The sequence below is a fragment of the Lacerta agilis genome, chromosome 13 (genome assembly GCF_009819535.1).
Source record: "Lacerta agilis isolate rLacAgi1 chromosome 13, rLacAgi1.pri, whole genome shotgun sequence".
Lineage (NCBI taxonomy): Eukaryota > Metazoa > Chordata > Lepidosauria > Squamata > Lacertidae > Lacerta > Lacerta agilis.
Genome location: NC_046324.1, coordinates 34,266,008 through 34,408,688, shown reverse-complemented (window position 1 = coordinate 34,408,688; position 142,681 = coordinate 34,266,008). Strand labels below are relative to the sequence as shown.

Genomic DNA, 142,681 nt, shown 5'->3' with positions numbered 1-142,681 from the left:
GAACTGTATTGGATTTGAATTGATTTTCTGTATATGCTGTTGTTGCTTTAAACTGTTTTTATATATGCAGTTGTTCTGTTTTCATATAGGTTTCTATTACCGGTATATTGCAAGCTGAGCTTGAACCCCGGGAAGAACAAGTCTCTGTGGGAAGATGATTCCCGTGTCCAGAGGGTAGGTCAGTTGCCTGCGCTGGGTGAAGCTGCAGCAGGTACACAACACTTTGAGATACTGCTGGGTCCATCTTTGGGATTAGAGCTCTAAGTCAGTGGTGTCCAAACTTTTTTCAAAGAGGGCCAGATTTGTTGAAGTGAAGGGCCGTGGGGGCCGCCAAAGGGCCAACTGAAGTTGTTGACCTTTTTTTAGGATTAAGGTTGGGTTTGTTTTTTTAGGATTTTACCCCAGTACATAAACTGCCACAGGGGCCAGATTAAACCCACCGGCAGGCCGAATTAGGCCCCCAAAACGGACTTTGGACATGCCTGTTCTAAGTGTTCTCAGTGGCTAGGAGGACCTTTTGCCAGCTTTGTCTAATACTCCTGCCATAGCCAAATCTGAACCGGAATCACGTGGTCACCATGAGCTGCTGGATCAGGCCAATGGCCCATCTAGTCCAACATCCTGTTCCCAGAGTGGCCAACCAGGTGCCCGAGGGAAGCCCACAAGCAGGACCCAAGCACAAGAGCATTCTCCCTTCCTGGGGCTTCCAGCAGCTGGTAACTGGTTGCATTACTGCCAGGCAGAACATAGTCATCACGGCTAGTTACCATGGATAGCCTTATCCTCCATGAATTTGTCCATCCTCTTCTAAAGCCATCTCAAGTTGGTGGGCATCACTGCTTCCTCTAGGAATGAGTTCCATAGCTGAACTACATGCTGCATGAAGAAATACTTTTTTATCTGTCCTGAATCTTCCAGCATTCACCATCACTGGACAACAAGTTCGTGTCACGAGAGAGGGAGAAAAGCTTTTCTTCACCCACTTCCTCAATGCCATGCATAATTTTATAAACTTCTATCATGTCACCTCTTATTTAACGTTTCTCTATGCTAAAAAGTCCCAAACGCTGCAGCCTTTCTTCATTGGAGAGTTGATCCATTCCCTTCATCCTTGTGGGTGTTGGGACCTGTGCTTTTTAACTTGTTCATAAATAATCCAGCAAGGGCTGAGCTGGCTGGTTTACTGCTTATACTAAATGGTTCGTTACTAAATTCAAATGAACATGGCCTTTAAAGGCCATTAATTTCAATGGGTTTACTCTGAGTAAAACTCAGATGACTGCTGCTGAGTGGCATTTATCTTGGAGTAAACATGCAGAGGGCTGGGCTATAATTCAGTGAACCTGCAAACTACCAAACTTCAATAGAGATGTCCTTGTTGAGATATAGAAGGAAGCTTTCAAAAGGTAATAGTTTAATAAGCTTCCACTCACATCATTGTGGGGGGGGGGGAGAGAAAAACATCTTGGGTATTTTCTGCCTCATCCCCCTTTACAGGGTAACACACCAGAGCAGAAGAGCTTCAAGTAAAAAGCTCCCCTGGGAGTTGTAGTTCAAAACATCTGGAATTTACCAGGTTGGCAAAAGCTGATCCAAAGCTTTGGGGGACTGATTCACTAATTAATGGAATGGTTGCTTACTAACTGTAAAAAAAAAGTGGGTGAAAGCAGGCAGAGACTTGCGTGAAATTTAGAAAGAATGACCATAATTTAAACAGAAATGCAACTGACCTTGCTATATTAAGTCCCGTCAGGAAAAAGGGCAGGGTATAAATAAATACATGATGATGATGATGATAATAATAATAATAATAATAATAATAATAATAATAATAATAATAATAAATTTTTATTTATACCCCGCCCTTCCCAGCCAAAAAACGGGTTCAGGGCGGCTAACACTAATTAAAATCACAGCAAAAACATAAAAACAATCAATTTAAAATACAGATTAAAATACAAATTCAAAAATTCAAAATTAAAACTGCCGTCTTATTTTCAAATAGCCCACCAATAAAAGAATGAAGCATATGATGGTGATGATGATGATTAGGAAAGTCTGCAACCCAATGATCAATGTGCCTGCGCTTTCTCCTGTCCCACTCAGATGCTGCTAACTGCCGAGAGGAATCTTATTTTTTTCAGTTAATTCTTATTCATATTTAACAAGGATACAAAAATACAAATGAAATGGAAGAAAACACAAAATACCAGTCTAATTAAAAATGAGTTTCTGGCAGTGCGATAAAACCAAAGATATTACTGAAGTATATGAGGTGAGGGGCATGATTCACTTCCATACATCAACACCGCCTCTCTGAATATGATTCATAACATACCTAAGAACCTAAGAGGCGGCTGCTGGATCAGGCCAATGGCTCACCTAGTCCAGCACCCTGTTCTCACAAGGGTCACCCAGATGTCTGCAAGAAACCTTCAAACAGGACCCAAGCACAGGAGCCCTCTAGTCTCCCTGTGGCTTCTAGCAACTGGAATCCAGAAGCACTGCTGCTTCCAGCCATGGAGGTAGAACATAGCCATTCCAACTAGTAGCCAATCACAGCCTTATCCTCCAAGAATTTGTCCGATTCTCTTTTAAAGTTATCCAAGTTGGTGAATGACTGACCTATGTTTCGTCAGCCCAGAACATTGATAGGCATCTTTATTTTATTATTATTATTGTTATTTTCTTCCGGTGAAGCGCCATTCCGTTCAGTCAGGAGCTCTCTCAGCTCCGAGGGGGCTCCGGTGTTTTCGGGCTAGGAGATACCGCAACCATGCTGCGGACTCCGTTAAAACTTCAGGAGGAGTGTCCTGAAGACCTGGGATCCAGCGGGTACCAGACGTGCCGTCCTTGCTCTTGAGTAAACCTAATAAGGTCTGTTTAAGCGAGCGGGGCTCCGGTGCGGTACTGAGGATCTACCACTTTCCCGACGACACGAAGCAGCGGCTGCTGACGGACTTTGAGCACTTTTGCTTTTCCTTGAATTGGATTTAAAAGAAGGACTCTGTAAGCATTGATAGACATATTTAAAGCCCCTCCTGCTTTCCCTTCTGATGGTTCTATATCTCCAAACCAAACTTGGGCTGGACCCACCCATGTTCACCCAACTAATGCAACATTACAGACCTGATTTTTAAGTTGTTCTGTGTTGGAAGTATCAGGGTGCAACTCAGCTTGCACCTGGGCTGATGCATCTACATGAGAAAGGGTAGAGAGAGGAACCTCCAAGCTACCTAGACTGCCATTCTCATGTGGACCTGCTGATCTTCCTTCAGTGTTAGATTGATACTCCTAGGATTGCTGACCTCACTTCCTACTCGCCTTCCTCCTCTTTATCTATGCCTCCCTTGTGAAATCACAGATGTACTTGGAGCTCATCTCTTGAGATGCACGAGCAAGCATGGCTTATTGCATCTCCCCCTCCCTTAGCCATATAAATTTACAGATCTTTCCTATTAAATATCTATTTCCAATAATTAATATTAGCTTTCTTACTTTCCTAAACCCAGAGCCTCAGTGTGATTGCACCCAAGGTCGTCTGCTCCACCAAAAGGGATTCTGTATTCAGTTCAGGCTGCATCCACACAGTAGTTTTATTCCTCAACGTTTCTCTGACTGTTTCCACATTATATTTGAGCTTTCACAAAACAAAAGCTACTTCTGGAAAGCTAATGGAATATAGTTCATGTTAATGCTCATTTCCATGTTATTTGATTCCACAATAAATCCACTTATAGCACCCCTGACCAGGAAAATCATAGGAGCAAAGTGACAAAATTTGGGGCAATATATCAGTGTACAGTTCTTTCCTGCTGTTTTCATGGGGGGGGGGGTGTCATGGGGGAACAGAAGAAGGCATGTGGAGAAAGTGTGTGTTGGTATCAGCGCAGAAAGCATCAGTGTTGTCCAATGACATACACTGTTGTGTCACACCATGCCCACTGGTGTGAATGAAATTCGGCACAACATGCCACTATATCGGTCAAAAGGCCGCTGCAGTGTGAAAGGAGCATTAGGAAATGGGGCAGAAGCGGAAGCATTATAACCAGCAAAACTAAGGCAATTTTCCCCGCATCCAAATGCAGGCTCAGCTTCTGCAGTGAATTTTGCTCTTTCCTTCTCAAACCACCCTGAGCTCTTGGTATGGGCTAGGTTCCAGACTGAAAAAAATGTATATTCCCATCTTCACCATGACTCCATAGCTGAGTTCACTTTGGATAGAACTGAGCTGAAAGAAGCAATGACAGGTAATGGCAGAAATCAGGGCCCTGAAGTCCCAAGAGCCCTGGAGGGCAATTAACTTTTCTAATGGAGACTGCAAAGCCCAAGCACAGCTGCTTCTTTTGCCCAGGAAATGATACTATTGTACCTTATAGGTGTCTGCATGATCACCCTTGCTCAGAACTCTTGCACAACAGCTGACAGCGAGGGAAAGGAGACAAAGGACACCTAGAATTAGCATCGGCTTCCTTTAGAGAAAATGCAACTTTGGGCTGTATTTGCCTGGTTCTATGATCTGTGTTGTAACATAGTGTGCTGATCTTTTGTGTTTCTGGATTTTATGCTGGGTTGGGTTTTGTTTTAAGATTTATCGTTTTACGATTTATTGCATTCTTCTTAGAACCTGATTTGGCACAACACCTAGAGAACTTGTTTTATGACGTGTCAGACAAATAGAGAGAACAAACAGTCCTGAAAGGGCACCAGGAGCCATCTGGAGTAGAGCAAAGGGCTCCCATCTGTGTGCAGGGCTGCCCACAAAGTGAGACACCACAGCTCCAGGTTGGGGCATCTCCAAGGAAATGGGTTTCCAAGGCACTGAAGTGACTCCACCTCCCCTGGCTGGCTATCTCACCGACAAGAAGGGCTATACATGTATGAAGACTTCCTGTTCAGAATGGGACCTTTTTTTATTCTAGGTCCTTTGGTTGGCTTCTGCTTGATGACCGCCTACAGCTGAACTCCCATCATCCCTGAGGATAGGCCATGCAGGCTGGTACTCCTGCAATTTGGAGTCCAGTAACACCTACAAGGTTCCCCAAGCTTGGCCAAGACGAATCTTTGTTCTGATCCAGAATGTAAGACCTCTTCTTACGTTCAATCCACTTAGTGTGCTTTACAAACACAATTAAGGTTTTGAAAAGCCAATACAATATTGTAAGTTGCTTTGAGTGGCTTTGCTAGTAAAGCGACTATGTTTAATAAATACTAAACTAATAATAACAATACACACTTATCGGGGGATAAATCCCCTTGAACTCAAAGGCATCTAGTAGGCGTGCATAAAATTGTGTGGCAAATTGCTTTTTGAATTCCTCGTTTCTCTACAATAGCACCATCCCAACGCAGATCGCACATGTATTAAATACTCCAAGGTTTCACGCTCTTAGAAAATGGTACCTTTTATTGATTTATTTTAGTGCGCAAGATGTTGTTTCTCTGGCAGAAAGCGTGGATGCTCTAATTTCCTGTGACCACACATACCGTATATACTTGAGTATAAGCCTAGTTTTTCAGCACATTTTTTCTGCTGAAAAAGCTGCCCTCGGCTTATATTCAAGTGAGGCGGGCGGTGGGGCCGGCGAGAAAGGAGCCCTTTCTCTCCACTCGTGCCGCCGCTGCCCGCTCACCCCAGTCAACCATTCCTTAAGAAGTGTACAAGAACGGCGGTTCTTTACTCTCCCCAGGCAGCTTGTTCCATTCCTGAACTGCTCACATAAATGCAAACTTTCGACCCCAGAAGGCAGAAAGCCTATCAGTTAAGGAAGTATTAAAACCCCACAGGTGCTCACTTTCCCTGGCTCCTGCTTAAACAGGACAGGATCCCAGCCTTCTCTGTATAACACAAGGGAACATTGTGCTGTGGGTTAAATCACAGAGCCCTAGGGCTTGCTGATCAGAAGAATGGCGGTTCGAAACCCTGTGATGGGGTGAGCTCCACAGTAGCAAAGGAGGAAGAGGAAGGCGCAGCCTAAAGGGCTGCTTTCGGGCTGCTCGTTCCTCCTCCTCTACCATAGCGGCAAAGGTGAACCGGCTTATACTTGAGTCAATAAGCTTTCCCAGGTTTTTGTAGGGAAATTAGGTGCCTCGGCTTATATTTGGGTCGACTTATACTCGAGTATATACGGTACCCAAAAGTGATTGGCAATTAAGAGACTAGCTGATAACCGGAAGCCAGGCTTCCAACCAGATCTTTCAAATTAAATAGTCACATTTCTAGGGAATAGAATTTGAGTTAAAAATAGCTGCTTTCTGGTTTACAAACCACATCAACAACATTCACAAATGTTGCATTGTGTGTTGTTGTGTGTGTGTTTAACGAAACCGGGCTAGGTACAGAAGAGTGGTCACTACTTCTGCAGACATTCATACACCAACGGTGCCAGGGTGAGGAAACCTCAGATCTGCAGGTCAAATGTGGCCCCCAGTCTCTTTATCTGGCCCTTGGGATTCTCCCCAGGCTACACCCCTCACTGGCCCTGCTTCACACCCTCCTTGGGAGTTTTTTCCAGGCTGGAGGGTGTATTAACATGCCTCTTGTTTGCCTGGATGGAGGATAGGGTGGGTTTAAACACCAGCCTACTGTACACAGCTAAAATTCCCATCCGTTGCTCCACCCACTTTTGCCTCTGGCTCCGCCCTTCCCTGGCATGTGGCCCCTGAAGGTTTGCCCAGAAGGGAATGTGGCCCTCTTGCTGATAAAGGTCCCCCACTCCTGACTGACATGACTGGTTTAGCAAAGTAGGTAAGAGCATTATCTAAGAACCTAGAACCCCCTGGATCAAATTTCAACTCAGCTGTGAACACCCATCATCCCTTGACCATTAGCGATGCTTGCTAGGGTTGATGGGATTTAGAGTCCAGCAATATCTGGACTATCTCTGGTCTATCAGCACAAGAGATAATAATTCTGCTGAAGTTACCCAGGTCTGAGTCCATGGGAGACCACCATTGAACCAGAACCTTGAGTTCTGCCTTGAATGAAAGGCGGACAATAAATTAAACAAATACAACGTGTAAATTGGAGATTGTGCTAGACTACCTTAAAAGAGAATTGTAAAAGTTACTAAGATACGGTAAGTGAAACCTCTTTATGGATGCTATATATCTGAAGTACCAATGGTTCCACCCATCATTAATCCTGGCAAAGCAAATTAATTTACCCAGGTGTCTTCTGGGCATGTAAAAATTAAATTGGGCCTTGTGGATTAATTATGGATGACACTTCTAGTTGGAAGACTTCTGGGCCCCAGCATGTGAAGTTACCACTAGATATGTCTGATCCTGGCTCATCCCTCCATGGCAGATCCAGCCCCCCGTGCAGGGCCGTAGCTAGGGGGTGGTGAGGTGGGTCCCCACCAGGGGTGCAGATGGGGAGGGGGCGCAAAATCCACTAAAAATATATCTATAAATAAAAATACTGATTATTGCCTCATTAGAAAAGGTTTTTAATAGAGGGTGAATTGAATGGGTGGGAAAAAGAGCTAATTTGTCCATGGCTAGGGGGCGCAATCTGGACGGTTCTTCCAGGGGCGCAAGATCACCTAGCTACGGCTCTGCCCCCGTGCCATGAAGGAGCCGCGTCGGGCAGAGCCGTGAGGTAGACTCTGAGGCACCTAGATCTGGGCACTTGTTCAGTGAAATCTTTGGGGTCTGAGGCCTCTGTGTTGCCCTGTATCCTCTTTCACTTCAGATGGGGCTGGTGCCAGACTTTGGGGGTTGTGGTACCGTGCTGAAACCACCCCCCGGGTGGGTGTAGAGATCCCCCCTTGAGTACAGAACTATGAAAACAATAATACTCCAATTCAAAAGCAGCAGCACTGCTAAAAAGAATCAGGAGGGTGGGCGGGCGGTGGGGTGGCAAATGACAGGGTGACCCTAATGCCTGCCCTGGGTAACTGCTGGTGTTGGGCCTGACTTCAAAGCCATGTTGGGTATCCGGCAATTGCAACTACCGGTAAATACCCCAAATGGGTCGCCAAACCCCAGACACCTCCCCTGCCTGCTAACCCAGGGTGAAAAATCTCATCCTACCTAAATTCACCAGCAGCTTTGCTGTAGAATATTATGATAAGGGATGAAGCCATTTGTGATGGATGTCAACAACTGCTCTTTATGCTATTGAGAAATTGCAGAATAATGTATGCAAAACAAGAGGGATCTCTTGTTGTGCTGAATTTGCATAATTGATACCAGTTGAAGGTTCCCCTCTGCCCCTTTTAATAAAACATATACACACAGCCACGCAAGCAGGTCATTGTTCTGAAATGGGTGCTCTTGGAAAGACTGCAGGACATCCCAGAGTGCGCCTTGAGTTTGAATAGTGCAGTGGCCTATAACCCTTGGCTCTTGTTGTGTTCTTTGTGGTCACCTAACCTCAGTCTACAAATGGGTGTGGCATAATGTCTCCACAACTTGCAGAAGAGCCAAAGAAAACTGGCACAAGCCAGCACTATGCCAACCTAGAGGTGTATAAAATGGGTATGGACAGAGGGAAGGTTTCCTTCCTCTCGCATAGTACTCGAACCCACTGGGGTTATCCAAAGAAGCTGAAGATTTAGCACAGACAAAAAGATGGACTTCACCATGCAATGCACAGCACTTGCGGAACGAATTAATTTCGTCTTGCGAGGCACCACTGTAAAAGCATGCCTTTGTTCCCACTAAATGTAGACTAGTGATGACTACCAACTTGGATGGCTTTAAAACAGGATCAGATAAAATTTATTCAGGATAATGGCTACTAGCCATGAAAACGGTATTCTCTTTCCACGATTAGAGGCAGCATCCCTCTGGATGCCAGTTGCTGTGAATCACAAGAGAGGAGAGTGCTGTTGCAACCAGGTTCTGCTGGTCGGCTTCCCATTGAGGCTTCTGGTTGACCACTGTTGAGAACATGATGATGGACAAGGTGGGCCTTCAGCCAGATCCAGCAGCCAGGGTCTTCTTAGGTTCATAACTTTGCCAGTATCAAAGTAGGAAGGGGTGAAGCAGAAGGCGCCAGGCTCAATCCCCACTATCTCCAGTTGCAAAGGCAGTCAACTGGTGATGGGATAGAGCTCAGTCTGAGAATTTGGAGAGGCTGCCAGCCTGCATAGACAACACATGGCTGGACGGACAAAGTCTAAGAAAGAGAGCTTCTTTTAGTAAACAGCGAGGCTATAAAAACCCACTTCTCTTAACCAACATCAATACAGTATAATCAGTGATGGAAATTGCAACAGGCCAAGACATTGTGCTATTTATATATTTATTTTACTGATTGCATTTATATTCCACCAAGGAGCTCAAGGTGGTGTACATGGTTGTTTCCCCACCCTTTTCATTTAATCCCCACAACAGTCCTGTGAGGTAAATTAAGCTGAGAGGCAGTCACTGACCCTGGTGAGTTTCATGGCTGGGTGGGGATTTGAACCCTGGTCTCCCTGGTGCTAGCCAACCCACTAACGATGACAACAACAACACTGATCACAGAGGAAAAATAGATAAATGGTGCTTCTGACCATTGCTATTTTGGGGTGAGATGCAATCACATTCCGGGAAATGTGGAATTCAAGCCAATTTGGTGCTCTTGCACAACAAACTGCCCTTCCCCATCCCCCATGCACGCAACTGGTCTTTTTGCAATAAGGAAAGTGGTAGGGACATACGCTGGAAATTGTGGGATAACACTTGCTTGATGCAACACTGTGTAACCCCCCTGAAAACTTTATGCAAACCAATCAGGAGGAATGCTCAACCAAAAAGGTTGTCTGGAAGCAACCAAATGATACAACATACAGCTAATATGTACGGATCCCAGCATTTCTGGGAATCCACCTTTCTCTTTGGAACCAGAAAGCAGTCTACAGTCATTTATCACACAGGGAGAACAGTGGAAGAGAAGTCAAATCCAAGATCCTGGCAGCTCCAAGAAATGGGGAGAAGAGCCCTGAAGCTTTGCTACTGTGTTAAAACAACACACAAAATCTTGCAGCATCTTGCAACCCCTGTCACGTGACAGAGGCAGGAGAGCAAAGAACTCTGGCAGGCAGGCATAGCACCCTTCGGTTTTTTTGGATTCGCCAAGCAGCATCAGATGTTGAACATTTCTGGAATGAAAAACTCTACACAACTGCCTACCTACCTCCCAGCTGAGTTCAAATAACCAAAGGAAGAATTAACAATAATGATGCATCATGGAATTGAAGTAGAGGAGGAGCTGCAGACCCCAGTACTAGGGAGGGGCCCCATTTGTGTCCTCAGAACCTATCAAATCTACGCTTCAGGTAAAACCAATTTGATACGGTTACTGAGGACCCGAATGGGTTGGGTTATGACCCTCATCACGTGACGGTGGCAGATTTTATTACAGCATTACATTTTGGGGAGTCCACATTGTGAGAGGCAACTGGATGGTGGATTCTAGTCTGTGGAAGCTTGTGCCATATTGTCCTTAAGGTACTACAAGATACTCTCGTGGTTTTTCTCCCTCAAAGGAACAGAGCTACCCTTCTCAACTGTATTATTATTATCATTTATTTGCAAAAATTTCTATACCGCCAACGTTTTTAAAAATGGATCACAGTGGTGAACAGCAGAAGATCAACAATAAAATGACACTAATAAAAGAAATCCAAAATGCACCACAAGTTCATACAAAGCTGGATCACTCCTCAGGGAAAGCCTGGGTGAACAGATGACTTTTAAGCAGGCACCTAAATGCCAATACAGTGGTACCTCGGGTTAAGAACTTAATTCATTCTGGAGGTCCGTTCTTAACCTGAAACTGTTCTTAACCTGAAGCACCACTTTAGCTAATGGGGCTTCCTGCTGCCGCTGTGCTGCCAGAGCACAATTTCTGTTCTTATCCTGAAGCAAAGTTCTTAACCTGAAGCGTTATTTCTGGGTTAGCGGAGTCTGTAACCTGAAGCGTCTGTAACCTGAGGTACCACTGTACTTTAGTGTCTGCCTGCTGTCAATCAGGAGCACATTCCAAAAGGCAGGGGCCACCACACTAAAGGCCCTGGTCTTAGTGGACATATTGTAAGATGTACAAACAGCACCACTAAGAGTGTTTCTCTCCTCCCAGGAACTGAGAAAAAGATGGCTCTACCCAACACCATGCTGAGTTCCAAGCTGTCAGGAATGGGTTGAAAATATAGGCAGTGAGTCTGGGGAGTCCCCAGAGCTTACCCCTCCACCTAATCCAAGTGAAACCTGTCCATGCAGACAAGAACCAGAAGAAAAACTGCAGGACAGGATTGCATCTTATCAGCCTGATCATCACCAGCAGCACCACTGGAGCTGCCGCTGCCCTTTTGGTCACCGGCAAATGAATCTTACCGATAAAGCAACATGTTGGGCTTTGCCCCCCCCCCCAAAAAAACTTTCTACCTTGAGAGATCTGCAGTCTTTTCTCCTAGACCCATCTGTGAAGGAATGTTGTCGTGTTGCAGAGGATTCTGGGGTATGTTTGAGGATGCACACCAAGTTCATGGAGGGCAACCTTCAGCAACCAGGGACCCTCCAGAGGTTTTGGACTACAACTCCCATCAAGCCCCAGCCAGTGCATGTTGGGAGTTGTAGTCCAAAATATCTGGAGGGCGCCTGATTGCTGGAGGCCAATGTAGGGTTCTTAGCCAGCCTCCCTGACTTCATCATTTCCCCATTGAAAACCCAGAACACACCCAATGCCCCTCTGTGCATTGTAGAAGGCTGAACATGATAGACAGACTACCTTCCAGAGCTATTTCCCAGGAAATGGTTAGAAAGCCATTGCAATAAAGCACTGGTTGGGGGACAGGGAGTGCAGTCTAGCAGAACAGAGCATCTTTCCCTGCAACAATGGTCCCAGGTTCAGTCCTCAGCACATCCAGGTGTGGCTGGGAGGAGAGTCCCTTGTCTGAAATTCTGGACATACTGAGCCAAGTAAACCAGTGGTCTGACTCTGTGTATGGCACCTTCCTATGAACAAACACTCCACATTAAAGGCAGGGAGTAACCAAGGGGAATGTTTTACATCTTAAATTAGTACCACCTCTCCTCACAGGTCCTTCTGCATATGCAGAGAGAGAAAGAGATCTGGTGAAAAGGATGCTACAGAACCAAAATATCTCTCTCTCTCTCTCTCTCTCTCTCTCTCTCTCTCTCTCACACACACACACACACACAGTAAATCCATCCAACAACACACTGGCCACTCCCTGTCTGCTTCAGCAATGACCCCAAACAGGTGGGATTGGAACGGGCAGAACACAGCAGGGCGGCTTCTCAAGAGCCCATTGAGAAAAAGAAAGCCTTGGTTCCCTCCCCACCACCCACATTGCCTTGCCATCTCTGTCTTCCCCCCCCCCGGGGGGTGGGGAGAGGAAGAAGGTGCACGCCAGACAAAGCCATGTGCATGAATGCACGCGTGTGTGCTAGTGCGTGCGCGCGCGGGGAAACGCTGGTTACGGGGCTTACCTTCTGCAGATCCCCGAGCTGGTGTGTGTGTGTGTGTGTGTGTGTGAGTGAGAGAGAGAGAGAGAGAGAGAGAGCGAGCGCAAATGAGAAGGGGGTTGTCGTTGTTGTCCTGCATTACAGACGTTCAATATAGTGTGTAGAGGCGGGAGGGAAGGGGGTGTTTTCCAAGCAAGCAGACTATATAAGCTGAGCCCCTCCTTAAAAGAGCCCCAGCCCCATATTAAGATAGGGCTGTGTGTGCTTTCCCCGGAGAGATCCAACCTCTCCCCATACATGCACACGCGCACACTTTTGCACTTAAATAGCGAGTATGCGGTGGTGCTGGTGGGGTGTTCACAAAGTACATGCTGACCTTGCGCTGGAAGAATCGCCACCTCCCCACACCCGCACCTTGCCCGCCTGCTCTCGCCATCCCTGCCTGGGTTGCAGCGGGGATGATCCCGGCATCGCCTTTCCTGCCGCTGCAGGTGGAAAGTAGCAATGGGAGGAGGGGCGGCGCACGGGATGGGGGGGGGGACTTCATTGTTCTCAGCAGCGCTTTGTGTTAAAGGCGCCCAAGCGAAACCTCGCCTGGCTGGCGCTCTCCCGTCCCCTCCCCTCCCCACCGCGCCCCTCCCCCACTCTAGCACCCGAGTCACCTCTCCCAACCCGTGGGGGGAGGGGGAGATAGACCGAGAGGCGTCTTCCTCCTCGCGCACGCTCCTAACCCCCACCCCCATCGTACGCCCCCCCTCCCCAAACTACTCCCCTCCTCTTGCATCTATGCAAGAGAGAGACCAACCCCACTCCAGAGGAACCCAGTTCTCCCCCCAACAACAAATCCCCTTTCCATCTCACCTGTCTTGATCCCCCCCCACACACATATGCAACCCCCCCAAAACAAAGACCCCTCCACAGTCGCTTCCAAGCGTGGGGGGGGAGGGGTCCCCCCCATCACATTCACCTTTGCTTTCCCGCGATGCCCCCCAATCCTGTTTCTTGCCCACAATAATCTAGAGCCGGACCCACCTGCCTGGGCGCGGGCTCTTGCCCTCATGTCCTCGGAGACGCGGCGGCTGTGTTGCGGGTTGCCGCTCGCTCGCTCCTCCCCCCAGATCGCGCCGGGCCCAGGGAGAGCGGCGCGCTCAAGGCAGGCGCCCGAGGGGGCTCGCCGCCCGCCGCGGCCACCTTACTGCTGCGCCGCAGCCCGTTGCTGCTGCTGCTGCTGCTGCTGCTGCTGCTGCTGCTGGCCACCGGCGGCGGCTGCTGCTGGGGCGAGACGGGAGCGGCTCTGCAGCACGGGCGGCGAGCACCGGCGGAGACGGCGGCTGCAGCAGCGACAGCCCGCTGCCTTCAGCTGCAGCCCCATGGTCGCTTGCATCCCGCGGAGCAGGCAGGCATCGTGACGAGGAAGAAGCAGTGCCTTCCACCCAGCCCAGCCGCACGCTCTTTCCCCGCCTGGGTGGATGGATGGATGGACGGGACGCCCGCGAGCCCGCCTTGTGGCTGCTCCCTTTTGTTCTGCGCCTCTCTGTAATGAACGCCTGTGTGTGGCTCTTCTCCTTGCCTGCCTGGAGAGCGGGCAGGGGCTCCCCGGCGCTTCCGCGCTTCGCTCTGTGTGTGCAGCCTGCCTGCCTGCTTGCTTTGCCTGCTTTGGCGAAGCCGCCGCGGCTCCGCCGGGTCCTAAAGCGCCTCGGGTTCCGCCGCTCTTCCTTTCACCCATTTCTGTCTTGTTTTCTAGGTCACGCCCGAGCTGCTGCGACCGTTTTGAGCGGCTGCCAAAAGGTTCAAAGGAAGAAGCGTCGGGGTTTAAGGATCAGGGTTAATCTGGTTGCTTTACTGGATGCTGTTGTTGGTTAAGTCCTTCTTTCTCTCCGATTCTAGGGGGCGGGTGTTCCTGAAGCCCGCAAGGGATTTCTTCTACACGTTTGCGTCTCACTTGTGAATGCGGGGGGGGGGGGGGGATGAAGAAAACAGCCTTTTAAAAATACGTGACACGATGCTTTGACATTTGGGGAACTGAAGTGGATTATGGGTGCAGGAAATTGGGGTGCGGGTGAAATGGGTCGTGACACTTCTCAAAGAGGATCTTCTGGAATTTGTGGAGTGGGGGAGGTTTCAGACATATCAGCACAGACGCAAACTGCCCTCTGCTGGATTTGGGAAAATGTTTGTCGGAAAAGGTCGTCCAAAGTTGCTAGTCCTCATGGCTAAAGAGAAAACCTAGGGACCAACCGAGCTGGACTTTCTTTATATCTGAATTCCAGCAGCTGTTAAAGGCTAGTGAATGCAAGCAACATCCCCCTTCATTTTGACAATCCTACTTCGCGATTGACCTGTGTGTAGTTGTGTTGAATTGGTATTTATTTTTCTTGGCTGCAGTTCGGGAATGGGGGGAGACCTTGGCTCTGCTGGTGTGTAAAGTATTCTCCTTAAGTGTTGCCGCATCCACTCTCTTGCCTCTTCCATATACCGGTACTCTCTTTCTCCCCCCCCCTCATTTGTTAAATGATGCACCCAGTCATTCCCCCCTTCTCTTTTTGGACCACAGATGCCCCTGTGCTTGAAAAAAGGACACTGTTGCTCCCACGATGGAGGTAGAAGTAGCCATGGACAACCTTTCCCTGCATGAATTTGGATAATCCTCTTTTAAAGCCAGCCAACAGTAGTGCTACATCTGCAGGGCTTAGCTGTCATGGCCAATAGCCTCTGATGCTAACATCACCTGAAAGGTGAGCTCCTGGAAAACTCAAGGATATTGCCGATCTGGAGAAGGTGAAGAAAAGGGCAACCCAGATGACCAGGGGGCTGGAGCGACTCCCCTACGAACACAGGTTACAGTATTTAAAGCCAAATGTTGTAAGAGTCAGGACAGACAAAAGGAAGGACTTCTTCATATAGTAAAACAAAGGAATTTACTACCCTAAGGCCACACATGAACCAACCTGGACCCAGCATTCATCATCTGTATATAATTTTATTAAGTTTTCTGTTTCACAATTTAAAATACTCATTTTACATCCTTAAGATATCAATGACTTCCCTCCTTCACTTTCTATGGTTCATTTTTACATATCATAAATTCGTGCATATTTGACAAAAACTATACCATTCAGTATTCCATTATTGCACCCATCAAAACTTGTTTACACTGTTGAATTTATCTTAACACTGCCAGCGTTTTCAGCTGTACACAGTTATTTCCCATATATCCAATAAATGTTTTCCAATCTTCTTTTAAACATATGTTCTTCTTGTTCTTATTCTATAAATGTTAAGTCTGCGAGTTGTGCATAGGCACAACCAGCATCCATCATCTGAGGTCCTTCTCCTTGCGCCAATGCGCCATCTCCAAGAGAGGTGTGAAAGTTGGCAACATGAGAACGGGCCTTCTCAGTGGTGGCTCCCAATTATGGAATGGTCTCTCCAGGGAGGCACTCCTGGCACCATCACTGCCTACTTTTAGGTGACAGGCAGGCTCTCGGCCCTTAAGCTTGGAGAGATTTAGATATTTCGCCCTCCTTCAGTGGGTGGGATTTGTTACGCTGCTTTTTAAGTATGTCAGTTTTTTTTAAACTTCTTTTTTAGTTGTATGCTTTAGTGGTTTAATTTTTCTATTATATTTTGAGTCACTTTGAGTTTAATTTTTGTAAGAAAAGAAAAAAAGAAAGAAGTGTCTAATAAGTGCAATAAATAAAAAAAGATGTGATTATGGTCTTTGGAAAGCACTCAGCTTTGCAAGCAGAGGCTCTCCATTTCAATCCCCGGTCAGCGAGACCCCTGCCTGAAATCCCAGACAGCTGCTGCCGGTCAGTGTAGACAATACTAAGTTAGATGGACCAATGGTCAGACTCAATATAATTTAGCTTCCTAAATTCCACCAATCTGAATGATTTTAAAAAGGCATTATGCAGATTCATGGAGGATCAGGCCATCCATGGCTACAAGGCTCTAGCCTGACTTTTGACACCTGAATATTTTAAGGACCCATGCTATTCTTTGCATTGTGAATCGTTTTAATTTATTTTAATCTTGTGTTATATACGGTATATCGATGCAACCAGCCCCGGGGACCTTATGGTAAAGGGCAGGTAATACATCTAGGTGATGACGATTAACCACAAGCTGCCTCTAGGATGAGAAACATGATACCTCTGAATATCAATCTGGGGCTCATGAGCAGGAGAGGGCTATTCCAGACTGGAACATTGCAATGTGTTGTACATGGGACTGTGCTTGAAGACAACTCAGAAACTTCAGCTGGTCCAAAATACAGTAGCCAGATTACTGGCTGGGGTTTTGTTTAGATCTCACATAAACCTTAGCCGATGCATTTCTGGGCCCAATTCAAGGTGCTCACATTAGTGTTCCAAAGCCCTAACCAAAGCTCAGTCGGTAGAATAGGAGACTTACAGTAATCTCAGAGTCGTGGGAATCGAAAGTTCTTTGCATTGCAGGGAGTTGGGCTAGAGGATGGTAGTGGTCACTTCCAATTCTAGAATTCTATGAGTCTATGGGCAACCTAGGTCCCCAGTACCTGAAAAATTTTCCTCCTTCCCTCCTTGGGTGCTAAGATTGGCAGGAGGGGGGGGGGGCCTCTGGGTAGTTCTTCCACCATCAGAAATTCAAGTTCAAGGGTGTTTGGCCTGGGAGAGGGGATCCTCTGTGGCAGACCCTAAGCTGTGGAACTCCACAGTCTGGCATCTTCATTATACAGCTTTCAGGAAATGCTGAAGACACACCTCTTTCCCCTGGGTTTTGACATCTGTGATGTGTATATTTTTAGGACCCACTTTATTGTAAGTTGTTTTCAACTGTGTTTAACATTGTGTTTTAATTGTTGTAAAAACCAGTCCTGCGAGCTTAAGGTCGAAGGGCCAGTAAACAACTAGATAGATAGATAGATAGATAGATAGAACTCATGTTCTGCTAGTGGGCTTCTGCCTATATAGGCATCTAATTGGCCAGAATGCTGGACAAGAGTGTCCTTTGGACTCAGCAGGGATCTTCTTCTATTCAGCTGAGGAGGAGGGAACAAATATGCTCAAGAGATTACAAGTAAATAAATGCAGCATGCAATCCAGCTCCATTTAAAATCAATTGGAGTATTAACTCCTGGCTTCATGGTAAAGTGGCTTAAATCTAGATTAAAAACCTATTAAAAGACCATTTAAAAACTATCTGCTCATCATCCACCCCCAACAAATTCTTTCCGGAATAGAAAAAACCTTGCATCGCTTGACAAAGGCATACACTGTCCTACACACACAAACACGCACACTCCGCCGCCACCCCCTCCTCTTTTGTGGGTTTCTTTAGCTCTCTTTCAAGCAGCTGGAATGCAGCCAAAAGGCTCTTAAAGAGACAGGAGCTCTCAAACACTGGGCTGGGCTTTGGGGGGGGGGGTGCACAGCGAACGTATGTGTGTTTGTGTAGCACTCCAAAAGTCGAAAATCTGTTCTCTTTTAGCGGCGATACAGGGAAGCTTCAGGCTTGTGGGGTCTGCTTTGGTTTTTTTTGCGAGGATCCTGAGCTCAACCAATTAAACAGAGGCTGGGTTTAGGGAACACAGTCAAGAGCAAATGATGGCTCAGAGACAGAGCAAGTTACCTACCGAAACTGTCTTCTATTCTCCACCCCACCATTGGAATGCAGCCGCGGAAGGTTCACCAAGTCAGAATCCGGCCCTCAGGATGAAATAGATTCCCCCCCCCCATGTCTGTACCAAGCCATGGTTTATTTAAGTTTTATTTAAACCATGGTTTAAAGTGACACGTGAACTCAAGCTGCAGGCTGTCCTTTGATTCCTTTCTCTACAGTGAGATGACAACCTCCTTAGCCGAGGAGTGTCTGCCTGCATACATGCTATCGTTTAAAACATGTTACTCCACCCCCCCCCCAAAAAAATAATAATCATGGGAACTGTAATTTAACCTTCACAGAGCTATGGTTTCTGACACCCTTAACAAACTACAATCCCCAGGATTCCTTGGGGGAAGAAATCATGTGCTAGAAATGTATTGTGTTTACGCAGCCTGTGGAGGTGGAAGAAGAATCTCCCTTTCAGGTATTTATTGGTAATTGTGGGCTGTTTATAATTTCCCAAACAACAGAGATGCTTGGCAACCACCCAGTGCTGTCTCCTGCTTTACTTAAGAATCCATTAAGCCATCTCCTTTCCAAACAACTATTCTCACAACTGTACACCCCAGCTTCCCTTATTTATTAATTTAAAGGGAGAGGAGAGATCGACGTAAGTGTGGCACTTTACAAAGATCAGGTATGAAATCTCCCTGTCCTAAAGGAGTGACCATCTAAAATGGACCTTAACAAAGAATTGCAAACAGTATTTGTGGTGCTTTTTTAAATTAATGGGGTGTGTTTGTTTGTTTGTTTGTTTGTGTGTGTGTAGAGGAGGATTTCCATCTGGACCACAGGCCACGGGGAACTTTAACTCCTTCTTTCCCCCACCAAAGATCCACCACAAATCACCTGCTTTAAGCTCCCTTTAGCTAGTGGATCATGGTGATGAATTTGGAATTTTTCAAGGGGCTGGTAGCTTCTTTGGGGGGAGTTACCCTTACAAACCACAATGACTGTGTTTATTTTAAAAAAAAATCATAGCAGGCAGGAGGGCAACAAAAATTGACCTCCCCATCAAAACCTTCTGGTTTCTTTTTTTAAAAAAAATAAAAACAACCAACAACAACTAACAACAACAACCACAGTTGTGTTTGTAATGATGTTATTAGCACCAGTGTAGTGCAGTGGTTGAGTGTCAGACGAGGACCTGGGAGACCAGGGTTCAAATCCCACACTCAGTCACAGAGCTCATTTGGGTGGTCATGGGCCAGTCTCTCAGCCTAATCTACCTACTTGCCTCCCTACCTACCTCAGAGGCTTGTTGTGTAGATAAAAATGGGTAGGGGATGAAAGAACCATACACATCATCTTGAGCTCCCTGTAATAAAGAAATAAAAAAATGTCTAGTTTGGCCCTTAGAATTCTTTATTTTATGTAACAAAATGTATCTACCACTTGATTGTAAGGAAACTTCTAAGTGGTTTACTAAAAAAAAAACACACAAAAAACCCACTAAACATTAAAGCCCTAAACGGCCTCGGTCCAGTATACCTGAAGGAGCATCTCCACTCCCATCGTTCTGCCTGGACACTGAGGTCCAGCTCCGAGGGCCTTCTGGTGGTTCCCTCCATGTGAGAAGTGAAGGTACAGGGAACCAGGCAGAGGGCCTTCTTGGTAGTGGCGCCTGCCCTGCGGAACACCCTCCCATCAGATGTCCAGGAAGTAAACAACTTTTAGAAGGCATCTGAAGGCAGCCCTGTTTAGGGAAGTTCTTAATGTTTAATGTTTTATTGTGTTTTTAATGTTCTGTTGGAAGCCATCCAGAGTGGCTGAGGAAACCCAGCCAGATGGGCGGGGTAATAATAATAATAATAATAATAATAATAATAATAATAATAATAAACATTATTGATAGAAACCAAATGAAAATGGTATTTAAAAACATCCAAAAGGTGATTAGAACCAATAGTAGCTAAAAAGAATTTAAAACTCATGTCCACATCCTATGTAGCTGGATAGGCTTGCCTGGACCAAAATGTTTTAAGCAGCAAAAAGAGTACAGTGAAGATAGCTGCCTGATGTCAACGGAGGTGCCACACTAATGTATTGCTTCTTTCTTTGTTCATGTGTTCATATGATTTTAATAAACTCATTTCAGCAATATTGAACATGGTACCCTGATATATTACCCACCAAGAAACATGTACCTTGCCTAAAGGTAAGCAGCATTCATCATGCCCTGACTAATTTGAGCCACCCTCCCACCCTAGCTCAGTGTTGTTTGCACTGACTGCCAGTGTCTCTCCAGGGGTTTCCCCAAACCTGCCTGGAAATGCCAAGGATTCGACCTGGAGCCTTCTGCATGCAAGGCATGTGCTCTACTACCAACTTGACCTTCACTTAAGACTGGAAAAATCGGAAACTGAAATTGACAGATTCGCTCATCTCTAATCACAGGGAAGTCTCCCATGGATGCCACTAATTTCAAGCAGACTTTGTAGCTAGATCGGATTCAGTCTCTGGAATTCAATTTGAATTTGTTCCCAGAATTCTCCTCTGCAAATATTGATGTTGAATTTTCTCCAGCTAGTCTCTGAACACAACTTTTGCCGAAAGTCTGGAATCTCCGTTTCGCATCCAGTGATATCTGATCTCACTCTTTCTAAAACTTGACATTCCTTTCAATGTTTTCCATCAGCAGCATTTTTAATCAGTGGCCCATTTAGTATTTGCCAGCTGATACTTTATGATATCTACGGCGCTTGCCCAAATCAGAGGACTGAGAGATACTGGGAAGAGTGAATCAGCTTGGGATTTTGAAGCTAAAATTTCACAAAGTACAGATTCAACTACTGAATTCAGAATATGAAGGGCAAAGTCATTTGGCAACTTGCAAATGCTTGTGAATACCCACTCCAGCTCTTATTAGGCCCCCTCCAGATGTCCTTTTCATTGTGCACCCATGACGATGTGCGTTCATGTTGGTATCAGGGTGGTCACACCTGATCCTGCTTTCAGTATCGTTTGTGTCTGCAAAGGTTTTGCAGTAGTAATACTGCTTTATTCCTAGTCAGTGCAGATACTGTAGCTTCCTGCTGAAATCCCAGAACATTTTATACCACAGAGGTTCTGGTATCTTTTTGCCGTGCTTTTGCTGAGCTATAACACCCCATCCTCAGGACAGCACTAACGTGGTAGCAAGGAGGAAGCATCTCAAAAGAAGCCCAAGCAGAAGACATCCACTACTGATGCTTTATTGTTCTGTCAAGGAGGCAACCGCAATGAAACACCTATCCAGAAGTTCCTGCCTCACTCCCAGGGAGGGGTGGCAGGGAGAGAGGGACAGAAGGAGTCGGTTAACAGCCATTCCCATTCAAAGAGTATTGTGGTTGGCTTGGTCATGAGGTGTGCACATGTTATGGGACCCATGCAAGATAGGGAATGCTCAGGACTTACTCAAATAACAGGACTGGTGCGGAGAGCCAGATGGAGGAGGAGAAGCAAACTGCTTTACACCCAGCCAATCTATGTGTCCGTCTCTCTTATTGCCTGCTCTGTCTGTCACATACCCTCCAACATTTCTCTGATGAAAATAAGGACAGCCTATTCCAAAACAATGACAACAACAATTTTATGATTTATACCCTGCCTATCTGACTGAGTTGCCCCAGCCACTCTGGGCGGCTTCTAACATATGTAAAAACATAATAAAACATGAAACTTCTTTTTTTTTTAACTTCCCTATACAGATGTCTTCTAAAGGTTGTATAGTTACTTATCTCCTTTGCTCAGGGGGGTCACATAACTCCATACCCTCCAACATTTCTCCAATGAAAATAGGGACGTCCTAAGGGAAAATGGGACATTCCGGGATCAAATCAGAAACTGGGATGGCTTCTGAAAATCTGGGACTGTCCCTGGAAAATAGAGAAACTTAGAGGGTCTGCTGCCAGAGGCTTTTCAAGGCTTCCACTAATAACATCACCCTGCTTCCTGGAGATGCCGGGGATTGAACCAGAGACCTTTAGTTTGCAAAGCAGGTGCTCTGCAACTGAGCTATGACTCTTCCCAGAGCACTTCAAAGCACAAGGTACAATATAAGTCTTGTTATTATATAATCATTCTCTTCTCCAAGCTGCCTATGATTCAAACCATTCAAACTCCCTGTCTCCCCTTCCCTTCACATCTCTCTATTTAAAGCTCTCCTCTTGTCTCTTTTTAGGTCAGGTAGGATGAGTAACGGTAAGGAAGGCTGCTGGAGGTAAAGGTGGTTTCATGATTCAAGCACGTGCACCTGGCACGCTCATTTCATCGAAGGATATGCCTGGCACCCAAGTGAGAACAGCTGCCCCTTGGGCTCACAATGGTCTTTCACGGGAACAGAAGAGGCTGTCTTTCAGAGCCAAGCCATCTAGCTCAGACATGGGGAACCTTTGGCCTGCCAGATGTGGCTGAACTACAACTCCTATTAGCCCGGCAAATAGCCATGGTTAATGGGAGCTGTAGCTCAGCAACACCTGGAGGACCAAAGAAGAAGAGTTTGGATTTGATATCCCGCTTTTCACTACCCGAAGGAGTCTCAAAGCGGCTAACATTCTCCTTTCCCTTCCTCCCCCACAACAAACACTCTGTGGGGTGAGTGGGGCTGAGAGACTTCCAAGAAGTGTGACTAGCCCAAGGTCACCCAGCAGCTGCATGTGGAGGAGCGGAGACACGAACCCGGTTCCCCAGATTACGAGACTACCGCTCTTAACCACTACACCACACTGGCTCTCCACACCTGGCCAACAGCAATATTGTCTGCATTGGGCAGCTGCTTTCCACACTTTCAGGCAAGAGTATCTCCCAGCATGACCTGGAGATGTCAGGGATTGAACCTGGGACTTTTTGCCTGCCAAAAAAAAAAGCTTCTGTAGTCTGTCTGTCAAAAAATAAGCTTCCACTGCTCGTGGTTGTGAATTAAGGGCAGAAGCAAATGCAGACATGGGAAGCTGCCTTATACAGAGTCAGACCATTGGTCCATCTAGCTCAGTGTCATCTACACTGACTAGCAGCAGCTCTCCAGGGTTTTTGAGTTTCCTCAGCTCTTTCCCCTCCCAGAGCTACAATTTACACAGCGGTTTAATAATCATCCCCTCATTCCCAGGGAACTCTGGGAATTGTAACTCGGTTAGGGGAATAGAGGGGGTCTTCTGACAATTCTTGGTACTCTTAACAAATTACAGCTTCCAGGATATTTTGGGGGAAGCCATGGCCGTTAAAAGTGGCATAGGAGCGAGGATGAATTAAGTTCACATATTTTGCAGTTTCCAAAACTATACAAGAACCAAAAGACAGCCATCCTTTGAAATCCGCACACTTCCAAATTTGGCAATGCACTTCTCCAGCGATGTAACGTGTACCAAAATGAATATGCTAGGGTAATTTGCGTGTGCAAATGCATATATTCCTGAAAAGGATGTACAAAGATGTGGTGCTGATGTTCATGATGGTATTACATTACAGTATAGAGGCCAGCATGGAGTAGTGGTTAGAGTGTCAGACCAGGACCGGGGAGACCAAGGTTTAAATTCCCACTCAGCCATGAAGCTCACTGGGTGGCTTTGGACCAGTCACTGCCACTCAGTCTAACCTACCTCACAGGGTTGTTGTGGGAATTAAATGGGGAGGGGAAGAACCACGTGCGCAACCTTGAGCTCCTTGGAGGAAAAGGTGGGGTAGAGATGAAATTGGTGGGTGGGTGGGCAGGCATTCGGAATGAGCCTATTGTAGAAAATCATAAAATTGTTGAGATGGAAGAGCCCACAAGAGGATCATCTAGTCCAATCCCCTGCAATGCAGGAGCCTTTTTGCCCAATGTGGGGCTCAAACCCACAACATTAATTGCTCTGCCTGCTTTTGCCTCTGGCCCCCAGGAGGTTGCCCAGGAGGGAATGCGGCCCTTAGGCTGAAAAAGATTCCCTGTTCCCATTAAATATGAACTGAAGCAAATTTGAGTCCTTGTTGGCTAGCCAAAGTAGCAGGGTGGAATGAGTGGAATTCCCTCTTCCCCACAGCAGCTTCCCAAACCAGTTTGCTCCTTCTCCAGTGGGCTACTTTTACACTCGTTCTTTTCCTTTTTTACAACATTGGGAGGTCTGACCATGAATCTTCCACATCCTGTAAAGCTTGGGTATCTGCGTAGATTCTGAAGGGGTGAACGCCAATAAGAGCCTTTCTGTAACCAGAAACAGTCTCCTTCAAGCATCGCTCTGCTAGGAAACATAGATTTCTCTCTCTCTCTCTCTCTCCTTTCCTAAATCAGCTTCACAATAATGCATCTGACAGCGTGCACCTTCCACGTGCAACAACACGTCTCGCTGCTTGTTTCATGGCTTCGGATTATTTTTAGCACTAATAATAGCCACATTCAGAAATTTATGTTACTCAGAACTGCTAAGGGTGTTCGCAGCTTTGGAAATTGGAAAATATTTATAGAGCATGTTTTCTTGGCACATGGAAGGTGGGTTTTGATGTGTGTGTTTTAAGAAAAGGGAAAAACTTGTGGAATCGAGAGCACATATGATACATTTGAAGTGTTCATAACAGGGGTGCAGAACTGTTTTTCAGCCTGAAGACTGCATTCCCTTCTGGGCAGCCTTCTCAGGGCCACATTCCAGTTGCCCAAGGCAAAAGTGGGAAGAGCAAGGCATGTAAATAATGCCTTAGTGCCCCAGCCCTGATCTAAAATGTCATGTTTAACAGCAGAATCCAAGACATGCCTACCCAGAAGCCCAATGGAAATGGAGCTTCTACACCATACACTTAAAGTTTCCTTCGGTCACATACACACCATACATTTAAAGCATGCTCCTGCTACTTGAACAGTCAGGGCTTCCTCAAAAGCATTGTGGGGACTGTAGCGCATTAAGGGTGCTGACCTCACAGACCTACACATCCCAGAAATCTTATCAAGCCACAGTTCCTGGGAATTCCTCTTGGCTTTTAAAGCGGTATAAGAGTTCTTGAAATGTATGGTTTGGCCACTGTCTTGTGCTGGATGGTGTTAAGATTCCAGAATCCTTAAACCAAGGAAGAATGTGCCAACAAGGTCCTCCTCACTGGGGAGCTGTCCATGGTACCAATCGTATTTTTTAAAATACATGTATATCAGGGACCCATTTTCTTTTGCTGACATAGAAGAAGATCAAACCTATCCATTCGGAAGGAAATCAGCCCTGAGTGCTCACTGGAAGGACAGATCCTGAAGCTGAGGCACCAATACTTTGGCCACCTCATAAGAAGAGAAGACTCCCTGGGAAAGACCCTGGTGCTGGGAAAGATTGAGAGCACAAGGAGAAGGGGACGACAGAGGACGAGATGGTTGGACAGTGTTCTCGAAGCTACCAACATGAGTTTGACCAAGCTGTGGGAGGCAGTGGAAGACAGGAGTGCCTGGCGTGCTCTGGTCCATGGGGTCACAAAGAGTCGGACATGACTAAACGACTAAACAACAACAACAACAAAAGGAAACATGGATCTTTCTCTTTCTCTCTGATGGGAAGCCTCCCAATGTTGTTGGACCCACTCTCGGTTGGCTCATGATTTTACAGAAAGACACGCACAGTGGTTTGGTTTTGTGTTGGTGCTTCCTGATGTGGACTACCGGTGACTCCTTGTTACTACTTACAACAATGCAAGCCTGGGACATGCATAAATCACTACTAACACACATTACCTGATACTGTATTATAATCAGCACCAGCATCCATGATTTGGACAGCTTATGATGGGAAATGCACATCCCTCCCCTCCCCACCACCACCTCAGAAAATCAGAGCCACCAGTCATTCTTATACCCTACCAGGTTTACTTTTAGGGTATGTAAGAATATCTCACTCTTAATGGGCACCTTTCTCCAATCTAAAATTGCTGCCGCTTCTTTGTATCACCCTAACACTGGCATAGATCTCATGGAGGAATGCCTGACTTATACCGCTTCAAACAGCAGAAATGGTGCTCAGATAGCTGAACACTCATCTGCACAAAGAATTCCTGTCCCTAGAAAGCTAGCATGCCAGGCAGGTTTTTATGCAAGCTTTGCATTCGTATGTACATTTTTCTTTGCATTACAAGGCTGGGGACTCGCCTGCTGCCTTCATTGTGTATTTTTTGGTGTAGGCAAAAACATTCCTCTCTTCCCAGGCCATATGCTAAGTCAACAATATATGGCCTTTAAAACTGTGTGTTGGGGTGCGTGTGTTATTAGTTAGTTTGTTATTGTGTTATGTATTTTTGTGTTTTTATACTGTAAATATATAAATCCTTTGATCCTTGGATAAATTTAATAAATATAAAACAAAATAAAAATGCCTTATATCCCTGCATGATCACTGAGATCTTGTGGAGAGTCTCTCTTAGTGTTCCCCCATAGTTCAGATGCATGGCTCATGTCTCCCAGGAGCTGTGCATTTGCTGTTTCTCTGGGAGTTCCTCCCAGTTGAGATGAGACAGGGCCCCTCCTTGCTAAAGTTGAGGTTTATGGCAAAGACCTTTCCATTTCAGCTGGCATTTTAAGGAAGTTTTCTGTTGCTGTGATTAATTTTAATTGCTCTTATCCATTGTATGCTTCTTCATTTTTATGCACCCCGCTTAGAAACTTCGGTAATTGAGCAGTATATAAATAGCTTAAATAAAACAGTCTCGCATCTATCACCCAAGGAATCTTCTTTGGGAGAAACACCTTCACAAAGGATGGCCCCTGTTGCAGAATCTGAGGCTGAAGTGCCCTCTAGTGACTATTTTGCCTTATTGTAGGAAAGCAATAAATAATAAAGGAAAGCTTGGAGCCACTTCTGTCCAAACATCACAGAGGACATGGGCCACATCCACCGCAAACATTTAAAGTGCTTGTGTACTGCCATAGCTTCCCCCAAATCCTGGGAACTGTAGTGCTGAGAGTTGTTAGGAGACAACTTTTTCGGTTCACAGAGCTACAATTTGAAAAGATCCTTGAGAAGAAGAGGGATTGATGGTTAAACCACTCTGGGAAATGCACACTATAATCTCAGGGCAAATCGGCATCACAGCTGAAAATACGCATTTTCCAGATCCATGTGTCTGCTGAAGCACTCTGTGGTTCCACACTTCTCCATTTCCCCCCCACTGTTTCCACATATTGTTGTACAAGAACCGCATGTTCTACCTGTTTGTATTTCAGATCTGAAGTCATGTTGTTGCTCATTTTTTTTAAACAAAATAAAACCCACCCAATGGCTCTTCATAAGCAGCCCCAAAGCATGGGCTGTGCTTGCTTCTCTTAGCCCTTTCCCATGTATCTTAGGATCATTATTAGATTGCTACTACACTCCAACTTAATTTATTATTTATTTTATTTATTTTTTAGAGTTCTGTACCACCCTTCACTGTAAGATCTCAGGTCGGTTTGCAGAATAAAATAAAAACTCCATTTCCTCATCTAGCTAACAATCAGCATCACAAGCAAACATTAAAGTAATTGCCCTTAGAACTACTAGTAATGTTACAAACGAATAAAGGAAAATCCAGCATGCGTTCCTCAGTCTCAGGCACTACTACTCAGAAGTAAGCTCCACTACGTGCAAAGGGACATCTCTGGCTTGCCTATGGCAAGCAGGTGCTTGGGAAAGGCCTCGGTCTGAAGCCCTGGGGAGCTGCTGCCAGCCAGTGTAGACAATACTGAGCTAGATGGACCACTTGGAATAGTGAAGGGTTGTAAGTTGGTGGCAGGGCACCTGCTTTGCATGCAGCGGTTCCCAAGTTTAATCTCCTGGTAGGGTTAAAAGAGGCTTCGCTTGAAACCCTGGGGTGCTGCTGCCAGTCAGCACAGACAATACTGAGCTAGATGGGCCCAAGGTCTGCAGATTCCTAGGGTTCCTACATAAGGTAACCAGGTCAGCCTCTGGAGTCTCTAGTTGAAAAGACCCTAGGGATGCCAAGTGAGCATGGAAGCTGCATTACACCAGGAAAGACTCTTGGTCCACCTGGCTCAATAATGCCTATGCCAATTGGCAGCAGTTCTCTGGCAGAGGTCCTTGCATCCATCATCTATGTGTGTGTGTGATTTCAGCCACGACTTGATAAGGAGGCAAACGGAGACAAGAGGATTTGGGGATAGCTTTGAGAGTAGCAGCCTGGCCGAGGTCCCATCAGTGTGTCCCAAAATGGAAACAGTTCAATGTGCCAATGTGTGGTGTCTCTCCCCCCCCCCCCCCGCCCACCAACCTGACTTCTGCAGGAAGGGAGGTATTAGCACTCCCTAACTATTTCTGGACTCCGAAGTGATACTTGCCGTCCCCGGCTTCCTCCCGCACCCTGCTTGCTAATGTGTTTCAGAGCTAATAAGCAAAACGGGAGCCAAGGGAACAGCTGCCACTGCTGCCATGTGCCTTGCGAGGGTGGCAGGAGAAGAGCACATTCCCCGCTGGGGTCAGATCGCAGGCCAGCACCCCCTCCTTTGCCCTGCCCGCTGTGTTCGCTCTGGCTAGTCCTTCTAGACCAGCTGGCATTTTCTAAGTGGGATGGCCAGCCGAACATCAGAAACCGCCTTATACTGAGTCAGATGATTGGTCTGCTAGTTCAGTATTGCCTGCACTAATGGCAGTGGCAGTCAAGGCAGGGAGCAGGGAATATCATAAGAACGTAAGAAAAGCCTACTGGATCAAGCCAATGGCCCATCTGGTCCAGCATCCTGTTCTCACAGTGGCAAACCAGATGCCTGTGGGAAATTCTCAGTGGCACAGCATGGGAGGCCCACAAGGGGTGGTTGCCCTGGGCAGAAGATTGTTAGGGATGCAAAATTTCAACACCCGGTGCTGTTGAAAACGGCTTCCCCATGTGAAGCAGGAAGCAGCTTCTCCAGACAATGGAACAGCTCTTCTTTTCTTATCTCTGTGACTGTGATCTCCTGGGTGATGCAGATGCCATTAGGCAGTAGAATGTACATGTGTACTCTGTCTGTTTCCCTCTCTCTCACGACCCTCCCCATGGCCCCGGACACTGGCAACCCATGCTACGCCACTGGAAACTCTCAAGGAAGAGTCGACCACAAGAGTCCTCTCCCCTCCTGTGGTTTCCAGCAACTGGTTTTAAGAAGTATTACTGTCTCCGACCGTGGAGGCAGAGCATAGCCATCATGGCTAGTAGCCGCTGATAGCCTTATCCTCCATGAATTAGTCCAATCCTCTTTTAGAAACCATCCAAATTGGTGGCCATCAATGTCTGTTTGGTTGCAAAGCTTAACAGTTTAACTCTGCATGAAGTTATTTATTTTGACCGTACTGAATCTTTCAACATGCAGCTTCATTGGGTGGCCACAAGTTCTAGTTTGTAAGAAAACCTTTTCTCTTTCAACTTTTCTATGCTGTGCATAATCTTATAAATGGCTGTCATACCCACTCTTATTTAGTTTTTCTCTAAAGTAGAAAGCCCCAAATGCTGCAACTTTTCCTCATAGGGGAGGCTCTTTGAGGTTGATGAACATGGAAGGGTTAAAATGATAGAGTTGTTTCTGTTCCACAAATGAGACCAGGTACAGTCATACCTCTGGTTATGTCCGCTGTGGGTTGCGTTTTTGAGAGTTGTGAACGCAGCAAACCTGGAAGTGTTTACTTCTGGGTTTCGCCGTGTGCGCACGTGCAGAAGCGTTCTGCGCAGTTCGTGCATGCGCAGAAGCACGATACCGCACATGCGCGATATCACCACTCGGGATGCGGACTTTTCGGGGTGTGAACGGCATCCTGGAATGGATCGTGTCCACAACCCGAGGTACCACTGTAATTAATTTGGAGCTTGTTAAGGAGGGGCATGACAGCTGCTTATTTATCTTGAGCGTTTGGGGTGGGGGGTGGGTTGAAAGGAAGGAAGGAAGAAATGAAAAGCAGGCACAACTGGACAGGATAGAGTTGCCGCATCCGTCCCATCCCTCAGATTTCCACTTGGAATACTTAATAGAAGGAATTTTGTCTGGTGGGTTGGCATGCTAGGAGGAGTTCTAAAAGGTCAGTTGGCTACCAAGTCTGAGTTTTCTTGCTGCATTTGTGTTGTCCTGCGAGTATAGGGTTTCTCCACCACCGCTCCTTGTAAGAGCGAACTCAGTAGGTGAGTGCCAACGGAAGTGAAGTCAAAGCAGGGGCACGAAAAAACAAGAGAGAGGTCTCAGCAGGCTCAAAGGAACAAAGAAGTTTGCAGAAGAACTAAAAACCCACTTCTTTTAAGAAGCCTAAGAGGGAATGGTACTTCCCTCAAAAAAAAAAAAAACAACAGCAACAAACCCCAAAGCAGTCAGATGACAACTGAGCATGCTCAGTAGCAATGGAATATTGAGTGTGAATTGGAAAAGAAAAATAGAAAAGGGGGGGGGATAGAGATAGACAGTTTCAGTGTCTTTCAATTTCTCCAAACTTAAATTCAGTTCTCCACATTTCCACATCAGTTTACAGAAAACCATCAAAATTCATGAAAATACTGCGAATTTCTCCTCATAAATGCATTTTTGTATGCTGTTTGGCCTGGCGTGCATGTTCTTGCAAAACAGTTTCCCCTAAAATAATGCATTTTTGAACGTTCTTTTCACTAATGCATGCATTTTTAAATGTATGCCTTAGTTTGGTACATGCATTTCTTGGTACACATTTTTTCACTACCTTGCATTTCCACAGCATGTGGAAACCTCATGGTAAAACCAACCACAATACTCTCCAAGCCACAGCAAACCCATCTGGGCTCCTTAACAAAGGGTTAGCCCTGCTCCTCCATTATGAATTGGGAGGGGGGGGAGAGAGACATAGATTCAGTTCACGTTTAAAGGAGAACAGGCCTAATTCACACTTTCCAAACTGATATGCAAACATACTCACTTCTCCAAACTTTGTAGTGCAGTTATCCAGCCAAAGTAAGTGTGTATAGAAATGCATAGACTGGGCGAAAGTGCCCATAAAATACAGATATTTGTGAAAATAACGCACACGTGCACATATTTGGGAGGAATAGCTTTGCAAAAAAAATGCACATATGAGGCAAAATTGTACATATGAATGTGTATACAGTGGTAGGTACCTTGGTTCTGAAACACCTTGGTACTCATTGAACTTGGAACTCAAACAATGCAACCCCGGAAGTAAGTGTTCCGGTTTGCAAACATTTTTCAGAAGCCGAACGTGCTCCGTTTTGAGAGTTATGCTTCCGATTTGAATGCAACACTTCCGTTTTGAGTGTTACGCTGAGGTCTGTCTGTTTTTGCTATTTATTTTGAGTTTTTGTTTTTGCGGCTTTTTTGTTTTGTTTTTGTGACTGTGTGGAACCCAGTTCAGCTACTGATTGATTGTGTGACTGCAGTACATTGTTTATTGCTTTCATTTTATGAATCAATGGTCTCGTTAGATAGTAAAATTCATGTTAAATTGCTGTTTTAGGGGTTGTTTTTAAAAGTCTGGAACGCATTAATCCATTTTGCATTACTTTCTATGGGAAAGCGCGCCTTGGTTTTAGAACACTTTGGTTTTGGAACAGACTTCCGGAACGGATTAAGTTTGAGAACCAAGGTACCATGGTATATCTGGAGAAAGGCACATTAAAACGTTGGTGAGTGGCCTGTTTCTAATGAAAAGAAGTTTGCAAACTGATGTGGAAATGTGAAGAGCTGAGTTTAAGACTGGGAAAATGAGAAAGTAAGATGGGCAGCATTTCACCCTTGCAAATTGCACCCATGTCCTTTCGATAAATTCAGTGGAGACCTGGGGTTGTGTAAGCTCCACTCACAGAAGACCCACTGAAATCAGCATGCCTAAGTTAGCCATGCCCATTAACCTGAAGGAGTTTACTCTGAGCATTGGAAACAGCCCCTGGCTCCTAAACATGAACCTGCCCCCCCCATTGTTGAGTCTGGCTCTTGCCCAGATCATTCCCCTTGACCTCCACCACCCCCTTGACATCCATCTGCAGCATTTATGTCAGTGAATAATGTATAGCTAAGAGATGCTTCAATTACCCTGTGGAGCCGCAGGATGGGACAGAGGAATAAGAAGGGAGACCGCAGAGCCAGGATGCTCGGGGACGGCTATCTATAGCCCATGCAGTTCAACTTCTTTATATGTGTTGGGAGCGCAGCAAGGAAGGCAATAAGTAACACAAATGGATAACTGCCCCTTTGCCCACTGCAGGTTGGACTCTGGCCCGCAGGGAGGAAGGAGAGGAGCCAGCATAGCCAAACTCTGCCAGTGCTTGTCCCCTGGTGAGAAGGACAAACTGCAAAGCTGCAGCCTTTGCAGAAGGGCCCCGACTCAGAGGGAGAGATCTGCATTGCACCTAGAAAGTCTCTGGTTCAATCCCCAGTAGGGAAGGGGGGGAATCCAATGCAATTCACATTTAAAGACGAACTGAGCACTTTTTGCACTTTCCCGAAGAATGCACAAACGAAAGCAAAATTCAGGCGTCTCTGGATTTTGCAAGGCAGCCAAGTCATGTGTGTACAGAAATGCATATACTAGGGTAAAGTGTGCATGGAAAGTGTATATATTGGTAGCAATGACCTACAAAATGCCTGATAATAGGAGGAAATTCTTTGCAGAACTGTCTATATTAGGCCAAGTAGCATACAGATGTGTGTCTATTAAGAGAAATTTGCACTAAGCTGCTGATGAATTTTCAGGCATATGTTTTATTTACTTATTGCAAACTGATCTGGAAATGTGGAGAACTGAAGACTGGGGAAACAGGTAACTGGGAGAAACTGGAACTGCAATATTCACCCATCCCTAATCCCTGGAATTTTCTTGGAGGGCTGGGAAACATCCCCTCTTGGAAACCTAGAGAGCTGCTGCCAGCCAGTGTGGTCAATACTGATCTAGATGGATCAATGGTCTGGCTTAGCATGAGACAGCTTCCTATATTCCTTTGACCAGTGCTGGGAAAATCTCGAGCTTGTCCCCCGGGGGAAGAGAAGGACCAGTCTTCTCACCCCTGCATCCCATCAGTGATAGATTACATATATATATAGATGCAGACTAGCCTGACAGAGGCAGCTATGACCTCCAAAGGTTCAGAGCTGTCAGTTATTGTTGTTGTTGTTGTTGTTGTTGTTGTTATTTCATTAAAGATATATACAATTTCACTGTAAAAACAACAACCCTAAAAGTGGTTTACAAAAGGAATAAAACAATGCAATGATCAACAGAGTTTGAAGCAGTCGTTTGAAACATTTTTAAAAGAATGAAATCCACAATAAACTAAAACCCAGATTTAACACATGCCAGGGTTCTACATGTATGGATAGGCTTGCCTTCAAAAAAAATATGTTTTCAGTGGAAAAGAGTGCAGGGAAGGAACCTGCCTGATGTCAATCAGCAGGGAGTTCCAAAGGGTGCAGCCATATTGAAAGATCAGTTTCTCACAAATGCAGAATGAGTGTTATGTAGTATCTGTAGCAGGGCCACTTCCACAGACTGAAGAGGTCAAGGAGGCATATGTGGGGTAATGCCTAGTGGCAGCTGCGGCTTCTATGTTTCTTTACCTCCCTTAAATCTCCACCATTGTATCTCTCTTTCCAACTGCAAAGTTTAAGCAAGGGTTTTTAAAAGAAACAACAAGGGGATAGCTCAGAGACACCTGCTGGCAGGTTTTCAAACAGCTGGTTGAATCAAGCACGTCTTCTCATCCACGGACCCACCTCAATCAGGCTCATTTAAAAAGCAAGACATCTCCATGATCTCAGGTCATAACTCAGGGTGAACAGCAGACATGAGAAATCAGAAAGCTAGCAGTTAGGGGGGCAGGCAGCAGTGCACCAAGATAATTTTAGACACTGAATTAATAGCCTTACAGCTAGGGAGGGAAGGATCTGTCGTATTCAGGTGTTTCTTGGCTTCTCATTTCCCCAATCTGCAATTCAGTTTATCACGATTCCACATCAATTTGAAATGTGTTAGGGGGGTTTTAAGTCCACATGAAAATGTATCAGCATTTTGGCACGAATTTCTCCCAGTATACACACTTTTGTATGAAACTTTTCCTAATACAAAGCACTATTCGAATCCCCGCAACGGGGTGAGCTCCCGTTGCTCGGTCCCAGCTCCTGCCCACCTAGCAGTTCAAAAGCACGTAAAAGTGCAAGTAGATGCAGTGGCGTAGCTAGCCTCAGTGCTGCTGGGGGCGGCGGCAGCGCAGAGGCACCCCCCTGTGGGAGGGGCACGACGCATGCGTCGTGACGTCATCATGACGTCACGATGCACGTGTATGCAGAAAGGGGGAATTTCCCCCTTTCCGAGGCTTTTTTCGGCGGGGGGTGGTGGCCAGCTAGGAGGGGGTGGCAAGCGTGACACCCCCTCCTCGCTGGTCGGCCCCCCCGCCAGAAAAAAAGCGGCGGGAAGGGCAAAAAGAAGCAGAGCAAGCGCTTGAATGCGCCTGTTGCTGGCAGCTCCTGGTACTAGGGTTGGGAAAAAATCATATCTGCAACCCAGGAGTGCTGCTGCCCGTCAGTGTGAACCTAGCCCAGAGGTGGCCAATCTGGTGCCCTCTAGGTTCTGGTAGACTACAACATCCCTGGGGCTGATGGAAGCTAGAGTCTAGCAACACCTGGAGGAGTGGCACATTGGTTACCCCCAATCTAGCCTATTCCCTGAGGTGCTAGTTTTCTATGTGCATGGAGTTTCCCTTCTTTAGATGGGTGACATGGATGAACATTCCATCACATAAGCTTTCACTTGCTGTCTGATGTGATGCTGCTTGACCACCTTGGAGCACCCCACAGATCCTGACAACTATGCCATAATAACGATAGTCATTCTGCAAGTAAATATATCTGCTTGTGACCAGGCGGTTCCTTGATTTCCCCTCCCCATAAAAGGATGGTGTTGGTGGGGAACCAACCTCATTAGGCCTTGAGACATAATGATGTTTTGATCAATAACTGGCGTATGCCAAGAAAGGGGCAATTAATAATTAATTTATATGGCACTTTCAATTTCAGAAGTACTTTGCAATCTTTAGCTTGCCCGTTCCTTTCAAATAATACAACGAGACAGGTGGCTGCTATTTCGAGGCAAGTTGCTCAGGCAGTGGCTCATTCCAGGACAAATACTCTTAGCTCTGGCCCTGAAATAATTCAGCAGGTTGGGATTGCTTCTTAGGGCGATATCAGATGCTTGCTCATTCTGATTTTGTATACAGCACATAAACTGCCTTCTCGACCATTGGACCATAGCTGTCAACTTTTCCATTTTCTTGCGAGGAATCCTATTCGGAATAAGGGAATTTCCCTTTAAAAAAAGGGAAAAGTTGACGGCTATGCATTTGACCCATTATTGGTCTCATCCGCTCAAACTGCCAGAGTCTGTCTTTGCATGCAGGGGAAGTCCCTAACTCACTAAGGGTTTAAGACCCATCGGCTACCTTCACCTGGTTTAGCCGGCCAGTCAAAGCCTTTCATGAGGTGCGGCTGAGAGCTTCTGGGAGCCACGGGTGAGAGCTGAGTGCAAGGTGGGGACCAAAGGTGGACAAACTGTGGGAAGTAATCCACTGGGAGCAGTCAAGTACAACATTCCTTGTAATGCTAGAGAAGACTTGCAGGGGAATGTTTGGTCCAGCCAGACGGAACTTCCTGTTCCTCCTGGCTGGAGCATCCTTCCTTTGCATGTGACTAAAGGTGGGCGTGGCCTTACCTGTCCAGGTAACAAAAGAATGAGTCACGCAGCACACCTCTCTCTTTTTCACTTCCTTCTACATTTGACCAGCTTTTAGCTAGGACTGCTCTGCTAGCTCTCAGCTAGCAAAAGCACTGGGATTGCCTGCCCCCCTATGGGGTAGATCCACACGTACAGGTACATATTTGTAACTAAGTCTGCCTTCAGAGATCCAACTGCGGACTGATGTAAGTAAACTTCTTTTATTGACTTTGAATAAGATTGTTGCATCTTTATTCCTTTAAGAGGGATTCAAGGGAACTTACCAGGAACGTACAATTCAATCTGAAACAAATGGAATTTTATAATAGTGAGAGGCTTACACAAGCCTGCAACCAGCTATCTGCCGTGCATGTAAAAGGGGGAATGTAAACTCTGCTAAGCAAAGGAACTTGCTGGCGCAAGTTAGGAAGGATATTAATAAACAATATATCCTCTCCTGCCACCCTGAACATCCCCATACAAACTACCCCAGAAGGAGCACAACGTGTCCCCCAACAGAGGTCCTAACACCTCATACACATCAATGTGACTTTTTGCCTTAATATGCAGCAACACCCTGGAATGATTTGGGTTTTTCCAGGAATTACATTTGCAAGATTCCAACCCGGAGAGAACCATCTCCAAATCTGGATGGTACTTGGGGTTTTTAACTGAAGACGGATTGCACTGTTATTGCGGGGGGAGGTCCAAATAATGCAAGGTAGGGGGGAGTGAGCCTCAAATGTGGGGCTCTCGATAAAGTGGCAGCCAGAGAAGCAGTTAATGGGCAATGAAAAGAGGTAGCCCTGCCATGGGATATGGTGGAGAGCTTCCTTGCCCCCCCCCTTTCCTGCGGCAATCTCCGGCTGCCTGGGAAGAGCAGACCCGACCAGCGACAGCCTGCTCAGACATATGCTTCTGATCACACTTTTCCATCATTGCCGGCTGGCGTGCTGGGTCAGGCACAAGTCCCAGGTCCCAGCAGGGAGGGCCTGTGATGAGAGAGGCAGGCACGATGGCTGGCTGGCTGAACTGCAGAGGAAAGGTAGACCCCACCTTCCAAATACAGGGGCACCCCCAGAATGCAGCACTTGCCCTAGGATCTGACTGGCGTGGGAGGGTCGGGGGGGGGTGTCAGGTCAGCAGGCAGTTCTCTGTTTCAAGGACTGTCCGGTCCAAGTCCAGCTTAAAATATAAGGTTTTTAGAGAGGATGAGAGGCCTTGAAGTTGCCTGCCCACACCTGGGCAACAGACCGAACATGCTGCTCACAGCTTACCTAATCACAGCAGGGATAAAAATTATAACAATTCTTTCTACATGTGCAAGGCATATGCAACCTTTATGAAAGTCTATGTCTTCCTTTTGCCCATTGTTGGTGAGGCATTTCCTCTTTTTGGGAAAAGGGGCAGACGGGGGCGTAGCAAAGGGGGGGTGGGGGGCCACCCCGGGTTCCATAATGGAGGGGGTGACAAATTTTGAATTTTTTTTTTTTTGAAAATGCCTGCTCCGAAGGTCTTATCTTACTATGTTGTTGTTGTTCAGTCGTTCAGTCGTGTCCGACTCTTCGTGACCCCATGGACCAGAGTACGCCAGGCACGCCTATCCTTCACTGCCTCTCACAGTTTGGCCAAACTCATGTTAGTAGCTTCAAGAACACTGTCCAACCATCTCATCCTCTGTCGTCCCCTTCTTCTTGTGCCCTCCATCTTTCCCAACATCAGGGTCTTTTCTAGGGATTCTTCTCTTCTCATGAGGTGGCCAAAGTACTGGAGCCTCAACTTCAGGATCTGTCCTTCTAGTGAGTACTCAGGGCTGATTTCTTTGAGAATGGATAGGTTTGATCTTCTTGCAGTCCACGGGACTCTCAAGAGTCTCCTCCAGCACCATAATTCTAAAGCATCAATTCTACGGCGATCAGCCTTCTTTATGGTCCAGCTCTCACTTCCGTACATTACTACTGGGAAAACCATAGCTTTAACTATACGGACTTTTGTCGGCAAGGTGATGTCTTTGCTTTTTAAGGTTACTTTACGCAATTAAAGTGGATTAAAGTGGATTAAAGTGCTGTAGCTTCTTGTCCCACATAGAGATTTCTCAGGAGGCAAATGAGGTGATCCGGCACTCCCATTTCTTTAAGAACTTGCCATAGTTTGCTGTGGTCGACACAGTCAAATGCTTTTGCATAATCAATGAAGCAGAAGTAGGTGTTTTTCTGGAACTCTCTGGCTTTCTCCATAATCCAGCGCATGTTTGCAATTTGGTCTCTGGTTCCTCTGCCCCTTCGAAATCCAGCTTGCACTTCTGGGAGTTCTCGGTCCACATACTGCTTAAGCCTGCCTTGTAGAATTTTAAGCATAACCTTGCTAGCGTGTGAAATGAGTGCAATTGTGCGGTAGTTGGAGCATTCTTTGGCACTGCCCTTCTTTGGGATTGGGATGTAGACTGATCTTCTCCAATCCTCTGGCCACTGCTGAGTTTTCCAAACTTGCTGGCATATTGAGTGCAGCACCTTAACAGCATCCTCTTTTAAAATTTTAAATAGTTCAGCTGGAATATCATCACTTCCACTGGCCTTGTTGTTAGCAAGGCTTTCTAAGGCCCATTTAACTTCACTCTCCAGGATGTCTGGCTCAAGGTCAGCAACCACATTTCCTGGGGTGTATGAGACCTCCATATCTTTCTGGTATAATTCCTCTGTGTATTCTTGCCACCTCTTCTTGATGTCTTCTGCATCTGTTAGGTCCTTTCCACTTTTGTCCTTAATTGTGGTAATCTTTGTACGAAATGTTCCTTTCATATCTCCAATTTTCTTGAATAAATCTCTGGTTTTCCCCATTCTGTTATTTTCCTCTATTTCTTTGCATTGCTCGTTTAGAAAGGCCCTCTTGTCTCTCCTTGCTATTCTTTGGAAATCTGCATTCAATTTCCTGTATCTTTCACGATCTCCTTCGCATTTTGCTTGTCTTCTCTCCTCCGCTATTTGTAAGGCCTCATTGGTCAGCCACTTTGCTTTCTTGCATTTCTTTTTCATTGGGATGGTTTTCGTTGCTGTCTCCTGTATAATGTTACGAGCCTCCATCCACAGTTCTTCAGGTACTCTATCCACCAAATCTAAATCCTTGAACCTGTTCTTCACTTCAACTGTGTATTCATAAGGAATTTGATTTAGATTGAATCTTACTGGCCCAGTGGTTTTTCCTACTTTCTTCAGTTTAAGCTGGAATTTTGCTATAAGAAGCTGATGATCTGAGCCACAGTCAGCTCCAGGTCTTGTTTTTGCTGAGTGTATAGAGCTTCTCCATCTTTGGCTGCAGAGAATATAATCAATCTGATTTCGATGTTGCCCATCTGGTGATGTCCATGTGTAGAGTCGTCTCTTGTGTTGTTGGAAAAGAGTGTTTGTGATGACCAGCTTGTTCTCTTGACAGAACTCTATTAGCCTTTGCCCTGCTTCATTTTGATCTCCAAGGCCAAACTTGCCAGTTGTTCCTTTTATCTCTTGACTTCCTACTTTAGCATTCCAATCCCCTATAATGAGAAGAACATCCTTCTTTGGTGTCATTTCTATAAGGTGTTGTAAGTCTTCATAGAATTGATCAATTTCGGTTTCTTCAGCACTGGTAGTTGGTGCATAAACTTGGATTACTGTGATGTTAAAAGGACTGCCTTGGATTCGTATCGAGATCATTCTATCATTTTTGAAGTTGCATCCCAGTACAGCTTTCGCCACTCTTTTGTTGACTATGAGGGCCACTCCATTTCTTTTACGGGATTCCTGCCCACAGTAGTAGATATGATAGTCATCCGAACTGAATTCGCCCATTCCTGTCCATTTTAGTTCACTGATGCCTAGGATGTCAATCTTACTATACTAGGGATTATATAGCTATATATGAAATTTCATGCATATTGGTTAATATCTTGACCCTCCTCCACCAAAATAGCTGTTCACTTGGCTGTTTTCCTATGTCATAAAGGCTAAAATTTCAGTTCAGAGAACACCTTACTGTTCCCAACCCTAACCCTGTGGAAAGCCATCTAATTAGACTTTAATTTGATTTTGAGATGCTTTTAGGAGGTAATTTAATTATTGTTTGATTTTATACCAATGTTATGTATCTGATGTTAGCCACCCTGAGCCCAACTTTGGCCGGGGAGGGTGGGATATAAATAAAAGTTTATTATTATTATTACTTGTTATTATTCCTTTGTAAGAAAATGAAATAATGTAAAACCATTTTTTGCGGGGGGGGGGGGAATCAATGGGGGGGTGACAATAAATTTTCCGCACCAGGAACCACCTGACCTTCCCATGCCTGGGGGGTGGGGGGGGGTGTGTGACAAAAATTGTTTTGCCCCCAGGTACCAATTTACCTTGCTACACCCCTGGGGGCAGACTCTGCAGCATTTTAATGAGAATTTTCCCTAATATACACATCCATGTGTGCTATTTTGCCCAATATACATATTTCTGCAAAGTGATTTCCTTCAATGTGTCTCTGTGTCATTTTCCCTAGGATATGCATATCTTCACCTTGTATGCTAATTTTCCTATATATTCCTTGGCTCGCATGGCTGGTGAACTGCATTGCAAAATTCGGGGTAGGGCACGTTTTGAAGGAAGCCCATGTTTCAGTTTGCGTAATGTTTTGGAAAGTGGGAATGTCGAATCACGACTGGACGCTTCGATTGGATGTGTAAATTTAGATTTGTGATTTAACTGTAAAATGTGAAAATAAAAATAAAATATTTAAAAATAAGTGTGAGCTGGGTCTGATTTCTCCCCTGCCCCTAGTCTGTGGGCCACATTCCCTTCTGGGCATCTTCCGGCAGGGGAGTTATGCTAGAACTGCACAGGAATAGGGGGGGGGGGGAGTAGAACAGCAATCAATGTACCATAAGTGTTTCCTTTGTACAGAAAGCTAGTATCTAAATGTACGCACAAACTACCCCCCATGCATCTTTTTCTGCAAGTAAAGTTCTAATTAAATTGTGGGCCTCAACAATGTTTTATTTCTAAAAGGAGTCCCGGTTTTTGCACCCAGTTGCTTCAAGCTGCGCAATATTATTATCTGTAATAGATTTCTCTATCTTTCATCCAGGCAAGCAAGAAGCATTATCAGAGTTCAATGGCACATTCCAGACAGGCAAAGCAGCACCAGTGAGGGGTGTAACTGCAGAGAGTCTGGAGGCTCAATAGAAAGGTCTGGAGGGCTGTATTTGGCCCTCAGCCAGAAGTTCCCATCCCTGTGTTACATTAGACCAGTGGTAGGCAACCTAAGGCCCGTGGGCCGGATCCAGCCCAGTCGCCTTCTCAATCTGGCCCGCTGACAATCTGGGAATCACCATGTTTTTACATGAGTAGAATGGTGCTTTTATTTAAAATGCATCTCTGGGTTATTTGTGGGGCATATTCTCTCCCCCCCCCAAAAAAAATATAATCTGGCCCACCACATGGTCTGAGGGATGGTGGACCGGTCCACGGCTGAAAAAGGTTGCTGACCCCTGCATTAGACCAATTAAAAGACACACAGACAACCAATTCCTGAGATAGCTTAGTCAGTAGAGCATGAGACTCTTAACCTCAGGGTTGTAGGTTCGAGCCCCACGTTGGGCAAAAGATTCCTGCGTTGCAGGGGGTTGGACTAGATGACCCTCATAGTCCCTTCCAACTCTACAATGCTATTGTTCTGAATTGTTTGCAGGGAGGCTAGACAACGCTGCGTCAAAGCGAGCGTCACCCCACCACACTTTCCATTGCATTCCCTGTCTTTTGGGGAAGTGGGTTTGTTGTGCAAGAGTGCCAGACAAACTGTAAATTCCACAACCTGAGTTTGCCGGTGTGTGATGGACTCCCACCCTTAAAACAGCGGCCTTCTAGAACCACCCACAGTGCCAGTCTCCTCCAGCTCTTTTCACTTTGTGGATTCAGTCAGCCGGAGCCTCTGCCGTAGCACACAGAGTGGGACACACACAAACATTAATCGCTGGAATGGATCAGGGGAGCTTTGCCTAGTTGCTGGCCATGAACTGCTGCCCTGGGATTAGGAATTAGTTCGATACATGCCAGGATCCAGGTCCTACAGTGAGAAAAGAGGCCTTTAGCCTATCAACGGGGGTCCCGTCAGGTCAGAGGCTACGGTCTGGTTGTTTCAGTTCAAGATCCCTGGCAGGGCCTTCTCGCATTGCCTCTAGAATAATTTTGCATGGGAGCTGTGTGGAGGCTGCCAGATGACGGTTCCTTGCTAGCAGCTCCACCCCTCCCAGTGTCTGCCAGCAGAACTCAGGCTAGGTTGCCAACTGACAAGAAACTGGTCTGCTCCTGTGCCTTTAATAGCAGCTTCATGGGCAGAAATACGTAAAGGAAGCTTTTCCACAGCCTGGAGCAGAGCGTTATCAACTACTAATGCCTATCAGCTGCTATTATTAAAGGAAGAGGAAGAGTAGAACCCAGAAGGTATGCAGGGAGAAGAACTCTAGCTGCCCATTGGCAACCCAAAGATTTTACCCTTTTATCTCTGCTGCTGAGTTGGTCCTTCTCAGTCTTGTGATCTCCCCCTTCTTTGTGGTTCCATTACTTATGGGGGGAATAAGGTAAAGGTAAAGGTAAAGGGACCCCTGACCATTAGGTCCAGTCGTGGACGACTCTGGGGTTGCAGCACTCATCTCGCTTTACTGGCCGAGGGAGCCAGCGTTTGTCCGCAGACAGCTTCCGGGTCATATGGCCAGCATGACTAAGCCACTTCTGGCAAACCAGAGCAGCGCACGGAAATGCCATTTACCTTCCCACCGGAGCGGTACCTATTTATCTACTTGCACTTTGACGTGCTTTCGAACTGCTAGGTTGGCAGGAGCAGGGACCGAGCAACGGGAGCTCACTCTGTCACGGGGATTCGAACTGCCGACCTTCTGATCGGCAAACCCTAGGCTCTGTGGTTTAACCCACAGCGCCACCTGCGTCCCCATGGGGGGGGAATAGAGGGCCCTTAAGCCATACCCACCCCACAACGCTATCACTCCCCCTCCCCTGCAATTTTAAGAAAATCGTGTCTCTCCGATGTAGCCTTCCAAAAATAGTTGCTAGAGAGTCTGGCACAAAAAGGTAATTCCCAGCACTCATCCTTAGATTTGAAGGTAAAATAGGCATCTTAGACGCCTGAAACAAGAACTGCCAAAAAAACAAAAACAAAACAGCTGGGAAGGGCTTGTGGGGAAGGGATGAGACCCTGGCTCTGTTTGCATGCAGAAAGTCCTAACATCAATTCATGGTATCTCCAGGCAGGGCTGGGAGAGACCTCTGTCTGGAGGCCTGGAGAGTCAGTGTAGATAGAGAGTGCAGAGTTGGATGGAGCAAGGACCCCAATATGGGACTGTTGCTCCAACTCAGTACAAGGCAGCTTTCTGCAGGAAGGAGCTGTAGCTCAGTGGGAAAGAATCTGCATCACATGCAGAAGGTCGCAGGTTCGGTCCCCTGTGGCATCTCCAGATGGACTGGGAGCTGAAACCCTGGAAATCTGCTGCCAGTCATTGTAGACAACACTGAGCTAAAGGGACCAATGGTCTGACTCAGACTAAGCCCAGCTTCCTACGTTTCAGATTCCGCCATGTTTCTAAAGCAAGGGTGTTTTACAAATTGACACCTCTCTGAAATGAATTTCAAGGCTGGTTTGCACAACTATTTTTAGAAGGAGAGGCGTCTGCGACACAGATATTGTTTGCCTGTTTTCCTTCTGCTGGGGGCACAGGTAGGGGTTGCCATCATTTCTTTCCTCTTCGAGTGGCCTTGCTCCTGTGTTTCTTCAGTACGGCTGACACCCAGAAATGACGCAAGAGATGCTCCCAGGGGCCCCAACCACCCTGTGTTTTGCCTCCATGTCGGGAAAAAGCCTCTCCTTATTCAACACACAGGAGCAGAGAGCAAGTAAAGAGTAAAAGTAAAGACGGCACTCCTACTCATGTGTCAATACAAACTGAGCATTGTTTAACCGCGTCCATTAAAGGTGAGTTGTGCCATGATGAATGGGCATCTGGATGAGAAGTGAGTTTCCTGGGGTAGAAAAATGCCACAAAGTCCACAATGGATATTTTTTTCGTGCTTTACAGCTCAGCTGAGTTCAAGAGCCACATGGGCTTGTATGATCCCACGCTTTTCCTACTCAGAGTAGACCTCTTGGTATCAATTGGCAAGCCTAACTTGAGTTTTTTTCCCATTTCCGTGGGTCTACTCTGAATTGGATACGACCTGATACTACCTTTGGCACTGAGTGAGCGTACTTGAAGACAAAATGGGGAGGAAGAGAAGCAGGGATGTCACTATCTTGAACTCCTTGGGGGGAAGGTGGGATTATAACTGCAGTATATAAGGAAACAACCAGTGCTATTTTACTAGAAAAAGAGGTGCTGGAACTCACCATGAATGCCTCCCTTGTTCTTTTATAACAGCAGTGGTGCTCACCTGAGAGGAACTGAGTTCTGGTGCGTTGCGGCTGAAGCAAAGCCCTGGAAATAACCTTTGAGGGTTAATTTGCTGGGTTCGCAACCCGTCAACCTTGGGAGAGATCTATAAGCACAGCATGCAAAGTAGAGAGCCCACACAGTGCCTCTCTGGGAAGGGCTGTGGTGCAGTAGGTAGAGCACTGGCCTTGCACGCAGAAGGTGCTGGGTTCAATCCCCGGTATTGGCAGTTTGAGGGCCAGGCAGGTGGTGCTGGGAAAGAACTCTACCCAAGACCCTGGAGGGCCCCCGCTGGCCAAAAGCAGGCAATTATGAGCATTGTGGACCCATAGGGCTGTTAGTCCTGCTCAGAGCAGCCCCATTGAAATTAACGGACAGGACATTGCCTGGATCTATTGATTTCCATGGTCGTGCCTCGAGTAAAAGTTGGCTTGAGGTGACCCATAGGCTAACCTACTACAAAACAACTTCCTCTGTGTAATCTTCCTAGTGTGGACTAGGATCTGAGAGATTCCTGCATTGCAGGGCTAGATGAACCCTGGGTCCCTTCCAACTCTACGATTCTATGATTCTAGGATCCCCACCTGGCCATGAAGTTCACTGAGTGACCTTGGGCCAGTCACTGCCTCTCAGCCTAGCCTACCTCACAGGGTTGTTGCCGGGATTAATTGAGGAAGGGGAGAACCACGTACTCCACCTTGAACCTCTTGGAGAAAAAGGTGTGATATAAATGCAATAGATACTTAACTAATGAAATGCTATGCATGCTGACGTTTTAGCTCAGGCCAGAAACAAGTCTCGTTTCAGCGTCAGAACTCAGTCCTAAGAAAGCAGAGTGGCAACAGTGTGCCAAGGCATATACAAAGGGCCTCTTCTTGACCGGTGGGATCATCAGAACTATCCCGCAAACATCAGGGTCCCATGTCAGAACGCATGCTTTCCAGTTAGGGTTGAGCCCCTGGGACCTATATAAATACGCAGCCTTGACTACTACGGGACACAGGACATCCCTAAACCACTTCGCCTTCCGCGCACATGCTGACACCTGCCCATCGTGCAGGAAAGTCTCCTCTGACCCACCTGTTCACTTGCAAGGGCTGCAGCTCCTCCTTCTGAAAGCAGGCGAAGCAGAAGGAATCCATCTCCCCGAGGATGCAAGGAAGGGGGCGAACCGGCTCCAGTCCAGCACTAGCATCTCTCTTTGCATGGGGTGGGGCTGCCCTCTGCTGTCCCGGCCCCGTTGCTGAGAGGAAGCATCTCAGCCCTTGGTCTCTCTCATGACCTGCCTCTCCTTCCAGCGTGCAAAGCTGTCACGGCTCCCCTTGCAGAGACCCTGCCAGGCTGGGAGCTGGACCAGGAGCCTCCAGGGCCAAAGAGGTGGGTGGTGGTGTTTTGCGGCCTAAGCAAGGGGTCTCATCAATCTCAGGCCTTAACAGGCTCCCTGACAGGCAGTGAGACCAAAGCAGGTTTTCACACCTTCTTTCCCAAAGGGTTTACCATCTCCTGCCATGCTTGGTTCTCCCCGTCTCACCATGGGGAGTCCACAGCCCTGCCTTTCAGCCCACCTTGTAGCTTCTATAAGACCCCAAGTCTGCTCAACAGGAGTGTAGGCCTCAGTATATTCCCCTCCACTCAGGACCCTCTTTGTCAAACCTTGCCGGCACCCCTCTCTTTGGCTGTGGACCACCAGACCTCAGAGCCGGCCCACCCTGGCATGGGCGCAGGAGGCAGAGAAGTTCTCAGGTTTCGAGTGAGGAGCTTTGCAAGACAGGAGGTGTTCCCTTCAGGCCAGGACCATCACCAGCCGTCCTCTCCCAGGAGCAGGTGCAAGGTAGTCTTGATTGCACATCCCAGTTGTTGGTGGCGGCGATGCTCCTCTGAAAGTGCCGTCGCTCTTCTGGAAAGGACAGGAGGTCAGTCCTGGGCTGGCCAGATTGCCGTGACGGACCGTGCAACCTGGCATTCAAAGCATCCCAGAGCAACGAGAGAAGCTCTCTCTTCCAGGGACCATCTGCGTGGACGTCGCCGGTTGCAGCAGTCTGGATCTGTGGGACAGGAGAAGGAGTTGGTGGCAGCAAGTTGTATGGAAAGATATGCGTGTGCATGAGAGAGAGAGAGAAAGAAAGAGAGAGAGAGAGATAGAAGTGTTCCTCCTTGACAGTTCATTCAGGCTGCGCAGCCAAGGAGACCGGGAGAGCAGCCCAGGCTGGCCGAGCGCACACAGCCTCTCTCGCCCCGGGAATAAAAACTTATGGGTCCGCCAAAGAGACCCAGTTCCGCAGGGCTTGTCTCGTTGACAGAGCAGCCGGCTCCCTCTGACAGATAAAGCAGCATGGGTATTAATAGCTCAAGATTCACGCGGAGAGGCTGGCGGGTTAACTCTTGTGCTGCCAGCAACCCAGCCTCCTCCGTCTACAGGTTCTCCAGGACCGAATGGCTACTGGAGCTCATGTGCTCAAGGACAGACTCTCTCAGTCTCCAGGAGGTGTGGGGTGGAAGGTTGCCACTGTCTCATTCGGATTGGGGTTTATTTTTTGCTTTTCAACTGCCCGTGTTTCTGCACCTTCAACAACAGCCCACTGTAAGCGGGGGAAGCTCTCCTCTCAAAAGCAAAAGAAGCCTTGGCAAAAAAACTAATTCCTGTACTCTGGGCTATGCTTCAAACTGCAGAAGAGCGGGAGCAGTTTTGAAAGTTGGCAGCCCAGGGGGGAGGTAGAAGGCCCCTGAGGAGGGCCAGCAGCTCCCTGCCAAAACTTGCACTGATTTTCAAAGATGGGGATCAGTGGGGAAGCCGTTCCTCTCTCTCTACCTTTCCCCTTAACTATTGTGCATTAAAGTAGGTTAAATCAATACCACATCTCGTTTATTCTCTGCTTTGTATTATTTTGTTGCTAGGTCGGCTGGCAGTAGAAGCCAGGTTTGGATCCCCAGTGTGGATCTGATCTCCTGAGCCCCAGTGCAGTCCTTTTATTTAGGGGCACAGCTACCAAGATGGGTGTACCCCACTAAGTCTTTGAGGACACACACAGCCAGCCGATCCCTTAATAGTAGGGAATGTCAGAATATGGACAAGCAGCACAGACCTATATGTCTGTTTAATCTTGGAGCCCAGGGAAAGGGACAGGCAGAAACCTGCAGATGCATAAGTTGAGTCGTGCTAGGAATGGGGGAGAAATTGGATTCGGGTCTCACTTGAAGCTGAATCTATCAAATCTGCACCTTCCGAAATAATATGCGAATTGAAACACGGTTACCCATTAAAAAAAATCGCACTTACCCAAATTTCACTATGCAAGTTCGCCAACCAGCCAATGTTTACAAAAACAGGAAAACATGAATAAAAATGAATGTACCGGTGAAAATCACGCACAACAATGCATTATATTAGGGGGAATGGCTTGCAAAGTGCTCATTGGGCAAAACTGCATATAGAAACGCGCACATTTTGTGTGCAGAAATTTGCACAAAAGTGCTGATGAATATTTGTGAGGTTCTTTATAATAAATAAATAAATTGCAAATGTCTGCAAAAGGTGGGGAACGGGATTTAAGATTGGAGGGGGGAATTAGAAATTGAGAGAACTGAAATGGACAGATCCTTCTGTCCCTAAGTATGTCCTGTTCTTGACAGCCTTGAGCTTGGGCCTCTTCTCATTCTCCAGTGTTGCAGTACAGCCCTCTTGTGTCTGTAATATATTCTGCAACATCATGCAAATCCTTGCCTGTGCCTTCGTCATGTGAAGAAGATGCACCTTTTAATTCAGCAGAGCACAGGAGGAGCACAGGAGGAGCTTACTTCCCCTGGCCACCTTATTGCTCGCTAGTTGTTGGACCAAGAAGTGTGTGGAAAGTGGTTTATAAAGGATTTCACACATCCTTCATAGCAAGTTTGCACTCCTGCAGTGCAGGAATCTCCACTGACAGATGGCCATCCAACCTCTGCTTAAAAAAACCTTCAGTGAAGGAGACCCCACCACCCTCAGAGGAAATCTGCTCCACCCTTGAACAGCTCTTACCGTCAGAAAGTTCCCCCTGACGGTTAGTTGGAATCACCTTTCTTGTAATTAGAATCCATTGCTTCTCATGTTTCTCATGCAGACCCTGCTCATCACAGCAGACCATTGGTCCACTGGCCTCATCCTGGTCTCCTCTGACTAGAAGTAGCATACCAGGGTCTTGGAGAAGGGGGCTTTCTTTCCTCAGGGTTGCTACTTGAGATGCTTCAGGTCTAGAAGTCTAGAACTGAATGTGGGAACCTTCTGCATGAGAAAAATGCACCCCACCACTAAGTTATAGCCCATCCCCAAGTGCTTCTCAGTGGAGTCAGTCCATACATTCAGCTGCTGTTCTCCAACTGTGCACAGTCAAAAGAGCACTGTTCATTCTGCATATATGCAAACGAGTCATTACAATAATTAAATTCAGTGCCTAAGCTGCATTGTCACACAAGTCATCTTTCATACACCTGGAATTCACACCTGCTTGCAACGGAAGGATGCCAAAAATATTTATGTGGTCTGGCTCAAGCAATGCTAAGAAACATTTGATTTTGCATTGCTCCATCCAATGAGCTCAGGCCACCTTTTTTTTACCTTTGTGACAACCCTGTGAGGTGAGCTAGGCAGGGAGAGAGGAAGCAGATCGAAGGCCACCATAGTGGAGCAAGGATTTGAATCGAGGTCTCACTGATTAAAATCCACCACACACTAACCAATACATGAGACATTCCCTTCCTACCATTTAAGAGAAAAGGCTACAATTTTGTGGGACTCAAGGAGAATTCAGATTGGGGTTGGTTGGGTGGTCTGGACTCACGCTGCTGTTCTATGGTGAAGCCTGGAGCAAATGAAGTTGGCTCAGACATCATTTTCATTTATTTGCTCAGTCTCTGTGTGTCTATGATGTCCTCAGAAAGCCTTTCCTAACCTCTAGATGGAGAGCTATTGCCTTGTGCCTGGGGGAGGGCACAGAATTTAGGAGCCAGCCTGAAAGAATTGGAGACTGTGTCTGCTGCGGTCTGCTAAAAACAAACTGGGAGAAACGTCCAAATGTTGGGGTTGTTTTTTTTTACCATTCGTTGAATGGGTGATAGAAGGAAAACCAACCAACCTTCTTCATTAGGGCAAATTGCAGCAGTGGGAGGATTTAGATCAGAAAAAATGGCACATGGGACGGGTTAACCAGAGGGCCCCAAAAGTGCATTTGGCTCTTTTAAAAAAACCTCTCAGCCAGTGGTGACTTGTGCCCACTGGGACTGGTAAGTCAGAAGGCAGGGAGCCCAACAGTAGGGGGAGCCACAACTAATGGCAGCCAGAACCAACTAGTTCCCCATAGTCTTCCCTGCTGAGTTCTACCAGGGCAAAACAGAGACTGAGGAGGAAGGCAGGGGGGAGCTGACAGCCAGAGCCATCTCCTGGGCTGGTTGTAAGCAAGAAGGCAGGAGGGTAGGGGTTGACTGAGGACAGGCTGAGGTGGGTGGGGCAGTGCCCCATTGCCCCAACAGACCAGCCTCTGCTGCTCTCAGCAGATCAATCCCAGATTTCCATCTGCTCTGTCTTCTGTGTTCCTTAGTAAGCAGTGGGCCCTCGATGGCTCCCAAAGGATGGAAGCTGCACATCTGATTCTTCTTTTTTAATGGACTCATTTAGATTGGCATAGGAACGTGCACACTGGCATAAGAATGTGTACACAGAACTACTAGTGCAGACTTTAGGGGAGTTGCACGGAATTCTTCTGTGTGGAAAAAACTGGTGTGGCCTCGTGGTCAGCAGTGCGCGTTGCCCGTAGAGGAAGCCTCAACTTGACAGTTTTGATGTCCTTACCTGTAGGTAGGCTGAGAGTGTCGTGGCCATGACCTTGCGTTCTGGGGCATGGAGAGCAGGGGGTGGTGGGCACAGGTTCCTGGCCTTCCCCCCAGCGTGGGGCTTTGTCATTTCTCCTTCTGAATTATTTAGTGTTCCTCAGTTTGAAATGCATCTCCCCGGCCTAGCCCTGGCCCCGCTAATGGGAAAAATCAATCGCTTTTTAATTTATGGGGGCCAGGAGGTTTTTGAATGCAACTCGTAAAGAGCAGTTGGCCGGACGGCACGATCCGCTGGGACAGTGATGGGATGTCGCTGCTGTTCTGGAGGGAACCTGAGCAGCCAGAAGGGAAGTAACCCAAGGTGATGCGCACTGGGTACATTCCCCCTTCCCCAAGACAGCATTGTGTCCTACAAAAGGTCCAGAGGTAAACATGTACAATCTGCACATCATTCCAGGTCCTGTCCCTGGTAGGAGTCCTACCTCTGCTACCTAAGAGGTAAGAAGTGCCCTGCTGGATTACCATCCTGTTCTCACAGTGGCCAACCAATGCTGATGGGAAGCTTAAGACCTGGACACAAAAGCACCCTCTCCCAATTTTGATTCTCAGCCACTGGTATTCAGAGGCATCCTGCCTCCAACATTGGTGGTAGAACATAGATCCAGCAGTGGTGGTCAGATCCAAAGCTGACACCAGCACCTGAGATCATGGACAAGCAACTAGGGTCCAGCACCATAAGATGTTTACAGGGTCCAAACTCTGAATCTGACCCAAATGGGAGTTTATCTTTGGGGGGGGGATAGCCCTCCTTCTTATTCATTCAGGGGACTCATTTTGTCACCATTCAGCCAATATCCCTGACAAAAGGGAGATCGTACAGTCACTTTGCTAGAAATATCAAGGCCATCTCTGTCTCCATCATCCCATATAATAAAAACGTAAGGCTGTCATCATGCTGCAGTTCATATTGCTGCCAATAGGCGGCCACACCAAGTCCAGCATGACACAGGGGGGCCAGCAGGGGGCTCAGACAAGCTGTTTAAAGGAAGGGGGAAAGCACTTCACTCTGTGATCCATGCACCTAGCCCACCCACTCCCGGTTAAACATGGCTGCATGGGGGGAGGCATTAAAAAAAATTAAAATGCTTTCTGAAATGTGTGCCCTTCTTTAAAAGGGGTTGATGTGAGCTGTAATGGGAGGGGCTCAGGGCAAGCTATAAAGGAATGGGTGAGGTATAAAGGAAGAGGAGTCTGAGCAGGTGTAGAGGTGTGCAGAAGGAGGGTTGGCAAAGGGGTTGACAGGTTGGTGTGTGGAGGAGCAGGGGCAGTAGCCCCTAACCTTGCAATATAAATATACATGGTGGCGTTAGGCAAGTCACTCTCAGTCTCCCTGTCTGCAAAATGGGGATAATCAGACCTACTTTACAGGAGTATTGTAAAGATGAGTTAAGTTAATGGGATGTGCAGTACTCTGAAGATGGAAACGTGTGATATAAATCCATAAAAAGAGGGCCTGTTTCCATTCAGTGGAACCCAACTTTTAAAAGTTTTCTTTAGGGGTTGGGTAAGACGTTTAAGTACGCTCAGAACAGCATTACTTTTGGCCCCAGTGTTTGCATTCAACCACTTAGATCGGTTTTCTCTGCAGACGCCTCCCAGGGCCCTCCTAGACGGTAAGATCATCCCCATTAGTGCAAGGCCTTTCAAGGCCTTGATGTTCTCAGATGATATTGAAATTCTCCGGAGCGTATAGAACAAAACAACAAACTCTCAGAATGGAACAATTGTGTCTCTCTCCCCCCCCCCCCCCGGCAGCTTGGAACAGGTTCCAAAAGAACAAACCTCTGGGCAGCCTTGGGGCTGTGTGATAGGCAGAGATAATGGTATTATCTGGACAAATGGGATCAGGATGGGCTCTCTTTGGCCTCTGATGCTAGTGAAATTTAAGGCCAGTATCTCAGTAGTTCTCCATCTTTGTAAGCATCAGGCTTAGAGGCGATTCAAAGCGTCCCCTGCAAATTCAAACCATGAATTTGCATCCAGATGTGAGCAGCGAGCACAATTGCTGTTAGGATTGCCAGCTGACCAGATACAAACCTGTCCTGATCTGCTCCTGTGCTTTTTGCAGCAGATTGACCTGCGGAGATCAGACAAGGAAGTTTTTCATAGCATTTCATTCTGTACAAAGCCACTTTGAGTCTCTTTGGAGAAATAGGTAGAATGAAAAATTGTAAAATATAATATAATAAATTATACTCTCTCCTGATCAAGATCAAGCTGCTGATTATAGTTTTTTTTAAAAAAATGGCAGCCTTTGTGTGACATCAGTGTGGTGTGTTGAGCAGAAAGCTATGAACTGTTCCAGCAAGGCCTGGTTTTACATCCCCATTGTCAGGTGCGAGCTATCATTAAATCACAACATGGCAAGTTGGAGTTGGACTAGGCAGCCTTTCAAAATGGAGGATAACCTCAAAAAGAGGACTGTCCTCTATAAAATACAACACTTAGGGTTGTACTTCTTTCCAAAACAACATACCAACTGAACCACAGCCATCCTTTGAAGTTTGCCCATCTCTGAATTTTGTGATGCAGCTCTCAAGCCAGATAATGACTATAAAAATGCATATTCAAAGGTGTGCATTAAAATGCATATGTTAGTGAAAATAACATGCAAAAAATGCACTTTATTAAGGAAGGCTGCTTTGCAAAACAACAACAACAACAACAACAAAACCCCTGTACATTATGCAAAATTGCACACAGAATGTGCATATCAGGAGAAATCTGCAGTAAAACACTGATTAAATTTCACAAAAACTTTCCTAACAAACAAAAAAACACATTGATGTGCAAACGTGAGGAACTTAATTTAAGACTGGAAAAACAGAGAGAAACCAAGACTTGACAGATCAGCTCATCCCTATCAGGTCCCCCTATCCCAATCCTGAAACTTCCCCTACTTGATGCAGCCTGTCTTAGCACCAATGCAAGGGGCTTAATCTCCAGGACCGGCCCAGGCTGCTGCAGGCAGTGCAAACACACATCCACAAAAAGAAATGTTAAAAATTTAATGTGTCAGCTAATGGGGTGCAGAGAGAGAGAGAGAGAGAGAGAGAACAAACTCCAGGTGGTAAGAGGGGGAATGAGAGAATCTACTGACAAACATCAGGGCTCCAGGGATTCCCCTAATGAGTTCCAGGAAGCAATAGATGGCTAACCCAAAAGGCACCATATAGTTGCTGGTAGCAAGGAACTTGGAAGCAGCGTCCTTGTTCTCTGGGGACATCAGGCCCGCCATGCATCAATGATATTTCATAAACATAGCCTGAGTCACTCCTAAAACCACATCAGTTCTGGGAAAACCGAGAGTCCTGGAAGAATCACATTGCTGGGTGTCCAGATCCGAGACCTTTCTTTGGCTTCGCCATGCTTAATTTCTCCCCCTCCCCATCCCTTTCCTTCAGTGTAAATACAATATAGAACTCAATAAAAACCCATTAGCTTGATCACCGTCTCAGAGAAATTGCAAGGTTTTAATAGTCGGGTGGCTGATTTTGCCTGGTTGTTGTCTTTGAGCCAGCATATTTCATGCACTGTCACTTAAATAATTTGGGATATTTCCCCCCCACCCACCCAAATGCTATGTTTCTAGGCCATCTCGCAGACACAGAGCACTGCTGGGGGGCACCATTTGTGGCAGAAATGTCAGCAGGGATGGTGGGATTGGTTGAATGTGGCTGGGGCTAAGTGCAATTTAAGAAGAGGGTGGCAGGGGGAATGACCATGGATAAGAACAGAAGACCTCTTCTGGATCAGACCAAGGTTTTATCTAGTCTAGAAGAGAAGAAACTATGGTTTTCTGGATGTTAGAATCATGGACTTGGAAGTGATCCCAAGGGTCATGTAGTCCAACCCCCTGCATAGCTGTCAACTTTCCATTTTTTGGGCGGGAAATTCCCTTATTCCAGCGCCATTTCCCAATGCAAAAAAAGGAAAGTTGACAGCTCTGACCCCCTGCCATGCAGGAATCTTTTGCCCAATGTGGGGCTCGAACCTGTGACCCTAAGTCTAAGAGTCCCATGCTCTACCAACTGAGCTAGGGACTCCAACTCCCATCAGAACCAGGCAGTGTGGACTGTGGTCAGGGATGATGGGAATTTTAATCCAGCAATATTTGGAGTAAGGGCATATGTTCCCCATCCCTGATTTAGTCCTGGATTTTCTAACAGTGGCTTACAAACAGAGTATAAAGGCAACAATCTAGGGCAGTCCTGGGTCCTACTGTACAGGACTGAAAGCAACAACAACAGCGAATACTGCCTGTGAGTTTGCTGGATTCCATTGCATTCTGGAAATAGGAAGAATAAGCAAACATGGGCCATTTATGTTATCGTCAGAATTATCTAACATCCCTAACTTGAAAGTTGCATACCTAAATGAGAAATTTAATTTATAAAAAATTAGCGAGCAAGCTTTTGATTTCCACAGAACTCTTTTATCAGGCAGTAAGTTAAACCAAGCAGGTAGAGGGAAGCTAGGAGTGATGTGGTTGTTCCTCAGTCCATCAGTTTCTAACAGTCCGGTGCTGGAATGCAGGATGAGTTATGCAGACATATTTGGACCATACCTTCAAGGTAAGAGACAGGTTTAAGATGCATCCAGGCTGCTGGGAGAAAGAAAGAGAGAAAGAGAGAACAAAGGAACGTAAGATGAGCCTACTGGATCAGGCTAATGGCTTGAATTAGCCCAGCATCCTGTTCTCACTGTGGCCAAGCAGCTGCCTCAATGGGAAGCAAGCAGGAAGGACGTGAAGGAAACAGCACTGTGCCCACTTGAGATTCCCAGCAAGTGGTATTACTACGTCCAGCCATGGAGGCAAAGCATAGCCATCGTGTCTGGAAGCCATTGATAGCCTTGTCCTCTATGAATTTGTCCAATCCTCTTTGAAAGCTATCCAAGTTGGTTGCCACCACTGCCTCCTATGAGATTGGGAAAGAATTCCACAGTTTAAAAAAATGATGGCTCCTTGAAACACTCAAGTCCCAGTACCAAGATCCCATCAAATCGAAAGAAATTGTTCATGTACGCCACAACAGCTGCTCGGATGTTGTTAGCCCAGAAGTGGAAGGAAGAGACAACCCCGCCTAAAGAAGAATGGCAAATCAAGCTGATGGACTATGCCGAAATGGCAAAACTATCTGGGAAGCTCAGGAATCAAGAACACAAGAAATTCAAAAAAAGGGGGGGGGAATGTTTATTATGTATATACAAAAACATTGTAAACAGGTCAAAACATTAACAGGATTTTAATTACACTTGTATGGTAACAGAAAGTACAGATAATCTAGAAATATGAAAAGTTGGAGAAGTATTGATATGCAGTTGAAAATAGAATTAATAGGACCCATGGATGGGATGGGGGAAAGTCAAGAGATTCATAGTAATCTCAATATGTGGAATGTTTATTATGACAGGCATGTCCAACAGGTAGAAGAGTTTGGATTTGATATCCCGCTTTTCACTACCCGAAGGAGTCTCAAAGCGGCTAACATTCTCCTTTCCCTTCCTCCCCCACAACAAACACTCTGTGAGGTGAGTGGGGCTGAGAGACTTCAGAGAAGTGTGACTAGCCCAAGGTCACCCAGCAGCTGCATGTGGAGGAGCGGAGACACGAACCCGGTTCCCCAGATTACGAGTCTACCGCTCTTAACCACTACACCAGTAGATCACTGGACGTCTGTGGTAGATCACCGGTAGATCATTGGCTCCCCTCAAAGAAGCTGAACAACTTAGGCTCCTGCCAAAAAAGCTCTACAACTTTGACCTGGACCCCCCAAAAGGGGGTAGATCACTGCCAGTTTTTAACTCTATGAGTAGATTGCAGTCTCATGGGAGTTGGCCACCCCTGGTTTATGATATTATGATGTAACTTTATTTTCTCTCTCATTTGTTCTTTTTCTTTAATTCTTTATTTTTGAAAATCAATAAAAATTGTATTAAAAGAAAAAAAAAGAAACACACAAGTCCCTAGGGAGATGAAAATAAAGAGTAACTTATAGTTTTTATATTACCAACACTAAGGGATAATGCTTACATGGAGTTGTTAGAATGATGTTAGACGTCAAGAGGTGCAAGGAGTGTTCTCTTTCACCTTTGTGCAGTAGGCTAGGGTCTACAAATGCACTCTAAGGCCACCTTCTATGTTCCATTCATCCAGATAGGCATGTTGGGAGGTCAAGGACGCATTCCAGCCAGGCAAGAATACTCAAGGAGGATGCAAGGTAGGGTTGGGGAGAGTCCGGGGGGGGGGCAGACAGGCCTAGAGGGCCGCATTAGACCTCTAGGCCTGCGGTTTCCTGTCTCTGGGTTACACAGTTGATTCTGCAATCTCTGCATCTTGCCTCAGTGGTGCAGGAGAGTCCAGGCGCTTTGCACCATGAGAGGGAGGTCAGGGATCAAGGAGAAGCAGTTCACCACCCCAAATGGTGAAGCACAGTGCTTGGATCTGATATCACTTTGATTAAAAATAGCAAGGAAGTGATGTTCCCAGGCTCCATTTGAATCGCTTGCCAATCAAAGGTTGCTCTACATCTGACAGCCACATTTAGCCAGTTTCCAAAACAAGGCAGAGCTCTTTGATTTAATGGCGTGTTCCTTCAAGCAAAACCATAAGTGCCTTTGATGACGGGACTTCTTATAATTCAATGTGTGTGTGTATGTGTATAATCCCTCTTCAATTCAATAAGATCTTTAATTGGCAAGTCAGAAATTATCTACTTTGATCCCCCCGGCTGCTCTTTGTTAACCCTATTCTTAGCTTCTTGATGCACTCAAGATTGAATCAAATGGCACCGCTTGAGTTTTCTTTATGAGATTTGGATAGAAGTGGGGGTTTTTTTTTAGCGTTATGACCAATTCGTTGATAAATTGTGTGCATTTATAATGTAAAGAGAGACAAGAAAACCTAAATCTAGTACACACGTATCATTAGGAATATTGTGAAGCAACTAACTGCATACGTATGTTAGGGGTGTAAGAGGGCATCGTTTTCCATTCCCCTAGAACTCATGGACACCCAACAAATCTGAATGCTGGAAGATTCAGGACGGACAAAAGAAATTGCTTCTTCACGCAGCGCAGTTTCCCCACCTGCAATTTATCTGCACAACAACCCTGCGAGGAAGGTTAGGCTGAGACAATGAGTGACCCAGTGAGATTCATGGCTGAGTGGCTCCTAGCCACGATGGCTATGTCCTATGTACCGCCACAGTCAGAGGCACCACACCTCTGAAGAACATTTGCTGGGAATTGCAGGTGCGCAGAGTGCGGTTGCAGGCGTACTGCAAGCACCCAGTTGGTCATTGTGAGAATGGGATGCTGGTCTAGGTGCTCCACTGGCCTGATCCAGCAGACTTTTCTTATGTTCTTATGTTTAAAGCCCTATATAGACCTTGTGCTCACAGTGGCCAACCAGATGCCCACGGGAAACCTGCAAGCAACGCAGCACTGTCCCCACATATTGTCTCTGACTGCGGAGGTGGAACCGAGCCATTGTGGCTAATATCTTACATTGGCCCAGAGTGCCTGCTCTTAGTGGGCTCTCAAGGGCCATTATGGGATCTCTAACATGATGGGTGGCTTCCCAGAACAGGTCTCTACCAGGTCTCTACCACCAGATAAGCCTGTGGCCAGGGAAACTGGAGTGGGGGGGGGGTGCAAACAGATGTCAGTATCAACACTATTCTGCCCAGAGACACAGAGGGGATCCTGCCCCTTTCCCAAAAGCTGATCAGATCAAAGCTAAAGACAGCTTCACACTCCTGCAAGTTTTATACCACATTTGCATATTAATCCATTTAACTAAATTTGAGCTGCTGGAGAGCTCAGAAACAGATTTGGAAAGACTTTATAGATTTATAATTCTAGCTGCTTAGGGGATTAGAAAAAGTTAACTCTTCATGGGACCTGCAGAAGAAACATCGGATGTTTTTCCATCCCAGATGGGGGCATCATTGGCATAGGAATGCCCCTATGTGCAAACTATGCAGCAGTGCATACAGTGAAGGGCCATGGGTTAAGGTGGATGAATTTAAATTAAGGCAAAGCAAATCATTTATTTAAATCATCAAGCTGGGGGAAGAGGGGTTTCATCAATGGCCTGCATCAAACCAAGTTCGACTCAGAGTAGACCTATTGAGATTAGTGAACCTAAGATAGCCATGTCCATCCATTCCAATGGGCAAACTCGAAATATGATTAACCCAGAGTACAGCCTGTTGAGTTCAATCAAGTTTCCTTTTCTAAAATTCTTGTATTTCCTAAGCAAGCATGCACACTAACTGGTTGCTCTAACCATTTTAATGCATTGGTTTTCAACTTAAATACAGCCTTTACGTAATTTAGAATGGGGGTAGCCAACCTTTGTGGGCCAGTGGGCACATTTGGAATGTTGAGAAAATGCTGTGCGTGCATCAGCCATACAAAGGCAGTTGTGCGGCATGCGGACTAACAAAATGGCTGTCATGGGGATACGGCACAACACAAAACGACTGCCACATCTAGAAGAAAAGAAAAAGTGTCCGGAACACAAATTGGTCTCTTCCCACTGGAGTGGCTGTTTCTCTCATAATCCCTGGAGATGTTGGGCTGTATTCAAATAAGTCCTGCTCAGAGTAGACCTATTAAAATCAAGGTACCTAAGTTAGTCATCTCCATTAACTTAAGGGGTCTACACCCCTGATCAATACCCCAGCCCTGTTACAAGCAGTACCAGCTCTACCCAAAAAACATACCCCTAGCAAGAAGAGTCTTAGGCATTCCCTCTGTTTTTACAACTTGTTTTGTTGTTGTTTTTCCAGTTGCATTTATTACCTACGACTTGGTGTACAATTTGCATGCATGATTTATTCCATTCAAATAACATGACAAATAAGCACACTTTATTCTGATCAGTCACTCACATGCAGGCTTTTCATTGAATGGGCATTGATGATGTCATTTTTGTGTGAAGATTAACATAAGACTGCCTGCACAGCACAGCACTGTCAGGTTTTAGATTGAACCTTAAGCGGTTTTCCTGCAGACTGCTGTAGTATTTTCAGTGCCTGCCAGAAACATTGTTTTACCCAGGCTTGTTCTAATTTTAGTTCAGAATTTTTATGTCATTTTATTATTGTGTTTGCTCACTGCCCTGAAATCTTCCTCCTAATGGAGAATTCAGGTGTTGAGTGGCCACGGGGCTGTCATCAAAATTAAGCAACTAAGAAACAAGAAGGGGATATCAGTGTGAATGTTCCCCATAGCTTTTAGTAATGTATTATTTGAAATATTTTAAGGGTTTTGTGGTGTTTTATGGTTATAATTTGTATTTTATTGTACATTTGGTGTGTGCCTTACAAACCACATTTTCTTGAAATATGGTACATACATTTATTAAATAATGAATGTATAGCATAAGAAGGGATGAATTCAGTGTTGCACTGTTACAAACATTCCACCAGCAGAAGCATTTTTGCTTGCCTGACAGAACAACTTCCCTGTTCCTCCTCCATGTGCTGTTTTGGGGTTTCTCCTTACCCCTCCCAGGTCATTTTGGGGGCACAAGAGGAAGGGGGGAGTCCTGTTGCACTAGCAGAGAGAGATCCTTGCACAGGCTTCCACTAGTGGCACTAGTTAGTTGAATTTCACTGTAAATTTATTAAATAAGCATTCTCAGGGGAACCTCAATATTTGCAGCAATGCGGCCTAAAAATTTTTTTTTGTAGGGTGGAATCCAACAGCCCAGTGAGAACTGAACATGCTCACTCGCCATGGAATGTAGAATGGAAAAGAAAACTGGAATAATGGGGATAGGCTGGAATGCCCTGCTTGGAGAGAATGGCTGGCTGCACAAATGTCTGCTGTGTATGTGAAATTCTGCCCTACATGCTTAAGAACAATGATGGGGCAATGATGCATTCAAGACTGCGGGGAAATCCCCAATTTTAGGCCATTTCTCTTAATATTCTGCAAAGGTAAGGCTGAAACCTACTACCGGTAGTGGTTCCCCACACATCCAATAAAGACCATAAGGCACGGATGACAGCGGTACGGAGGCACCGATGATGGTGATTTGGCATTTTTCTTCCAGCAGAGGGTACTGTTTGCATACTACATAAGAATATAAGAGGAGCTCTGCAGTGCATGAGACTAAAGACCCAGGAAGTCCAGCATCCTGTCCTCGCAGTGGCCGACCAGATAACCATAGGAAGCCCCCAAACAGGACCTGGGTGCAACAGCACTCTGCCCATCTGTGATTCCCAGCAATTGGTATTCAGAGGCATAGTCTCTGCCAGTGGCGGCGAAGCATAGGCATTGTGGTTTGTAGCTACGGATAACCTTATCCTCCGTGAATTTAGAGAATAGTCTTTTAAAGGCACCCACGTTGGTGGCCATCACTACACTGTGTGGTAGCAAATTCCATAGCTTAACTATGCACTGCGTGCAGAAATATATTATTTCGTCTGCCCTGAGTCTTCCAGGATTCAGCTTCTTGGATTTCTCTGAGTTTTAGTACCACAAGGGAAAGCGGATTTCTTTCTCTCTCTTTATACCAGACACAGTAAAGGTGAAGTCAGTAGTAAAAAAGTAAAAATCTAACATGTGCAGTATTAGTTTTGGGGTTTTTTTTTTTGTTAGGACGGCCATTTAATCATGTCAGCTCCCAGGGCAGTATAGGTCACATACTATTTCAGGGTCAAAATAGATACGATTATAAAGACCTTTGGCTGCATACACACCATGCCTTTGAAATACATGGCTCCTCCCAAAGAATATTGGGATCTGTAGTTTAAGAGTACTGGGAATTGTAGCTCGGTGAAGGGTAAACTAGAGTTCCCACCAGGATTCTTTGGGGGAAGTTCATTAGCAGGGAGTTCAGTTGTCTACTCCAGCATTGGCTACCGCCAACGACCTGTTTTATTTCTCCACACGCAAACACTTAAGAAAATTAAATCTGTCAGAACAGAGGCATCTCATTTGGGTTGGGGGTTGGGCAGTAAGAAGCGAGGCAGGCGGACTGGTGGTTGGCAGGAAGAAGCTCTTTCTCCGCCTTTATGGTTTCTGAGGAAGACCCTCTTGCTGTCCCCTCAAGGCAGTAGGTTAAAAGGGTTGATTTTTTGGTAGGAGGAGGGGACAAACCACTTTCGCCTCTTCCTCCGCGCACGCGCGTATGCGGCGCCTTGGCTTCTTTGGGGTTTTGGCGAGCGCGCGCGCCGTGGCGTCACCACTGTACCCTTCCGGGATTGGTCGGTGGCGCGGGCCCGCTCCGCCTCGCGCGGCTGTCGGGATCCGCCCTCGCGGGTCGCTTCCTGTTACGTCACAGAAGGAAGACCGAGGTCGGCGCGGGCTGGGTGGGAAGAGAGAGAGAGAGAGAGAGGGAGTTTGTGGTCGCGGGGCCGTGCGCGAGGTGGGCGGGGCCGTGGGCGGGACGTCAGCAGCAGCGGCAGCAGCGTTGGTTGGTGGTGGTGGTGGTTCCCCTCCCCCAACCCCGGAGGCTGAGAGGAAGGAGGAGGAGGAGGAGGAAAACCCACCCGGAGATAAAGGAGGGCGAGCGCTCTGAGGAAGGCTCGGTGGTGACTTGCACAGGGGCTGTGTGACCTGAAGGGAGGAGGGGGCTAGGAAAGGGGGCGAAGGTGGGTTCCTAGGGACAGGCAGGCCCCACCAGGCAGGAAGGCCCCACTTCCTTTCCAAAAAGCACCCAGCGCCCCCCAACCAACAAGAGATAGGCAGCACGAAGCACAGGCCCTCAGACCAACCCCCCCCCCATTACCTCTCTGAAAGGATCCTCTTTTTCATTCCCACCCAGAAAATACGCGGTGTGTGTCGTCCCGTCCCGTCCCGTCCCCCCCGCCCTGAATAGGCCTCTGCTTGCACTGGAGTGTCTGGGAGATCTCTCGTTTTTAAACCCATTGCATAAATACCCTGCTCTGAAGACCTTTTCAGAAAACGGGGAAGTTAGGGGTGTTTTTTAAAAAATAATAATAATAATAAAAAAATATTTCTGCTAGCTACTGCTCTCCGATGGGTTCCTGAAGCCAAAGGCAGGGAGTGAAAAGATAGGGTAGGGTGGGTGATTTCTTCCCACTCTCCCATTTTTAATTTTTTTTACCCTAATGGAGGAAGGCTGTCCTCCTAGGAAGCTACCTCTTGGACCATGACATGAGCTAGGGGAAGGGAAGAAGCCAAGCTCCCAAGAGCCCAAATCATACCAGACACCTCCCCAGCCACAATGGTAAGTTTTAAATTTAATATATTGGGTTGTTTCTGATAGTGTGATCATGTGTGATATCTTGTTATGTGTGATACACTGCCATATGTGTCACATGTGCTATAGTGCCATATGTGTATCTTGGAAGTATAATAATGCTTAGCATATATTGTGCATTTCAAGTGTTCAGAACATTTTGTCTCAATTCTTTTTTTAAAGAAAGTGGTGTTATCCTCATTGTAAAGATTTGGAGGGTGTGGTGCTTAGGCCTAGAGATAGATTTGCCTAAGGCTGCATGTTATCTCATGGGTTACTATCTTAGCCATCAGTATTAGTAACAATTCTGAGTGGATGCTTTGCTGATGGATGTCTTTCCAAGTATATTAAAGGAATTTAAAAGCATTCTAATAAGATGCTGTTGTTGGAAGGTACCTGGGTACCTGCAGTTGAGTTGTGTTTCAAAGGACTGGCTTCAGAGCCTAATAGTGTGCTAACAAAGCATATTGGACACTGGTGAACTTTGCGACTTAGGATTCTGATATTATTGCTTATCAGCTGTCATAGGTGGCTGGTTGTCATCAAGGAAGAGTGCTTCATGCAGAGCCAGGGCCTTAAAGAGGAATATCAGTTCATGCATCTGCAGAGCTGCAAAAACCCTTCTGGAAATGAAATAAAGGGCTGACATGTAGAAATGGACGCACTATCTAAACTGCAGTCTTAAGACCTCTTATCTTGCAGTTGTATTGACTTGTTTGGAGACAAGTCTGTTGAGGGCTTGGGAAGTTTTATATGTTGCAGAATGAAAATCCATGTTTTGATTTTCCTGGTTTTCAATTTAGCATCTGCCTGGAATCTGTCCTAGGTAAATGTACATTGCCTCATATACTCAGGAACACAGGTTTCAAGCATCTTGCCACTGAAGTTGGCATGTAGGTGGTTTGACTAACTAAGCCAGGCATAGGCAAACTCAGCCCTCCAGATGTTTTGGAACTACAACTCCTATCATCCCTAGCTAATAGGACCAGTGATCAGGAATGATGGGAGTTGTAGTCCCAAAACATCTGGAGGGCCGAGTTTGCTTGTGCCTGAACTAAGCTTTCCATGCTGCCTTTGTGTGTCTCTAGAGATACTTGCACAAAGAATAGTAAACGCTGAGTTTGTGAGGTCTATAAATTTGCATTGCTATGCTGTGTTGTACCTTGGCCACCACATGGTTGTACAATCAGTTGGGTATAGGTAAATTGAAATGCTCCATTTGTTCATTAAAAGTATCTTCTGCCCATTCAAAGGAGCCCAGGACAGCAAACATGTCAATACTAAAGCAATTCAGTTTAAACCTCAAAAAATGTGGAACCACCACCAAGAACGCCATTACATGGGTCACCACCAATGTGGCCTCCTCTGGTGGCCATAAGGCCCAAGGTGGTTGATACTGGAAAATACATTCTTTTTGGTACTTGGGTCCTGAGCCATTTAGGGCTTTGTTTGCTAGTTCAGTGGTACCTTGGGTTACAGACGCTTCAGGTTACAGACTCCGGTAACCCATAAATAGTACCTCGGGTTAATAACTTTGCTTCAGGATGAGAAAAGAAATTGCGCAGCGGTGGCACAGCAGCGGGAGGCCCCATTAGCTAAAGTGGTACCTCAGGTTAAGAACAGTTTCAGTTTAAGAACGGACCTCCAGAACGAATTAAGTTCTTAACCCGAGGTACCACTGTACTAATATGTTGAATTGTGCCCAGTCGTTCACTAAGGATCTAAGGATCAGTGGTCTCACTGGTCTACCCCACTTAACAGTATAGCAGCCATATTCTTCACTATCTGTAGTCTCCGGACTGTGAAGATAGTAAAGCAAATTGTAGTGGTCCTCCAGGTGGGAGGTCGCCAGAGCATGAACAGTTGAGGCCAGGCCATCCCATTCTGTTAAGCGGATGAGAGGAATTTGCGTCACAAGAAATTTAAAAATGTAAGCTAGTAGAGGCACGGATGTAGTAATAAGAGTTGGAGAGGCTCTGCAGTAAATGATGCTATTGTGTGTCATTTGAAAAATGGATGACACATTTTTCAATGACTTCTTCAGACCTGGACTCAAATGTTTAGGTGCCTTTGGACTACTGGGTGCCTTGAATGTTTACAGTCATATAATTCTCCCTCTTATTTAAGCATTCTGTCCAAGAGAAAAGTCCATGTATACACGAACATTCCTACACTAAACACACCCCACTCTTATATAAATTGGATGGCTTAATCATTGCACTTCTATGCATGAGACTCAGAGCTAGAATTGTTCATTGCCACTTTATTTCCTGTTCTCTTTGAGCAATTTGAGTCATACTGGCTTGATCTATTGAATTCTTTACTCCAAGTTGTGAGAGGAAGAGCATGCTGTGTCTTTAGTATAATTCTGCAGCAGAGTGCTGTTTTGATCATTGACCAAAGAGCTTTTTGCTGCTATAAAGGCCACTGGTTAGAATCATCTTCCATATGAAAGAAGTATGTATGGTTAAAGCACTTGCTGGCACAGGTAGTGTTTTGATGGTGGTGGTGATGACAATTGGGGGTCCACAAATTTTGACTGGCCTTGGTTTTTGGTCTTCAGGACTCTCACGTTAGGGGTATGGTCTTGTCGCTGACCTCACATGGTGCATCTGAATGCACCATGAAGATGGTGGTATGCCTTTGAAGGTGCAGTACCAAAACCCAAGTGCCAGGTATACTGTCAACTTTAGGGAGGGAGATGGAGTGAGAATTATCACTAGAAGGTGAGCACAACTGTGGGAATGTTTCCAGTCCCTCTCTCCTTTTCCAAGGTTGGGAGGAAGCTTGGGGGCTCATAAGAGGGCAGCAGAGCACTTGCCATGGCAAGCGGAATTGTGAAATCCTGATATTGTTGATGGCAACAATAGCATTTGCAGAGCACTGAGCAGGGTATCTAGAGTGCTTTACATTATTGCAGGGGACGCGGGTGGCGCTGTGGGTTAAACCACAGAGCCTAGGGCTTGCCAATCAGAAGGTCGGTGGTTCGAATCCCCGCAACAGGGTGAGCTCCTGTTGCTTGGTCCCTGCTCCTGCCCACCTAGCAGTTCGAAAGCACGCCAAAGTGCAAGTAGATAAATAGGTGCCACTCTGGCGGGAAGGTAAACGGTGTTTCCGTGCACTGCTCTGGTTCGCCAGAAGCGGCTTAGTCATGCTGGCCACATGACCCGGAAGTTGTACGCCGGCTCCCTTGGCCAATAAAGCAAGATGAGCACCACAACCCCAGTGTTGTCCGTGACTGGACCTAATGGTCAGGGGTCCCTTTACCTTTACCTTTACATTATTGCAGAAGCCTGGGGTAGTGTACAAAAGGATTATCCCAGTTTACAACAGCCCTCTCAGGTTAGGATGTGAGATAAAGACTCACTGAGTTTCATGACAGAGGGGAATTTTTAACCTGTGCCCCATTACACCATGTTATCTCAATAATCCTTATATATAGGTCAATATTCTTATCCTCACATTGCAGTGGTGGAGAGGAAGCAGGGATAAAAGGTTGATAGGTTGCCTAAAGACACCCATAAGGTTCATAGCAGAGATGAGACTGTGTATAGTTCATTGTGTTGTTAGCACCTGTGGTACCCTAGCTCTAAAAGTTTTAATTAAAGTTATTTATTTATAATGAAATTTTATGTCTCATCTTTATAAGCATGTGCCACTCAAAAGCGGCTTACAGTACAACAGCTTCAAAATTAAAACACTATGAATAAGCAATATGAAATACAGTTGAACAATACTGGTAGAATGACAAAAAAAAGCCATAGCAGCAAAATAAACCAAGCGAGGCCTGAGCTTAAAAAATGCTGCTGGAATAATGCAGGTTTCAAAGCCTCTTTAGCAGAAGCCTCTCTTAGGAGATCATTCCACAGTTTGGGCAGTATGAAGGAAAAGGCTTTCTTCATAATCTCTGCAAACCAAGTTTCTGTTGAATGCTGGGGATGAAAAGGTATTGGGTGTGGGATAAGTTATTGAACAGGCTCGTGTACAGGAGAGCAATCACTTCTTCCCGTAAGTTATGTCATACCCAAGTTATTTCCTGCTTCTCATGCCACTTTCCCCTGTAACGATTGTTAACATCGAAGGTCCACAAACGCATTCACCTATTAGATGAGCAGGGTTCGAAATTAGCAGGATGCCAGGTGCATTTCGTGCCTAAAGATAATCCATTTGCAAGCACCTCAAAAGGTCTGGGTGCCATTTTTTGCACCTGGCTGACACTCAAGGATTACTGAAATGTATGTACTTTGAAGCCTTGAAGTACAGGTATATGTTAAGGATAGACGGTATGTTAAACATAAAGAGTAGAATGTTTTGAAAACTGAAGTATGATACCAATATTTTTATTGTAAACACCAAATTAAACATGTATTAACTTTTTCTGTTAAAAATGTGATATTAACAATGTGTCTCTTATGTGAATTGTGTAGTAGTTCATGCTTATCAAAATAAATAAAAAGTGTTACTGACCCCCCCCCCCCCCATGGCAACTAAACATTCTGTTTTGGCACCCACAACCCAAGTCCCATGAGCCATTTGGCGCCTAGCTTTTCTATCCCAATTTCTAACACTGTAGTCAAGGTAACCTGGTGAGGGCAAAATCAAGGAGAATTCCTATACTACTACTGAACCGAGAATCTCCCTGGCGGTTTCCTAAGCCTTGCAAATAATTTGAGAGCAGCGAGACTTTTCTCTGATTGCTGGAATGTCTATACTCAGCACAGCAGGCATGAACTGTCACCTCTTTGCAGTTCAGCATTGTGGAAGAGCGAAGAACCCCCTGCTTCCCTCCCCACAACTTGCAATGGACCTTGAGCAGCTGCCATACAAGCCACTGCCTTTCCTTCTTCAGGGGGAGCAGGATCAGGGCAAGCAGAAATGTGGCCAACTACCAAGGCCAGTCAAAATTGATGGGCCCCTGATTAAAATGTGTGCAAAACCAGATTTGAAGTTTTCATCTCAGACAGGTGCTCATCGTTTTTCTTCAGGCTTTTTCTCACTGAACATGTCTGACTATTGAAGCGACGGATGTGTATCTTCCACCCACTTCCTCAAATTTAGCTTAAGAATCTACATAGGAAGAAATAGTGGAACAAGCAGACTGAACTGAGGAAACATATTGGGTGTATTTTGTGTACTGTGTGTAATGAGAGGGCACTGCTCTTCTCCATTACAGCTTCACTATGACACACACCTAAAACCACTGGAGTCTGTTATTTCAGTACTGTATTTCTCCTCTCTGCTATCAAAGACAGCATTCCTGCTTGTCCAAGTAATTTAATACAAACTCCATGCAATTCTTTGTTTCGGTCCCCACTTTGTCATTGATCTTTCTGGTAAGAAGTGTATTATGTCTTTCTTTTTCAAGTTCTATGTTGTTTCCCACTGATTTAGAATGGTAGTTGGGCTCTGGCATGGGTCAACTGGGGAAATATGCCTAAGTGGAGGTGGTGAAGGATCTCTTTAATGCCTGTTAATATTTGTTTTCTGTTAGCTGGCTGGATAACCTTTTGAGTGTGCTGTATTTACCAGGAGCAGTGTAAAGAATGCTGTTCTAACTATCCTGAGAAACCCCAGAAGAGAGCTGGGTTCAGTTTACGTCCCCTGGTGTGATTGTCAATTAAGAACTTGACCCAGAACATTTGAGTACTTGTCAAAGCACTGCCCTAACAACTAATTACCTGTGCTGTGATATGCTTGTATGCCTGCATAAGAAACCTGATTCCCTCAATCTTCTCAAATCTGGCCAGACTGACTTTAGCACCTTTCTTTAGTGGAGGGCACTACACTAAAGCTGGATGCATTCTTGATTTATTTTGACCTGGTCTGACTACTTGAGTATCCCAGGGGGGTGGCCAGAAGGCACATTCTGTGGCTACCTTGCTAAAGCTAAGCATAAGTGAGTCTGGTTTGTGCCTGGTTGGGAGATCGCCTGAAAACCTTGAGTTCGCCACGGGGGTGTGGAGGGAGCAAAAGAAGAATGTAATAAGACAGGTATCTTCAGTCTTTTCAGACCCACTTTTAACCCCAACATTCATTTGGGGACCCTTTAAAAAATATTTTATATATTTGCATGATATTAGTGTTGCTGTTGTGACCTACCTTGGATCAGACCGTGATCCTCCAGTTGAAGATTAGTGTACGTTCCCCCCACTTCTAAGTAAATTTGGGTCTCTCCTTTAAAAAAAGCAACCTTTGCTCCATTGCTTAAAAGGAAGATATTATGTGTTTGTGAAAACACAGTGCATCAGACCTACCCTTTCTCTTGCCTCCAATCCATGTTTGCTTCACATTTTGAATACTATTACTTTTATCAGAATAAATCATGCCAATTTATGCAGACTTGTTCAGAGAAGTCTGGCTGATTCAAGAGCACCTAAATCTATATTTCAAGCTATGTTCAGAAATTTCACACTGGCAGGCAGTCTAAGCTTGTGGAATTGTTTGCTACCCATCAGAATGACTCAAGGTGAGAACCTAACAAGTACAGGGGCTAGAATGTAAGATTTGGATAAATTCTCATCTAGCTGCAAAGCATACTGAGCGGGCCCTACTAAAACAGAGTGTGACTTCCTTATAGTTTAGGCTTCATCTGAAAATAAGCAAGAGTTGTGAACTACTCTGCTGAAAAGTGCTGTAAAATTTATTTCAGGATCTGTGAGAGATTATAGCATGAGGCGGAAAATGTGGTTAGATTAGGCTGTAAATGATTACCATGCACACATCAAATATGTTAGAACAGTGGTTCTTAAAGGGTGTGACAGCGCAACCACACTGGTGTGGCAGGCAGGAGAGGATGGCGGTAAGATTGATTCAAGGGCAATCAAAGAAACATTTAAACATTTCATTGTAATGTAGTATAGTATAGTACAGTGTCTATATATATATATATATATATGTTCTCCACAACATATTGTTGTGAATAAGGATTTTCAAGTTTGACAACTATGGAAGACCAGAAAAGAGAAAGGCTTATTTGTTTTGATGAGGAGGTGAAAGTTTGTTTGTCTTAAATTAGACCTAATATAAATGAGATAAGCAAGCTCACAGCTTTGTATATAGGTAAAAAAGTGAAGGACCCCTCGACGCTCATCTTGCTTCAGGCCGAGGGAGCCGGCATTTGCAGACAGCTTTCTGGGTCATGTGGCCAGCATGACTAAACCGCTTCTGACGTAATAGGACACGGTGATGAGTGCCAGAGCGCACAGAAACGCCGTTTACCTTCCTGCCATAGCAGTACCTATTTATCTACTTGCACTGACGTGTTTTCGAACTGCTAGGTTGGCAAGAGCTGGGACAGAGCAACGGGAGCTCACCCCGTTGCAGGGATTCGAAATGCCGACCTTTCTGATTGGCAAGCCCAAGAGGCTCAGTGGTTTAGACCACTACCCATAGTTGCCTTTGACTGGACTTAACCTAGGCTTGCCATATGATGCCGCACGAAAATAGGTTTATTGAGGTTGAAGGTGGCGTGAGGAGAAAACGTCAGTTGGGCTGAAGGGAGAGGAAGGGGATAGGAAGGGCAACTAACAGGTGTGTGTGCACACAGAGAGACTGACCACATGCTGCCCACCACCCACCCTCAATGACACACTCTCTTCTCCTGGGCCCACCCCCCTTTTGCCATTGGTGCCCTTCGAGGCAGCCTTGGAGACAGAGAGAGACTACCGGTAGTAGTTCGGGGCTGTGCGGCGCATTAGAGCTTCAGCGAAAATGCTTGTTTCTCCTGGCCTAAAGTGTTTCATGTGGTTAAGCCTTTGGTCAGGATTTGCCATATTTACCTCACATACATTGTTGCAATCAATATTCTGTTTTGAGCTGCTGATTGAAGACAAATGATGTTAACATCTTGTGCTCATAATGTTACAGCTTTTAAAAATATCCCATTTCCAAGCACGTGCTCCAACAGAACCAAGGTTGAATTCATTAGTCCCAGTGTTTGGGGGTGCAGGGAGTACTTCACTACAGTGTTCACAACTCCCATTGCTCTAGGCACATTTTGTGACGGAATTTGATTAGCGCGAGCAGTTTCTGAGCTCTGTGCGCTGAACTGCACCTAAAATTTCAGATTAAAACTGCAGAGTGGAAGGAAAGGAGGACCTCTTCCTGCCTCCCCATTTCCAGCTACTTTCTGAAGACAGGAGAAGAGACCCTCTAAGAATATTAGGGGAGGTGGGCAGGGGAATGACTAGACCATGTGAAAAATGAACATAATGTTTTAGCTGCAGTTCATGCATTTTCAGTTTTGTATTCTTGTTATAAAAAAGTGTGCCCAGACATTCCGTTGTTGTGCCCATAATCTAGGTTGAAGGTGCCATTTAGCTCCTAGCTTTCATATCTCAGTTTTTAACACTGCTTCACTACTCTTTAGACATAGCAGCTGAAATCTAAAAAATGAGTTTCTTTTGTATTCTAAAGAGATGACTGGGAACCCAGCCCACTGGAGTATAGGAATTACCTGTATATATATATTTTTAAAATCCCAAATCTTCTTGCTTCCTCTTCCAGCAGTGCACATGGGATTCAGAGTTGAGTGCATCTGGAATTGCGCGTGGACTTGCAGCATGGCTGAGATTCCCATTTTACAGATAGGAAAAGTGGATAAGAAGGAACAGTTTGAGCCATGGCAAGCTAGGAAATACCCCAGTTTCACAGAATTGCTCAGCATTGTGTCTACGGAGGCCAGAGTAGGGTTCAGAAGATAACCTTGGAAGGTGTACCTGGTCCTTGTCTGCTGCTACAGGGGGACACAGTACTTGGCAATAAGTTATCTTTTGTTGTTGTTAACCTCTTTTCTTATCCTGAGTTAGACAATTGGTCAGTTAATTCAATATTGTCTACAGTGAATGGCAGCAGCTTTCTAGGGTTTCAGACAGGGGTCCCTCCCAACTCTACTTAGAGATGCTGGAGGTAGAACCTGGGACCTTCCCCTTCTGGCGTTGGCTTTTGAATCCCAGTGCAAGGCAAAGGAGTACAGAATAGCTGTTCTGAGCATTCTGGCCAAGCGTGGAGCCGGGAAAGATTTTTAAACAAAAACCTTTTCGAAAATATTTGTATGTAATAGCATCCAAAGTAGCTTAGAGAACTGAAGAAAAAGTAGGGTAGAAAATCTTGTGTACAGTTCTGCTTTTGCATCTGCTGTCAAAAATGTGATTAAAGAATAACTTTAGTGCATATAAATGCAGGATTGGTTTTGACAACTGTCCATTCTTTATCATTATTAGAATAACCTTCTCTCAACAAACATTCTTAAGGGATAGGTTTCTATTTTAAGCTTATGAAGAGAATATGAAAATGCAGTATTCTGTTGCTAAGATACAAACTGCAGTGTGTAAGCCTGTCTAAATGTAGCTTTTGTAAAGGTGTTTCTGAGTTCAGAACTGGTTAAGTATATTTTGCCTGACCACTACTTTCCATTGGAAATTGAGGAAATCCAGTTGTAATGGGGTGGACACTCTAGAAACGCAGTTTTGTATGTTAAAAGCTAAAAATGCTTTTCAGGCATAGCTCCCTAGAACAGTTGCGATGCTGGATTCCTTGAGCTCTGGCTGCCTGCTTTGGTCATTTAATACTGAATATGCAACAATAGTTAGGCTTCATTCTCTGTGTAACATTTTAAAAAGCAGATTCTTTCCTGTTCTAACAATACTTCAGCTATCTTGTTCATCCATAACTATTAGTAAGATGACTAGGCTGTGTACACACTGTAACGTAGAGCACATTCAAAGCACATTTCTCCCCTCAAAGAATTCTGGGCAATGTGGTTTGTTAAGAGTTGATGAGAATTGTAGCTCTTTGAGGGGTAAACCACAGAGCCCACAATTCTTTTTAGGGGGGACATGTGATTTGAATGTACAGTGTTACCTCGGTTCTAGAACATAATCTCCTTGCACTCAGCGGAAGCTGCGTCGCATGTTCAGGTTCCGAAAAACGTTCGAAAACGGAAGCGTTTACTTCTGGGTTTTCGGCATTTGGCTTCTGAAATGTTCGACAACGGGGGCGTTCGGGAACTGAAGCACCACTGTACTTTAAAGGTGTATGTTGTGCATGCAGCCTTAGGCCCTGTTAGAGGAGCTTGTTTGAGCTCACCTTACTCATCCCTTCCTCTCTTGTGTGCAAATTCCCCTGTCCTCTTCTTCCTAGGTATACTCAACCTTGATCTGTAAACCCTGGTTTTGGTACTTAAACAGAGCCTTTGTTTCATTAAGGGCTCTGTGTACTCTGCCTCCAGACTTCCAAATTCTCTAAAAAGAATGCCCAAATGTGATTGTAAACACAAAACTTAAATGGATCTACGCTGCATAATTTTGCTCACAAGACAGAGGGTGTGTGTGGGTTTTTTATATTTTTTTGTGAGGAGAATGTTAGGGGAGGGAGGACATGAGAAGAAAGGTAGGAGGAGTGTTTAGGTACAACATAGGTAGCCTGATAGAATAATTAAAGAAAATAAACCCTAGAGCAATATTAGGTTGAACTAGGGGAACCTAATGTTAACACTGTTCTTGAAATGTCATTGTCAGGCATCAGAAGAGGCCTCGCTGCGAGCTTTGGAGAGTCTAATGACAGAGTTTTTCCACAATTGCACTACTAATGAAAGGAAGCGTGAGATTGGTAAGCTAAGTATCATTCCCACATTATCCAAACTCAGTACCAAATGGTTTTGGCTAGGCATGACACCTGAAAGGAGGGCAACAGGTTTCATAGTTAAAATCTGTGGGTTTTATCCAGCTAAGATATTCTCTGAGTAGTTCTACCATTGGATGCAACCCAGTGTATATTTTTTATATGTCCACTTCATTTCATATTTCACTGCATGCTTAAAGCTCCTTGAATGCAACCAGAGCTTTCAGAAACACAGGCCTCCCTTGACTGGAGGGCAGATGTCATTTAGATGATCAAGGTACTAATATCTGTGCTTAAGTGCTTGATCAAGCCTTGCTTAGAAGCCCCCAAAAATCTACATGAATGAATAGATGTGTTACAATGCCTCTTGAGCTGTGAATTGGTGAACCACTCAGAAGGAATTGTTACTACTTCAGGCAAGTAGATAATGGCATTTCCTACATGATGTGCTGTCATAGAGGTGGGGGGTCTCCAACATGGAACCCATGGGCATCAGTGTGCCCTCAGATACCCTCTCTGTGACACTGCCAAGACCCCCCTCTCGCTCCTAATCTTTAATTTTATTTTGTATTATCTTTTGGAGAAAATGACTCTTGAGGAGACTGGCTTGTTTGGGGGGTTTACTCTTCTGAGTATTCCCAGTTGTTCTTCTGTGAAATTAGGATTTTATGGTGCCAACAACAACTTTTTAGATTTCTAGATGTGTCCCTGGGCCCCAAAAGGCCAGGCACCCCTGCTATATAGACTCTGTGCCTTGTTTTACTTAGTAGATGCACAAGCAAAAATGCACAAATGGAATTCAGAAAGTATGTGTGAGTTATTTAGCTTCTTGTGGAACAGCAAAACTGCAAACGTCTCTGTTAAGTTCTTACTTTCTCCCACTTGCTGCCGCCTCCTGCATCCATTTCAGCATGAAAATAGTCTGCATACCACAATATGCCCCCAGAGGATTCTTTCAAAATAAATTTTCTCTGCCGGGAGGCATGAGCTAGGTTCAGAGCCATTATCTTTAGGTATCCAGTCGTTGGAAGGGTGATTCAAGTCTGAGTGAACCATAATGAGAACCTATTATCCTTCCTTTCACTCCCTTTGAATAAGTTGTTTTGAGTCAAATTTAGATGCAGAGGTTGACCCACCTCTTTAAATATGCAGTTGGCTCAATCATGTGTAAAGCAGGAGTTCTAATTTTAAGAATGAAGGGAGTACATGAGGAGGAGGGGTTGTTAAAATTGCTCCCCCTCCCTCCACAGGTTACCTCACCCCCACAATCTTGTCTTCCAGAAGTACCAGAAATGAACCCGGCATAAGCAGTGGACATGGAGAGAAATTAGTACCCCATACTTATGTCTTCCTTTGTTCTCAAAACAGAATGCACACAGGACACACACCCTTTCCTTGCTTGACAGGTGATCGGGTCAGGGCTGCAATTAAAGAGACTGGTCTTACAGCACCATCATGTCTAGTGTGATCCTTCCACCTGCCAGACTCCCATGTCTGTTACCTAAATTCAGAAGCCTGTTGTTTCCTTTAGAAAGCTGCTTGGCCTTCCCTGCTTTCCACCATTGGATGATAAATGCAGAGAGCTAGCAGTCCTGAACTTCCTTACTTTTATGTTCAAGAAGGTAGTATACTACATTTTGTACCCCAAGTTGCCCCAAAGTCCAATTGCATAATAACCTGTGAGCCCTTTCCTGCCCCCTGTGTAAGGTGCAGTTTATTTGGAACAGGCTATTGAATTTCTATGAATTTTAACAGTTTCTTTGGTTTTTTTTAACCAGAGGAACTCTTGAACAACTTTGCCCAGCAGATTGGCGCCTGGAGATTCTGCCTCTATTTCCTGTCGAGCACAAGAAATGACTATGTAATGATGTACAGTTTGACAGTGTTTGAGGTAAGGTACTAGGCAAGAGTAACTTGCTCAAAGCATGCCTCTTACAAGTTCTGTCTCACTCAGTTAACCCTGTTGTGATAATTCGAGCTGGTCCAGGGCTATGGATAGCTTTGGGTCCCCAGATGGTATTGGACTATAACTCCCATGAGCCCCAGCCAGCATGGTTGCGGGTGATAGGTACTATAGTCCAGTAACATCTGGGGACCTTAGGTTAGGAAAGGCTGCCTTAGATTATTCTTCCGTTATACCATCAGATTGTTTACTCTGTGTTTAATGACAACATTTTGCACTTTGAGTATTTCCCATTCCATACAGAGCAGCAGAGATGATGAGTTTGAATTGATTTTTGTAACCCTGATTTAAAGATAGCAAATATTGGTCACCTGTTATTCTTACAGACGGGGTTTCCTTTTGGCAGACAGATTTCCATTATCTTGTTTATTTATTGCATTTTATGAGATAATTTCCAAGAATTTCAGTCTAGCCTTAGTATTAATGCTCAGCATTAAATATATCCCTAGTTTTTTGTTAGTTGTCTTGAAAGGTTAAATATTTTCTGCTCTGGCCATGAACAGGGACATGCTTTAGGAGCTAATTAGTAGGGTTATGATCTCCCCTCTTTACTAGTTGGGAATACATTGTTCAGTTGAAAGCAAATATTTTACTGTTTAATTCCATTACTAAATAAGTATTCTGAAGCAGATTTCCAGATAGTCAGCATTTTCCTAGATTTGGTATTATGGCCTCTAGGTTTAATATCCTGACTGTCAGCTCTTAACAGTAGCCGTAAGCAAGATATTTCAAAGATCCCAAGTTTAATACAAAATGACACCTCACTTTCTTTTGTTCTTCCACAGAACCTGATTAACAAGATGTGGCTTGGGGTCCCATCACAAGATAAAATGGAGATTCGCAGCTGCCTGCCCAAGCTTCTTTTGACTCACCACAAAAGTCTGCCTTACTTCATTAGGAACAAACTTTGCAAAGTCATTGTGGATATTGGCCGGCAAGACTGGCCAATGTTCTACCATGACTTCTTTACAAACATCTTACAGGTAAGGCAGTCCTTAGAAAATCCTTGACTGAATTTGGCTTTCTTGAGCATGTCCAAATGAAAAATTTGAGAGGGAATGATGGCCTAATATGTTAGTACATTTTCTGTTTTCTTGTTGAAGGGAAACCAAAGTATAGAATTGTGATGTGTTTCCTAAAAATCCTTTCATTTTGTTAAAGCCTACCTTGTCTTACATAAATATATCATCTTCAGTAACACAGCTGTCTAAAATCTGCTAACTTTTAGTTCTAGTATAAGCTGGTTAAGAGAGCATGCTATGAACCCAAGTGCCATAGCTAAAATTTTCATTTAGCCATGCTCTTATTTGAATAATCTCACCATCTCTCTACCTCAGCGTCTTATCTGTAATATGCATATAATGAACTAGTCTACCTTTCAAAGTTACTGTTAGAATTATGTGATATATACTGCCCTCAGAAAACAGCATTTTATAAATGCACCTTGTATTATTAGAATTGCCATATTACAGGGAGCTAGTATTTTCAAGTAAATAATTAAAAATCTGTACTATTGCTTAGACTGGCTTCACACATTGCTTATTCTGGTGTGGCAGTCCATCTCTATGCCAGGAAAAGCAGGTATTTTTTAATGTGTGAACAGTCTTGTCAGTGTCTGTCAACTTTGCATATCCATTACACCTAATGGATGTCCCCCTAGCAAAAAAAGTCTCATTATTGGTGCCACTTACATGTTACAACAAAGTGCATCTCTGGAGGACCGATTCCTGTATCATGCTGGTACCATTTTTTTTAAATTTTTTTTTTTGCTTTCTTTTCTCTCTCATTCAATATTGCAGGTATTTTTTTCCTTCTGTTTACTACAACAAATATATAGCTCTGCCTTTTCCACTTTGTCTTTCCACTGATGTCTTTGGGACTAGAAGATGGCATGTAGAAGCTTTCCTGTTCAAAAACAGTGTAGAGATAAGATGTCTGCATTCTAAGGCTAAATTTATTGCCCCTCTCTTTAGAACTCTGTAGTTCACCTACCAAATTCAGAGAAGCTGTTGTCTGCTAATACTGAAACCTGACTTTTCTAACAGTTGATCCAGTCCCCTGCGACAACTCCACTTGGGCTGATCATGCTGAAGACAACATCGGAAGAGTTGGCATGCCCACGGGAGGACCTCAGCATAGCAAGGAAGGAAGAGTTGCGCAAACTTCTCCTGGAGCAGGTTCAGACTGTCCTTGGGCTTCTCACAGGTTAGTGGACATTACAGATGTGTAGTGGTGGAGGGGCCAGCACCTTTGTATTAAAGCAGTCCAAAATACGAGACCCTGATGGGACAAAGGTCATAACTTCCTCTGACGTAAGATTACAGCAGAACTATTAATTCTTGTGACACCTAAGCAAACGATATGGAGCTCTCTGCTGCAAGGCATGTACTGAGTTCCTCCTGCAGGCTTGCAACAATGCTTTCCCTGGGTGCAGGAGCAGCCTTAGTTTACATGAAACTGTTACTTAATGTGGTATAATGGGAGCTCATATGCAATTGCTGGGGATTTTGCTCTTCTTTTCTGATAGGTATTTTGGAAAGCATCTGGGATAAGTACAGTGTCACTGCTGCCACTCCACCACCATCTCCAACTTCGGGAGAAAGTGGTAAGGTTTGAACTAATCATTAATGATTTTTAAACTGTGGATTAAGACCTAGCTACATGGGAAGAACTATGAGGTGTTGTCCATTAAAGAAAAGAAATACATTTCTCAAGCTGTAGGGGAGCTGCTGCAGTACAACACCTTTTTATACTGTGGACCATATTGAAAAGTGTCCGTGGTGTGCAATCATTGCCCTAGTTCCTGGCTGGAAAGGAACCTTATTGTAAATTCCTTTCTTATGATCCAGGGCTTCTGACACTTACCCAACAATGTGGCAAGGAGCCATGCTGCAGTGGTACTCTGGCTGCTTGGGCACTGTTGCAACGAACCCTTCTGATGACATGCATTCATTCATCTCATTCTTGGCAGACGTGCCATTCATAATGCTTATGAGTGTGTGCCAGAGTATGGCAATTTATACTTGCTCACTTCAAAAAAAATGATAGGAGTAGTACAACTTAGTTGATGTAACTAAATAAACCTAATCTTGCTGAATAAATTCAGTCCAGACTAATGAATGATTTACGGTAAATGGGGAGAATCTCGGTAGGCTTCCCTGCGTACTTAGTTAAACCTCAGCATAACTTTCAAACAGAAAAGGGGAATGGATGCTCAGAATATATGCACCTGGAAAAAGATTCTTCATCAAGGGACTTCAGTGTGCAGCTGTGGACTGCCAAATGTCATGAAGATTGAAAACATTGGGAAGTTTGGGAACCTCAGTCTGATCCTCAGCACATACATGCTTGTGAGCAGCTTGCAGTAAGCTCCAGCTGAGATGTCAGTCTCTGAAATAGTGGGCGGAAAGTCAGAAATGATAAAACATAGTGTCTAAAAATATGAGCGGGGAGTTGAGATGTCCCTGATTCAAATTTTGCCTCAACTAGAACCTTGACTAGCTGGATGTTACGCAACCCCACCACCACCCACACGTATTCTGAAATTTAGGAATGCTAATACTGGTCTAGTTTAGTGTTGTTAGGATCACCAAAGGAAAATATGTGAACTGCTTTGAACAGTCAAGTGTGCTATATAAATGTTAAGAGACTGGCTTGCTATGATCAGTGAAGCTCATTGTGTGATCTTGGACCAGCTACTATCCCTTTGTTTCACCTACCCCACAGGGATGGGGCTGGAGGCAAAAACACGTCTGTTAGAATAAAGGACAGGGTTGTCCTATAAGAATTTCAAGTGACAGAAGTATGAATGATAATGCTGATGTTTCCATTTATCATTTCTCTACACTAGCTTGTTGTTGAAGAATACTTTTCCAATTTTATACGTGTGTGATTGGTGTGTGTGTGTGTGTGTGTGTGTGTGTGTGAAACATATATATTTGTAAAATGTCACCATGAGCTCCATGGAGGAAAGATGGGATAAATATATAGTAAGTGGTGGTAGATCCTGACCACAGTTTACCAGATCTGGTTTGTGTGCCAAAATGGCCAAAAGCTCTGCACCAAAAAGAGCTTGGTTCTGATCCATGTGAATTCTGCAAAGTAGACTTGGTTTCGATCTTCCCTTCCCCAGGTGACCTTTTAAGTAGCTTGTTGCAGAGTCCCAGCACAGCCAAACTATTGAACCAGCCAATCCCCGTCCTTGACACAGAGAGCGAGTACATTTGTTCCCTGGCATTGGAGTGCCTAGCCCACCTCTTCAGCTGGATCCCTCTGTCTACGAGCATCACCCCTTCCCTCCTCACCACCATATTCCATTTTGCCCGCTTTGGCTGTGACACCCGAACCAGGAAGATGTCCTCCCTCAATGGCAGCAGCCAGAACTCTGTCTTGAATCAAGAACGTGGCCGGCTTGGGGTGCTTGCCATGTCTTGCATCAATGAACTGATGTCAAAGAACTGTGTGCCTGTGGAGTTTGAGGAGTACTTGCTGCGGATGTTCCAGCAGACGTTTTACCTCTTGCAGAAGATCACCAAGGAGAACAATGCCCATACAGTGAAGAGTCGGCTGGAGGAACTGGATGAGAGGTAAGGGAGAGCCAGCCCAGACAAATCGATATTGTTGATCTTTTCTGTTTACTGCAAGATGGTCTTTACTGACTTATTGTCATGCATGGTGTGTCTAATCACCTTTTTTCAGAGTCCCGTGATGAAGAAGGAAGGGTGGGCAGGTAGGTGTGACCAGGTACGTTGGCTGTGGGAGGCTGACGTTGCAAAGCGACTGCCGTGTTTGTATTCCTTCTTCCTCCCCCCCCCCCCCCGGTTCATTACAGTTTGGCTGCAGGTCTGAGGTTGTACAAGATCTGAATTTGCCTTCATTCGGTTGTTGCTGAAAGCAGCCAAAGAGACATAGTGAGGTAAAGGGGTCTTCCTTTTCTATTTGGCCTCTTCTGTCAAATTCCAAACAGATGGGGATGCTAATTGTAGGCATGAAATCACACAGAACCATTAGAGGTTTTGAAGTAACTTAGGAGAGCTGCAGTGTCTTGTGCTATTGAACCAGCTATGCAAAAGAAGTCGGTTTATTTTTCTGTTCCTTTAAATACATATAGATTTACTTGTACTCTTTTTAAACAAGAGACTGGTAACCTTGGGTCACATCCACACTATACATTTAAAGCACATTCAATGCACATTTAAAGCACTTGACTCCCCCCAAAGAATTCTAAGAACTAGTTTTCTCCTTGGAGAGCTGCACTTCCCAGTACCCTTAACAAACTGCAGTTCTCAGGATCCTTTGGGTAAAGCCATGTGTTTTAGCTGAGTGCTGAATGTGTATTAAATGTATGCTGTGGGATCTGCCCTTAGGCAAGGCAAGTTTGTTTGTTTTTAAACAGAAATGTACTGAGAAAACTTTGGGCTGCTTTTGTCAGTGACTTTTGACAATCAAGCAAAAATACCTTGACTTTCTAGAGGAGCTGTTGAAGTGGATACTGGCAGAGATGGCTATAGGATTCAGCACTCCTTGTGCTTCAAATTGCTGCCAGACAGCGATTCAGGGGATCTATTGGTGCAACTGACAATATCATTTGTTTCTACAAATGAATGTTCCCGGAAGGCTAACATCAAAAACAAGAAGTAGTGGTGTTATAAGTCAGCACTAGCCTATGCTTGTGCTTGAGAGGGTTGGCTTTTCTTAGACTGTGAGTACCTGGAGGGCATCCAGCCTAGTCACACCTTATCCAATTCCCAGTTTTTTCTACACCCACTCATCCCAATCTTTTACCTAATATACGACCTTCCTTCTTTCTTAGTAGACACTTCTGCTGCAAAGGAGAGGGCACATTATGTAAAGCATCTGCTAGGTCCTGCATGTCACTAGTAACCATGCTGTGCTGTTCTTTTTTTTTTTTAATAGGGATTAGCTGAAGTTGGTATTAAATTTGTGAGCAGCAAATCAAATATATATTTTTTTGGGGGGGGACTTTCTGGCCTACTCTTTCCTCATTCACTACATAAAATCTACCTGCCCGGTTCCTCTTAACACTACCACCACCCAGCGCTCTATATTTCAGGAGCAGTTTGGACTTTGCCAAATCCTGGTATTGAGAGCTGGTGTGAATTGGCCTTTCTGAGTTAGAATGACGATTCTGAGTTTTAATTCTCTTGGTGGCCTCAAGGAATCCATTTCCCCCACATCTGATACTTGGAGGGTCACAATACCTATCAATATTTCAGGACCAATCTAAGGATCCCCAGGATAATAGACATGAAGGAAGTTGAGAATGTGAAAGAAATGTTCGGCAAATAACAATTATTATAATTTTGTCTCTCTTTCAGAGGCACTTAAGGTACAAAACGGAAGATGTTAAGACAACCAGTAAAGTTGTCCAGGGTCTCTGTGTGTGCTGTGCACCAAGGAACTCTTTTTAAGTTCTGTGGCTAGGAAAAAAGACAACTTGAGGAATTTGAGTGTGTATCTCTGTTTTGCAATGTTCTTTTAATAAGCTTCCCCCAAGAACTGGAGGGTTTTGCAGCTGTGTGATTGTTCTGCCTTCAGGTGGGGACTCGACTTGAACAGTGATGGGGCACCAGCAGCCCTCCGAATGTTGTTGGGCTCCAACTCCCATCAGCCCCAGCTACCAGGGCCAATGGGAGCGGGAATCCCTGGACTATATAAAGTTTTTGGGGAAGAGAACAGCTTTGTTCTTTGCTGCCAAAGCCCTGTGTTCTTTCATAATTCAATACCTTAATAGTAGAGGATATTAGTTGTGCTATAGATGGATCCACTGGGATCATTTGGTTTTCAGAAGCACCACCCCCCTTTCCCCCATCCATCCTTCCCTATCAAGGCCAGCTCTGAAAGTCCTTCTGGTTTGAAAATTGGCATGCTATGTGGCATAGTGGGCTGTGGCTTGAGATGCACAACTATGTTTCAGCTAACATAGGTGACATAATGGGATTTCTTAGCAGAAGGTTTGAGTTGGTATTTTGACAAAAGCCAAAGTTGCCGTTGATGAGAGAATCTCTTTCTTGCTATGTTTCAGGTAATAATGGAATGAAGGGTTTCCCGCCGTGTAGGTAATTTATGTAGGGATTTAATTTAATTGTTTTTAAAATGGCTGCAAAATGTGTTATTTAATGAAAGAGGTATGAAGTAAATTTAAATGTTTCAGTGCTGCTGTTGCTTCTGCCAGTATTCAGGTTGACTTGATCAGGTTTTCTCTTGTCTTTCCCTTGTAGTTACATAGAGAAGTTTACTGACTTTCTGCGCCTCTTTGTGAGTGTCCACTTGAGGAGGATTGAGTCCTACTCCCAGTTTCCCGTGGTTGAATTCCTTGCACTGCTGTTCAAGTACACGTTTCATCAGGTACAACACTGGCATGTCTCTTCTCCTTAATCCAGCTTTGTTTAGAGTTGATTATAAGGTGTCATGTGAAAACACTCTGTCAGATTTTTACTGCATTCAAATTAAAATGTTACTCTTGGATTGCAAAATAGCAGCAATCCTGGTCTCCAGATTGACTGCTGAAAGCCCTGGGTGCCTATTTCAGTGATTTCCTGGCATGCTTGGAAATATTATATTGGGTACCACACAACACAGAGGTCTCGACTGAGATCAAATCTCAGTAGCTGTTTTGGTTTCCAGGAAAACAAAAATATGGAGCCAATGAGCAAATGAGACAGTATTTAGTTTTGATAAAAATGGTACCTTTTATTTGGACCAGCTTTTCTTTCAAATGCAGGATGCAAGCATTTGAATCTCTTGGGTTTGTTCAAAGATAAGGAGTGGGGAATGAGACGCTTTTGTGCCAAGATATGGTGTTTACATATCTTGTTTTGTCTCTCCATTGTTGGTTTTTTTTTCCAGCTGCAGGGTACAGTAAGAAAACCTAAATTAAAAAAAGAACATATGCATTACTCCCTCTTCAAACCCCAAGGGGTTCTTAGAGAAACTGGTCATGAAAATAAGAATGAAAAGACCTAACAAAATTGGGACCTAAAAACTTATCGGAGTGGTTTAACAACCAATTCCTCTTCCAGGGAACTCTGGGAATTGTAGCTCTGGCAGGGGGATAGGAGTCCCCAAACAATCCCCAGCACCCTTAACAAACTGGTTCACAGAATTCTTTGGGGAAGCCACAACCGTTTAAAGTGGTTTGATTCTGCTTTAAATGTATGGTGTGAATGTGGTCTAAGGTGACATTAGGAGGGAGGCAAGGGAGAGAAGTTCCGTTGTCTATCAAGTGGCTATTACAATTCTCTCTCTCTCCATATCCAGTTTGTGCTACTGTTAAAAATTGTCTGTTGACTTCCATGTTTCAGCCTACCCACGAAGGTTACTTCTCCTGCTTAGACATCTGGACTCTCTTCTTGGACTACTTAACCAGTAAGATAAAGAGCCGTCTGGCAGATAAAGAAGCAGTTCTCAACAGGTAAGATAGATTGGCAGTGCAGTGGAAGATCCCTTGCTCACTTGTATCACAACTTTTCCTGCTGTTTCCTTCCTTCACTGGGCATCATTTTGAAGGCTACATAGGGTGTTGTTGTTTTTTAAAGACTTGTCCTTTTTCTAGCAACTTGGGATATAATCCTCTGGCTGCTCTTGCTCTGTGCAGAGGCATTCAGGATTGCAGCAGAAAAGGCCAGCTTTATTTTTACTTGCTGTTGTTCTCACAGAGTCCATTTGGGTGCACTGCACTGGCCATAGTGGAGAGAAGCTTGCCTTCAGATATGTTTCTAAGCTAGAAATGAAAGCCTGATCTACCAAACTTGCAGCAGAATGGTGTGCCAGAACGGACTGTACCATGTCACATCACTGTAGGTTGGGGCGGGGGGTATTTTGAGTACTCTCCCACATATATAAGTTGTTGTTGTTTTAAAGCACCATAAAGTTAAAAATCAAACTGGCATTCAAGGAATATTAGTTCTATCTCAAACTAGCTTTCTAGTTTTAGACCTTTCCCCCCATAAAGGAGCATTTGGAAAAAGTGACATCCCTCCTCACGTCCCATTCTCAATGAAAAGGGGTAATGCATTTTGCTGCTTTGTACAGCTGCTCATGCAGACCTAATATAGTGGGAAATGAAACACCCCTTAACAGTTTCAGCCTGAGTCTCACTGGCTTGGATTAAGGAGATTGGCAGCCAGAAAGGATTAGTTGCTCACAGAGGGAGTTCCAAACCTTGTTTTGCAAGAATGCAAGAAGAGGGAGGTTGCGTCATTATTTCTGGGCATGTTTCTTTTTAATGCAACTCTTACAGCTGTCATAGGGACAGGAAGTTGTAGAGCTGTCATAGGGACAGGAAGTGTTTACCTATAAGCGTAAGTGTGCTTACACCACAGGAACAGCATTTGAGGCTTCCTGTCCATTTTAGTTTAAGCCTCTTCCAAGCAGAGCCTCATGTATAAATCACCTACTCTGGGTGCTTCTCCCAGCCTCCCAGTTCAATTGACATCCTGGCCTGACCCTATTCCTTGCTCAGACTCTCCGTGTGCTTAAGATAGAGAGCTCATTCAATGTAGTTGTTTGTCTCTTGAAATGGTCTGCAGAAAGGGATTTGGGAGCACACCTTGGGTTTGCATGCTCAGTGGAGGAGGAAACAAATGACCCAAAAGGGAAATGTTGGTTCAAATACAGGATCTTGGGGTTTAAATCTCCCCAGACTGCATGTTCAAATAACCACAGGATCTCTCCTTCAGTAGTTCATTTCTCACCACGCTGAGAAGAGCATGAGAGCGTGTAAGATAAGCTGCCCGCAGACTCCCTCAAAGCAGGTGGGGGTGGGAGAAATACATTTTTAGCTTGTTCACTTGTGTTTTGCATATGCTGGAGCGAGCTTTTTCTCAATGCATTTTTTCTTATGAAAGAATAGTGGGACAGCAAGTTCTTCCTGCAACTTGCTATGTCACTGCTGAGGCTGATGTCACTCAGTGGTGTGTTGCTTTTTTCTTTTCTTTTTGTTTTTCAATTGGGGAGCTTCGTGAGAAAATAGGCTGAGTTCTGCATTTGTTCACGCAGTAAACACCACATTTCTCAGAAGGGCAGTCTTAAAAATGAAGCCATACCTGGAAATGTTGTAACGGTATTTGCAGTTTTGTAGGAAAGGGTATCAGTTCCTTGTGCATGATTGGGGTTCTGGGCATTTAAAAATACGGAATGTATATCTGTATTTGGGTCCTGCACTAGGAAAAGCAGACTTCTGCACCCTGTATAAATTAGGCAAGTCAAACTAATTTTCATAGCATTTATTTGCATAATATATTCTGGCCGTGGGGAAGAGTGGAGAGCATTGTTAGGAAACTAATAACCCAATTCAACTTCTGCCTCTTGAGATTTCATTGACGCACTTTCCAAGCATATCTTTGAAGCCCTCAAGGACTAAAGTTTTGCTTGTTTTTAACAAGAAAAGCTAAACATCTCAAGGTGATAAATATCTGGTGTGATTTTGGTGCATCAGTGCTGTAGATAAATCTCAAGTTACAAGGAACACTTATTATTTTGAAATTCAAACCAGCAGCATTGCACACTCGCAACTGCAGTTTGACCTTAAAACATAGATTCCCTTCCCCCCGGAATATACAAGCAAACTTTCACGCCATATTACTCCCTTCTTAAATGTGTGTGTGTGTGTGTGTGTGTGTGTGAGAGAGAGAGAGAGAGAGAGAGAGAGAGAGAGAGAGAGAGAGAATTCTTTCTCTCACCCTCTTAAAAGTGCCCAAGCCTGTGAGAGTGCAGGTTGAGCTAACCCTGTGGAAATCAGGTGTGGAAGTGTAGCCTGGATTTGAAATGGAACTTAGAATGACAAATAAGAGAGAAACGTAACACAGTGAATCTTAGACTTTAAGATGGTGTCAGAAGCATGAAGAGTGTGTGCAGAAGAATAAAGACAGAGAAGATGAACAGATGATGTATTAGGGCACCTTCCCCACCCTAGTACGGCCCAGGTGCTGATGGACTAAAACTCCCATCATCTCTGACTATTGGTCATCGTGGCTGGTCCGTAAACATCTGGAGCACAGCTGGTTAGGGGAGGCAGCACAGGGTATGTACACGCTTAGCAATCAGATTTGATTATGCATAACAGAATTCCTTTCTGAGTAGCTCAATTGTCCTCATATTTAAATGAAATGTTGCTTTCTGCCAAGGCCTTAGTGAGAACTTCCTCTCTCATGCTTCGTTTAGCAATGACTTATCTTGAATAAAGATGTGGTGTCAGACCAAGGGATGATAAAACTCATTTTCCAGATATTACCTAGGAATTTAAACAGAATTAAACATTCTTTGTGTTCTTGATACCAGTGTCAATGAACACTGGGGGTGATATTCAACTAGGTCTGATTCAAAGTAAACTCATTGGAATTAATGGTTATGACTAAATTAGTTCCATTAATTTTACTAGGTCTACTCTGAGTAAAACTTAGTTGAACATCACCCCATAATTGCTATTTTGCAAACCTTTTTTGAAACAACAGCAACTACACCCATTTGTTCAGATGTCTCATGTCAGATGCACGCCATGCCTTTTTCTCTTTTGTTGTCTATAAAGTATAAGCCCTGCCCTTTATCCAAAAATAATCTCAAGAGGTGCTTACAAGTCTCCTGTCCTTGGGCTCACCATCCAAAAAGGCATGGCACACAAGGAAAAAGGAATGGGAGGGAGAAGAGAAAAGCAAGCTTGAGCGCAGCTCCTTAAAGTTGCAGTTCCCTCTGTGGATATTCTGAATGTGTAGAATAGAATCAACTCCTTGCTGGTGGCATTAGCAGTTCTGCTCTCTTGACCTTTATAAAGAGCAGTCCCTCCCTCAAAAGCACCCTCTTACTTATTTAGGGCATTCGTACCCTGCTCTTCAGCCAAAAGACTCCCAGAATGGCTTACATACAATCAAATGAATAAGGCAGACCCTGCCTATAGGCTTCCAGTCGGGGGGGGGGGGCATGACACACACAAGGGAAAAGGGACAGAAAACGAAGAGGAGGGAATTACCAGCTTATGCATAGTTCAGGGGTAGGAAGTGCCTGATGGAGCTGGGATTTCAGCAAAGCTGGTGGAATGAGCCCTGCTTCCTATCTCTCCCCACTGAGTCAGTCTGACAGATTGGCTGCTACAAATGGAACCTGTAAACAACAACGAGCACATCTGCATATCAGCTGGTGCCTATTATATTTCAGTGGTGGCAGTTCACACGTTCATTTGCTAGCTATGCTGATAAATTATCTAGATTCTGGTGTGAACTTGCCCATTGTTCCTAGCATGTTTCTGATATTGGACTAGGGCAGTAGTATAGAGCAGCAGTCTTCAGTCTTTCCAGACACACCTTTGACCCAAATATGCATTTGGGGACCCATTTCTCCCCCTTCCTTTTTGCCATATATTTGTATGGTGGCAGTGCTGCTGTTGCGACCCACTTTAGACCAGGCTGTGACCTAGTGATGGGTTCCAACCCACCAGTTGAAGACCAACGTTATAGAGGAAACATTATGGTCAGCATTGAGGCCCCAGAACCTACTACAAACAGTGGGTTATGAGAGTCTAGTTCCTTCCAGGGCTGCATCAGATCATACTGTGGGTTAGCCATCTCTCCAGTTTAAGTAACTTTGGTATAACTTCTTATGGACTTATCATTTCTTTCCATAACAGTAGTTCCAAATTTGATTGGGGTTTTCCTTTTGCTCTTTCCCAGGTACGAAGATGCCCTGGTTCTGCTCCTGACAGAAGTATTAAATCGGATACAGTTCAGGTACAACCAGGCCCAGTTGGAAGAGCTGGATGACGAGACGCTGGATGATGATGTAAGAAGCAGAGGACTGTAGACTTGAGAATCGTAATAACTGTGAAAGTAAAAAGTAGAAATCATTGTGTTTCCATTGCACATTATGGAATCAGAAGGCATGTGCAGAATAGCATAGCTGAAATCTTTCAGGGTTAACAGCACTTTGCACCACTTCCAATGCCTTGTGCCTTATGATTGCAAGCCTGGGAAGTGTGGCGTGGGGGTTATGAACCTTTTTTCCAGGTGTGCTAGGTTTTTTTTTAAAAAAAATACTTGCAGATTTGTTTTTAAGTTGCCAGAGTGCTCCAAAATGGCATTTCTTCACCCATAGCATGAACTGGAATTGCCCACTCTACCACTTCAGCATTCTGTTGCCTCATTTTTCTACTTGTGGAAAATTCGTTCCAACAGCCCTGGTGCAAAGGCAAATAAAACAGCTGATCATGGTTTTTCTTTCTCACAGCAACAGACAGAGTGGCAGCGGTACCTACGCCAGAGCTTGGAGGTAGTGGCCAAAGTAATGGAGCTCCTGCCAACGCATGCCTTTTCAACCCTGGTAAGTGGGGAGTGTGAGCTTTACTCTCACCGTCTTTCAGAGTTTCAGATCCATGCCATTGTTACTTCAAAGACCTGCTTTTTGATGTGAGGTGTAGCAGGAATTCCAGGTGGTTAGAAGAATTGCCTGTTTGCGTTCACTGCAAGCTCAACCCTAAGGTTCTGTTGTCCTGATATAAACATGCCAGATAAGTAAATGGTGGTGGGAAAAGATGTTTGAGTTTGAGGATTGTGGTCCTCCTGGCCTAGAATGGAGGCTCAAATAATAATAGTAATATTAACTTTTTAAAAAATAATAATACCCGGTACACATAACTCACTTGCAAAGTTTCTTTCATACACGAAAGGCATTAGCTCAACTTCAAGCAGTGCTTCAGTCATTCACCTTTTCAAGGAATCTTAAAATTATTTGGCAAGCGTAAAGTAAAAGTATTTGGTGGAAATTGTGTTCCTGTGTGCCACTTTTGTATAGAGCAGGGGTGGCTTAACCTTTTTCTGACTAGGGTCCACTTGGAGGGTTGGCCACTCCTTCCACAGCTACATGCTGCCATGCACATGTCACAACATCATGCTTGCTCACATGGGCACACCTCCACCTTGGGTTCCAGTTCGAGACTGGATATCTGTTTTCTCACCTCCTTGGCAGAAATCACACAAGGAGCATGCCAATTTAGTAGTATGAGATGGCTATGCTAAACTTTTGCCCACTAGGAGGTAGACTTTTGAGTTCATAGAGCTAGCTGGAACAACTATGCGGTTTAAATCCTGACACATGACATTGACTCCTGGGATGGCAGCCAAGGCATCTGATCTCCTGTCTCCTGTCTTGCTTCCCTGTTGCAAAGCTGTGACATACCTGCCGGCTAGTAACACAGCATGCCATCTCCTTGTCCGGTTGTGCTAGATTAGCACTTAGAATTCCTTGGTGTGAGATTGACACTTCTGGCAGGGATTCCCTCACCTGCTCATCTCTTGGTGCTTTCCAGTTTGCCAACAGATGGTGCATTTTTAAACCTATATTGCAAATGAATAGCAGCATGGTGTGTGTTTAAAGGCTTGCAGTCGTGGGGGGAAGGCTGTGTGGCTTTTCACATTTTGGGAGCTGGTGTTGCTGCTTCTATCTTTCAGCATTTCATCCTTTGACCCTTGACCTGTACACTAGCAGAACAGTAGCTATAAATGACCAAAGTGACAAACCACATGTAGTGCTACATGCATTGTTGGGGGATGTTTGCAAGAGACTAGAGACAGGTTAAACCCCTCCCTTCCTGGCCAATATTAGCATGTGACATTGTATGCCTTGTTTGCCATTACATCTGGGTTTTAAAAAAATACTAAGCTGGGGGAGGCAGACTTCAGTGGAACTGGATCATACCACTATCCTGCTACCCCCCCACCCCCCGGCACCATTGCAATATTGAACCTGAGGGTGTGGGAGTCACATTAGTACCTATAGGAACACTTTCTAAGAGTCATTACAGAGCAGTGTAGGACAGTTTATGGCAGGAATGTGACTGAAGAAGGAAGGGTTTAACCTCCCTTTCTCATGTACAGTTTTTCTGGTGAAAAATGTAAGGTACGGGGAGTGACATCTTAATGCTGTCTTTAAAAAGATAGGCATTGTTGCTAATGATATATTTAGTGCCACGTAGTTTTGACCATAGGGTAAGGGTAAAGGTAAAGGTAAAGGTACCCCTGACCATAAGGTCCAGTTGCAGACGAATCTGGGGTTGCGGTGGTCATCTTGCTTTATTGGCCAAGGGAGCCGGCATACAGCTTCCGGGTCATGTGGCCAGCATGACTAAGCCACTTCTGGCGAACCAGAGCAGTGCATGGAAACGCCTTTTACCTTCCTGCTCACCCCGTTGCGGGGATTCGAACCACCTATCTTCATAGACTTCCCCAGAAACGAATGTGAAGCCCTTGGGGCACTTGAATGCCGGGTAAAGGCAATGGAGGATGTTACTGTTAACCACTGGGACCCATGCAGTTCTGCAAACATGTATTTAAGAGCATTCTGGATCCTGCTGCAGACCATTAGTAAGCAAGTCCTGTTTTGGAAAAGCCTTCTTTCCCAGGGGAATCATTTTCCTGCAGTGTCCCATTGACATCATTTTTCATTGTAAGGCTATGGTAGTGAACCAATCCTGAACTCCCAAACTTTTATTTTCCCTGTCCATGAAGGTTTAGGTGACAGATGAATTGTGCTTAGGTCCACATTTTAAACAGGGAATCATTCATGGTTACTGTAGTTGAGGACCTTGTAGTTATGCTTGTTTTCTTCTCAGTTTCCAGTTCTCCAGGAAAATCTAGATGTATATCTGGGACTCCAGCAATTCATAGTCACTTCAGGAACAGGTAAGGCAAACTACCAGTGTTTGAAATCTCATGTGTGTGTGCTGTGTGTTGCTATAATATGGGGCAGATCACCGAGCTGGCATTCTTTAACTTGGGAAAACTGCTTTAAGTTTAAGTTCATACTGACATAAACAGCAATTTATACTGGCAAAAACATCCCAGTAGCTAAAATTTGCTTACTCTGTATGGTGTCTTAACTATATTATTCTGCATTATATAGAGGTTAATACATTCTACCTGTTGTAAATTCCTTTTTGGCTTACAGAAATATGACTTTTATATGCACTTTTTAAAAAAGGTGTTTTAACTTGTGCATTATATAACTTGTCTCAAGTGAGGTTTTTCAAGGGGGGGGGGCAATGTATTTTTTATCATGTCCTTTAATAAAATTCCATATAATAATACAGTTTGGCTAAACACCTTGTATGACACTTAAGTAGTTTTATTTCTGAAGTGTCTCAATCAAAGTAAACTTTAAAAAAAAGTATAACTAATAGGGCAGTAAAACTGAAGCAGCATAAAACAGTTAATAGACTGTAAAACATTTTTTTTTAAAGATTACAAGGGCTTATGAAAATAATAAAAAGGACCTTTGCCTGGAAGCAAAATAACAAAAATAATGCCAGGTAAGCCTCTTTAGGGTGAGGCTGTTCTACAATTGGGGTGCCACCACTGGGAAAGCCCTCTGCCTGCCAACCAACCACCTCTCCTCAGATGGTGAGGGCATTCTGTGGAAGGCCTTCTGCTGAACATGTTAAGGTACAGAAAGGTATATTTGGAGATGGACTGGTTTTTGTACCCCTAGATGTTCAAGGTCAAACTGACAGTTTGAATTTGGGCTGGCAACAGACCAAGAACCTCTGCAACTAATGCTGGAGAGGCTTGAGAGAAGATCAGAACACCCAGACAAGTTAGGAATCTGGCAGCCACATTCTGCACAGACTGCAAGGCAGCCCCGTGTAGAGCATTTTACAGCAGTCTGGGCATGTTCAAGGTCAAAATGGCTGGTAACCACCCACAACAGGCACACTAACTCCTAGGGGCTGGGGCAATTTCGACTCCTTCCCCACCAAAGTATATCCGCTGTTGAAGAGCACACCCACAAGAAAACACACTGGGATTCAGTACCTCCAATTAAATAGCAGGAGTCAAAGAAATCTTACTTTTGTGACCAGAGGTGCCATCTTCTTAAGATGATTGAGGGTGCCGGTGTCGCTTAAGAAGATGGCACCGCTGGCCACAAAAATTAAGATTTCTTTGACTCCTGCTATTTAATTGGAGGTACTGAATCCCAGTGTGTTTTCTTGTGGGTGTGCTCTTCAGCAGCGGATATTAGAAACACACCGCTTGCACACGAAAGCTCATACCAATAACAAACTTAGTTGGTCTCTAAGGTGCTACTGGAAGGAATTTTTTTATTTAGCTTCTCTATGTTGCAGTTGTATAGAGCCCACCCCCTCGAACCAATCAGGATTTTCTATCTCCGATTAAACTACTTTGACTTATGCTGTTTGGGTCCATGTTGTTGCTTGTGTGGTAAAACGGCGCCACCCTGTTCTGGAAAATATTTTAGCCTTTTGGGAGGAAAAGAGCTGCAAATAATTAGTAAAGATTAAAACCCCAATGTCCTCTTTTAACAATGCCCCTTTTAAAGCGGCCTAATTTAGCAGTCTTGCTTGCATTCGGTGCTTGAACTGTGACCTGCAAGACAGCTAATGCAGAGCAAATGCATGTAATGTAATTACAGTAAATGTTTCATTTCCTGGCAAGCTATCTGCATAATTAGATTTCTCATATGAGTGCCTTGTGTGTTACAAGGTTATGGCTTCGGACAATCTTTGTATTTGAATTCTATGAAGAGTTTGTGCAGGAGACAGCCATTTCTTTAAATCACCTTAATGGGCAGTAATTTGTCCCTATTAGCAGAAGCACTTGCATTCCGGTTTCTCCTTGCATTTTTATTCCCACTGGCTCATGCTGTCCTTTCAGGTCACAGGCTGAACATCACCGCAGAGAACGACTGCCGGCGCTTACACTGCTCCTTGCGCGACCTCAGCTCCTTGCTCCAAGCGGTTGGTCGGTTAGCCGAGTACTTCACGGGGGACATGTTTGCCACGAGGTTCAACGATGCTCATACTGTAGTGGAGAGGTAGGCAGCGTGACACTCTTTAGAGTTGGATTCTGGGACAGGCCTGCTAATAGCTGCTGGCATTTCAGCTCCAGCCACTGTCTGTCTTTATGCTATGCCTCCTGTAGGTCTTTACGTGCAGTCCTAAGAGAATCCTGCTGTTCTTTATGCTGCCGAATGCCAAGGTGACTCCTGAGCAGTTTACACACACTGCTTAGGAATGCTAATGATTAAGCAGCATATAAATGCATTTAAGTAGATAAAAGAAAGAAAGAAATAAAACACAGAAATCAATAGCACAGCATTGTTAAAATGCTGAAGAATTTTAAAAATACACCATAATTCAAATACACTATAAAGCAATCCCATTATAGCACCAAAATATAAACACCAGTGATTACAATATGCAGCCGTGATTATGGGTGTTGTGCTTCCAATGGAGAAAATAGAAAGATGCTTTATACCAAATCAGGCCACTGGTCTGTCTTGCTCAGTATTGCCCTCACTGACTGGCAGTGACAGCGGAAGTGGTAGGGCTGGCATGCAAGCCTCTTACCTGTGGGCCAAAGTAGGCAAGGATCCTGATTTGACCCAGGAAGCCCTATTTCCTCATCTGCCCCACACTGATGTGATATGACCTCAGGCAAAGCCATGACTGCAAAGGACTAATGAAAGTGCACTTTAAATTGTAAACATATAAGAACACTGGCAGGATTATTATAATAACCTGCAGTTTCATAAGAGTATATATTTAAAGTAGATGAATAAATGAGCAAATTAAGTTAATTTGGATATGCAGAAGATATTAAAAATAAATTAAGGAACCACAGAAAGAGGGGGAAGGAAGTCAAGTTATGAAATGTTAAAATGATTGTAAAATTAGTGAAATGTATAAACCTGAACATCATTTTTTTATTATTAATTGCTAAAAGCAATTGATCACAACATCAGGCCCCAAAATGTCTTCCACCAGCATTACTTATAAATGGTTCCAAACTGAGCACATGTTCCCTTCCTTTCCCTTCTGTGCATCCAACTTAAGGCAGGGTTTATGTTCAAGATAGGAGAGGATCCTGTATATTACTGAGTCCCACTTTTCCTCATTTCCTTGCCTCTTATCTCCTTCTCCCACAGACTGGTCAAGGTAACTCTATATGGGTCCCAGATTAAACTCTACAATATTGAAACTGCTGTGCCATCTGTCCTGAAACCTGACCTAATTGATGTGTGAGTATGAAATAATAAAAAAATGCAGTGTTAGAAACATAGCTTTCAACTTTCCCTTTTCTTGTGGGAAATTCCCTTATTCCAGTGCCGTTTCCCACTGCAAAAAAGGGGAAGGTTGATAGCTATGGCCGTTTCCCAATGCAAGAAAAAGGAAGGTTGACAGCTATGGTTAGAAAGTGTTTTGGAAATGCTCACTTGAAGTCTGGTTCCTTACTGAAACCAAAAGACATGTTTTATTCCTATGCAAGGGAACTCTCTAGCGTTCTTCACCCTGCAGTCCTTGATAGTGATGGGGGTTGCAAAAGATCTTTCCTGCATGGGAAGTCAGAGGGGCCCAGCAGAGTCTGAATGACCACAGCCCAGGCCCCACCAGACTTCTCTTCCCAGCTGGCGATCCTCCTCATCCCAAGGCTAAACAATGCGCCCAAAGTTTTGCTTCTCCATGTCCTGTGGGAGGGAGTTGCATGGTCAGAGTGCCACTATGATCTGTACAGCTTCTGTAGCAGCTTGTCAACAGTCTTTAATAGATTATGGCATTGCTAGGAATGTCAGATGTTTTCACTCCTTGACTCCATAGGCCCAGCTCATGTGTCTCATATCCTTTCCTCAGTGTTGCTCACTCCTTCATGATGCAACTGCCCCAGCCAAATGATGTCATGGACTGCTGTGACCTGAGCCCAGCCAACCAGTCTCCCAGAGCCTGCATGATATAATAGTGGTTAAAGCAGCCTTTCTCAACCTTGGGTCCAACATATATTGTTGGACTACAACCCCCATCATCCCTAGCTAGCCAGACCAGTGGTCAGGGATGATGGGAGTTGTAGTCCCAACAACATCTGGGGACCCAAGGTTGAGAAAGGCTGGATTAGCATGTTAGACCTAGGAAGCCTGGGTTCAAATCAGATACACGACTGGAAATGAGTAGAACTGAAGCTTATTGGTCTTGTGTACTTCTATTCCCTTCAGCTTACATTTGAGATTCTGTCTCTCTCTGTTTCTCTAGGCATGCACAATCCCTTGCAGCCCTGCAGGCTTACTGTCACTGGCTAGCACAGTTCTACGGTGAAGTTCATCGGCAAAATCCCACACAATTTGTCTCCCTTGTCTCTACTGCCCTGGAAGCAATCACTCCACTAATCAGTTCTAAGGTACCATGCATGACCCAGAGGCATCAGCCATTGTGTACAAAACCAAGCCTTGAAACTATCCCTCTTTTGCCAGGCTTTTGAGGTTGGGGACCGGTCTTATTGGTCAGTATGTATAATGGGAAGCTGCCTCATTTGAACTGTCAGTATTGAACTGCTGCTGGGTTGAGCTACCATTTTGCAGCAATACGAGCTTCCCTTTCTTGGGTGGGAGGTGACCTTTCAAAGCGAGTGCTCAGGAGAACAAAAGAGTAGAGACCACCATTCAAGAAAACAGAACCGGAACACGAGAATTTGGCCTCCAACCTGGTTCTACTTTGTCCATCCTGTGCTGTTTAGAGCGGTGATTGAGCTGCAGTCCTCTCCAAAACTTTCCAGGTTGGGTTCGGGCTGCTCCTGTCTTGTCTTCCTTGTCGCCAATTGAGGAGGCTGGCTTAGCTTTTTGATAAGTGGCTCTTCCTCAGAACTCCTGAGAGGTCTTAAACTTCTTGCTGCTTCTTGTAATCATGGGCTGTTGTTGCTGGTTGGCTCCCCATTCATAAGCTATTGAAGAGGTTCCAGAAGACCAGTGCATGTCCTTCAGCTGCCCCTCCATGGAGTAGAAGTCACAACAGACCTGTTCACTCCTATGTACCGTTTCTGGATCAAACCCATCTGTTGATTCAGTTACAAAAGAGGCTCAACATCTCTGTCCTCCTCCCCCCCCCCCCCCCGCTCAGATACAAGAGAAGTTACTGTTGTCCTCCTGCCACCTGCTCGTCTCCTTGGCCACCACAGTACGGCCCGTGTTTCTTATCAGCATCCCAGCTGTCCAGAAAATGTTCAACAGGATCACAGATACTTCTGCTCAGCGCCTCCCTGATAAGGTACGGTGGGACTTAGTGAGCAAGCGGCCATTGTATTGGCTTGGATAGCGGAGCAACACCACTCTACGTCCATTAGCTGTAGATGTTTCAGGCACAAGAAGTAATTTTGGGTAGCTTAGAAGTGGCCTGCTTCCGATCTCACAGCTGCTTCCAATAAAGAGAGGGGAAAGGAGCAGCATGCATGTGTGTTTTGCTTAGTGCTCAGTAAGCCTGTTGACTCTAAGCTTTTTGGCTCTGCTGTTGGCATGTCTGTGCAGTGTAGTGTCAAGGCAACCCCACCTAAATGGTTGGACACCAGCATCCTGTTCCCTTTCAGTGCTGCTGATTGTGTTTCCTCAGCTGCTGCTCCTCCCTCTCCCTCCTTGCCTCTTTTCTTTTTGTTGATCTGTCTTATTCTCCACAGGCTCAGATACTTGTGTGCCGAGCGCTCTCAAATATCCTGCTGCTGCCGTGGCCAAACCTCCCAGAAAGTGAACAGCAGTGGGCTATTCGCTCGACTAACCACACCAGCCTAATCTCTGCCCTCACCAGGGATTACCGCAGCCTGAAATCCAGTGCCATCTTGCCCCAGAGGAAAATACAGCAGGACGATAGTAAGTTTCCCCAATACAGGTCTTGTTAGGAATGGCAGAGTAGCTACTAGCACAGTCAGAACTGACGGATCGGTAAACCTCTCCGACATTCTGGCCAAAGTATCCACGCAGCAGCTTTGCATAACTGATGTCTCAGTTCCCAATGGTCCATTGGCAATTAACCCTTACTTATAGCTGTGAGTAACATTGAGATCTTGAAGTCCTCCTCAGTCCAGGAGAGGTTGATATCAGTTTTATTTCCCTTCCAGCTGGTCCTTCTGGGGAAAATAAGGGGATTGGTACTGGGGGTTGCGAGGTTTGGACAAATGCATCTCTCATACTCTGTAAAGTGTCGTGCTCACTAATGGTACTATATAAATACACTCATCCCCCCACTTGTGTGTGACTGTGTGTATATGTGGCAATTCCTAACCTGAAATGGCAAGAGACAGCTGGAAAGTCCTTGTGGCTCGCAAGGAAACCTTCCCCAGAGCCTGAAAAGGATGTCAGTGAGCCAAAAGTCCAGGGGAAAAAATACTCCAAGGGCTCCAAAATGGCATATGGGAGCTCTTGCTGATGCTATGGTACCCCGTTTAGCAGCTGTTTGGCAGGAAGCAGCGTGTACTGCACCAGGCTCCCCACTTACCCGAACCCAATCAGGGAGACCTTGTGCAGCACTTCAATTAAAGTTTTAAATCAGGGGTCCCCAAACTAAGGCCCGGGGGCTGGATGTGGCCCAATCAACTTCTAAATGCGGCCCACGGACGGTCCGGGAATCAGTGTGTTTTTACCTGAGTAGAATGTGTCCTTTTATTTAAAATGCATCTCGTTATTTGTGGGGCCTGCCTGGTGTTTTTACATGAGTAGAATGTGTGCTTTTATTTAAAATGCGTCTCTGGGTTATTTGTGGGGCATAGGAATTTGTTCATTTTTTTTTTTTCAAAATATAGTCCGGCCCACCACAAGGTCTGAGGGACAGTGGACTGGCCCCCTGCTGAAAAAGTTTGCTGGCCGCTGTTTTAAATCCCAATTCAACCTGTGGTTGGTGGTTGAGGGGGAGAAGAAAGGAATAAGGCACTTTTGCAACCGCATGTTTAATCAGGGGTTTAAAGCCTAATTAAACACTTGATCGGTGTGGGGAGGGAATAAGGAGGCGATGTCTCTACTGCCATCATTTCCTCCTCCTCCTCCTCCTCCTCCTCCTCCTCCTCCTCCTCCTCCTCCTCCTCCCTTTTCCACCAACCAGCTGTTTCCTCGTTTGGCAGCATGGATCACTTCAGATGGATCCAACCTGGAGCAGTTTGGGGCTGCCTAGACAAATCCTGGATTGGCCCAATTTGGTTTGGGATCCTGGATTTGTCCAGACAGGCTGCACAACTCTGGTGATTATGCTGCCTCTCTTCAGAGACAGGACAGACTGACCCATTCTCAGTAGAAGCTGTTTAGGAGGAGGCAGGGACAGAGTAGGGAATCTTACAGAGATGCACCTCTGGGATGGGTGTCTTGGGTCCACATTTTGTAATTTCCCATGAAAAACCTAGCCATTTTCTCATGGCAAATGGTTTGGGAATTTCGGGCTACCAACTGGTAACTTTTATCTATTTTCAACACCACTGGTGCCCTGGGCTGATGGTTTGAATGTCCTCTCTTGATTTTGCAGCCAAGACGGTTATCCATCAGACTCTCAGCGTCTTGGAAGATATCGTGGAAAGTGTCTCTGGGGAAGCCACCAAGTCCCGCCAGCTCTGTTACCAGTCACTACAGGAGTCTGTGCAGGTCTCGCTAGCCCTCTTCCCAGCTTTCATTCATCAGTCAGGTATAACCACAGGGCAGTCTTTCCTGACGTAGGTCATTCAGGAGCTCTCACCTGTACTTGGCAAGAAGTCCCATCGGGCTGCCATGGTTGTACAGGCGCTGCTGGCGCCACATTAATACCTGCCCATGCCTGTGTTGAGAATATTCATCAGGAATCAAGATGGCACTATGTATGCCACTGGGCTGTCCCAACTGGTTGATCTTTTCCATGTACAGGGAACAATTCTAATACAGGCCCTAGCAGGTTTCAATGTTTGCAGTGAAGAAAATTTGGACAAGGCTTTCGAACCAGATGTGAGTGGTTTGCAAAGGTGACTCATTAATTTGAGCAAGCAGAAATTAAGGGCAACCTCAAATGGTTTTTAGGTTGACTTTAACTGTCATTTAAGTAGATAAATAGGTACCGCTCCAGCGGGAAGATAAACAGCGTTTCCGTGCGCTGCTCTGGCTCTCCAGAAGCAGCTTAGTCATGCTGGCCACATGACCCGGAAGCTGTACGCCGGCTCCCTCGGCCAGTAAAGTGAGATGAGCGCCGCAACCCCAGAGTCGTCCGCGACTGGACCTAATGGTCAGGGGTCCCTTTACCTTTACCTAACTGTCATTTCATTTTGAGTGGAATTATATTTGCTTATGCTACGTCTTTTGTATTTTATTGTACTTGCAATGGCCTATGGCTGCAAGCAAGAAATGCTTATCATATTGTGTCCAGGTAAAAGTTGGGAATTTGTAGTGCAGGGGAGCCAAGAATCCAACTTTCTAGCTGTACCGGCTTAAACCCAACCAGTCACGATTCGCTCTTTCTGGAGGAAAGCTTGCTTTGCCTCAGCCAGTAGGAATCTTTATTATCTGGTGGGCATCACTAAAGTGGGGAAATAACTCTCACCTGCTCAATTGCCCAGGTTCCCTCAGATCCAAGGGCGAAAAGAGCTAAAATATATTGTGTGTAAATTATTTTATGCTTCTGAACTTTAAAACAGCCTTGGTCTGACACTGTATAAGGCAGATTCCTATGTTCCTACATATGTAAGAGGTTGCATGGCTTGGTCTGTGGTTTGTTGCTCAGGTGCCTCATGAGGTGCTGAAGCCCAGAACTTCAGTTTTGATCCTGCATTGCTGAGTCTTAACACTTAGCTTGGTATGTTTCCAGGTGGCACATGCCCTCTTCTTGAGTACATACAGAAAGCATGTTGGATTGCAACCCAAGGATACAACACTAGATTACGACCCATAGCCCACTTGTAATTTGTTTATTTGTTTAAAATTGTATGCTGCTTTTCCATATCAATATGCTGAAAGCAGCTCACAGCGTAACAAAGATACAAATACAATGCTTCATTACGAAAGCAATAAAAAACTCAATCATTTCAAACATAACATGATCTTCCAATAAATAACTTGATTTGTCTGAATGTTAAAACATTTAAAAATGATAATAAAGCAAGCTATTGATCTTTAAAACGTTATCAGTTAATGCCAAATAAATAAACATTCCAATGCAATCATATATCAGCACTAAGCTAAGCAGCAGCTACTGCATGGCAGTACTATACCAAATGGTACAAAAATCTAAAAAGTGTATAAAATGTTTCATAGTGGCTGAACATGTAAATTTTATATATAATAAAATGAGCAAGTTAATTGCTGTCACACAAAACTTCACGTCCAACCCTAAGCTGTGGTCCAACATTGGTGCTAAAAATCAACCTAGAGCAAGGGTGTGAGCCCGCAAGAGGAGCAGAACATCTAGAATCACAAAGACCTGTAAGCACGACAAAAATTTAACTGTAAGTGTCAAAGTGAGTAATGGGTGTGAGCCTTCCCTGAGTTCAGCATGACTTCTTTTTTGAGTAGGTGCACACCTGTAACACTAAGTATGGTTATATATAGTCCACCCTCTAACAGAGTTTAGGGCCAGATGTCAGAGATTATTTTTTTACAATCCTGCATTTCCGCGGTCAGCCACTAGAGTTCAATGTAAACCATTCTGTGCACTAATCCAGTGCCTTGCCATTGACTGTGGGGCTGTACATGTTATTACACTGCTAACACTCAGAGCCATGTCACCAGCCGCTTAGCTGTCCATTTCTCGAATCTGCTGGGTAAGGAGGGCTAAGATGTCAAGCCTTTGGCATTAGCTGTGCAGTAGGCGCCGGGGGAGGATTCCCTTTGCCAGTCCCAGTGTCAAATAGCAAAGGTGGCTCCTGACCAAGAACAGTCACTTGTCAAAACATTGCTTTTTCGTTAATGCTTTCCTTTTTGGCTCCTCCGTCTTCTTGTCTCCAGATGTGACAGATGAAATGCTGAGCTTCTTCCTCACCCTCTTTCAAGGGCTGAGGGTGCAGATGGGTGTGCCTTTCACTGAGCAGGTCATACAGACATTCCTCAACATGTTCACCAGGTAACCCGCTTACCTTCCTGTCGCTAATCTTTTGCTGCTGTTTGTTTGACACAGAACGTGAATATGTAATAATGGGATGGAGCTCGCTTTTGAGACTGCTACGTGGCTCAGATTTCAGAGGGGACAGGGAATTCTCTATGCACTTACTGCCTGTAAACAAATGCTCTCAACTAGACCCAAGTCTTCCTGAAAGCTTAATTGTTTTTTGTGTTGTGCCCCTAGAGAGCAGCTGGCCGAGAGCATCCTCCACGATGGGAGCACTGGGTGCCGAGTGGTAGAGAAATTTCTGAGGATCCTTCAGGTGGTGGTGCAAGAGCCAGGCCAAGTCTTCAAGCCTTTCTTACCCAACATCATCTCACTCTGCATGGAGCAAGTCTACCCAATCGTTGCGGAGGTAGGGCCATCCTGGGGCTGGGCGAGAGACAGAAGTGGATGGGGCAAGGCAGAAGCTCTTGCAGGGTACGAATCATGGGACAGCAGCAGAGCCACACCCATGAGAAGCGTTGCAGTCAAATGCACAAATGGACTCCTTTAAAAAGGATCTGTTTTTCAGACACTGCCAAGTGATCTGTCCTTGGTGAGACCAATGGCAGGGAGGAGGTAGGCAGCAGCCAAACCATCCGCGGGAATTAAATTGTCAGGAAAGCAATGACACTGTTTATTATTTTGCTTCCCTGTGGAAACAAGAGGACAGAATATTGCATGGAAATAAGCTGCCTTTAACTTTTATTGGGTGGAATATGGATTGAAAATCAGGTGGTCATCTTATTTTCTTTTAAATTTTATTTTTGAGAGGGGCAGTGCTTAAAGGGTGTGCAACTGCAGCACTAACCCATGACTGCTGGCTTCTTCTGCTACATAGCAAATGCTTCCCTCTGACCATCTGCCTTGGGCTGTGCTGGTAATGAGATCCGTTCTGGCGATGGGTGTGTGGTGACTCCCTGTGTGCTTTCCCTTTGTCCCCAAGCGATCCTCTCCCGATGTGAAAGCTGAACTGTTTGAGCTGCTTTTCCGGGTCCTTCATCACAACTGGCGATACTTCTTCAAGTCCAGCGTTCTGGCAAGTGTCCAGAGAGGCGTAGCTGACGAGCAGATGGAGAACGAAGCACAGTTCAGCGCTATTATGCAGGTACCTGGACGGATGTCGGCTCGTGTTCTCACTTCCTTATTTGTGAGGGCCCAGGTGCTTTTGGCTGGCAACTGTAGGAAACGGGTAACACTGTGAAATGGGGCTCTGTTCCAATACAGCAGCTACAAGAACGCAACAGTCCCTGGCTTTCCCATGAGTCCAAATGCTGTCCTGACACGTTAAGAGAAGGACCTACTTGATTTGCATTGTGTTCTTTGTACAATTCGAAGGCTCAAGACCTTTTCAAAAGAGGCAGTGCTTAGTGCAACTGCATATTTTAACTTTGTGACATCATAGAGGTGTGGAGGATGGCGATGTGATGGGGAGCAGCCTGTGTTATTTTAAGAAAAGCGAGTTAACTCTTTGGTCTGGATGTTCAAGCAAATCTCTAGCATCTGCTTTACCAAGTAGCTATTGCGGAGGCCTCACTTCAACCCTGGAGTTACTCACTGAACCCACTGGAGGAGTTTCTTCTCAATACACTGCTGTTCCTTCTGTACCCACACTTGTTCCTAGTTCTCTTGTCTACTGAGAGCCTGTTAGTTGTTTGGTGTTTGGGGCCATTCCAGGCAACTCCTGCTCAGGTTCCCTTCTCATTCCAAGTGCTGAACACTGTTAATTTGTAAGCAGAAGATTGCTAAAAAGCTGACAGCTCAGTAGTGACTGATTCTAGCCAAGTGCTTCTGGCTGTTGGCATTCCAGTTGGCTCATGCTCTTTGGGAGAGGCGCTTCTGCTTAGTGCTCTCTGAATCTTCTGCATGGCCCAGAATGTCTGCATCCTGCTGGGGAGTCGTCTGCTTGCTGCTGCCGCCATGGTCAAAGTCCAGTCTCTAGTCTATTCGGCCATTCTCAAATTCTTGTTTAACTCCATGAGGCAGTCTGGGGAGAAGTAGGAAAAGCTCCTTCCCTGGCCCTGTTTCCTTCAAAGCCTCAGTCTGTGTTTAGAGGAGGGCCACTGAATCCCAACCATTCCTGCTTCAACTCATAACTTGATGCAAGGCAGTCTCAAGGAAGTGAGATTTTACAACAAGAAAACATCCCTGACACGAGGATCACTGTCCGATACAGAGGTAGCCGGTCTGGAGCCCTCCAGATGTGGTCGAACTAAGTCTCTTCCTCTCATCAGCCGCAACCAGTGTGGCCAATGGGCAGGGATGGTGGAGGTTAGACAATATCAGGTTCCCTGTCACTGGTCCCATGGCTATTCAAAGAGTTTCCAGTTTTGGTTACCTCCTTCAGTGTCTGATGTCCTGATAGGCTTTTCCCCCTGTTCCATAGGCATTTGGCCAGTCCTTCCTGCAGCCTGACATACACCTTTTTAAGCAGAACTTGTTCTATTTGGAGACTCTGAACACAAAGCAGAAGCTGTATCACAAGGTAAGTCCCCTGCTTTCCAATGTATACAACAGTATATTCCAGGGGAAGCAACCTAAGGCCCGTGGGCTGGATGCGGCCCAATTGCCTTCTAAATCCGGCCCACGAACAGTCCGGGAATCGGCGTGTTTTTACATGAGTAGAATGTGTGCTTTTATTTAAAATGCATCTCTGGGTTATTTCTGGGGCATAGGAATTCGTTCATTTTTTCCCCTTCAAAATATAGTCCGCCTGCTGAAAAACGTTGCTGACCCCTGTATAGTCTGTATCTTGCTTACACAAAGCACTGGCAGAAGAGGGACAGTTCAGAAGGCTAGCAATTCTGGTTCTTCCTGCTTATTGCCCCCTAGTGGTCCATACACTCGGGTGCTCTCCTCGCTGGAGTTGCTGTTGCTTACGTGTTGGAAGAGCATAGGCGTGGCTTGTGTCATAAATTAAATTGGCCTGTGCAGAGAGGAACAAGAATCTCGCTCAGGCAGAACAAGGAAACTAATTCTCCTTGAATTTGGAGGGGGAAATGGGAAGAGCTTTTTTCTAGTGCCTGTGTTGAATACGCTGCTCCCAAAACCACTGCCCAAAATGCCCAGTGGCAGGTGGCTTGCAGAGGATCAGGTACATTGAATGAGCATGTCAGAGACCCTGGAAAACTGGGCCCCTAGACACACTGTAGGCATTGTGACAGCACTCTTTGCCATTATTTAATCATAGCAGATTTTTACCCACATTTTCATTGTGAGTGCCACATTATCACAAGAGCTAACCATTTTAAATGTTGTGCAAGCTTGCTAGGGCAGGTGTGTTCAGCTGGTGGAGTGATGAATGCCAAGTTGCCAGGGGTTTTCACTTACCTCTGCATCCATGGAGGTGAATGGACCCTGCACTGGACCCTGGAGGTGTGGCATAATTCAGCTGCCATGAGCCACCAAAATGAGGCCTATCAGATGGTCCTGTAGAGGGCAGAATTGGCTTCCCCATTTGCAGAGCACCGCGCAGCTTCACTGGACCCCCAGAGCTGCTGTTTTTCTGAGCACCACAGGAGCTTGCTGAACGCCCTTGTTCTCTTTCCCCACAGAAGATCTTCCGGACAGCCATGCTTTTTCAGTTTGTGAATGTCCTGCTTCAGGTACTGGTCCATAAATCACACGACCTCTTGCAAGAGGAAATTGGCATAGCCATCTACAACATGGCCTCCGTGGACTTTGATAGCTTCTACTCGGCCTTTCTCCCGGGGTTCTTGGCCAGCTGCGATGGTGTGGACAGCAATCAGAAAAACGTGCTTGGAAGGAACTTCAAAATGGACAGGGTGAGGCTGGCTTGAAGCTTTCAGGTGGGGTTGTTCTGTATGGACAGACTGACAACACCCACACACACACAAACCCGTGCCCCAAATAGAACTTCCTTGAACTATAACATTTTAATATTGCATGAAAAGATAAGAAGGACCCTGAAACTGAATCAGACCAAAGTGGTTCAGCATCTAGCCCAGCGTCGTCTTCTTACCGTAGCCTGCCAGATCCCTACAGGCAGGATGTAGAACCCACCCTTCACGCCAAGTGAAGTTGTGGTCAGCTCCCCTCTGGCCCTCTCCCGCCATGTCTGATTTACCACCACAAGCTCTGAATAAAGCCTCCATTGACACATTCAGTGTATTTTCCTTCCCTTGGACTGTAGGGGGTAGCTCAAGAGTATTTTTCCACCCAGCCCAGGATCATCGGCTGACTGGCGGTAGCTTTCCAGGATCTCTGTGAAGGGTCTTTGTCCTCCACAACTACCCTGATCCTTCTTGAACGGGAGATAACCAGGGCTTGAAACATTCTGGAGGCAAGGCATGGGCTCTGTCACTGAGCTACAGCCCTGCCCCTTACCCTGATGTTGTGGTAGTAGGACCCATAGCGTAAGTTCATATGCTGTGCATGCAGAAGGCCCCCAGCATCCTCACTTTTTAAAAGGTCTTCACAGAGCAACAATTTCCAGAGTTGCATGGGCAGAGGGGTTGATTGAGGAGAATTGGGGTCTCCTAACAACCCTCAGCCCCCTTAACAAGCCACAGTTTCCAGGGTCCTTTGGGGGAAGCCATGATTATTTAAGGTGATAGGTCCCATTTGCACTACACATTTAAAGAGGTCTCAAAGAGGAAGGGAAGCTCTCAGAGTAATGACTGGTTCAGGAGTCTGTGCAAAACTGTGTGTCCCATCAGACTGCACCTTCTCATGGCTTCATGCAGAGAGTTTCTCCTGCCTGAAACCCTGGAAAGCTGCTGCCAGCCAGTGTAGACAGTACTGAGTAAAATGGTTCAACGGCCTAACTGTGGATATAAGGCAGCTTCTGGAGGGGGTGACATTGCTTTTGTTTCAGGGCTGCTCACTACAAAGGTTTCTATTCCTGTAACAACTCGGCTCTTCCTTCATAAGACTTCATGGTGACATTTCAGGCCGTCTCACACCCACACAACCTAGTTTAAATTAGCTGAGATATTTGGAAGTGCTTGGGCAAGGTCGGTGCCATTGCATTCCTTAGTGTCAACACTCCTTTGGGGCAAAGAACTGGAAGGATTGGTTAATCCTGTTGTTGTTGTTGTTGTCCTAACCATTGGCTGTCTCTTCTCTCCCCTGTCTCCCCACCACCCCTTTTCCAGGACCTGCCCTCATTTACGCAGAACGTGCACAGGCTGGTCAATGACCTGCGCTACTACAGACTCTGCAACGACAGTTTGCCCCCCGGGACTGTGAAGCTATAGTTCTCGGCACCGGACTGGTTCGAATCCCTGTCGAGAGCGGACCTGTGCTCCTCGTGTTGCCGCTGCCTCCGCTCCCCGATCTCACCAGGCCGGCTGGATGCAGAAGCACCTCCCCCGTGGGCCCCGTGCCTGGGAGAGCTGCACGCTGTGCCCCACCCTTGTCCATTCCCCTTCCAGCTCCTCCTCGCAGCTGAGCTGTGGCAGCTCTGCCTACAGGGTGCCTCGAGGCCCATCTGCAGGCCGTTCCTCTATAGCTGGATGTTTTTGTCTTAATACTGTGGCATTTGCAGATTTGCAGGTTCTGGTGACTGGTCTTGTGCATCAATCATGAGGCAGAAACGCCAAAGACTACTTCAGATGTTCCCACCTTCACATCATTCCATCTGCCTCCCTCCCTTCCTGCACCTTGCTGTTGGGGAGGGGAACATCCCATCAACTTTTTGTTTTTAATTGCCTTGAAACCTCCCCTGCTATCGGTGGGGAGACAGACGGACAGACAGACAGAGCTCTGTTTTCGTGGGGTTTTTTTAAAAGAAAAGTTTTTTCTCATCATTCCATTGTGATACTAAAATGTGCTTAATGGAAATAAAAAAGTGCTTACTTTGTTGTTTTAGACAGGCTTGAGATCTATTTAGGGTACTTTCAAGGCCTTTCGGGAAGTCTTAGGGAGGGCATAAACTCCAGGCTTCAGACTAATTCATAGAAACCGTAGAGCTGGAAGGGATCCACAATGGTCATCTAGGCCAACCCCCTGCAATGCAGGTGTCTCTGCTAGAGCATCCCTGACAGATGGCCATCCAGTCCCTATTTACAACTTCCCAAGGGAGCCCATCCCACTGTCAAACAGCTCCTGCTGTTAGAAAGTTCTTCCTGATGTTGAGTCGGAATCTCCTTTCTTGTCACTTGAAGCCATTGGTTCGAGTCCTACCCTCCAGAGCAGGAGAAAAAAGTTGCTCCATCTTCCATGTGGACACTGTGACAGCCGTTTGGATATTTGAAGATGGCTATCAGTCTCCTCTTTGCTTGGCTAAACATACCCAATTCCTTCAACCTCTTCCTTGGTTTCCAGATCATCTTGGTTGCCCTCCTCTACACAGCTTGTCAACATCCTTTTTAAATTGTGGTACCCAGAAACTGGACACAGTATTCAGGTGTGGTCTGACCAAGGCAGAATAGAGCAGGACTATTACTTCCCTTGATCTGGACCCTATACTTATGTTGCCTGGAGTAGCATTAGCCTTTTTTTGCTGCCTGCATAAACCCTGTTGTCTCACGTTCAGCTTGTGCAGGTGGATTTGTGCACATTCCTGAAGAGTGACCTCTGTGGGTTGCTACATGACTTTCAGGGATAGTTAATGATGCTTCTATAGGGTTTTTCATATCTGTTTAGAGCCTGCTTTTCCAAGGGACTCATGGTGGCATTACATGGGCTACTTTAATTTTTTATTCACAACAACCTTTTGAGGTAAGTTAGGCGAGCGACTGACCTCAGGTGGGCCCCAGTGAAGTTAGGCTCTGCTTGCACATGAACCTAGCACCTAGTCCTACTCCCACATTTTAATTATTGCATTGTGCTGACCCTTTAATCTTTAAAAAAATGTATCAATAACTGTATGAGAGCCTGCTATGGTGCTTCCCCGAATTGCAGGCACATGGTCTGAGCAGACTCGCCAGCAGAATGTCATGAACTGGCAGACACTTGCACTCTTGCCTGTTGACCTTGTTTTCAAGAGGATGAACTGTGTAGAGATACCTGGAACCTCTTCAGATATCCTAGTCTTTGCTTGCCATTGTACTCTGTGGCTTTCTGGATCTTCCTTTCATTCAAGGTGTTTCTATACTGCTTTTGAGGCTAGCACTCTCAAAAGATGCTTGTGTGAGAGAAGCATCAATGAAATTACTGCATTAAAACAGAAGCCGCTGTTTAGAGGAGGCTGGATCTTCTGCTTCCACCACCACCCCTGGCCAGAATGGTTCTTCAAAATTCACTATGGCAACTATCGTCAAGAGAGAGGGGCTGTGGCTGGGAGCTGGATGATGACACATTACAAACCGTGCCTGCTAATAGACAGTCTTGTTTGTCTTGTTTGATTTCAGCCACAATGACACTCCGTCTGTCCCTGGCCTGCTCCAGGGGTCAGCATCCTTGTGAAAGCATCAGTCACAATACTATGTTTACCCAGAGTGAAAGTGCATGTTTTCTCTGTCCAGATCAATGGGTCAATGGTCATAGTTTTGGAAGATGCTCAAATCTTTCTGCTAAGAAAAACTGGTTGTCCCATTTCCACAGAGCATGTATTCTTCCAACGTGAAGCTTACTTGATTTTAGGAACGTAGGAAGCTCTGGTTCATTGGTCCACCTAGCTCAATAGTAACTACACTGATGGGCATGTGCTCTCCAGGGTTTCAGATAGGTAGCCCTACCTGGATATGCTGGGGATTGAACCTGGGACCCTCTGCATTCAAAGCAGATGGTCTGCAACAATAGTCTTTCTTCCATCAGGGTGGACTGCAGAGAGTTCCCAAGCAGTCATCTGGCTAGGAACTGATCAAACCATAAGACTCATTTAGCTTCCAGCGCAGTTGCTACACCATATGCTTTCAGACGATAGCCATGGCCCGATAGCCTTCAAGCAGTCAAGCACACTGGCTTCTTTTCCATAAACTGGGAATTGCAGTGCTTGAGGCTGCTCAGAAGTGAGCAACCACACCACAGCTCCTCTTCATGAATGCCGTTTGGATGTTTGTGCATGAGGTCCAAGAGTTGGCAGCTTGGTTCCCAGAAGCCACTGCAGTTCAGTTGATGCTAGCTGGTCTTGGGAAAGAACGTTGTGATTCAAATCAAAGAGCTCATGGGCGAGGCGGGACTTTAAGGAGGGATCTGAAAGGGGAGGCTGTGTCATGGGACCCTTTGGGGGTGAAGAGTTTCAGGCATGAGTAGCAAGGGACGTCAGGGTTTGTTCCCCTGAAATTGGACCATATTTGGTCAGCTGAATGAATATTGGTAGAGTTGGAAGAGGAAAAAGGTTGTGAATTGGTCTTATTTGGCAGTAGGGGGGGGCAAAACTCGGAGGAGCTTTTAAGGTCAAGAGTGGTTATCTGCTTTGGCACGCAAGTCCACCTGCATTTAGTGAACCAAATGCATGTCTAGTTTGCTCTCAAAAGCTCCTATCATTGAAGATTCCAATTTCCCTTTATACAAACCTACTGGTGCCCTAGCGCTCATCACATGGCTCCTTCCTGGTGCCCAGTCTAAACCTGTCCATGGCATTTAAAAGGTTGATGGATCCAGGTGGCACAACACCTGGAGAATCGGAGGTTAGGATTGGGAACCAGGAGAAGAGAACTAAGCAGGGCTTGTTCAGTTGTGCAGAGAGCAGGTGGGGTAGGGAAAAGCAACCCTCTGTCCTTGATGTTTCTGCCAATATTTTTCTGGGGTCACTGTTCTGGGAGCTACGAACTTCCAGCAGGTAGAACAGCGCTGTTTGCCTTCTGAATTGAAGCCAGTGATAATGGTTTGTTTTGTCAATGGAAAATAGCTTGTTCTGGACACAACTCAGCTTAAAGGGCAAAGTTTCTCTAAAGTCTATAATTCCCCTATTTTTCCATGAGTTGCGAGTATTGGCTGCAGCTGTATTGACAGAAGGGAGGGAGGGTGGCCCCTCTCCAAAACGGGCCTCGTGTTTCCTCTTAATCTCTAATTAGATGTTCTGTAATTCTCTGCCAGATCGCCAACAGCACCCATGAATCCAGCCTCCCTCCATCCTTGTTCATCACTGGATGATGATCCGCTCTCAGGATGAGGGAGACACTCTAAAGGCAGAGGTTTTTTATATATTAAAAAAATCTGCACTGAATGTAGCAATTAGCCACACAGATTCTTGAGACCACAACTTGCACAAAATCAATTGGTCCTTCAAGTCCCTCAGCAATTTTCAAGTGCTCAGTAGGGGGGAAAGCCTGTGAACTACGTTTAATACTCCAAGCGTGTAGAGCAGTATATCTTGGTGTTATAAGACCAATGTTAATTATTGCTACAGGAACCCATCCCATAAATAAGAACGTTTCGACTGTGTGAGAGGGCAACTCCCATAGCCCATCGCTTCATCCCTTCTTGTTGCTGTTGTTTTTATATCAGCCTTTGTCACCTGGTTGCCCTCAGGCTGTTCTGGACTAGAAATCTCAGCCACAGCCAGCGTGGGAGCTGCAGCACGAAACACCTGGGTGGGTGCCAAATTGCTGGAGCTGGCCTTACAGAGTGGTGCTTGGTGCGGTCCCTGCTGCTAGATGCTTACAATCTTTCCCAGGGAACGGAGGGAGGGATGGGGCAGGCAATGTGCATCCAATTGTTTCAGTGAGGTGTGCTCGCCTCTGGCACATATTTTTATTGCCTAGGTTCGGCTGTTTGAGTAGCTGGGATTTATTGGGTTGATGCGTGTTGCAGCTAACGTGGAAGTATTTTAACCCCCGTTCTCCCTGCGAGTACAAAGTACCCACTTAGAAGATGGTCAAATGGTCTAAGCCGGCTTCTTAAAACAACTTCCTATTCCCTTTGCTGCTTCAGAAACGGCTGCTTTGCCCCCCCCCCAAAAAAACCACCCATTCCTGCCTAGGAGCACTCAACCAGATTTTTCTCTCTCCCACGCCCGCCTTCCCTGATCCTTGCCGGCGGAAGCAGCTACGGACGGCGCCCCTAGATCAGGCAAGTGCGCCCACCCTCGTGGTCCTGGTCTCCTAGCCTGGCCCATCAGCAACTGGCGCCCCCAGCTTCCGGAGCCACCCTGATCACGGACGAGGCGGCCGAGAGAAGCTCGCCGCCCGCTCCCGGGTGGGGGTGGGGGTGGTGGCTGCGGGTCTCTTTAAGGGGGCCAGCCCCCCTGTAATGTGATCCTCCTCGTTCCCACGCCTCCCCCCCGCCCGGGGCCGCCTCGCTCGGCCTGGTCTGGGGGCGGACCGGCGGCCCCGGGGTGGGGGGAGCAGCAGCCCCACAGCCGGGCTCTCTCCCACCCCCAAGCCCTCGTCTATAAACCCGGCCGGGCCGTCCCCCTTCTGCCGGGCGAGCCGCCATGGTCTTCCTGCAGCGCTGCGTGGGCCGGAGCTGCCGCCTGTTGCTGCCGTCGGGGCAGCGGGGCGCGGGCAGCCTCGGGGCGTTGGGGGCTCTGCCTTGCGATCGCCTCCCCGGGGGGCGGCTGTACAGCGCGGGTGAGTTGCGGAGCGAAGCGCCCTCGGGGTGGGCTCGTGCCTCCGCTCTTTTCCTTCGGGCGAAGGGCTGCAGAACTCGCCCGCGAAGCGCCTCCCTGCCCCGGGATGGGCGCGCAACTTGCGACCTCGCCGCGTGGTGGCTCCGGCCGGCAAATCCGAGTTAGGCAGAGCCGGGCCAGGCCCTTCCACCCATCCACCCGACTCTCTTCAGTCCGCAACCCTTCCCGTTCCCATTGTCCCTGACCATTGGCCGATCCGGAGTCCGGCACGGTCCTATCTCTCCATCAAGCGTTACTCATGGAGAGACACAGCAGGGCATTCCCTGGTTGCACACAACTTTGAGGAGTTGGGTATTCCTGGAAGGAATCGTAAGACTTGTACCCCTTGGCACTCTTTGTTTGCTTACCCACCCAAGCTAGTACTTGCTAGCTTGGCGGGGGGGGGGGCTGTTGTGAGATCTGGCTTGCCATTTTCTTGGGCTGTGCAAACTAGGGGGGGGGGGTCTGTTCCAAGTGCATCCTAGAGTCATAGGATTGGAAAGGACCACTGAGGATTATCTAGTCCAACTCCCTGCAATTCAGGAAGCTTCCTGAATTCTCCTGTTGGCACAGCTTGGCACCCTCTGGGGTGCATCTACAGCTATTAAGGTGAAGTTCCCTCTGACTTGAAACTGTGAAGAGCTGGGAGTTCCAGCCCTACTTTTCCATGCCCCTGTGTTGGCATTGACTCCCAGGGTGGTGGTCAGATGTTGCTGGTGTTCCCTTTTTTAGCATGCAAACTAGTAAAAAGGTAAAGGTAAAGGACCCCTGGGTGGTTAATTCCAGTCAAAGGCGACTATGGGGTGTGGCACTCATCTCTCTTTGAGGCTGAGATGGTTTTACCATGCAAACTAGTATCCACACACCAGGTGGGAAGAAAATCTGTCTGTGGGGAGTGATGATTCCTAAACCCTCTCCTTGAGACGCTGGCAAGCAGGGCTGACCAGAGGTCAACATTGCCAGGCCCACACTTCTGTATTTAAAGATCAGTACATCAATTGCCAACTGGGGGTTCAGACTTCATATCTAGCTGTTTGTCTCACCCCACTCTTGCTTTCAAGAAGTGTGCTGGAGAATGCTGGCTTGCTACTTGGCGATGATTCACTTGTTTGCAATAAAGGTGGCCCCCTGCTTTGGATTTTGGATGCCTCATCTCCAGAGAGCAGCATAACTGACCTATGTATTGGAAGAGGATAACTGCTACTTTTTCTTCTCTCTGGAAAACAGCCCTTGAATTACATCACACTCTACTTTTTTGGGGGGGGAGGGAGCTTCCTTTCTTCCCCCAGATAATGAGATTGCTACATGTTAAAGGAGCTTGGTTAGAGCTGAATGGACTCTTAACTGGCCTACCCTACAGGACTGTTGTAAGGATTGCACAGTCAGTGTATGTGACTTCCCAAGAAGGAGACACTTTAGCTCAGGCATGTCCCAACAGGTAGATCGCGATCTACTGGTAGATCACGGGGTGTTCCTGGTAGATCCTGGTTGATCTCTGGCTCTTCAGTAATCTCCTTACAAAAAAGCAAAACAACAACAACCCCAACTTTGGCTTCCTAAAAAAAAACCTCCACAACTTTGGGTAGATTACTGCAAGTCTTTTTATGATAATGGGTAGATAGATCACTTCCGGGTTTTTTATACTGTGAATATGGGAGTTGGACGTCCCTGCTTTTAGCTTATTATAGCAAATTCCCCAGAAGAGATTCCTGGCAGTGGCGTCCTCAGAGACTAATTAGCAGATTCATTGTGACATAAAGCTTTTGTGGACTAGTCGACCCCACTGAGTCAACTGCAGCTGCTGGGATTCCTGGCGCGGAGGGCAGATTTTGTTTTAAATGTAACATCCTATCTTTAATGTAAAGGAGGTGCTTGGAGCACTTAACTGCATGATATGACTGCTAAGTATTATTAGCTTAAAAGTTGCCTGTTTCCCCCACTTCTGCTCCCTGCTGGCGTCTGCTGCTTCTGTGCCTTGAGGCTGCAGTCCCATCCACCTGCTTTTAGGTAGGTCCCCAGTGACTAATCAGCCTGCTTGCTTTGCAGGGCTGTCACTCTCCTCCTGCAGGAAGCAAATCTCTCTGGGAAAGGGGCTAGGGGGCTATTCACCACTGGGCATCAAAGCCTTTTAGCTGTATTCCCAAAATTTTGTGGGAGAGGAAGCATCTAGTGGAAAAGAGGGGTGAGCTTTCCATTGCCCCTCCAATAATGCTTCCTTACTCCCTTCACTTTTAGGGGTGTTCAGTTTGATTTGCCAGCCATTGTGCCTACAGAACAACCCAGCATCTCTATACAGGCAGATACTTTTAAAGAACATTGTAAAACAGCAACATTAGTTTTACAGCTTGCAGCTAACTATCTGAGGGTCAGAGTAAGCGCGACACATTTTGCTACTGCCAGAGCAAAATTGGCTGCTTTCTGTGTGTTTATCACAATTTCTACCATATTCTATTTTTTGCTACTTTGGCTAAATGGAGGCGAAACTGTTGCAGAACTCATTCAGAAATAGAACAGTGTTCTAATGTATACTATCCTCAGCCAATGGCAAATTCAGCCATAGCCATAAACATGTGGAAATTGTAGTGAAATTTAGTGCCATCTCAAAATTAGGGAATTATGATGAATCGCCTTGAGATCTGGTGCCCTGTCATCTTAAACTTAGGACTCCAAAAGGTTTGAATTGAAGCCCAGGGAAACAACCTACAGAAAACCAGGGGGGATAGGGAGGATGAAAGAGTACCCTGAAAGGAGGCCTGGCTGGCTGGCTCCTGCAACACTGAACAGGAGCACTGTATGCTGCAACTCTTTGTTGCAGTTCCCACTCATCACAGCCATGAGGGCTCCCAAGATCTCTGGCTCTAACCACCCTTTCTTTGCCCAATAGGTGTCCCTGGGCTGCAGGAACGGACGCTGATAGCCGTGAAGCCGGATGGGGTGCAGAGGAGGCTGGTGGGTGATGTGATCAAACGCTTTGAGAAACGCGGATTCAAGCTTGTGGGTCTCAAGTTGCTCCAGGTACGCTCATTGGGTGCTGAAATGGGGGGGAATCAAGGCTCGCCAAGCTCTCAGGGAACATTGGGGTAGGTTGGAGTGCTCCTTCCTGCTTCTGTAGGGATCAGCGAATAAGAGGAGAGTTGTCCATGACCCACAGCCTTGCTCCGGGGTGGTGTGGGGAGGGAAGTTGTAATCCCTCCCGGTGACCTAAATGTTAATGTTGTCATCAGTCACCTTCAACAAAGTAGAAGACATGAACAGGTAGCCATTCCTCAAGGTGCACCTCTGGGCCAAGGGATTCACGAACCCACGAAAGCCCGCATCCCTTGGACCCAAAGACAATCTACCCATGCCAACTCGGGGTCTCATAAGCTGGAGGCTCTGCCCATTTGAACGTCAGGTGCCCCTTTGTTTTGGCAGGCCAATGAAGGCATCCTGGCAGAACACTACCACGAACTGCGCCGAAAGCCATTCTATCACGAGCTGATCAAGTACATGACCTCCGGGCCTGTGGTTGCCATGGTAAGACCGTCTCTCTTCCCCATCCTATCCCCTCTCATCAATACCCAGAGGCCCATCTAGTCCAGCATCCTCTTCTCACGTTGGCCAACCAAGAGCCCCAGAGGGAAGCAGACAAACGGGACCTCTGAGTGCAACAGCAGTTTCCCCTCTGCTGATGAACAGCAAATGGCCTTTGGAGGCACACTGCCTCTGATAGAGGAAGGAGAACTTTTAGCCATTGCGCAGGGCCAGATCTACTGTGAAACTAATGAAGCTTAAAGCTTCCGGGCCCTAATCCCAGAGGGGCCACAGAAGCAACTTTAGTCCATGTTGCTTACAAAATTTAGAGACTTATTGCCTTGTTTAACTGTTAGCAGGAATGTCAGAACCACTGGTCTTTGCCCTTTTTTCTGTGGCTTCCTGTTTCAGGTCTGGGAAGGCTACAACGTTGTCAAAACCTCCAGGGCTATGGTGGGGGAGACAAATCCCACAGAAGCCAAGGCAGGCACCGTCCGGGGAGACTTCAGCGTCCACGTCAGCAGGTACGAGTGGGACCAAAATAGCAGGAAATACAGGACTCTGTTTTGCACAATTAGACCATGAGTCCATCTAGCTCTGTTTTGTTTACACGGATTGGCAGTGGCTGTCCAGGTTTTTTTCAGGCTGGAAATCTCTCTCCGCTCTTGCTGGAGATGCTGGGGATGGGATCTGGGATGTTCTACCTGCGAGGCAGGTGCTCTGTCACTGAGCTCTGACCAGGCCGGTCTTGACTTGCTGTTGCTTCTAGGTTCAAACTTTGACAGGAGTCTCTGGCCTGGTTACCCATGAAAAATACAAAATGCCGACTCTTTTGGTTAAGTCCCATTTCCTGGTCTGGTGAATCATTTAAGTACGCTGCAGAATAGTTCCTCCTGCCATTATGTAGTTATCTGAGAGGGCCAGTAGGGAAAATGAGCTTTCTGGGTCAAACGAAACCAGTGTTCAACACTGCCATGTATGAATAATAGGGGAAGGGGAAAGCCTGGTGTTTATATGAACCAATCAAGATGTTGAAATGTCAGTATTAGTTCTGGCGCATCCTGTTGCGTGATTTTTCTTTGCTTTCTCATTTTTCCATTACACTACATTTCACTTTTCTATGCTTGTGCTTAAAATTCCCCTTCCCTTAGTTTGTGGTGATCTGTGTTTATTACTGTCTACATTTACAGTGGAATAAAATGGCAAAATGGCCTATGCCAGGTGGAACTACAGATTTTTGGGGGTGTGTGTTGTGGGAATCAAGTTTTAATTTTCCCTTGCGTTTCTTAAAATGTCCTTGCTAACAGAAATCTAGCAGAGCAAGAGTAGACTGGGCTGAACCTTCGTTCCCCGATGTGCTCGTTCTTCCTTTTTTTTGTTTGAGTGAGCATCCTAAAGTCCTCCGTCATGCCTAAACAGATATTAGATTGCCCCCTGGAAGTTCCCTTTGCCTCTGGAGGTTCTGTCCAGGGAAACGCTTGTTCCATCATTTTACTGCATCAGAGTGGCTTCTTGACTCAGCCCCAAGTAAGGATAGCTCAAGATGCTGCCTCAGGGCAGCCACACTGTAGACAGACCCAGCTGTTCCTTCTCGGGAATTCTGTAGAAATTCAAGAAAGAGTTCTTGGTCCCCCTCCATCCATCTACAACTTCTTTGGGGGAAGTAGGTTGTGACTGTTGAAAGGGATATAAAATGGGGTGGGTTTTTTGTTTTTGTAGCTGTTGGAGAGATAGGACCTTAACCTATGGTATGCCCTCATTGTGAGGTTTCCCCCGTAAACAGGAATGTTGTCCACGCCAGCGACTCCCTGGAGACAGCCCAGAGAGAGATCAGCCTTTGGTTTCGCAGCAATGAGCTGATAGACTGGGATTGTTGCGATCAGAAAATCCTGTATGAACACTGAGGGCCTGGCTTGGTCCACACCCCAGCACGGGGCCTACTACCTCTGCCCATGGACTGTCTTTCTGAAGCGATCCACGTTCCGGCCTGTGTACCGCAGGCTTTGATGGTGTGTGTTTGGGGGAGGGCGGGATTATTGCACTTCAACCACTTTGGCTTTCCTCGGGAGGGGAGAAAGGAGCAGGCACCCCTTTGCACAGGCCACACCTTGCTCTCTGCACCCCAGTGCTACTTGATTCGAGAGATTTACATCCGTGGCAGAAAAGTCATGGAATACGGGCCTCACATTAAAAAAAAAAACCTAACTATTTCTAACCCACCTGGTTCTGTTCTTTGTGCCTGGAAATTGGAAGTGAAGTCTGTTTGGGCCTCCCCTCAACTTGTAATCGCTTTCTCTGTTTGCATCTCTACATTATGAAGCTAGCCCTTTTGCTCCTGTTTTTTAAGGTGATTGTGATGGCCACCTGATTGTGAATCGACAGCCTTGTAAGAGCAGAATGCAGGAAAATATGATTTAGGTAAAGATGTATCTTTTGCACCTCAAAACCGCAAGGAACTAGGTGATGATGTATTACCTAGCAGATTGCCTCACCTGATATATGCCCCATTTACCACTTCAATATGCCCAGCTGGTACAGATTTCACACATACCTGTTCTGCATTGGTAAGAAATCAATCTTTTAACATGGCAGCACCTAAACTTTGAAACTCTCTGCCTGTTGACAGGCAGGCGTCTTTGCTGTACTCTTTCCAGCACCTGCTATAAACACTGTTTAGGTAAGGCTATCCAGACATGTAGAATGTCAACGTGTGTTTCAGTCTGGTTTTTAGCTTTTTGTTGATTGTAATTTAATGTTTTAAAGAGATCTTTTAACCTTTTTTAAGCTGATCATTTCATTATTTTGTTCTTTCTGTAAAAACTGTGTTGAGGGTTTGTTTTTTTACAGTCAAGTTGTATATCAGCTTTATGAAATAAAAACAAGCATCACCACAAAAGGCTCCTAAACCAAAACAAAGGACACAGATTCACATGCAATTTGCATATGCTAATTAGTATGTGCACAATGGAGAAAGAAGTCCTATACTTTAAATAGAAAAGCTCTCAGCACAGGGGAGAGGACTGTGACCCTGGGTGCCTGCTTAGCCTTTTTTTCATGTGCTTAAATGTTGATTGGCACCTTCAAGGACCTTTCTTATGGTTCTCTTTGTTATACTGGACAGTCCTTCAAACAGAAGACTGTCCTCTCTAAAGGAGGGTTTGTGGGTACCCTAGTTGTGCCTGAGAAAATTATGTTGACCCTACCTGTGAGTCTTGTAACTCATTCCTATTTACATTGTCACGGGGAGTGAGGAACACTTCTGTTTGAAGCACCTAGATTCCAGAAGCTTTGTTAGCTTTTGCTCTGGAAAACATGGTCAATTGCAACAGAAAAACTTAGTGCTGCTGTTTTCCCAAGCAGGAGTTTAACAGACTTAGGTGATTTTGTGTGAGCTTCCGTCTGGTGCAAGGACCAGAATGACACAAATCTTACTGAGTTTGTATTCAAGCCGACATTCCTTGCCTCATGAAAAAGCATTTCTAAGGGCCTCCTTTGTTGGGGATCTGGCATCCTGACGACATTCGCACAGGGCAAGTTGCTAGCCATGTGAAGATCTTAAAGCCCGGTAGGTGAGAGGGGGCACTACTTTCTCAGCAGAAACTGCTGCTGTGGTTAGTGGTGAACTTTAGCAGAGATTCTGAGGGGCAGTGAACCTGGCCCAATTCTCCGGAGCAAACCATACGCTTTTGTGAGCAGAAAGTAAATAGCCGCCCGATCTTAGGCATGTTTGCTCTTTGAAGTCAGTCCCACTGTCCGCAATGGGGGCTTCCCATATAATGACCACAGGACTGCAATGTACACATCTCTAAAACAGATTTTTTTTTTAAAGCAACTTGAGGGCACGTAGGTTTTCCCACCGCAGGAGAGAAAACTGCCTAAGCAATGCAAAAGATTGAAAGCTAGGGCCCACATGTAGGCAGGGCAGCTTGCATGAAATGTTAATCTGCTCTGCTCCACTTCTACTTCCCCTCCTAGCAAACAGGACATTAGTCTGCTCTCCAGTTCTTTGGGCCCTTGAAGATGGGGAACAAGAACCTGTGTTTCAAGTTGTTTTGGTTGTCAAGTGATTAGTCTTGATGGCTTGAAAATCTCAGCATGCTGTCTGCTCCTGTGTGGCTGCAACTGGCTATTTTTAGGGAATAACACTTCCCTTCCCTATCCAGCCAAGCAAGAGGCCTGCTCACAGTTCAAGGATGCATTTCAGCCAGGCAAAAAACACTCAAGGGCCCAGCACAGAATCACCAGGCATATCAGCTGGAAAGTTTGAGCCACATTTAGCCCCTAAGCCTGTGCTTCCACACTCCTGTCTTACTCCCACCCCAACATGCAGAGGCTTTGGGAATGGTTGAGGGACTTGGGTATGTTCAGCATGGAGAAGACTGAGAGGTTGGCCACCTTCAAAGATCTGAAGGACCGTCACACGGAGGATGCAGCAGGCTTGTTTTCCACTGCTCCAGCAGGGAGGGCCCAAACAAATTGATTCAAATGGCAAGAAGGGAGATTCCAATGAAGCATTAGGAAGAACTTGCTGACAGCAAGAGCTGTCTGTGACAGTGGAACTAACTCCCTTGGACGATAGTGGACTCTCCTTGGTTGAACTCCCAGGTATCCAGAAATGCAAAACGTTTTGGAAGTCCCAAATGGAGGAACAGTGCCTTCCTACTAAATAGCTCAAAGGAAACTGAGCATTTTCAGTGACTTCCAGGAGCAACTGAATGTCATGTGTTCCTTGGAAAAGAAATACATAAAGGGGCTAAGGAGGAAGAAACATGAATTGGCCAGCTTGAATTTATAGTATCCTGGATAACTGGAACTGCAGATCCGCACTCATGTTAGCTAAGGAGACACTGCAACATTCTGCTGCAGCTCCCATTTGTGGTATAGCCCTGCCCTGAACATTTGCTGTGAAGATGGTGGTGCTCTGAAGAGTGCCATATAAGTGCCAAGTTTTTCTTCATTATCTACTGCATTAGTCCACAGAAAGGTTTTCCCATTCCTAGGTCCATCCTTCCCATTTTTGCAACATCTGTAATTAAACGTACTCCAATTTCTTCAGTTAGTTGACAGTACAGACAGGGCTGAGTTGCTCATGGAAATTTCAAGCATTAAGGGTTACACCAAAACAAGACGGTTCACTCTGAGCCACAAAGATAAGCTTTTAATGTGAATAAGACTGGCAAGAGAAGAGAGTTTTACTTACATCTTTGTTACTTAGACCAATATCCCTCAAAGGCAAACAAAGGTGCTGTTAAGGATCAAACTGCTCAACTGCAAATACTAAACATAAAAACCCCACAGAGGGATGGATTGCTAATATTTTATACACTCAATATGATATGCCTTGCTAGCTTCTCACTGGGCCCTCTGACTTTCCAGAGGGTAACACATTCTAGGTCTGAGCATGCCCAGATATTACCCGTCCCAATGGCAGCTGTAGGTCTCAATCCAATTTCCCCAAAGGAAACATCTCCTTCTGCTGGCTCATTAGTTCTCCTGGTAGTCACTCACAAACACACAAAAGACTGAGAGAACACACTCTCAACCACTCCTCTTGGGGGGGGGGTAGAAAACAGAAAAGAAACTTGATTAAACATGCATTGATGAACACAATTCTGCAGCACACAAAAAAGGGAAAAAAGATGGGAATTGGAGGGAAGAAGAGGCACACAGTTATACAAAGAAAAAGTCAAAAACTCCTAGTACCCTGGACACCACTCTCTGCAGCAGCACCTTGACTGTTTTCAGCTGCTATCAGCAGTTATTAAAAGAACCTGAAGTACATGGCTATGATTATGCCCCTCTACCTCTTTGACACACCCCTACCAGCTATGTTTCAGGTTGTCACCGCAAATGCAGTCTTCACAGCATTGCAATCTGCTTAACAACTGCCCACAAGAATAGTGCATCTTGCTCCCCCACCCCCACCCCTCTGTAACTGCAGAATCAATGTAGATGTGGGAGTTGTTTTCCCCACAACAGGGCTCCCCGTGCCAGGTCCTCATCTGCCAAATGGGTAGAGCCATTCTGTGTTGTTGTAAACGCTACTCTTAATGGAATTGCTCTAATGTGCCTTCCGGTTTGAGGCTGCACAGTGAGGAATCCCATTCCACTTACACCAGGACCTCTCCATCAGGCAACATTATTTATATCCAGTGGGATCAATACTGGCAACCTGGAAATTAGGAAGCAGACACAGAAAAATGAAGTCCTGAAGTGCAAAATTCACACTGATGAGTTGCATAATTTGACAAAATAATCCAATTAACATCCATTTAAATTTTAAATGCTGTGCTACTTTCACCAAGCTCTAAATACAACTACTACAACAAAAAAGAAGAAGAGATATTGTGCCATGTTGTACAGCTGTCCCAAAACAACTTTATTAAGCTAGGCTGTGGTGTAGGTTACTTTTGACCAATCTGGCTTGTTCATATTTAGCTAAGTGTCTTGGATATCAGAAACATTACATGAACCTGCCATATTTAGAAAGGGGGGTGGGGAGTACCAGCGCTGCTGAGGTTCTTTAGTATGTTATGAACTCAAGTCTGCAATAGAAAGGCAAGTGATGTTTTAACGTAGGCAGGTGGAGCATGAGTTTTTACAGCACGTTATGATCCCGCCACCCCACAGTTTCTGCCGCATTCTGCTTAAGTCGCTAAACTGCACTGAAGACCAGCGACTGAGTTTGTTTCTTTCAATTAAAAGACAAAAGTCTCAAGTCAACAGTATAGGAAAATGTCAGACTACTGGCTTTGCTACCTGCAGAAACAATAGAAATTCGAACTACAAAAGATGTGCTGTATTCAGTTAATATAAATGAGAAAAATTTGGGCTGTGTAGAACATTTCTCAAGACTATATATACAGTACAATACAGATCACGTCCGGACTTCAGATCTCGCCGGCTTCCCTCTCTTCGGATCTCTTAGGGTGAGATTTGCCATTCGTGCTTTCGTGCCGCCGTTCAGAAGAGCTCTTCTCCTTCTTGTCTCTTTCCCGTGATTTCTCCCTTGAAGACCGATCTCTAGAGGATCTGGAGAACAAACCAGAGCATACTGTAGGGCTCTAGAATGGAAAACATTTCAGACCAGAAAAGGGAACTGTGGACTTAGCCTACCAATTCTCCTTTCTGGACCATGGGCAGAAAGACAGCCCAGATGGGTGGGAAGAGCCACCCTCCAGGGTTGGTAGACATTAAATCTTAGAGTCAAGGTCAAGCACTAGATGCAGAGGTTCATAAGCTGAAATCTACAAGCTGCAATCAGGTTGCCCATGGAAAGACTATAATAGAACAGTTAACGATATCACAGAACTGTAGAGCTGGAAGGGAACACAAGGCTCTCCTAGTCCAACCCCCTGCAGGTGCAGGGATCTTTTGCCCAACGTGGAGTTCAAATCCACAACCCTGAGATTAACCAGTCTCATGCTCTACCAACTGAGCTATAGATATCTGTGCACAGCCCTTTTTGCTGGTAACAAAAAATGAGAAGCAATGCTATTTTGATCAAGACTAGACTCTCAAACAGGCTACGGGCCAATATTTTCATAATATGGTGATGGTGCAGTCAACTCATCTCCCCCCGCCCACCAAAAAAAAAAAAATCCACTGAAGAAGGGTCCTGAATGGCCTGTCCACTCTTAAGTCCAAACGCATGACAAACGCTGACCTGAGGAAAAAGCTGACAAGCTCTCCAATCAACATCACTCACAGAAACAGCATGCCCACCCCATTTGAAAGACACAGGACTATGGTTAGAAAAAGACAAATTACGCATATGCTTTGATTTCTAAAAGAAAAAAAATGATGTTTCTTAAGTGGTCTGCCAGGATCCCTGACTATTTTCAAATGAACTGTGGAGAATATGCAATAGAGCTGAAACCTGCTGGATCAGGTGTGCTAGGAAGCTCCCTGCAGGGAACTCTAAATGTACCAGATGACTGGGATGCACATGGTGCTTTGAATCCCTGGCTTTGAGACTTCAAGGCACTGGGCAACCTGTGATGTTAGGTGACTGACAGGTGTACAGCCTCACCTGCCTCTTAAATTTGGCCCACAAGGTTAGATTCTGGTAAGCCAAAAAGGGCCCAGGACTAGAGAAGTAAACAACACAAGTTTGCAATAAAATGAATTTTGTTCAGTTATTTTGCTGTTCAACCAAACCTAGAAATTCAACAATGACATAAATATTAAACAAGGCTCTTTGCTATGCTTCTACACTGGCACAAATCTGTTCTTTGTGCTTCAGGGAGTTCCCCTGCTTCCCTCTTGGCTAGTAACCAATTTCTTTTTACAACTTTTTATCCCACAGTTCATCCTATACCTAGATATTTCCTTCCTTCAACTGTACCATACACCCTGAAGCCAGCACAATGCAGGGTTAAGTCATTTGACCTGTTTCCTGTTTCCCCCTCCCTCCCACCAAATCCCAGTTTACACAGGTGCTTTACAAGTATGACTTGTTCAGCTGTGAGGGTGTTTTATTTTAAATTTATGGTTATTTTCTGCTTTGCTGTCTTGGGCTCCTCTGGGAGGAACAGTGGGATAGAGATTGATCCAACCAACAAACCTGACACAATGCCCATCGCTATCAGATTTGATGTGAAAACGGGGAGGTGAGATATTGCCAGCCCTTTAGTCAGCAGCTCTCTTTATGGTGTGAGACTCAGCAAGTGCCCAGTGATGCTGACCCCTGATGCCAGCCCCGATTTGCTACAGTCACCATCTGTGAAAACAGGAATCTTAACAGAGAGCCACTCTTGTATAGCAGTGGGCTTAGAAATGAAGTTAAGAACCCTGAGGCCGGTGGCCCATCTACCCCAGCATGTTGTTCTCACAATGGCCAATTAGATGCTTATGGGAAGCCCATCAGCAAGATCTGAGCACAACAGCCACCTTTCCCCACTTGTATTTCCAAGCAACTGGCGTTCAGAGACATACTGTCTCGGACAGTTACCTGTGAAGGTGATCTTGGCACCCCATCCTACAGGGTGATCTTGTCATGCCTAATTTACTGCACCTCAGTCACTGTGCACCTTAAAAGCACCTCCTGTCTCACTGGAAGAATGGCAGGACATAAGTGTATGAAAGCACCCCCCCCCCACTTCTGTCATGCTTAGCATTTGTGTAGTTACAGTAGTCCCTATCCCAGGGTAACTATTTTAATTTATTTCATACACTTATGTCCTGTATATACACAACAGCTTATAAAAAATCAAAGCTGCAATGTGGATGCCAACTTTGCCAGATAAGAAGCAGAAGCATTCAGTCTTTATACCAAAAACCAACTAAGGATAGCTACAAATTAGGCTCTAAGCTTCTACCAAGCTGAGAAAGACAACTGGCAACTCAAACACAAAACAGCTTTATTTTACAGGGAGCTTCTCTAGAGTGGACTTTGTCAACAGAAATGGGGGGGGGGTAAATATCAGTTCTCCTACAATGCTTTTATTATTCTATGCTACATCAACACACTATAAAGCTTATTATTTATTAATTAAATGTATTAGTCACATGTTTGCCACAGCAACTCAAAACAACTTAAGAATAGTTGAAGTGTTGGCATCTAAATGATAAACAATGCAAAAGCAGAAGATGGGAATAGCCCAAACATCCACAAATTATTCAACTCTTTACTCAACACAGTCTCTTATGTATCATTTTACATCTTCTTGAAGCTTCAGTATCTATTGTTGAGATGTTGACTTTTTAGGGATGGCAACATATCAAAGTATGATTTCTATTTTAGAAGAAATAAAACACTTCATTTTCTTTTGAGACTTCTTGTGCCTTCTCATTTTTAACTGTTCCAGAAAACATGACTGATACAGTTCCTCCCCGCCAAGGGAACACTTTGAGATGGGCTATTGTACATTTGGGTTTTCTGAAGCATTCCCTTACCTGCTCTTTATCAATAGTAATTACAGGGTCTTCCTCATTTCCTAATTGTCCAAACTTCTTTTCTTTATTGTTCATGTTCAAGACAGATTTAAAAAATGAATTTAGTATCTCAACCATGAGTCAATAATTTCCACATACCCCATTTCTAGCAAACCTACTTTCCAATACTCATTTCCCTTCGTAGAGAAGAGAACTGTAAATGCTCTTCATTTCTCACTTGCTCATCTATTGTTGACATTATCAATCCAGTGAACATGGAGAACAGAGACTAGGTTTCCCCAGGCTACCTGCAGTACTGCTATGGATTACCAGCAGCTGAAAGTTACTAGGTACAGCTGTGTGGCAGGAGGCCACTTGGTAAACATGCTTGCATGCAGTAGATCTGAACTGAAGTGCTTCCTGTTAAGCTTCTCCTAGAATCCGAACTACAGTATTTTTAAAGCAGTAGAATCCAGTTAACCATGTGGCAGAGCAATTCGGAAGCAGTTATAGCAAATCTGGGAGCACTTCTGGCCATGCAGCATGTTACTACCCCTGTTCACATCAAGCCTACCTCCCTAATAGTAATCCTGGGTTATTGTTTACCCTCAAAGCAATTAAACCACAGTGTGCCAAGCCACCAAAACCTACACGGCACCTGAGAGATCAGCGCTAGTGATTTGGGCCTCTCTCAAGTAGAAATGTATGTGCCTGTCTCAAATCCAGTAGATCTTGCCATTCCAAACGAACATTCTGGGTTTGAGAGAACTCTCTCTGCTACTTACAGAGGAACTAGTATGCTTTTGAGCAGATGCAAGTGTTGCAAAGAAGTAGGGAAGCCTTCTCTGGTGATGTGCAAAGTCAGCCTTGTAGGTCTAGCCCATGAGAAATCCAGTGAGTCCCAAATGGCTTTTGGAGCTCATCAACAACATCTACACACCCTACCTTCTAGGATGACAATGGGAGAAAGCAGCACATGCCTTCAACTTCCTTCCCTGATTATTTGTATCACTTGAACCAGCTCTCTTCAACCCCACCCCATGGCAGCCTTGGGACGGAGTTCATATTTTTTCACTGTTTCTACAATAGTCAGCTGAACTCGTTTCTCAATGCTAAACTACAAGTCAAAAAGCCTTTCCCCAAGACATTGCAAAAGCCAAGCCTACTTGTGTTTTGAAGTCCTGTCTTTGGATCCCCGCCGGTGGCCTCGGCTATGGCTGCCGGAACGGCTGCGATGGCGCCTGTGCCTCTCTCGTTCCCGGGACTTGGAGCGGGACTTTCGCTTCTCACGGGAAATGGACCTCGAACGTCTTCGCCTCCGCTCTCGAGAGCGAGACCTGCAAGAACCACAAACAAGCAGTATAAAACCCAGAGATATAGAGCATTTGAGATGAACAGCTGCTGGATTTCCCCACTACTGCATTTGCAAAGAAATTCAATTTCAAGTTTTTATTACATTCAGGGTTCTTCCTTCATTTTATCCTCACAAGAACCCTGGTAGGTAGGTTATGGCTGAGAAAGTGACTTGCTCAATGCCTCCCAATGAGTTTAATGACCAGCAGGGAAGAAATTGAACCTGGGCTAATACTGTTAAGTCTGACCAGTATTGTAGGACTGCAACATCCTACATAAAAACATGCTTGTCTTAATGCATAAATGAAAAAGACATACCTCAAACACCAATAGCTTCAGCTTTGCATAAAATATTTTGAACAGGCTTCCTCAACCCCTTAATCTGTCCAGAACATTAAGCAATGTCTGATTTGCCAATCATATTTAAGATTAATAAACAGCTAAAATGCTTCTATGTAAGAGTGACTCATTGATTAAGCATTAATTCCAGTAATTTTAGGACCTTGTGTGCTTCCTAACACAATAGCATTCAGTACTTTCATTTCACTCACTGTCCTATAACATCTCTTGATGACTTAATACATGTGGATTAATCCTTTGTGCATTTAGTTCAAGCAAGCTACTACTTGGATTAAGTTGAGCTCTTTTATATTTCACTACTGCAGAACAGGAACAGCTTCTTCCTCTTCTGCATATTTAGTACTCCCTCAGTTTCCAGTTCCTCCACAGCACCATGCTGAAAAGGCAGCCTTTACATCCCCTCTGCCCAGATTATGCACTTCTTCCCCAAGAGCCTGGGCACTTCCTGGTTGAGGAAGATGCAAAGCTTTCATTTCAGATGTGACAATATGGAGAAGAAAGTGGTGTTTTGTGCTCCTGAACAGCTGCAGCATATTCAAGGCAATTCTTGGCAAAGATGTATCGGTCATTCTTCCACTTTTACTCTCAGCCACAAGGAGCATGTTCTCCCAGGGTCTCAGCAGCTACAATGTTTTCCTACAAAAATCCAGGCAAAATTAAAGGGGTTGGCTTTCTCTCAGAGTCTAAATGGCTTTGGCTCAACATGAGACCACCCTCTTGAGACTTCCAACCTAACATCCATACAGGAAGAATGGATGCATGAAAAGTCCTTTATGTATGTATTGAAAATGCTGCAAGGACTTTGTTAAGGCAAGTCTCTATCAAGTGGAGCAATCCAGTATTTTAAACCTTTCAAATAATTGTGGTTTACCCATCCTAAACACACTTCCTTGAAACCACAGTAGGGACTGGTCAAGCAAGCAATTGCTACAAACTGGAAAAAGCACTGGGGTTTTTCCTCCTCTAGTCCAATAATCAAACAGAAGTGGCAGCAACAGAAAGCACTGCAAAGTGATGCCAGTCACCTTACCCAGAATGAAGAACCATCACTACCAACTTAAAACACTCACCTTCTGCGATCTCTGTTTCTGGATCCAGACCTAGCAAAAAGCAACATTTGTTTCAGGTAAGTTAATGACTGACAGAGTTATGGGAATCTTTCAAATGGACAAATATTCTTTTAGAGCAAAATAACCCTTAGGAAAAGAATTCTAAACCTCAGGACTGAAAGGCCATGGATGACAAATATGTTAAAGCTGAATCAGAAAAATGGCTATGAAACAATTACATAGGGGGTAGCTAATTGATAAAGCAAGGCAGGTTTAATCACCTTTTGCTGCTTGCCTGCAGGGCCTGCTAGTTTTCCCCAAGCAGCAACATGCCCATTTCTCCCTCTCAGCCCCCTTCCAAAGCCCACACCTGGCAACATTCTCTCCTGACTTGAGGGAAAGCAACCAGAATATATGGCCCTGATGTGCCATGCACTGCCCACAATCCAAGTGTGACTAATGCCTGCTCTTTGCCACACCATTTGAGATCTTCACACAGCAGCACAGGCACCCTTAAGCCACAGCACAACCTTCCACTGCAAATACTTCCTAGAGTTCACTCACCGTTGACCCGTTCTCTCCTCTCGTTCTCTTTCTTCTCTCCTTCTCAACCGGTCCTGATTCCTCTTCTCCTGTTTCTCTGCCACAGTTTTCTATGATAGATAGCAAAACTTGTTAAATGCAGCTGTGTGCTACAACACAAGTCTGACAAAAAAACAACACAAGTTAATTCATCCTCTACCAGGATGGTTCTGCAATGGCTTGAGAATGAGACGGAGATGCTCCAAGTGCACAAGAGCATATTGTTCATGTAACCACATTTCACAGGAGCCATGAAACAGGGCTACAATCCCCCCTCAGGGCATCTGTACAGCAGAGATTGAACCAAGGGCCTTCTGCATCCAAAGCAGCTGCCCCACTATAATGAACTTAAAAAAGTAATGAAAATTACTTTCAGTAAAAAACCAGAGGCCTTCCTTCTGGGCATGACCAATCATGAGATACCCAGGCAAGACAGAGTGTTTTTTATGTATGCCACAACAGCTGCTAGAATTTTGATTGCAAAAAACTGGAAAGGTGAAGAGCTCCCGACTGTAGAAGAATGGCAGATGAAGTTAATGGACTTTATGGAACTCGCTGAACTGACCGCAAAGCTCCGAGACCAGAGGGAGGAGAAGGTGCAGGAAGATTGGAAGAAATTTAAAGACTATTTTAAAAATCGTGAAAAATTAGATATTTGAAGCAGAATCAGTGAATATAAGCGGCTTCAGTAATATGATGTTAGGTAAAATAGTACTTTAGAAGTAATGTTGATGAAAGAGGTATGTTATTAAATGTAGCAATAAGATATGAAATAAGTTAGTTATTTGAAATTGTAATAAGAATAATGATGATTGATGGGAAATTAGTTACAAAGTTACTAAAGTAAATTAGAACTGAACGCAGTGGAGAGAACGGGGGAAGTCCCCTATTTAAGATTCAAATTAGATTCAAACATTAAGCATTTTAATGTTCCAGTGTTCGTGTTTTAGGTATGTATAAGTTTTCTTTCTTTTAATGTTTCATTCTTTTTTTAGTTTTCTCTTGTTGTATTTGTTGTGTTTTATTGTATTTGTGTGATGTATTGTGATTTGTTGTTTAATGTGGAAAATTAATAAACTTTTATAAAAAAAAACAAAAACAAAGCAAAGCTGCCCCACACCAGAGTTCTCACCCGCAACTGGTCCAGCTTCTCACGAATCTGAATGAAGCCCAAGTGCAATTTGCCTCCAAAGTGATCAGCAAGTCGGCGATCGTTATCATGGAGACCAAGGTATGCAGAGCAGACCTCACAGACACGCAGCTTCTGTTGCTGGAAACTGGATGCAGGCATAGAATTGCGGTATTCCTCCTATGGAAGATCAGACAGCTGAGTATCAATACTTCCACCATGTTTATCTCTCCACCCTAAACCATTTCTCCCAGCTTATTAACACTGTACTCCTACCCTAGGGACATGGGTGGTGCTGTGGTCTAAACCACTGAGCCTAGGGTTGGCGGTTTGAATCCCTACGATGGGGTGAGCTCCCTTTGCTCAGTCCCAGCTCCTGCCAACCTAGTAGTTCAAAAGCATGTCAAAGTGCAAGTAGATAAATAGGTACCGTTCCAACGGGAAGGTAAACAGCATTTACATGTGCTGGTCTGGTTTCACCAGAAGCGGCTTAGTCATGCTGGCCACATGACCTGGAAAAACTGTTTGCGGACAAACGTCGGCTCCCACGACCAGTAAAGTGAGATGAGCGCCGCAACCCCAGAGTCGTTCGTGACTGGACTTAAAGGTAAAGGACCCCTGACAGTTACCTTACCTACCCCAATATACTAGAAATAGTAGCCACTATCTGACCTACAGCTCAGTTAAGCCTGCACATATTGTGTTAGGATGCTAACACACCTTTACACAGAAGGATTTACATATGAAGTCATGAGGAAATACTCAGAAGCTGTCATTTCAAGCAAGAAAGACAGTAATTAGTCATCAGTATTTCCTCACCTAGTTTTGCTTTGAGACAACTCCACATTTTGCTTTAGTATGGTGCATTTTTGAGGCTAAAGCAGACTAAATAAAAAACAAATTGTAACTTTTGTACATAACATTATCAATAAGAAGAGAGCAAAGCAAACCTCTGCTTCTTTCTTTTTTGCTCGGACTTTCTCAACTTCCATCAGTATCTTCTGAGATTCATCCACATTCCCTTCAGCCCCCAGCTGCTCGGCTTTAGCCAGAAGTTTGCCAATGTCTTCATTTAGTTCGTGCACCTTTTCTGCCTGGAGAGGAGAGATGGTGTTTAGTGATCAAGGGAGTAGATCTTTGGCATCTAACTTTGGCCTGGGCACACAAGGAATTTAATGGCCCCTCCAGCTGTATGGGGACTACAATTTCCATCATCCCTGACCACTGGTCCTGTTAGCAAGGGATGGGAGTTGTAATTCCAAAACAGCTGGAGGGCCAGGTTTGGCCATAACTGGCCTAAGGGGACAGTTCTTGTATGAAAGATTCAAGGAAAAATGGTGAATTGGGTATTCCTTTCTAATGCAGTAAACTGGCTTGAAGCCTGTTTTCTTTGGCTTTGCAATGCATTTAAAGTTGCCTTGAGCACCTTTTGGTAGAAAGGCAGAACAAATACTAAAACAAAAATGAACCACTGCTTATTTGTTTATTTATAAAGTGCTTGGAAGGCAAATGCCTCATCCAAGTAATCCTTTAAAGTAAGCTAACTCTAACCTTGGGGCTGATAGTGAATTTGTGATTGCAATATCATTGCAGCACCAGCCTTCTTTACTCTGACCTTTGAATTTTCAAGACCCACCCCAACCTTGTAATTCCAATGTTTTAAACTGTTTTTAATGCTGTGTTTTAAATTGATGTTACCCACCCTAGGATCTTGCAGTGAAGGGCAGTTAAAAAACCTAAGGGCTGGTGGGGGAGGAACAGAACAAAGCCCAGCAAAGAAACCAAGGCTAAAGGACAGCAGCCTCCACCACCTCTTCAGCACAAAAATGCAGATGCTCCTGCAGGTCTCTGATCCTCCTTTTCCAGCCCCCATCAGGCTAGTAATATTTATTTATTACATGTTGGTAAGTGTTGCGGGCTTATTTGTAAGGCTAGAGAAATTGTATTACGTTTTATATCACACCTTGACATGAGCTTCAAGGCAGCTTGAACTAAGGACCACCCAACTTACAGAGCTCATGCATTTAACCTTTACAGTAGGACCAGCTTCTCACATAGATGCCAACTGAAGTGTCTGGGAACATCTGGGGATGCAGTATTGCTGAAGCTGGGCAGGTATAAATCTAATTGGTCCAGTAAATCAGAGACTGGGAGCCCCATGTAACAGGAGAATAGGATGGCAACTGCTGATACAGCCTTTGAGAAAGGAGGCTGCCACACATGATTTTGCCTGACTGAAGTACCTTTGCAGCCACTTCAGCACTGATCTCCTCCTGTGTTTCTGCAAGTCGTTTCTTTGCCAGTTCAGTTCTTCTGTCACACTCAGCAATGAAGGATTCCAAGTGGTCCATTGCCTACAGATGTACAAACAAACGAAGCTGAAACACATGTAGGAAGGATGTACGCACAGAACGTTACTTCAATATTCTTTTCTCTGTTGGAAGAGATCCCTGCTAAATATGCCCCAAGATGAACATGATCCTCTTGTTGCCTACTTCAGGGTATTTCAGATCAAAATTGATAGCAACAGTAAGGGGCGGATGAAAGCAACTGATGGTGAGGTGGGAACAAGAGATGTTTCTTCAGGATAAAAGCAGAGGTGTGTTTAGAAAACCCATTTCTTCAGAGCACAAAGCAATATCCTAATGCTGTTGTGGTATATCAAATTATTAAACCCTAGCATTGATGCTAGTTTGTTTAGTTTTATATAACAAACACCAAGAATGGCAAAATGGCAACAAATAATTTTTAGCTATAAGTTTAAAATAACTGAAATACTATTTACGCTGCTCTTATAATAGAATTCTTAGGTACAGCAGAGGATATATTGAGCTGGATTCCTCAGAAGAATGAGAATAGGCCACTCTGCTCAGTTAAGCATGTACTGGATAGGACTGTTGGGAGTTGTAGTCCAGATCATCTGGAGGGCACCTGGTTGGCAAAGGCTGCTTTAAAGCAGTGTTTCCCAACCTTTGGTTTCCAGCTGTTTCCGGACTACAATTCCCATCACCCCTGACCGCTAGTCTTGCTAGCTAGTGATGATGGGAGTAGTACCGTAGCCCAAAAACAGCTGGAGACCCAAGGTTGGGAAACACTGCTTTGAAGAGCTACAAGCTACAGGTAGATTTAGCTCAGTGGTATTGATTACATGACCAGTGGGCTCTACTCTGGTCTCAGAGCGCAGGCCTCAGTGACTGCACCTGTTTCGGGCAGAGCAGCAGCACATCACATTATCAGCAATAATAATATAAGCCTATAAAAATAAACACTACGTACTCTGAAAATTAACCTGCAATAGTTTTAAGGGCTTGTTGCATTGGGATTATTTGGAGCCAGTGCCCAGCATGACAACTTTGCTCTGACGAGAAACCCTAGACACTTTGTGTCTAGTAACAAACTGCTCATTAAAATCTAGAGTGCAATGTTCTAAGTCTCTGTCTGACAACCGCTAGTTGTAACTCTGCATAGTTCAGAAATCACTCAGTGTTTTGTGAATGGTATAGAAAACTTCTGCTAACCTTTGTAGGAAGCTTACAAAGGAAAATGTCACAAGATTAGCGAGAATATCAGACTTACTGTTGCCCAATCTGATACCAGCATTTCATTACCAGAAAAAAAAACACAAAGCACTTACGTCCAACTCAAAGAACAGGTCCCTCTCTTTACTTGCAATTTCATAATCTGCTCTTAGTGCCAAATCATGAATTTTTGTACACTCTCCAAGGTCCATGCGCTGTTGAGAAGGGGGGGGGGGAGACAAAACAATCTGAGATCTTTACATTCATGCAAACATATGGTTAGGCTTAGAGGAGTGCATGAGCCAGGTTTGGAAAAGTGAAAAAAGTAACCCTACCTTATACATGTTCATTTTGAGTCAGATGACATTAATATATATGGGTTGTATCTAACTAAGTTTTACTTAAAAGTATACATCATAATTAATGAAAGTTAGTCATTCATTTCAACGGGTCTACTCTGAGTAGGAATGACACTAGATACAGTCCTACAGCTTTGAAATAATATACATATTTTAAAAGGGTTTTGTATTCTTTTTAACCATTTAAAATTAATTTGGTGTACTCCATTGTGGGTCAATTATGCACTTCTGAAATAATGCCAATTCAAAAATTCTGGCATTTCAAATACAAGGCTGAATTATATTCTGCTATATGTATTAATGCTCTGTGTATTTTTTGTTGAATAAAAGGTTATTTGCTGATCCATATTTTATATGAAATTATCACAAATAAAAAGGACACACATTACTAACAGAACAACTTACTGCTTTTCCTTATGATGTCCCCTTTCACACCAGCTGACTGTATTTGAATTCTGCTGCCCAGGTAACTACTTGACTGCTGCCCATAACAGATGAGATTAAGGGCTCAATTTAGCTACCTCAATTTCATAACCAGAACACTTAAGTTTGCATGCTGAGTTTTTCATAATGTTTAAGTAACATCACACAGAATTCCACTGTACTCCAAAGTATTATCCTGATTATTAGAGAAACGGGAGGTTACCAGCTTGACACCACTTGGGTTTTTGAGTGTGTACACATCGCTACACAGAATGATTCCACACAGGATTTAACTGTTAAACCATATATTCTGTAGCACCATCAGGAAGGGTACTTACCGTTCCTGCTAAAATATCATGAGGGCAGCAGTCCAGAAGGTGGCTCTTGCAGACTCGTTCATCTGTGAACTTCACCCTTTGCCTCGTTTCATCTCCTGAAATTCATGTTTGATTATAAATATGAAAAAACCACATTTAAAATGCTAAGCAAGGTAAGCTGTGGTAAGTTTCTATTTTGCCTCATTATGCAGATAAAAATACTTCACGAACCCCAGAACTGCTTGAAGAACTACAAAGGCATTAATTCGCAGAATATTCATTTTTCTTTCACAGCCGAGAATCGAAGCAAGTACAGCATTTAATGTCACATGCACCACTTACTAAGAATGGTGCTGACCACAAGAATGCCCGTAGCAAGACATCTATGTAAAAAGACAGTAGAGTCAGCCAAGGATCCAGACCACAAAGTTTTCTTCTGCATGGAGAAGGGTCTGGAGATATCAAAACCTGTGCTCTCTGAACACCATGAACAAGACAGATCAACACCAGGGAATTTTAATAAGCAGCCATTTATTAATTCACTGTCTTTTCAGTTAATGCTGCTGCCTTGTACTATTAACAAGCAATGAGGTGCCACAGGACCACCATATGTATTTTGGTGTTGACCTGAAGAGTATACTCTGTTTTGTCCCTCCCCTTGCCCGCCCTCAGAAAACAATTCTACATTTGGGAGCCACTTAAATACAAGCAAAACCAACAAAAAAAGGGAAGTTAGTTAATACACACTGCGAGCTCCAACATATACTATACCCATCTGCCTTCTTCAAGACCTCAGCTGCAGAATTTTTATGCCCGCTGTTGAAAAGTTTTAAAGGAAAAGTTTTCTTGCCCACACCTGCAGTAAGGAAGTCAGGGGAATGATACATAAAAAGTAAAGGCAAAGTGGTAATGGTATGTGACAATTGTTTTTTAAAAGCTAGTCTGTGTATGACGATAGATCAGGATTCGCAAGCATCCAGGATTAATGTTGTGTCTACTAAAAATGTATTTTTCCCTTTTTTTCTTTCTTTTCTAAGCTACACTTTTAAAGTTACTTGTGAAAAAAGCAGCAAACACTTTTTTTGTTATAACAGCTTTAAAAATTGGTTGTGACTCACGGCTCGATGAACATGAGGCTTTTCTGCAACTCCCTTGCAGATTGATGTAGGCAGGCAAAGATACACTGAACCTTTATAAATAAAATAGAGGGGCCACAATTGTTCAGTTTGTATGAAATAAAATTATGGGAAGCAATTCAAAAGCAACTCAAATACACAAAGAAAGAACGAGCACTTATTCATTTACGAAACAAAGTGCAAAAAGTTATCTGCAGAGTTCTGCAAATGTGCCAGATAGTTGCCGATTCAAGTAAGGAAGCAGATACAAACCTTGACAGGAATGCACAGCTTTTCAAGGGGATGTCCTGGGGCTAGCACTAAAGTCCTGTTTCCATACAGAACAGGCCTATCTTCGTGCTTTTATTCACGAAGCATTACCTCTACAGGCGAGTCTACAAAAGAAAAGCCTCACCACATAAGACCAGAAAAAGTCAGGCTTTCAGCTCATGATACAGAGCTAAAACCAACAAATCTGGCATTTAAAGCCTTGCGTTTCAGGCAGCTTTAAGTGTCGAGTTATAGGAATTAATGTATATGTATTCCTTGCCAATGCTTTCCAAGAGTGCCCTCGAAATGTACTGAACACGCTAGATCCTAAGTTACTCTAAAACACCTGATTGTTTCCCTTATACCATCTGTAGCAGTGTTTCAGGCTACTGAGCAGATGTTTCCAGGAATTAGATGTTACGTCAATAACTATGCCACCAGCTTTGGTGGGCATTTGGACTGGCACACCATGAAGGCATGATAATAATGCAGGTGCTGGGGACTCGGCTACCCTGCTTAGGCACCTTTGTCCAAGCGCTGTGCTTGGTGACTCTCACCACCCACATTGCCATAACCAACAATCACTACACAGGCCAACTTGCCACACAGCCAAACTTTAAACTGGCCTGACAGGTTTGACTTCCAGCCGGCTAGCACCCAGCTGTCTTTTGCTATAAACTCTCCATATGGTTCAGCAGTAACATTGGCTCAGGCCAATGCTCCATCTACTACTTCAAACATCCAGTTTGCAAACTGCCCCTTGGCAAACCTACAAGGAGGCCACAAAGGCAGGGAGCCCTTGCCCCACCCTAAAACATACACAAGCACTTCTGGTATTAAGAGGTAGACTTCTGCTGGAGTTGGAATCTCCACTTACCTATCCTGGCTAACTGAAAGAAGCAATTCAAAGATGCTCCTCATTTTAGATGCCCATCAGCCAAAAACATCCTTCTTATCCCCGTATCATATAATCCTAGGATAATCCCAATGCCACTCTCTTACAAATATGAGCAGGGAGGGGCTTTTCCTAGCAGGGTACAACGCAAAGGCTCAAGCCAAGGTCGTGTGAAATAAAACGCGCGTGGCGAAGGGGATTGGGGGGGGCAGTCGGGCAAGAGCGCCTCTGAGCATATGCTGAGCGCTCACTCATCCCTGGCTTCGCAGAAACTGAACCCCTCAAACCTTATGGATTTATTAAGAAGAGAAAGAGCCGCTGCCTCTTTCAAGGGATGGAAAGCCTCAGTTTGCCGGCAGGGGAAGCGAGGCCCTGCTCTGGGTGGGCCTCTGAGGCGAGGCCCCGCCGATGGACACCGGAGGCGGCGGCGGGAGATGGGTCGCCTCCTCAGCCACGGCGGCGCCCCGCCACTGCAGGGCCCCTCAAAGGCTCTGTCCGCGCCAGGCCCGAGGCGCTCGCTCGCTCGCTTCCTTCCTGCAGGCCCACGCCTCGCCCGTCCCAACTCACCGTCCCGGGCCGTGCCCATCAGCTGGTCGAGCAGCGCCCGCATCTGGGCCTGAGCCGACATGGCGGCGGCGGCGGCGGAAGCTACGAGGTGGTCGGAGAGCGCGGCGGAGGGGAAGGGGGGGCTGGCGTCTCCTTGGAAACCAGGGGAGCGCGGCGGGGTGGGGGGGGTGGAACAACGGCGCGAGCACAGGCCGCGGAGACCGACCCTAGCGCGGCCTCTCGCTCGCTGCAGCCTGCGCAGGGCACGATGGGAAGAGGGGGGAGGGGAAGCGGAGGCGGCCGCCGTCTTATTCGCTTTCCTCCTTCAACCGCTGGCGCGAAAGGCACTCTGGGGGTTGTAGTCCGAGCCGAGCCGGAGCGCGCAGTGCATGATGGTTGCTGCAGTTCGCTTCCGAGCCTAGCCTGGGCTTGCCGCTAGTTCGCTTCACTGTTGGTTTTGTTTATATCTTCAATGTTTTTGATTTTTGTTGGTATTTTTAATATGAACATGTTATATTTATATTTTTGTGTATTTGTTTTTAAAATTTATATCCTGGCCTTCTTCCCAAAGGACAGTTTTGTGCAGACTGCTTGGATTTTTTTTTTGATTAACCGGCATACGTACAAATCTGGTCCAAGCAAAAGAAATAATGTTCATTTTAAAACATACGGGTCGGGGCAGTGCACTCCGAAATTTGAACACAAGTCCTCGTTGCACCTTGTCAACTTAAAGGAAAATCCCTGCATAAGACATTCAATCAATCATTTATTTATTTATTGTATTTGACTAAAAGCAATTGCAAATCCAGTTACAGAACCAGCAGGTCCAATAAAACGTATTAAGAAAGATCCAGAAATAAACAACCATTTGCAATAAATCAAATTAATGAATGCCCTTGTAATAAACAAAAATCTGCCCTTATTCCCTTACGCCACGGGGTACACGAACCCTCATAGAGTCCATTGCAGGTTCTCCATCGGTAGGAGTAAAAAACAGAGGCCAAACAGAATATTTAGAAGCAAACAGCTAGTAAGCTTGATCTTTATTAAAGCTGTTGCAACAGGGTGTTTGCGCTCCCACACAGGAGAGTAGGGGAAAGACCTAGAAAAAAGGAGCCCCTCCCCTTATATAGAAATTTGAAATTGCCCATGCTGCCGTTCAAGACCACTCCCAGAAACAGGATACAAACGTTACAGAAGGGGTGTAACCCACGACACCCCCCCCCCCAAACATCATACCTACATCACAGAAAAAGGCGGTCTCCAACAGGTTGTTTTTCTCCTGCCTGCCAATTTATATGTTAAAACCTTATCTGATTGCCTTTTCTGGGTAAATTCTAACAAGCCTTACCAGAATATATACCTTTATTTGACTGCAACTCATGAGTAGGATTTATTCCTAGTATTGAAATTTCTGGCCAGAGTTCTTGGTGTGTGTGTTTTTTGGTATATTAATACTGTAACAAGAACTCCAATTTATCTTGGGTTTCATTTCAGACTGGATATCTTACCAGGACTTCCCCTGCCCCCTTCCTCTCTGTAACAGGACACGTCTCCTACTTAGCAGAAGACAGTCATTTTATTTGAAGGGGGAATCGGAGGACAACCCTCTGGTGGGTCAGTACACCATACAAGGCAAAAATGAGAAAGAAATGGATCCTGCAATACATTTTTTGGATTAAGGGTAAGCCAGGGACACGGGTGGCGCTGTGGTCAAAACCACTGAGCCTAGGGCTTGCCGATCAGAAGGTTGGTGGTTTTGAATCCTCGTGACAGGGTGAGCTCCCATTGCTTGGTCCCAGCTCCTGCCAACCTAGCAGTTCGAAAGAACATCAGAGTGCAAGTAGATATTTAGGTACCGCTCCAGCCGGAAGGTAAAGGGCGTTTCCGTGCACTGCTCTGGTTCGCCAGAAGTGGCTTAGTCATGCTGGCCACATGACCCGGAAGCTGTATGCCGCCTCCCTCGGCCAGTAAAGCAAGATGAGCGCCGCAACCCCAGAGTCGGACGCGACTGGACCTAATGGTCAGGGGTCCCTTTACCTTTACCTAGGGTCTGAAAAGGACTGCTGGTCTACTTGAAGGCATCCACTATGAATAAGATAGAAGAACCACTAGAAGGGAGAGCAGGAGACATCTTGAATTTGCAAGCTCCTGGGCAATAGGCTGAATAGGCACCATGGTCTCGTGGGTGGCTATAGGGTTGCCCACTATGGCAAGGTGTATTGTATAGCTAGTTACATTGCCTCTATAGTAATTGTATCTAAAGTTGCATCTGTACATATATGGTAAATCAGCATATGCACTTGCAAATCGGGATCCTCCTTTTTGATGAAGCGTTTTCTCGTTTCTCTTCAATGCAGAAGTGGTCTCCCTACTTGTGAACGCAGGTAGCAAAAAGCTTCCAAATGTGCCAAACCTTCTCCTTGTGAGTATTTTAAAAGATTGTAAATGAATTTGGGGCATGCTTCATTCCCCTTCTCTCCCCACCGCTCCACCCTCCTTAACCTGGGCTTGATGAACTGCATCAAGCTGTAGCAGCATCTCAGGCAGCACAGGTGACAGTATTCCAGGGATGTGCATCTCTGCTTCTAGACAGCAGAGGGCATTGACGCCCATATTCCATTCTGGACACGTCAACAGCCTCTTTTGGCAAAAGAAAAATGGACAGAAAAAAGAACAGAGTGACTTGTAGCATCTTAAAGACTAAGGATGGCACAAGCTTCCATGCAGCACCTTGAAGATTTATTACAGTACAAGCTTTTGCGGTCTGTGGAGCCCACTTCACCAAACAGAAGTGCTATCCTCAGTTGGCTTCCATTTGTCTGTCTACCTATCTATCTCCTTTGAAATCTTACTGTTATGGTGGCTTTGAGTGGCCTGGGGACCAACATATTCTGCCAATGATTTCTCCATGTTGCCATTTTTAGTACTAGATTTATGTCAATTGATTCTATATTGCACAGTAGATGGCATGTTTGTCTTACACAAGCAGCTAAAAGGCCTTGTTGACAAGAAATGAAATTTTATTTCTTTGTCTGTTTAAAAGCATTTCTAAGCCAATTAATATTTTTTTAAAAAAAAAAAACCACTCCTAAGCGATATACAAAAACACATTAAAACAGTACCATACAAACAGGGATGCAAACATTAAAAAAACAGCCAAACACTATTATGAAAGCACATAAAGAAAGGCATTTAGTACAGGCATTGCCCATTTTGCCTGCATCCAATTGAGGTGTAACCACTGATGTAATGGGTCCTTTTGCACCCGGAAGAGGGCAGAATGGGGTGGGGTGGGGCGGGTTTATGTGAGCTCTGCCAACATTCACAGGGGGCAGGAATGGAACCCCCACACAAAATGGTTGCCACCTGTAATCACAAGGTCCAACCTTATGGGTCAAGGGAAGCCTGGGCAAAAAGATAGATCAAGCAACTGACAAATGATGGCTCCTACTTAGCAGTCAATTACCAAACTGTCCTGGCTATTCCAGCCATTGAATCCGAAATGGTTCATACAGCCTATGCCCCACCCCCACCCCCACCCCGGCCCCACAAAAGCGCATAACACTATGTTAGTATACAGTAAATCATGAGTGAATCACACACACACACACAGTGTGAATAGGTCCTAAAACTGCATTGTGCCATAAGTGGGTATGGAGATGAGTTGGTATCTTGGTTTATTGGAGAGCTTAATTCCGGTTTTGCCAGAATGGGCCATTGTTGCTAGTTCAAGATGGGACAGGGATAGGAGCTGCCTGTTATATGAGGAATGGTCTACCCTTCAAGGAGCACATGGGATACTTCTCACCCAAGGAGTGGGTATGATTGTTCAGAATGGGCTCCAAATCATTAATGATACTTTAGAATTAGTTTTAGCTAGTGCTGTGCCAAAAAACCATCTGTGCCACCAACACCACTCCAACCGTTCTCTGTCCATTAATGACTTACAACCCAACAAACCTCCCAAACACCAAAAATTGCATGTGAAAATTGTCAAAGGGGAGAGAAAATTTAAGTGAAATGTCCATGGATTAGGTGCAGGGCTTTTGTTGGATTTTCCTTACATTTTGGGGTGCCAGAGGAGTGTTTCGGGGCGTGCTTTCTTTTCTTTTTCTACAAGAGCACTTTCAATGTTGTTTGTTTGTTTGTTTGTTTGTTTTATTTTAAGTACCTGTAATCCACACTTCCATAAAAAGTATATCACGGTGGTTTAGAACATACAAGATTATAATAAAAAACCAGTAAAAATGTCTGCTAAAATTCCAACAACAGTAAAAACGTCAATAAAACTTCAGTAAATACTGACGGGTTAAAAAGAAAAACAATTGTATTGTGAAGGTCTGCCTAAGCAATATAATTTTCAGATGACACCTGAGAGATGGCAGGTATAGTTCCTGCCAAACCTCTAGAGGCAAGGAGTTCCACAGGGCAGGACCTGCCACAATAAAGGCTCAGTCCCTAGTCAAGGCCAACCAAAACGTGGGGGAAGGGGGGGAGCCTCCAGCAGTTCCCCACCAGAAGCTGTCAGTGATCAGGATGACACATAAGGGAACATAGGAAGCTGCCTACACTGAATCAGGCAATAGGTCCATCTAGCTCAGTTTTGCCTGCACTGACTGGCAGTGGCTGTCCAGAAATTCAGGGAGGAGTCCCAGCTCTACCTGGAGACACTAAGGATTGAACCTGGGGGCTTCTGCATGCAAAGCAGTTACTCTACCACTAAGCTGTGGCCCTTCCTCTACAGAAATGTATGGTACAGATCTGAAACAAACCAGAGTAAAGGGGATCCCTGTGAAATGCTCAGGGACACAGGGAGAGCAAAACAACCGATCCTGAACTTTCCAATATTAAGAGCAGTCTGACAGTGGAACAGACTCCTTGTGGACTCACCTTCCTCGGAGGTTTTTAAGCTGAGATTGGGTGGGTCTCTGTCGTGGATGCTTTAGCCGAGATTCCTGTATTGCAGGGGGTTGGACTAGATGACCCTTTCAGCTCTACAATTCTATGATTCTCTAAGCCAGCTCTGCCACATCCTCAGGCACCCATCCCAGAGACCAGTGCACTAACTCTTTGCTCTTACGGTCCAGGTGAATACAGGCACGCCAAACGTTTTCCACCTAATGCTCCTTCTAATGGGCAGAGTTGTGCGGAGTGCTTGTGGGGTTAATGGTGGGTGTCATATTATTGCAGCTTGTTTGGAGTGCTGACATATTGGAGCTATTGATTTTTCCTCCACTCTTGCATGGAGACCAAGAAGAGGGCCCAGAATCCTCCTATAGGGATCAGAGAGCTGCAGCCCCTGACACAGAGCCACCCTGGCTGCTGCTTCCAGGAGCCACTGCGGTGTGATAAGGCAGAAGCCGGCTTCGCAGAAAGGCGAATGGTGTTTATGTTTTGTTTTTTTAATGAGAAAACCCGAGGCCTCACCGCAGAAGCATATGCCCAGACAGATGCTCTGTGGCCCCATATTGCACTGTCAAAACTCTCTTTATTAGTTGGAGGAATGAATGGGGGCACGGAGTGGCTGTCTCCTAACAGGGGGAAGGAGAGAAGCCATTCTCAGTGAGATGGGCACACAGCTGCCTCTCTTGCCACCTTCCCCTTTGCTGTTTGCCAGCCAACCCACCCACCAAGAGCGGGACTAGAGCTCCCTGAGGGCGGCAAAACCCAAGATGGTGAAGGCAGGTCCCCTTTCAAAAAGGGGAGCATGATCCCCCATCATCCTAGTCCTCTTGAGGCACTGGAATCTAAGCACAGTTTGTTAAGGGTGCTGGGAACTGTAATTCTTTGGGGAGATAATCTGCAGCTCCCAGGATTCTTTGGAGGGAGCCATGTCCTTTAAATGTGGTTTAAAAGTATGGTATGTAGGCCTATTCTGCTTCAGATGAGGGGCAATTATGTCTGTCTCTCTGCCTGCCAGCCAGCCTGCCTGCCTGCCTGCTTGTCTGTCGTCTGTCTGTCTCTTGCACTGCCCCATACCAGGTTTTCTCAATTGTGGACCTTTTTCTATGTTCCATACAAGTGAATGGAGCAAAGTGTCCAGTACAGCCCTACCAAGAAGTCACATAAGGCAGCTGCTTCGGGGATGCCATTATGTCCCTACCATACACCCCACCCAAGTGTCCCAAAGCTAGCTGTAGTTCTCTCCACATTTGTCCTAAGAGGAGGAGGAGGAGGAGGCAGCCACAGTGACGTCAGAGCAGCATATTGAAGGGGTGATGACTGGCTTGGCTTATCAGTTGCCGCTCC

General features: G+C 45.4%; 4 protein-coding genes across 14 annotated transcripts in view; 2 read left to right on the top strand and 2 right to left on the bottom strand.

Moving 5' to 3' along the window:
* The window catches only part of SBK1 (SH3 domain binding kinase 1), a 63,858-nt gene extending 18,216 nt beyond the window's left edge, over positions 1-45,642 (bottom strand). The window contains exon 1 of one of the 2 annotated variants that reach the window (XM_033167269.1): positions 45,220-45,642. In XM_033167269.1, coding sequence (XP_033023160.1) covers positions 45,220-45,281 — 62 coding nt within the window. In that variant the 5' untranslated portion in view covers positions 45,282-45,642. Of the gene's footprint in view, positions 1-13,455; positions 13,564-45,219 lie in introns of those variants that run through there. The other variant, XM_033167270.1, reaches the window with a different exon arrangement.
* A 16,313-nt stretch (positions 45,643-61,955) lies between these two features.
* Positions 61,956-106,497, top strand: XPO6 (exportin 6). Of its 3 annotated transcripts, XM_033166467.1 has the most exons (24): positions 61,957-62,212; positions 72,742-72,832; positions 74,623-74,735; positions 75,593-75,790; positions 76,853-77,012; positions 77,335-77,412; positions 78,940-79,393; positions 82,049-82,175; positions 83,132-83,241; positions 87,491-87,599; positions 88,044-88,136; positions 90,424-90,493; positions 92,483-92,642; positions 93,756-93,848; positions 94,852-94,996; positions 95,713-95,859; positions 96,263-96,452; positions 98,092-98,247; positions 100,530-100,644; positions 100,867-101,038; positions 101,612-101,773; positions 103,052-103,150; positions 104,220-104,450; positions 105,783-106,497. In XM_033166467.1, the coding sequence occupies exons 1-24, from the start codon at positions 62,210-62,212 to the stop codon at positions 105,882-105,884; spliced, it is 3,378 nt and encodes a 1,125-aa protein (XP_033022358.1). In that variant the 5' UTR covers positions 61,957-62,209; the 3' UTR covers positions 105,885-106,497. The 3 variants fall into 3 exon arrangements, with proteins under 3 accessions (XP_033022360.1, XP_033022358.1, XP_033022359.1); XM_033166469.1 differs by lacking the exons at positions 104,220-104,450; positions 105,783-106,497 and adding an exon at positions 103,404-103,600 and having other exon boundaries at positions 61,956-62,212; positions 103,052-103,181; XM_033166468.1 differs by lacking the exon at positions 77,335-77,412.
* Positions 106,498-110,917: 4,420 nt separating this feature from the next.
* LOC117056757 (nucleoside diphosphate kinase A-like) lies at positions 110,918-116,839 on the top strand. Its single transcript, XM_033167378.1, has 5 exons — positions 110,918-111,086; positions 114,009-114,139; positions 114,539-114,640; positions 115,049-115,161; positions 116,421-116,839. Exons 1-5 carry the CDS (start codon positions 110,951-110,953, stop codon positions 116,539-116,541), a joined length of 603 nt encoding a protein of 200 aa, XP_033023269.1. The 5' UTR covers positions 110,918-110,950; the 3' UTR covers positions 116,542-116,839.
* Positions 116,840-120,987: 4,148 nt separating this feature from the next.
* On the bottom strand, positions 120,988-136,569 carry LUC7L (LUC7 like). Of its 8 annotated transcripts, none has more exons than XM_033167739.1 (11): positions 136,451-136,569; positions 134,722-134,792; positions 133,625-133,719; positions 132,621-132,719; positions 131,230-131,340; positions 129,937-130,080; positions 128,990-129,166; positions 127,840-127,928; positions 127,297-127,326; positions 125,680-125,850; positions 120,988-121,701 (listed from the first exon to the last, which is right to left on the bottom strand). In XM_033167739.1, the coding sequence occupies exons 4-11, from the start codon at positions 132,714-132,716 to the stop codon at positions 121,515-121,517; spliced, it is 1,005 nt and encodes a 334-aa protein (XP_033023630.1). In that variant the 5' UTR covers positions 132,717-132,719; positions 133,625-133,719; positions 134,722-134,792; positions 136,451-136,569; the 3' UTR covers positions 120,988-121,514. The 8 variants fall into 8 exon arrangements, with proteins under 8 accessions (XP_033023630.1, XP_033023625.1, XP_033023628.1 ...); XM_033167734.1 differs by having other exon boundaries at positions 134,375-134,792; positions 136,451-136,515; XM_033167737.1 differs by lacking the exon at positions 134,722-134,792 and adding an exon at positions 134,375-134,459 and having other exon boundaries at positions 136,451-136,505.
* Between the last annotated feature and the right edge of the window lie 6,112 nt (positions 136,570-142,681).

What these genes read in the sequence shown, in the direction of transcription:
- XPO6 (XM_033166467.1), top strand. An exon ending in AAAGAAGCAGTTCTCAACAG is followed by an intron (nt 83,242 to 87,490) that starts GTAAGATAGATT and finishes GCTCTTTCCCAG; the next exon opens with GTACGAAGATGCCCTGGTTC. An exon ending in GGAACTTCAAAATGGACAGG is followed by an intron (nt 104,451 to 105,782) that starts GTGAGGCTGGCT and finishes CCCCTTTTCCAG; the next exon opens with GACCTGCCCTCATTTACGCA.
- LOC117056757 (XM_033167378.1), top strand. Translation starts at nt 110,951, where the DNA reads ATGGTCTTCCTGCAGCGCTGCGTGGGCCGGAGCTGCCGCCTGTTGCTG. An exon ending in GGGGCGGCTGTACAGCGCGG is followed by an intron (nt 111,087 to 114,008) that starts GTGAGTTGCGGA and finishes TTTGCCCAATAG; the next exon opens with GTGTCCCTGGGCTGCAGGAA. An exon ending in TGGGTCTCAAGTTGCTCCAG is followed by an intron (nt 114,140 to 114,538) that starts GTACGCTCATTG and finishes TTGTTTTGGCAG; the next exon opens with GCCAATGAAGGCATCCTGGC.
- LUC7L (XM_033167732.1), bottom strand. Translation starts at nt 136,511, where the DNA reads ATGTCGGCTCAGGCCCAGATGCGGGCGCTGCTCGACCAGCTGATGGGC. An exon ending in CAAAAAAGAAAGAAGCAGAG is followed by an intron (nt 129,167 to 129,936) that starts GTTTGCTTTGCT and finishes GATCTTCCATAG; the next exon opens with GAGGAATACCGCAATTCTAT. An exon ending in GAGGAGAGAACGGGTCAACG is followed by an intron (nt 127,327 to 127,839) that starts GTGAGTGAACTC and finishes GCTTTTTGCTAG; the next exon opens with GTCTGGATCCAGAAACAGAG.